The sequence below is a fragment of the Salvelinus namaycush genome, chromosome 3, assembly GCF_016432855.1.
Source record: "Salvelinus namaycush isolate Seneca chromosome 3, SaNama_1.0, whole genome shotgun sequence".
NCBI lineage: Eukaryota > Metazoa > Chordata > Actinopteri > Salmoniformes > Salmonidae > Salvelinus > Salvelinus namaycush.
In genome coordinates, this window is record NC_052309.1 from 26,357,353 (window position 1) to 26,501,531 (window position 144,179).

The following is a 144,179-nucleotide window of genomic DNA, read 5'->3' on the forward strand; positions in this document are numbered from 1 at the left end:
TATGTAAGTTCCATGTCCAGGTCTGTCTACTCCGTTTTGTTATTTTGTTAATTATTCAAGTGTATTTCGTTTCGTGTTTTTTTCGTCTTGTTCATTAAAATCATGTCATATAACAACGCTGCGTCTTGGTTCAATCCATGCTCCTCCTCTTCGGATGAAGAGGAAGAGGAGAACCGTTACAGAACCACCCACCTATCCAGAACCAAGCAGCGCAAGTTCGAGCAGCGGCCAAGAGATCAGGACTCATGGACTTGGGAGGAAGTATTAGAGGGAAAAGGACACTGGGCGCACATTGGGGAATATCGCCGCGCTCGTGAGGAGATGGAGGCAGCGCGAGCCCAGGAGCGGTGGTATGAGGAGGCAGCGAAGAGACGTGGCTGGAAACCGGAGAATGAAGCTCAAAACCGGATTTATGAAGGTATGCGGCTAGCACGGAAGCCCGTGAAGAAACCCCAAAAATGTCTTGGGGGGGGGCTAAGAGGTAGTGGGCCAAGGGCACGTAGGAGACCTGCGCCCACTTCCCAGGCTAACCGTGGAGAGCGGGAGTACAGGCAGACGCCGTGTTACGCAGTAGAGCGCACGGTGTCTCCTGTACGTGTGCATAGCCCGGTGCGGGTTATTCCACCTCCCCGCACTGGTAGGGCTAGATTGGGCATTGAGCCAGGTGCCATGATGCCGGCTCAACGCGTCTGGTCTCCAGTGCGTCTCCTCGGGCCGGCTTACATGGCACCAGCCTTATGCATGGTGTCCCCGGTTCGCCTACATAGCCCGGTGCGGGTTATTCCACCTCCCCGCACTGGTCGGGCGACGGGGAGCATTCAACCAGGTAAGGTTGGGCAGGCTCAATGCTCAAGGGAGCCAGTACGCTTGCACGGTCCGGTATTACCGGCGCTACCTCCCCGCCCCAGCCCAGTACCACCAGTGCCTACACTACGCACCAGGCTTCCAGTGCGTTTTCAGAGCCCTGTTCCTCCTCCACGCACTCTTCCTATGGTGCGTGTCTCCAGCCCAGTGCCTCCAGTTCCGGCACCACGCACTAAGCCACCTGTGCGTCTCCAGAGTCCTGTACGCACTGTTCCTTCTCCCCGCACTCATTCTGAGGTGCGTGCTCTCAGCCCGGTACCACCAGTCCCGGTACCACGCACCAGTCCTATAGTGCGCTTTGAGAACTCAGTGTGTCATGTTACTGCTCCCCGCACTAGCCTTGAGGTGCGTGTCTCCAGTCCGGTACCACCAGTTCCGGTACCACGCACCAGGCCTACAGTGCGTCTCAGCCGGTCAGAGTCTGCCGTCTGCCCAGCGGCGCCTGAACTGCCCGTCTGCCAAGCAGCGCCTGAACTGCCCGTCTGCCAAGCGGCGCCTGAACTGCCCGTCTGCCAAGCGGCGCCTGAACTGCCCGTCTGCCAAGCGGCGCCTGAACTGCCCGTCTGTCAAGCGGCGCCTGAACTGCCCGTCTGTATTGAGCCTTCAAAGCCGCCCGTCTGCCATGAGCCTGCAAAGCCGCCCGTCTGCCATGAGCCTACAGAGCCGTCCGCCAGACAGGAGCCGCTAGAGCCTTCCGCCAGACCGGATCAGCCAGAGCCTTCCGCCAGACCGGATCAGCCAGAGCCTTCCGCCAGACCGGATCAGCCAGAGCCTTCCGCCAGACCGGATCAGCCAGAGCCTTCCGCCAGACCGGATCAGCCAGAGCCTTCCGCCAGACCGGATCAGCCAGAGCCTTCCGCCAGACCGGATCAGCCAGAACCTTCCGCCAGACCGGATCAGCCAGAGCCTTCCGCCAGACCGGATCAGCCAGAGCCGTCAGCTAGCCATGAGCGTCCAGAGCCGTCAGCCAGCCATAAGCGTCCAGAGCCGTCAGCCAGCCATAAGCGTCCAGAGCCGTCAGCGAGCCATGAGCGTCCAGAGCCGTCAGCCAGCCATGAGCGTCCAGAGCCGTCAGCCAGCCATGAGCGTCCAGAGCCGTCAGCCAGCCATGAGCGTCCAGAGCCGTCAGCCAGCCATGAGCGTCCAGAGCTGTCAGCTAGCCATGAGCGTCCAGAGCCGTCAGCCAACCATGAGCTGTCCCTCAGTCCAGAGCTGCCATGTATCCAGAACTGCCCCTCAGTCCAGAGCTGTCTCTCTGTCCGGAGCTGCCCTTCAGTCCGGAGTTGCCCCTCTATCCTGAGCTACCTCTCTATCCTGAGCTACCTCTCTATCCTGAGCTACCTCTCTATCCTGAACTACCTATCTGTCCTGAGCTACCTTGTCCCGGAGCTGTCCCTTATTTTGATGTTACCCGGTATATTAGGTGGGTGGAGTAAGAGGGTGGTCATTCTGAGGGAGAGACGTAAGCTGGGATTGACTATGGTGGGGTGGGGACCTCGCCCAGAGCCTGAGCCACCACCGTGGTCAGATGCCCACCCTGACCCTCCCCTAGACTTTGTGCTGGTGCGCCCGGAGTTCGCACCTTAAGGGGGGGGTTATGTCACGTTCCTGACCTGTTTTCTGTTAGTTTTGTATGTGTTAGTTGGTCAGGACGTGAGTTTGGGTGGGCAGTCTATGTGTTCTGTTTCTATGTTGGTTTAAAGGGTGACCTAATATGGCTCTCAATTAGAGGCAGGTGGTTTTCATTTCCTCTGATTGAGAGTCATATTAAGGTAGGTGTTTTCACACTGTTTGTTTGTGGGTGGTTGTCTCCTGTGTCTGTGTTTGTCGCGCCACACGGGACTGTCTCGGTTTATGTAGTCTGTTCCTGTTCGTGAGTTTCTTCGTGTATTTATGTAAGTTCCATGTCCAGGTCTGTCTACTCCGTTTTGTTATTTTGTTAATTATTCAAGTGTATTTCGTTTCGTGTTTTTTTTCGTCTTGTTCATTAAAATCATGTCATATAACAACGCTGCGTCTTGGTTCAATCCATGCTCCTCCTCTTCGGATGAAGAGGAAGAGGAGAACCGTTACACCCACTAGGTCTGAGATTTCCGAGATTAGTATACCTACAGTATGTCGCTCACTCAGCTTCACAAATTTTGCAATGGTTAAATACGTCTGTGAAATGTATTCTTACATAGTCCCAAGGTGTAATAACATTTTCCAGTTGACAAAAGGACTGCAAGGCGCACAGCCACAGTGCTATCCTCATCAGAGATCGAGGAGCACCTGACCCCATGGCTGCCCCTCCTAGCCAGACTGAGTCTATGGGCAGCCATGAGATAATTGGTCTCACCTGTCTGTCACACCCTGATCTGTTTCACCTGTCCTTGTGATTGTCTCCACCCCCCTCCAGGTATAGCCCATCTCCCCCATTATCCCCTGTCTATTTATACCTGTGTTCTCTGTTTGTCTGTCACCAGTTCATCTTGTTTGTCAAGTCAACCAGCGTTTTTCTCAGTGCCTGCCTTTCCCCAGTTGCTCTTTTTCTCGCCCTTCTGGTTTTGACCCTTGCCTGTCCGGACTCTGAGCCCGCCTGCCTGACCACTCTGCCTGCCCCTGACCCTGAGCCTGCCTGTCGTCCTGTACCATTGCCCCTACTCTGGATTACCGACCTCTGCCTGACCTGACCCTGAGCCTGCCTGTCATCCTGTACCTTTGCCCCACCACTCTGGGTTATCGACCCCTGCCTGCCTTGACCTGTCGTTTCCCTGCCCCGGTTGCTGTAATAAACATTGTTACTTTAACATAGTCTGCACTTGGGTCTTACCTGAAACGTCATTTTTTATTTCACCTTTATTAAACCAGGTAGGCTAGTTGAGAACAAGTTCTCATTTACAACTGCGACCTGGCCAAGATAAAGCACAGCAGTTCGACACATACAACAACACAGAGTTACACATGAAATAAACAAAACTTACAGTCAATAATACAGCAGAAAAAAAGTCTATATACAGTGAGTGCAAATGAGGTAAGATAAGGGAGGTAAGGCAGTAAATAGGCCACGGTGGCGAAGTAATTACAATATAGCAATTAAACACTGGAATGGTAGATGTGCAGAAGATGTACTGTATGTGCAAATAGAGATACTGGGGTGCAAAGGAGCAAGATAAATAAATACAGTATGGGGATGAGGTAGTTGGATGGGCCGTTTACAGATGGGCTATGTACAGGTGCAGTGATCTGTGAGCTGCTCTGACAGCAGGTGCTTAAAGCTAGTGAGGGAGATATGAGTCTCCAGCTTCAGTGATTTTTGCAGTTCGTTCCAGTCATTGGCTGCAGAGAACTGGAAGGAAAGGCGGCCAAAGGAGGGATTGGCTTTGTCGGTGACCAGAGAGATAAACCTGCTGGAGTGTGTGCTACGAGTGGGTGCTGCTATGGTGACCAGTGAGCTGAGATAAGGCGGGGCTTTACCTAGCAGAGACTTGTAGATGACCTGGAGCCAGTGGGTTTGGCAACGAGTATGAAGCGAGTGCCAGCCAACGAGAGCATACAGGTCGCAGTGGTGGGTGATATATGGGGCTTTGGTGACAAAACGGATGGCACTGTGATAGAGTGCATCCAATGTTTTGAGTAGGGTGTTGGAGGCTATTTTATAAATGACATCGCCGAAGTCGAGGATCGGTAGGATGGTCAGTTTTACGAGGGTATGTTTGGCAGCATGAGTGAAGGATGCTTTGTTGCGAAATAGGAAGCCGATTCTAGATTTAATTTTGGATTGGAGATGCTTAATGTGAGTCTGGAAGGAGAGTTTACAGTCTAACCAGACACCTAGGTATTTGTAGCTGTATACACATTCTAAGTCAGAATCGTCCAGAGTAGTGATGCTGGACGGGCAGGGAGGTGCGGGCAGTGATCGGTTGAAGGTCCTGAAGCACCTGACTGTTGATGAACATCTGGATTTGAGTGCTATCTTTGCTTTGCTCCTTCTCATTTTAGAAAATGTGAAATTAACTGCAATGTTTGATTAACTGAAACAAAGATAGGCTATAGTCTACTGTGAAAAATGTGATCACTAGAATTTCTCTATGACTCAAAGTCAATTAATGGTCAATTGGCTTACTTTGTTTTAAAAGTGGCTCTATGATAGGCCTATACGTTCTCAAAATAGACCTACTGTCACGACTTCCGCCGAAGTCGGCTCCTCTCCTTGTTCGGGCGGCGTTCGGCGGTCGAAGTCACTGGCTTTCTAGCCATCGCCGCTCCATTTTTCATGTATCCATTTGTTATGTCTTGTTCCCAATCAATCTACATGTATTTATTCCTCTGTTCCCCATCATGTCTTTGTGTAAGATTGTTTGTGTATTGTGTGTATTGTGTGTATTGTTGATGCGCCAGACTGGCTTGTTTTTTCCATGTTATTTTTCACGAAGATGTTTATTGTTAAACATAATTCTTGTGACTGTTTTGCGCATTTTGCACTTTTGCCAAATTAAGTGTGCGCCTGTTCACAAATCTCTGCTCTCCTGCACCTGACTTCGCTACCAGTACGCACACATCTGACACCTACTCTATAATATTGTATACAACAGTTTATGGGCATAATTCTTAAAATACTAGCAATATTACGAATTGCAACTTAATTCACACATTTTTCTGAGAAACCAAACAGACTCTTTGGATGTAGACTGACCCATTAGCTGCTCACACACACTCAGAGCACAGGGACAGATACGAGTCTACAAGGGTAGAGTAATAATAGCAGGAGAGAGGAGAGAGCTTCCCCAAAGATATAAATTATTCACAGATAATGGGGAAATTGATAGCGACATAAAAGTTCCATTCATAACTTGCAAGGAGAAAATGAACTAAACAGTTGTAACTTAAGGCTCTTGTATTTCACATGCCCGTCTTGCAAAGCAGATTACACATTCTTCTGTTTAAATTAGTCAGAGATGCTGACAACGATACCTCCACACAGAGCAAATGTATTCACATACCCATAGGGGTGGGGCAGAGGGGCAAGAGCCATTGCTAATCTTACATAAATAAAACAAAGGACAAGCCAAGATGCTTTGATTTAACAAAGCAAGACTTGGTGGTTAACAGCTATTGTCCTATGAGATAAGCCTATATAATATATTCTTATCTTGTGTATCGCTTCCTGTATATCCTTAGACTTCAAACACTCATTTTTTGAAATACATCTTGATTGATATCACTGAGAATTAGTCTTTGAGGCATTTTAGAAAATTAGAGGCTGACTCTTTGTTGTACCATGATTCTAGGAAGAACAACCATCCCTCTTACGTCAATAACATGATGGTGACTAATTTTACACAAAAAATTAACTGTGCAAAGCCTGAACAATATTGTTGCACAGGTCAGGGGTCATGGAAAAAGAGTGGTTCTTTGTTCTGATGACACATCTTTCTACACTCCATAGTCTCTTTTTCTATGCTCTATAGGCTCTCTCATAGAGGTATTGTGCATTCTGGGCTAGTGTGCAACAGTCTAACTACCAATACTGAGGGGTTTGAAGTGGCTGTGTCTGTGCTTTAGGTTCGATTATTATTTACAGAATACGATTCAGAATAGTTCAGTTTGCAGATACATTACATCACATCTGGTTAAGGCCATGAAAGCCACATATGCACATTATGTCAAACCAGTAAAGCAAAATCACGTCAATTAATCTGAGCTTGTTGTTTCCATGAGCCTACTTTATGAGGCAGCATGTCAACCTATGGTGGGCCTATTCATGTTGCGGTAGTGGGATGCATTCATGCTAGTCTTCTATTGCTTTCACCTGAGTGAGTGGGATGTTTGTTATGTCAAAGAGATTCATTGTAGTCGTGACTGAGTCTTGAGTCTGTTGGTGGATTTATTTAATAGGGGGTGTAATTGATGTGACGGTCAGCCCCTGGCGCTCTCCAGCCCCAGTGAACTGGGTGTGCCTTGATTGACCCAGGCTAGGCTGACAGGCAGCAACATCACCAAGGCCTTCAATTGATATGTGTGATTTAAAGTTAGAATCCTTAATTGCTACATTCATTTTTGGATTTATAAATGAATGATATATTCTTCTACATCTGCATTGCTTGCTGTCTGGGGTTTTAGGCTGGGTTTCTGTATAGCACTTTGTGACATTGACTGATGTAAAAAGGGCTTTATAAATACATTTGATTGATTGATTGATTGATTGATATATACCCATTGATTCTTGAAGAATATAACTTATAAATAAATGCCGCATGAAGTTAGTTCATCTGTCATACCCCATCAGAACCCAAAATATAAGCTTATTTTCCTGTAAATGTACACAAACACTGTAATGCCTCAAAACATGGTTAAAACTATAATTTTGATATCGTGGAAGGTGTCACGCCCTGACCATAGAGAGCTTTTTATTCTCTATGTTGGTTAGGTCGGGGTGTGACTAGGGTGGGTTATCTAGGTGATTATATATCTATGTTGGCCTGGTATGGTTCCCAATCAGAGGCAGCTGTTTATCTTTGTCTCTGATTGGGGATCATATTTAGGCAGCCATTGACCCATTGTGCTTTGTGGGATCTTGTCTATGTATAGTTGCCTGCGAGCACTACATTAGCTTCACGTTTCGTTTTCCAGGCCTATCACTAAGCTTTTTACCAAAACAGGCGAGGTGTCAGCTTTGTAATTGTTTCAATTAAGGGTTTTATCTTTAAGAAAGGCAAATTATTTTCTGTTAATGGAAAAAAGCGCCCACTCTTTCATAACCAGCTTAGTCCTGTAATGCATGGTGTTTGCTGATACAGTCATCTTTAATATAAATAGGCCTACAGTATCATATGCCTTCAATAGAAACTCATAATGCATAGTGAAACTATTGGGCATAAAACATTAGAAATTCTGAGTTACAAACGTGTAATGGATGATTGATCGGTTATTTCAAAGAACAAAATATATATTGCAATGCCCTATGCCCATTCATTCTTCTCTTTCATACTCTCAATTAGACAGACCAATTCATGGTATATTGAATAGGGCTACATCTCAACTTGCTTCGTAAAGAATGATAATAAGAGAGCGGGACATTACAGCATCCTCAGCCTCTGTTACGACCGTATTTTCCGCTATACAGCGCCTGTATGATGGAGGCGTGAACAGCGACAAAGAGGCGAGGGAGATACAGTGAACGTGCATCTGATGAGGATTAAAAAAGCCTGCAAACGCTAGTGTGACTCAGTGGGTTGGACTGCACAGTGCGACTGGGAAATACACCCACAGATGCCAGTGAATGCGTTCTCTATTGGATGGCTGGAGGCTTGCTGTACTGATCAGTTGATACTAGAGATTAATTGGCGAGAGGGTCGCAGACGGTTCCACCAGAATCATGCAGTGTTGGCAGCAGCCGACATGAATGACAAATAAAGGAGATATTCGCGATATTCGAGCGAACAACACAAGCGCCAAGCGCAGAGGATTGTGTAGAAATATATCGGACTTGAATCAAGCCACGCATAACGTCGCCTCGGATCCGATGGACCTCCCTCGCCGTTGTTAGAAAACACGCAAACGGATTATAGAATCAAACATTGGTGAATTTGGTGAATGTAATAGATTGAAGTGTTAAAGCGTTTATTTTGTCAGGCGAGACCTGAAAAACTTCCACAATGGCTCTGGTCATGGAGCCTGTGAGCAAGTGGAGTTCGAGTCAAGTGGTGGACTGGATGAAAGGTACGCCACGGTTTTAAGATAGATGTACATGAGCTGTTGGCAACCAACCTGCACACAAAATGCTGTGAAATATATATTCTCTGGACTCAAGTATAACGGCACTAAATGCGCCCACTCCGATCAATAAACAGTGCGAGGCTAGAGCCATCACTGGTGATTGGGGGAAACAAAAACACCTGCTGAACCTCAGTATATGTAGTCAATTATATAATGGAAAAAATAATGATATTTTATTATATTCTATTATTCTATTCTATGTGGTATCTCTATACCACAAATGGAATTACATTTTCAGTAGAAATGTGGGGTGTGGAATTGGCAGTGATATAGATTTGGACCTGAGAGAATCTCAAAGCACTGGAGGATGAGTTGGTTCAGTGGTTCAGTTGGTTCAGTTCAGTTGGTTCAGTACAGTCTTTGCCTTTTAAATGGCCGATCAGAAGGGTCTGAATATTTCCATTATGGGAATAATGATCCACTGAAATTAAGGCATTGGGATGAATTTGACTCTGAAGTTAAAAAAAATATTTTTAGTAATGTAGACCTGTAGGTATTTGAAGTGTAGCATGTTAGACACTAATAAATGTAAAATGACTTTGATTTCTGTGGAGGTTAGTTATAGGGAATGTAAAAGATGGACTTTGTAGAGAATATATTACTAATAGCTATTACATTCCTCTGGAGTGGATCAAGTGCATATGCTAAATATATCGATTATTTATTAACTACATCCCAAAATATTATTTCACATCTGCAATAAAGCGTGTGATAATGCAGTAATAATTATATCTTGAATAAGGAAGAAAAGACAGATGATTCTTACAGTATGTGGTGCTAGTTCAGGTGATTCATATGAGAGATGTAGTGTGTGTGAGGTCATGGATCAAGGCTGGAGGTATGCCCATGTTGTTTTGGAGAGATGCTTAACCAGATGGTGGTAAATCCCCATGTGCTGCTGAGCCACTGTGGATTGATGGAACAGCAGTTGATAAGACTATCTTTAACACGCACGCACGCACGCACGCACGCACACACACACACACACACACACACACACACACACACACACACACACACACACACACACACACCACACACACACACACACACACACACACACACACACACACACTTTCCATTTGAGAGAGAGAATATGTTTTCTGTTCATTCTATGGTTATTGTTTACATAGATTGTGTGTTACTGTCATGTGTTTCGTGTGTATCTCATGCCTGTGTACCTCTGTGTTGATATGTATCATTATTACTGTGTAATGTGTTGGTTGTCTGTGCTGAGCAAGGTACTCATGTGGATGAGTATACCCTCGCAGTGATGCTCAAACTAATGTGTTAATTTACTTAATCATGCCTCCACACTGCCTCAACACACGCTCATTCACAGATGCAGTCACACTCCAAACATACACAGGAGCTTGGCTGGCTGGCTGACTCAGATATACTACTGACTGGCTACTGGGATTAGACACAAAGCAGTTTACAAGTTCTGTAAAAGAGTACATATTAGTCTAGGTGTCTGTGTGTGTGTGTGTGTGTGTGTGCATATGTGTGTGTGAGAGAGAGTCTTTGCTTGGAAAGACTAGTGGAATAGGAGGATTATAGGGATGTAATGGAAGAGTAAGTGGGAATGGCAGAGGAGAGAGTAAAATGATAATAATGAGGAGATTCAGAGCTGATGGAGAGAAGAGAAAGAGATTGCATATTGGAAGAGATGGAGAGGAGATGAGAAAGGGAAGACATTTCAGAGGGAGGGCCCTATGGTAGCCGAGCCACATCTGATGACTAGAGCTGAGACAGGTTCTAGGCGCAAAGCCTATAGTAATGTTGATGTAAAGTGAGCGATGGAGGAATGGAGGGAGCCACAGTCACAGAGAGAATGAAAGGAAATGGAGTTTGTGTAATCTTGTCTCAAATCCATTCTTATACTCCCAGTCCCAAGGGCCCACAGCATCTCCGTCTCATCATTACCATTCAGAGGTTCCATTATTAGCATACAGCTCAGTGAGGCCAAATAGGAGCACCCAGTGACCTTCCCATAATGCCACTCTCTCCGTCCTCCTGGTGTTTCCTGTGTCCAAGCCTCTCTACTCCCTCAGCACCAACAAAGGCCTCTCCACAGAGAAACCCCTCCACTTCTGGAAAATATATGGAGCCTTTAAATTAAGGGCGAACTGTGCTTATTTACACATATATTGCAGTTTAAACAGCTGCAAATACTCGGTTCTGTCACGATCGTCATAAGGAATGGACCAGGGTGCAGCGTGTGTAGAGTTCCGCATATTTTAATAAATCGAAACTCACCAAACAAAAACAAACAAGCACAAACGAAACGTCACGTTCTGGACTGCTCACAGGCAGCTACACAAACACAAGATCCCACAAAGCACAAAGGGGAAATGGCTGCCTAAATATGATCCCCAATCAGAGACAACGATAAACAGCTGCCTCTGATTGGGAACCATAACAGGCCAACATCGACATATAAACGCCTAGATGACCCACCCTAAATCACACCCCGACCTAACCAACACAGAGAATAAAATCTCTCTATGGTCAGGGCGTGACAGTACCCCCCCCAAAGGTGCGGACTCCGGCCGCAAAACCTGACTCAATAGGGGAGGGTCCGGGTGAGCATCTACCGTCGGGGGCGACTCCGGTGCGGGCGAAGTACCCATTCCACTCGTGGACACGTCATCGGAGGCTCCGATGAACAGAATTTACTAAACAGAATTTACTCACCGCAGCCTCAATTACTATTAATAGTCTCTTAATCAGATCTCTCATTTCATCTCTCTCTGTGTCTCTGTGTGCTCTTCCCAGTCTGGGTGGCTGTCTGTCTCCTCCATTGATCTCATCACAAAAATAGCTTTGTTTGTTAATTAACAGGAGGCCAGGCCCGTTGATTAAGGGGGGGTTTCTGGGGTAAAGCTATAGGCTAGTTTGTTATGGAGGGGTTGCTCTGCCCATTTAGATGGACAAAGCCCATCTCTGAATTGAGGTGTAATATAGATGTTTAAAGGACAAATACGTGTTTGTCCTTTAGAATGGATTATCTGTGTGTTTATATATGGGGATAGCTCTGTTATCTGGAGAGAGCATTCATACTTTAGACAATGTCCCTGCTTGTTTTGGTGGGCAGAAGTTTGAGTTTTCTTTTCTATATCCATAACGTTTCAATTACATGTTTACTTACAGTATTGTCGTCTTGCAGCAGACTACTCCAAACCCCACTGCATGGTTTCTATAGCAACATGGGGATTTTTTTCATTGACAAGTGGGTCTCCATTAACTTGGTAAAGAGGCTGATTTGTTAAGCCCATAAATTGCGTACAAAGCCATGGAACTCTTCTTGCAGCTTCTCCATCATTTAGCTGCCAGCTGAACTTGAGCTGAATCCTTCATTAGGTCTAGGCCCAAGAAGACATTGAGATTACATCAAAAGGAGGAGATGAGGGCTCCACAGCCTTCTTTGTGGGAGGCTGACCAAGGGAGGAGAAAGGATAGAAAGAGTGTGGGAGAGTGGATGAGAGAGAGATGAAGAAACACAGAGAGAGAGATGAGGGAAATGGAGCTGCTGTGCTCTGGACCAAAACACAGACAACCTGACTGGTTCTGCTTTCTCTCCACTTCCTTCTTGTATGTTCTATGCAAAGGTGTGTATGAGTGTGTTTACATGGATGTTTGTGTGTTTATATGTTTATCTGTATTTTAGCCAATGTAAGGAATAATGGCTTCCATAACTAGGGCTGTGGGGGTCATGACATTTTGTCAGCCGGTGATTGTCAAGCAAATAACAGTCGGTCTCATGGTAATTGACCGTTAATTAACATAAACACATTTACCATCCCCTGGCTTCCACACATAGCCTACAAGCCATTTTATAAAGTCTAATAAATCCATGTGATATAGCCTACACCTTCACAATAAATCCATTATTTATTTTAGATAGTTCTAAAGAAGCATGATATGAAGAAAATGTAGTCTATTTCAGAAGAAAAGAATAGCATACTCTGAGTTATCCATGTTAAGTCCTGATGTGGCTATGACAAATAGCTGTGGGCAACACTAGTTCATTTAGCAGACAACATTTGCTTATAATTTCATGGCATTATTTTATATTATTTTATAGTATGAAGAAAACAATTGAACAAAGTGTGCATAAGCTGCTATTCTGTGTAGAGCGGTTAACAAAGAAATAGGTACTCTATTCTTAATTTAGAGTTATTATTGTAACTTTAGTTGTTCTACAAACGTTGGGCTATATGTTTTGATTTTTAATACATTGTAAGGCTGCATGATGAGTGTAGTGTCTTAGCTCTTATTACTTATTTATATAATAAGAAAGACTCTGAATACAAGAAATGGAACTGGAGCTTCACATTTACTCAAATGAGTTAGTACCAGAATAACATAGAACAACACTGCGCATGACCAAGGGTGCTCCATTCTTAAAGGGGACATCAGTAATTAACAGAACATAACAATGAGATTCTAATGATGATTTGAAAAAAGTCGCTTGAAAGGCATGAGCTCTGCTTTGTTTTTTGCGCAGGCTGTACACACTCCAATAGTCTCTCATTCACAATTTGACAAGCACTTGATAATGCCTAGAATTTCACGGCGGCATCCCCTTTCTGGCGGTAATGCACCCTAAACAAATCTATGCCTTTTGCGGCCCGGAGTGCTGTGGTGTGCCGCTCTCCCTGAGAGTGCTGCACAATCCGAAGCGTCTCTCACTCGCATGGCTCTCCGTCACCTGATCGGGTCTTTCTCACAGGCTACAAGTCAGACACATCCGGGACGCAACTGCGCGCGTCCTTATCCAATTCCGAGGTGCATATTGAAGATATTGGAATAACTGTTCACATTTACTTTTCGTCAGCCAACAAGATGAGTAGGCCTAACGAACAGCGAAACCAATAGCCTATGTCAATCTACTATCCTCCATAGTACAAAAGTCGACCTATTATATTCTGTGTGAGAAATAAATATTCTAAACATAGTCTGGGACAGTTGTGGGATGCAATAGATCACACATTAATATAACCACTAGCATCAAAAACGTTTTTTGTGCAATGTGGCTGACGAAACAGATCAGAACGTTTAGCTTAAAATGTTGATAAACTATTCGTCTATTTTTTCGCATTATAAACGCAGCAAATCTCACATGGTAGTAGGCTATAACCTGAATGTGCCATTAGGGAAAACACCATTATCAAAAGTGACCACAAATGCAATTATGCATGTAATGCATTTATTATAAAGGTGCATTTTTTATGGAGAAAAGTATTTTCCCCAAACTTGAAACTCACGCGCTGCTTATGCATGCCAGTTAGGCTCTACACCCCCTGTAAAGCAAATGACTGTTCTTAATTTTAGAAGTTATTTGGCCACTAGTGGCCTAGCCCATAGGCCTAAAACATGTACGCCTATGGGCTAGGCTACAAGAGGTGTGCGACTATAATTTTAAAAAGTCGCAAAAAAAAAGGCATTGGTTCTTATGCTGGGCATCATTCACAAGTGATAATATATCATTCAAGTGATAGGCTAGAATTATCACCAATCAGACTATTCTTGATTTAATCTTGTTTTTACACATGCTAAATAATATATGTGTGATATTTGTTTTGATTTAGAATGGACTATTATCATGCACCTGTATCGAAACGGGCAGTGGAAAAAATAAATGTAATTTATACATGTAAATAGCGAATGGAGGAAGCTTTTCCCCGTGGATTATTTTATTATTTATTTCATTATTTTCATGCCAGCCAGGTAGGCTATAGTCATGTGGTAAATATAAGCAATAATATTAGGAAAATTGAGAAATAAATACAGTAGGCCTAGCCTATAGAAAGCTGATGGGAACCCCATCTTTTTATTAGCGGCCATCACTATGTTTCTCCCGTAATTGCATAGCCTATACAAATGTTGCACAACATGGGCTCAAATTAAGTGTTTGATTCGATTTTCAATAATAGTTTCATTGTTGTCTGAGTGATTAGAAGGACAATAGAGTGCTGAGTACCAGGCCTTTAGCAAGTTTGGTTGGCTACCAATGACCGGCAACAGTATCAGAAATTGGTAGAAGCCTAATTATTTTGACAAAAATTTAATGTGGAATTTGACTGCCTTCTTGACTCGTGACTACTGGTGTGGTGGTAATATGTTCACCGCAACAGCCCTATCCATGACAACATCAGGCTGTGCCAAGTAGGTCTGCCCCTATTTAGTTATTGAGATGAGATCGATGATGTGTGTGTGTGTGTGTGTGTGTGTGTGTGTGTGTGTGTGTGTGTGTGTGTGTGTGTGTGTGTGTGTGTGTGTGTGTGTGTGTGTGTGTGTGTGTGTATCAACAGTGTGTGTCTGTGTGTGTGAAAGTAGTGTGTGTAAGCTAAGTAGGTCTGTCCCTATTTGACACAACTGTCCTTGAGATTAAGTACCAGTGACTCTCTCAATACGGAAGTGGTCAGATGACGCAGATGCTAAGCTACAGGACTGTTTTGCTAGCACAGACTGGAATATGTTCCGCGATTCTTCTGATGGCATTGAGGAGTACACCACATCAGTCACTGGCTTCATCAATAAGTGCATTGATAACGTCGTCCCCACAGTGACTGTACGTACATACCCCAACCAGAAGCCATGGATTACAGGCAACATCCGCACTGAGCTAAAGGGTAGAGCTGCCGCTTTCAAGGAGCGGGACTCTATCCCGGACGCTTATAAGAAATCCCTCTATGCCCTCCGACCAACCATCAAACAGGCAAAGCATCAACACAGGACTAAGATTGAATCGTACTACACCGGCTCCGACGCTCGTCGGATGTGGCAGGGCTTGCAAACTATTACGGACTATAAAAGGGAAGCACAGCCATGAGCTACCCAGTGACACGAGCCTACCAGACGAGCTAAATTACTTCTATGCGCGCTTCGAGGCAAGCAACACCGAAGCATGCATGAGAGCACCAGCTCTTCTGGACGACTGTGTGATCACGCTCTCCGTAGCCGATGTGAGTAAGACCTTTAAACAGGTCAACATTCACAAGGCCGCAGGGCCAGACGGATTACCAGGACGTGTACTCCGAGCATGCGCTGACCAACTGGCAAGTGTCTTCACTGACATTTTCAATGTGTCCCTGACTGAGTCTGTAATACTAACATGTTTCCAGCATGTTGGTATTACAGTCCCTGTGCCCAATAACACCAAGATAACCTGCCTAAATGACTACCGACCCGTAGTACTCACGTCTGTATTCATGAAGTGCTTTGAAAGGCTGGTCATGGCTCACATCAACACCATTATCCCAGAAACCCTAGACCCACTCCAATTTACATACCGCCCCAACAGATCCACAGACTATGTATTCTCTATTGCATTTCACACTGCTCTTTCCCACCTAGACAAAAGGAACACCTACGTGAGAGTGCTATTCTTTGACTAAAGCTCAGCATTCAACACCATAGTGGCCTCAAAGCTCATCACTAAGCCAAGGACCCTGGGACTAAACACCTCCCTCTACAACTGGATCCTGGACTTCCTGACGGGCCGCCCCAGGTGCTACGGGTAGGTAACAACACATCTGCCCTGCTGATTCTCAACACAGGGGCCCCTCAGGGGTGCGTGCTCAGTCCCCTCCTGTACTCCATGTTCACCCATGACTGCATGGCCAGGCACGACTCCAACACCATCATTAAGTTTGCCGATGACACAACAGTGGTAGGCCTGATCACCAACAATGATGAGACAGCCTATAGGGAGGAGGTCAGAGACCTGACAGTGTGGTGCCAGGATAACAACCTCTCCCTCAACGTGATCAAGACAAAGGAGATGATCGTTGACTACAGGAAAAGGAGGGCCGAGCTCGCCCCCATTCTCATCGATGGGGCTGTAGTGGAGCAGGTTGAGAGCTTCAAGTTCCTTGGTGTCCACATCACCAACAAACTATCATGGTCCAAACACACCAAGACAGTCGTGAAGAGGGCATGACAACGCCTATTCCCCCTCAGGAGATGGAAAAGATTTGGCATGGGTCCTCAGATCCTCAAAAAGTTCTACAGCTGCACCATCGAGAGCATTCTGACTGGTTGCATCACCGTCTGGTGTCAGAGGAAGGCCCAAAAAATTGCCAAAGACTCCGTCCACCCTAGTCATAGACTGTTCTCTCTGCTACCTCACGGCAAGTGGTACCAAAGCCCCAAGTCTAGATCCAAAAGGCTTCTTAACAGCTTCTACCCCCAAGCCATAAGACTCCTGAACAGCTAACCAAATGGCTACCCGGACAATTTGCATTGACCCCCCCCCCCCCACACACATTTTTACGCTGCTGCTACTCTCTGTTTATTATCTCTGCATAGTCACTTTGCCTCTACCTACATGTACACTACCGATCAAAAGTTTTAGAACACCTACTCATTCAAGGTTTTTTTTGTGTGCTATTTTCTACATTGTAGAATAATAGTGAAGACATCAAAACGATGAAATAACACATATGGAATCATGTAGTGACCAAAAAACTGTTGAACAAATCAAAAGATATTTTATATTTGAGATTCTTCAAATAGCCACCCTTTGCCTTGATGACAACTTTGCACACTCTGGCATTCTCTCAACCTGCTTCATGAGGCAGTCACCTGGAATGCATTTCAATTAACAGATGTGCTTTTTTAATTTGTGAAATGTATTTCCTTCTTAATGCGTTCGAGCCAATCAGTTGTGTTGTGACAAGGTAGGGGGGCTATACAGAAGATAGCCCTATTTGGTAAAATACCAAGTCCATATTATGGCAAGAACAGCTCAAATAAGCTAAGAGAAACGACAGTCCATCATTACTTTAAGACTTGACGGCTCATTTTAAGATCTTTGAAAGTTTCAGTGCAGTCGCAAAAACCATCAAGCTCTATGATGAAACGGGCTCTCATGAGGAACATTACAGGAATGGAAGACACAGAGTTACTTCTGCTGCAGAGGATAAGTTCATTAGAGTTACCAGCCTCAGAAATTGCTGCCCAAATAAATGTTACACAGAGTTCAAGTAACATACACATCTCAACATCAACTGTTCAGAGGAGACTTTGTGAATCAGGCCTTCATGGTCAAATTGCTGCAAAGAAACCACTACTAAAGGACACCAATTAGAAGAAGAGACTTGCTTGGGCCAAGAAACACGAGCAATGGACATTAGACTAGTGGACATTTGTCATTTGGTCTGGAGTCCAAATTGTAGATTTTTGGTTCCAACGGCCGTGTCTTTGTGAGATGCGGTGTTGGTGAACGGATGATCTCCGCATGTGTATTTCCCATCGTAAAGCATGGAGGAGGAGGTGTTATGGTGTGGGGGTGCTTTGCTGGTGACACTGTCTGTGATTTATTTCGTATTTTAAGGCACACTTAACCAGCATGATGTGTGTGTGTGTATGTGTGTGTGTGTAACAGCACTGTGTGTCTGTAAGCAGTGTGTGTCAGTGCTGGAGAAATTGTGTGTGAGTGTTGAGTCCACACTTAGATAGACAGTGACTGATGGTGTTTGTACAGCTGTGAATTAAAGCTTTCAGAGAGGATCACTGAGATGGTGCCATCTCTGTTTTTGTATGCCAGGGGGATGGGAGGATCAATTTGAAAAGCTCCTCTATTCCTCCCCCAGGGAGGGAAGGATGGAAGAATGGAAGGATGATGCTGTGTGTCAATTGGGTTTAATGTGGGACTAAATGTTTACTCATGACAGGCCTCTGTCAACTGTTGGTTATGAGTGGGCTGTCAACTGTTGGTTATGAGTGGGCTGTCAACTGTTGGTTATGAGTGGGCTGTCAACTGTTGGTTATGAGTGGGCTGTCAACTGTTGGTTATGAGTGGGCTGTCAACTGTTGGTTATGAGTGGGTTGTATGTGTGTAGTAAATGCTGTGAGTGTTTGAATATGTCATGGTCTTAATAAATATATGACGTGTGTCAGTTCTGTTAATAATTGGAGGAAGGTTGTATGTAATGGTATGCGTAGGGGGAAAGGGTTGATTGTGTGTGGGTTGTATGTATCATTGTAATTTGTTGGACATCCGTGGAGGTCTGTGTAACGTGGGTGATTAAAGATTGCCTATAGCTGGCTAAGGCTGTGTATGTATGTCTGTTCAGCTGTGCCCAGAACAGCACTATGTTCAGCTCTGCCACGTGTGTTCATCTTTGCGATCTCTGTGTGTCAGTTTGTATTAAACCAAGCACTGGCACACACTCAAAGGCTACAGTTTCAAAGCCCAGAAATGAGAGACGCGGAGACACTCACACACACACAGATGCACGTACGCACACACTCACATGCAGATGCACGCACACACACACAGAGACGCACGTCCACACACGCACACACGCACACGCACACGCACACGCACACGCACACGCACACACACACACACACACACACTTAGAGAGAGAGAGTGAAAAAGGGGAGAGAGAGAGAGAGAGAGAGAGAGAAGATGAAGCGATTGAGTCAATGTAAACCCCTCAGGACTGCAGAGCTGAACTGATAAGAGGGAGTTTCTTCACACAGCCCTGACCAGATTACATAACATCTTCACACACCATATTTAGACTGATTTGTCTGGAAGGGACTGAGGTTGTTGGGGCTTACATCTGAAACACACTGCCTGCGTTGGCCTTAGTTGGTCATAATAACCTGGATGGATGGATGGATGGAGTTGATACAAAGACTATTGTAACTTGAATAATATTATATTGTTTCTCAAAGTTATATGCTATTACAGTTCCTTACCAGAAATATTTTTCAATGAAACATCAAGACATGTATATGAGGTAGTAGCAGACAGGAGCAAAGAGGAGTGAGCCAGAACAAATCCATTTATCGAATGAATATTTCCCTTTGTAATTAGTTTTCACAGCGTCATCTCGTCTCCTCTCTCTCCAGGGCTGGATGACTGTCTGCAGCAGTACATTAAGACGTTTGAGAGGGAGAAGGTGGGGGGAGATCAGCTGCTTCGTATCACCCACCAGGAGCTGGAGGACCTGGGAGTGTCCCGTATCGGACACCAGGAGCTCATCCTGGAGGCTGTGGATCTACTCTGTGCTCTGGTGAGTAGCCATGATGGAGTCAGGGGATGCTAGTCAGGGGTTAGGGCTAGCTAGAGTTAGAGCTCATCCTGGAGGCTGTGGATCTACTCTGTGCTCTGGTGAGTAGCCATGATGGAGTCAGGGGATGCTGGTCAGGGGTTAGGGCTAGCTAGAGTTAGAGCTTATCCTGGAGGCTGTGGATCTACTCTGTGCTCTGGTGAGTAGCCATGATGGAGTCAGGGGATGCTGGTCAGGGGTTAGGGCTAGCTAGAGTTTATCTTGGAGGCTGTGCCCTGGTGAGTCCTTCATCCCCTTCATTCAGTCATGTATTACTCTCTAGAGTCACCACCAGGCTGTGTGGAGTCATGAATCATACAGAGAATCTATGATTTAACTTTTTAGGGCTGCAATCCCGTTAACGGGATCGATATGACAACAGCCAGTGAAAGTGCAAGGCGCCAAATTCAAACAACAGAAATCTCATAATTAAAATTCCTCAAACATACAACTATTTTATACCATTTTAAAGGTAATCTTGTTGTTAATCCCACCACAGTGTCCGATTTCAAAAAGGCTTTACAGCGAAAGCACCACAAACGATTATGTTAGGTCACCGCCAAATCACAGAAAAACACAGCCATTTTTCCAGCCAAAGACAGGAGTCACAAAAAGCAGAAATAGAGATAAAATGAATCACTAACCTTTGATGATCTTCATCAGATGACACTCATAGGACTTCATGTTACACAATACATGTATGTTTTGTTCGGTAAAGTTCATATTTATATCAAAAAATCTCAGTATACATTGGCGCGTTATGTTCAGTAGCACGTTGATCAAAGATCAAGTGTTATACATGGAATTTTAGATCCACTTCTCCTTAATGCAACCGCTGTGTCAGATTTCAAAAAAGCTTTACGGAAAAAGCAAACCATGCAATAATCTGAGGTCGGCACTCAGAGCCCAATCAAGACAAAAATATATCCGCCATATTGTGCAGTCAACAGAAGTCAGAAATAACATTATAAATATTCACTTACCTTTGATGATCTTCATCAGAATGCACTCCCAGGAATCCCAATTCCACAATAAATGTTTGATTTGTTCGGTAATGTCCATCATTTATGTCCAAATAGCTACTTTTGTTAGCGCGTTTGGTAAACAAATCCAAAGTCACGAAGCGCGTTCACTAAAAGCAGACGAAATGTCAAAAAGTTCTTTAACAGTCAGTAGAAACATGTCAAACGATGTATTGAATCAATCTTTAGGATGTTTTTAACATAAATCTTCAATAATGTTCCACCCGGAGAATTCCTTTGTCTTCAGAAGTGCGATGGAACAGAGCTCGCTCTCACATGAACACGCATGGTCAGCGCATGTTCAGGTCATGGTAGACCTTACTCAATCCCCTCTCATTCGGTCCCCTTCACAGTAAAAGCATCAGACAAGGTTCTAAAGACTGTTGACATCTAGTGGAAGCCTTAGGAAGTGCAAAATGACCCATATCCCACTGTGTATTCGATAGGCGATGAGTTGAAAACCTACAAACCTCAGATTTCCCACTTCCTGGTTGGATTTTTTCTCAGGGTTTTTGCCTGCCATATGAGTTCTGTTATACTCACAGACATCATTCAAACAGTTTTAGAAACTTCAGAGTGTTTTCTATCCAATAATAGTAATAATATGCATATATTAGCAACTGGGACTGAGGAGCAGGCAGTTTACTCTGGGCACCTTTTCATCCAAGCTACTCAATACTGCCCCTGCAGCCATAAGAAGTTTTAAACAGAGATTCAATGACTCATCCAGAGGATCCATGAACCCCCCAAAGAGTGTGAATCAAGTCAGAAAATCAGAGAACCATCCAGAGACTCACCAACTGAAGTAGCTTTTTAGTCCAAGCCTAGGCTTAATCTGTGTCTGGGAAGTCAGGCTTTGGTGTTTAATCTGTTTTGCTTTGAATTTTTTGGACATAGTGAAGACCCCTTTTATAGAGGTCAGACAGGCAGCTGGCGGGGATAGTGCTTAACTGTAAGAGTCTTTACAGCTTAGGAGTGCAGTGCTAGGATATGTTGAAGCATTTTTGCTCTGACAGCATTTCAGACTCTTGTTCAATCTTATACGTTTTATTTTGCCTGACGTCTGTGTCAATCTTAGGACATATCATTTTATAATCCCCTTAGGTAGCATTTTCTTTCTGATTATTGATAATTAGTAGTTGGGTAAACTCACAGCTGGGTAAACTTCTGATTTAGGCTGATAGTGTTGTGTTAGACCAGGTAATTGCCCTGTTTGTCAGTTAACTTCCACTGGTCCTTCTGTATGATGGAGGGATAGTCACTCACTGTAATTGATTCCAGAGAAAATAAACACACACACACACACACACTGTACAATCACACCACCCCACACACAGACGCAAAACAATACACATCAGCTTCTAGGGTGGTTTGGGTGGGTGTGACACGTGGATGATAGAGAGTGATGACCAAGAGAATAGAACAGATAGAGAGAAAGAGGGGCTGAGAGAGGAAGAAAGAGAGGATAGAAAGTGCGAGCAGAGATTGAGTGGGTGAGATTAATGGGACTAAAGGGAAACGAGTGACGCGTAAAGAGGAGGTGGGATGGAGAGTGGGAAGGAGTGATGTAGAGAGAGAGGAGATACAGAGGAGGGGATGGAGAGTTAGGAGACAGAGGTCACAGATGTTATCTGAAGCCCACTCATCCTCCATAGCCATATGGGTAAGCCTTGCCTTCACTCCCAAAGCCCCTTATGTAACTGCGATTTGGTTAAATCAGTCCGTCAGGCATGCTGTATTAAATATGATTACTCATCGGCCAGCCCCCATCCAAGAAACCCTGGTGTTGCGACTTTACTTTCATTAATCTGATGACTGTTATTTATCTAATCAACTAACTATGTAACAATGAACTAATTAGGATTTGGGGCACCACGAGAGCGGTTCTTTAAAGAGTAACCATCTCCCAAATTAAACTCTTAAGGTCTTTACCTGTCACATACATAAATAATCAACTTATTAATCATAACCTCGTATCATATCATCATTCTGAACAGTCATAACCTCCTTGCATCTGCAAAAACCCGGGCCTTACTTATGATTCAGTACTACACAAATTGGTTTAATTATTTATTTCCTAGCTAACTAAATGGTAACACAGGATAAACATACACAATACATTAGAAACAGGTCCCTAGCGACTGACAACAATATGGCTGCTTGCTACAAAAGACATGGAGAGGGTGAGAAAGAGAGACAGACACTTAACGTTGGTAAATTTAGAAACTACTATCACTTATACTTTGCACACGAACCGCCGCCCGCTTGGAGTAAGAAATCATGAATGTATTTACGTGAAAATACCTTGGTTCGCCGTGTATCTTTCCTAACCGGGCCACCTTGGAAAGGGGGTTGGACCTTTTCGCGGCACGCTTGTAAGGCTCTGATTGTCCAAAAGGGTTTTCTCTGTTGTTCTCCTCTGCTTGTCGTCCAGTATCCGGTGACTTGTCGCTTAGTCCTGAACAGAACTACAAGTTCATTTTCCTTCCATTCGCTCTGGAAGAAGCTTCTTTGAAGATAGGCTAGCCAGCTGTGTTGATGGTTCCCAGTGGAGTAATGGGAGTAGCGTACTACGATGGCTTGAAAAGAGTAGTAGAGTGGTCCCACTTAAATTCACTTTTCTAGATACTTTACTTAGGACAGCTAGCAGTGATTGTCCGGGAGGTAACTTCATCGTCTCTTCCTCGTGTTGAGATTCAGAGTTCAAACCACTTTAAACGTGAGTTCATTCAAAAGGGGCGGTTCCGTCAGGCTGACATGCTCTCTGACCTCACTCAAGGAGGAGGTGACTACTTACTGTGCACAGTTATAGAAACAATTTTCTCTTACAGTTTCTAAAATCACATCCCGCTCTTAGCAAAAATACTTTCATTATTTTTCATACAGCATACACAAGGCAGAGGATGGAAACTTCATTCATGTAGTGTGTATACTTTTCAAGTTACAGTATTTCCTTTCTAACATTTTTAATGACATTAGTGTTCTTTTAGGTCGCTTCTGACCATTCCCCACGTTCAATGTTAGAAATATTGTTCCAGTAGTTACTTTTGAACGTGTTAGAGTTTCGGCTAGAAAAGTCTTTCCTTGGGTGAATTTGGAGAGGGATGTCTGAGTGTTCTGTCCTTGATTTACAACAGGACGTGAGGTGTTAACCCCCACTTACGGGTGAGAGGGGGACTGCTTTAAGTTATTTATTGCAAAGCTGATCTGACCTATTTGGATCCTCACAGGACAGTCATGACACTGGCATAACAGAAGCCCACAGACCTCCACGTACATAGGGGGCATTGTGGGTAGTGCATAATGAGTGTTCTGGTTTCCCCACACATGCGAGGTGACAGCTGGAAGGAGAGTGGGGGTGTGTCTGATGGATCACTGGTTCTGTTAGATCCTCACATGTTTGTCACACAGCGAGGCAGGCATAAGCAGGCGGGCAGGAATCCCTATGAGCCCGTGCCAGTACGACTGACTTTTTATTTACCACACTTTTAATCCCTGTACTTTCATTGCCTGCATGGAAAGAAACGTTACAGTGAATTATCTGTTTATGCCACATTCACTTACTTTGAACGGCAGTGTGAATGGTGCTTACGCACAAGGGAGTTTAGGGAGCGTTTTTATAATTACCGTAGACTTGTTTATCTCAACAACATTATCATACAGTATATTTACAGCTCTTGGGGAAGGTAAGACCTAATACCTTTTTTGCACTATTGGTTAGAGCCTGTAAGTAAGCATTTCACTGTAAGGTCTACCAGTTGTATTCGGAGCACGTGACAAATAAACTTTGATTTGATTTGAGTAGCCTTTAATTTTCTCTTTTAGTTGCCTTCACATGTACAGGATGTGACTCACTGGTTAGTGTGCACTCGTTCTTCACACACTATAGTGAAGATCTCCTTTGGTGAAATGAAGCTGTGGCAGTCGACTTCCTGTAATTGTGTATAATATTGGCTGTGACATTGCTGTTGTTTGTTTGGAATTTAGATCTACAGGGTAAAACCCCTTGAGACCCATTGAGACACAACATCACCTCTTTCTGAGGGTTCTGTAGAAACATAAAACAACAGAAAGCATCAACAATCCCATGTACAATAACAATAGCATCCTGTAGTAAATTATAACGACAACAAGAATCGACCAAAACAAATCATGTTCCCTCTCCTCTCTCTCTTTCTTACTCAGAACTACGGTTTGGAGACAGAGAATCTGAAGACTCTATCCCATAAGCTTAATGCCTCAGCCAAGAACCTGCAGAACTTCATCACAGGGCGGCGTCGCAGTGGTCACTATGACGGCCGTGCCGCCCGCAAGCTGCCCAATGACTTCCTCACCTCTGTGGTGGACCTCATCGCTGCAGCCAAGAGCCTGCTGGCATGGCTGGATAGGTGAGATTTGCAATGAGCTACAGTACACACACAATCACACGCATACATGCTCAGGCACACTCTATTCTACCCAGACTATTTTCATAGGTTGCTTTTCAAATCACACACTTCTCTATGTAGTGCACTACTTTTGCCTCAACCCATAGGGTGTGTCGTGTCTCTGAATTCTTTAATATTTACATTTACATTTAAGTCATTTAGCAGACGCTCTTATCCAGAGCGACTTACAAATTGGATAATTGGATTAATATGACATGCTATTTTATCAAATCGATTACCTAACATTTAATTGATTACGTGATTGAATTAAATCATGCAACAATTAACTCATTAATAACCTGGGGCACCACGGAAGTATTAGTTTATATAGAGTGGCTATCTCCCGAATCCACTCTTAAAGAACTTTTATATCAATAGCAGTCAATCAGTCATTAATTATTCTTGACCTAATATCAGTCTCATCTGAACGTCGTAAAATTCTTGGTTATCTGCACGAACCCAGCCTTTACTTATAAATCATCCATACACAAATTGGCTCAATTATTTACTTACTAACTAATTCAACAATTACAGAATATACAATACATAATAACATTAAACAGTAAATTCCGTCCCTAGTGGACTAAACAAAAACAGTTTGGTTATAACATGATAGATTCAGAGAGAAGAGAAGGGAGTTTTGGAAGGAAGACTAAGGAACATGAGTCTCTATCGGACCTGGAAAGCTATTCTCACATAAATACATATGCAACTAACGATTGCTCATTCGGAAAAGAAATGCATTGTATTTATGTGAAGCTGGCTTCGATAGTTGAGCTGGTGAGGCTCTGGTTTGCCCAGTCGATGTCGCCATTATCCTTTGTAGATTCTTCCGGGTTGTCGTGTGAGAGGTTCACATGATCTGAAAGGTTCATCTCACTGTTGAGATTCTTCCGCGTCGGTCAGTGTTCTTGTATTAGATTTGCTACCTTTCCAGCTATAGTCTGTAAGGCTGTAATCTAGGACTCACTTCTTCTTGAGTGATCAATAGTTCAGAGTTCATACCATTTCACGTGTGGAGCAAGCTCTCTCGTTTCCTGGCCTGTATACTGTAGTTGAAATTAGTCCTTTTCAACGTGGAGGACAAGACCTCCCGTTATTTGGAACTAAGGTGACTTTTCGTCACGGGGGCTTTTATAGAAATGTAGAAAAGGGGTTGGTTCAACATTTCCAACCAATGTATATTCACTTGGGCGTGGCCGCTGAGTGAGCATCAGTTTACTTATGAAAACAATTCTCTCATTTAGAAGACAAAATATCACATTACATCATTTCACAAATAGTTTCATCTTTACTCATTCATTTTATACAATAATTAGATGCAAGCCTCATAACTGAGGAACCTGTATAAACAGAGTTAGGGTAATGTGGCTGTATTGTCTTTCATGAGGTCACCAACATGAAACAAAACAGACCGGGTCGTAGCTGGCTTCTCCACCGACCGTTTCCACATTCTCCAGAATAGGAATATTGTTCAATTCTCAAATTCTGGGATGTAATAGAATTTGGCGGGAGAGTTCCCTTGTTCTCCTGTTACCCTCTCTCTCCCATATTGCATGGTCAGGGAGACAAGAGTCTCTGCAAGGAATTTATGATGTGGTTGTAAAGTCGTTAAACTGCCCCCCCTCCCCTCCTAACAGGAGAGGGGGGTTGTTCATGTCTCTGCTAGCCAATTCACTGAAAGGGCTAGCGTAATGACAGGTGTCATATGAGAGTTTACCCATAGATAATTCAGAGGTTAAGGATCAGAAACAGTTCACTGGGTAGCAGACAGACATTTTTAAATTTTTTATTTCACCTTCATTTAACCTCTTGGCACACGGATCCCTTTTACGAGATCATTTTTGTAAACAACCGCTGAATTGCAGAGCGCCAAATAAATAAAAAAAACTAAAAATATTTATTTTCATGAAATCATAAGTGAAATATAGCAAAACACAGCTTAGCTTGTTGTTAATCCACCTATCGTGTCAGATTTTGAAAATATGCTTTACAGCGAAAGCAATCCAAGCGTTTGTGAGTTTATCAATCACTAGACAAAACAGTAAGAACAGCTAGCCGCAAATTAGCTTGGTCACGAAAGTCAGAAAAGCAATAAAATTAATCGCTTACCTTTGATCTTCGGATGTGTGCGCTCACCAGACTCCCAGTTACACAATAAATGTTATTTTTGTTCGATAAAGATTATTTTTATAACCAAAATCCTCCATTTGGTTTGCGCGTTATGTTCAGAAAACCACAGGCTCGTGCCGGTCCTGAAGGGCAGACGAAAATTCCAAAAAGTATCCGTAATGTTCGTAGAAACATGTCAAACGTTTTTTATAATCAATCCTCAGGTTGTTTTTAACCTGTTTGGCGTGCAAGCCCGACGTCGGTACACTTATGACAACAGCCAGCTCAAAGTGCAGGGCGCGAAATTCAAAAGATATTTTTTTTTAAATATTTAACTTTCACACATTAACAAGTCCAATACAGCATATGAAAGGTACACATCTTGTGAATCAAGCCAACATGTCCGATTTTTTTAATGTTTTACAGGGAAGACACAATATGTAAATCTATTAGCTAACCACGTTAGCAAAAGACACCACTTTTCTTACTCCATCAGTTTTTTACTCCATCAGTAGCTATCACAAATTCGACCAAATAAAGATATAAATAGCCACTAACCAAGAAACAACTTCATCAGATGACAGTCTGATAACATATTTATTGTATAGCATATGTTTTGTTAGAAAAATGTGCATATTTCAGGTATAAATCATAGTTTACATTGCAGCTACAGTCAGAAATTGCACCGAAAGCAGCCATAATATTTACAGACACCAACGTCAAATACCTAATTACTCATCATAAAACATTTCTGAAAAATACATAGTGTACAGCAATTGAAAGACAGGCATCTTGTGATTCCAGACAATATTTCCGATTTATTAAATGTTTTACAGCGAAAACAAAATGTAGCGTTATATTAGCGTAGCCACAATAGCCAGAAACACTTGGGCGCCGACGACCAGTTCACATGCACGACAGATATTAGAAATAGCATCATAAAATGTTTCTTACTTTTGGTGATCTTCCGTCAGAATGTTGGACAAGGTGTCCTTTGTCCAGAACAGTCGTTGTTTGGATCTGGAACGGCAAATTTCCCTCATCATTTAGCATGGGCACTTGCCAAGTGGCACGGATCTCTCCAACGTCAACAAAGTCAGAGAACGGAACACGGCAAAACTCCCGAAAAAATTTCAATAATCTGATTAAACTATATTGAAAAAACATACTTTACGATGATATGGTCACATGTATCAAATAAAATCTAAACCGGAGATGTTAGTCGTCCATAATGACAGCTAAACAGAAGGCAAATCCATGTCCCCTTTCGCGCGCTCCAGAAACAGGAAATGGACGGTCACGTCATACAAAGAGCTTTAATTCCACCTCAGACCAAGATAAACACGAAATTTCTTCTCTCACCGCCTCTTGACAACCAGGGGAAGGTGTATGAAGTGTACGTAGACTCTTACGTATCATGCCCATGTATAGGCAGGAAGTTGAACAGAGCATCGATTTCTGACATTCCACTTCCTGGTCAGGAAATGTGCTGCAGAATGAGTTCTGTTTCACTCAGAGAAATAATTCAAACGGTTTTAGAAACTAGAGAGTGTTTTCTATCCAATAGTAATAATAATATGCATATTGTACGAGCAAGAATTGAGTACGAGGCCGTTTGAAATGGGCACCATTTAACTGGCTACTCAATACTGCCCCTTGCAGCCATAAGAAGTTAACATACATAATCGATAATATTTCAACCGGACGGTAAACTATTCAATACTACAGAGAAAGAAAATGTCGAGCTACAACTCTCGTGCGCATTAACTAATCAAAGGACACCTGACGCGTTTTGATAAATCTCGCTCATTTTTCAAAATAAAAGCTTGAAACTATGTCTAAAGCCTGGTCACATCCTGAGGAAGCCATTGGAAAAGGAATCTGGTTGATACCCCTTTAAATGGAAGATGGGCAAGCAATGGAACAGGGATTTTTCCAAATAAAAGGCACTTCCGGGTTGGATTTCCTCAGGTTTTTGCCTGCGAAATCAGTTCTGTTATACTCACAGACAATATTTTGACAGTTTTGGAAACCTTAGAGTGTTTTCTATCATAATCCGTCAATTATATGCATATTCTAGCATCTGGGCCTGATAAATAGTCCGTTTACCTTGGGAACGTTATTTTTCCAAACATAAAAATAGTGCCCCCTAGCTTAAACAGGTTAACTAGGTAGGCTAGTAGAGAACAAGTTCTCATTTACAACTGCGACCGGGCCAAGATAAAGCAAAGCAGTGCGACACAAACAACAACACAGAGTTACACATGGAATAAACAAACATACAGTCAATAATACAATAGAAAAAGTCTATATACAGTGTGTGCAAATGAGGTAGGATAAGGGTCTAATAAGACCCTATAATATAATAATAAAAAATACATCCATTCTATAAAAAGGATATTACAATCTTAAGAAATTAAGGGGGAGGAGACATTAACTATTGTACCGAACATAGGTCTCAAGATAGTACTGTATTTGCACAGCTCAGGGTAAGGTTACTCAACAAGTAGACAGTATTAGAGCAGGGGCCTGAAGGCAGTGTGTCCCATCTCAATAGTGAGGTGTAAAGTGGCTACTTCTCCTTGTCCCTCTTCCTTAATTTGAACAGATCAGTGCAGACAAAGGTACCGTAGACTATTATTATCCTACCCTTATCCTATTATAATAATATAATAATATATCCTATTATTAGACTATTCGACAATAAGTAGTCCATAGTGGCGAAATAATTACAATATAGCAATTCAACACTGGAGTGATAGATGTGCAGAAGGTGAATGTGCAAGTAGAGATACTGGGGTGCAAAGGAGCAAAATAAATAAATAAATACAGTATGGGGATGAGGTAGTTGGATGGGCTATTTACAGATGGGCTATGTACACGTGCAGTGATCTGTGAGCTGCTCTGACAGCTGGTGCTTAAAGCTAGTGAGGGAGATATGAGTCTCCAGCTTCAGTGATTTTTGCAGTTCGTTCCAGTCATTGGCGGCAGAGAACTGGAAGGAAAGGCGGCCAAAGGAGGAATTGGCTTTGGTGGTGACCAGTGAAATATACCTGCTGGATCGTGTGCTACGGGTGGCTGCTGCTATGTTGACCAGTGAGCTGAGATAAGGCGGGGCTTTACCTAGCAAAGACTTATAGATGACCTGGAGCCAGTGGGTTAGTCGATGAATATGAAGCGAGGGCCAGCCAACGAGAGCATAGAGGTCGCAGTGGTGGGTAGTATATGGGGCTTTGGTGACAAAACGGATGGCACTGTGATAGATTGCATCCAATTTGCTGAGTAGAGTGTTGGAGGCTATTTTGTAAATGACATCGCCGAAGTCAAGGATTGGTAGGATAGTCAGTTTTACGAGGGTATGCTTGGCAGCATGAGTGAAGGATGCTTTGTTGCGAAATAGGAAGCCGATTCTAGATTTAATTTTGGATCGGAGATGTTTAATGTGAGTCTGGAAGGAGAGTTTACAGTCTAACCAGACACCTAGGTATTTGTAGTTGTCCACATATTCTAAGTCAGAACCATCCAGAGTAGTGATGCTGGACGGGCAGGCAGGTGTGGGCAGCGATCGGTTGAAGAGCATGCATTTAGTTTTACTTGCATTTAAGAGCAGTTGGAGGCCACAGATGGAGAGTGGTATGGCATTGAAGCTCGTCTGGAGGTTAGTTAACAGTGTCCAAAGAAGGGCCAGAAGTATACAGAATGGTGTCGTCTGCGTAGAGGTGGATCAGATAATCACCAGCAGCAAGATCGACATCATTGATGGATACAGAGAAGAGAGTCGGCCCGAGAATTGAATCCTGTGGCACCCCCATAGAGGTCCGGACAACAGGCCCTCCGATTTGACACACTGAACTCTGTCTGTAGTTGGTGAACCAGACGAGGCAGTCATTTGAGAAACCAAGGCTGTTGAGTCTGCCGATAAGAATGTGGTGATTGACAGAGTCGAAAGCCTTGACCAGTTAGATGAATACAGCTGCACGGTATTGTCTCTTATCGATGGCGGTTATGATATCGTTTAGGACCTTGAGCGTGGCTGAGGTGCACCCATGACCAGCTCTGAAACCAGATTGCATAGCGGAGAAGGTATGGTGGGATTCGAAATGGTCAGTGATCTGTTTGTTAACTTGGCTTTCGAAGACCTTAGAAAGGCAGGGTTGGATAGATATAGGTCTTTAGCAGTTTGGGTCTAGAGTGTCTCCCCCTTTGAAGGGGGGGATGAATGCGGCAGCTTTCCAATCTTTGGGGATCTCAGATGATACGAAAGAGAGTTTGAACAGGCTAGTAATAGGGGTTGCAACAATTTCGGCAGATAATTTTAGAATGAGAGGGTCCAGATTGTCTAGCCCGGCTGATTTGTAGGGGTCCAGATTTTGCAGCTCTTTCAGAACATCAGCTATCTGGATTTGGGTGAAGGAGAAATGGGGGAGGCTTGGGCAAGTTGCTGTGGGGGGTGCAGGGCTGTTGACCGGGGTAGGGGTAGCCAGGTGGAAAGCATGGCCAGCCGTAAAGAAATGCTTATTGAAATTCTCAATTATTGTGGATTTATCGGTGGTGACAGTGTTTCCTAGCCTCAGTGCAGTGGGCAGCTGGGAGGAGGTGCTCTTATTCTCCATGGACTTTACAGTGTCCCAGAACTTTTTGGAGTTTGTGCTACAGGATGCAAATTCCTGTTTGAAAAAGCTAGCCTTTGCTTTCCTAACTGCCTGTGTATATTGGTTCCTAACTTCCCTGAAAAGTTGCATATCACAGGGGCTATTCGATGCTAATGCAGTACGCCACAGGATGTTTTTGTGCTGGTCAAGGGCAGTCAGGTCTGGAGTGAACCAAGGGCTAAATCTGTTCCTGGTTCTACATTTTTTGAATGGGGCATGCTTATTTAAGATGGTGAGGAAGGCACTTTTAAAGAATAACCAGGCATCCTCTACTGACGGGATGAGGTCAATATCCTTCCAGGATACCCGGGCCAGGTTGATTAGAAAGGCCTGCTCGCTGAAGTGTTTTAGGGAGCGTTTGACAGTGACGAGGGGTGGTCGTTTGACCGCAGACCCATTACGGACGCAGGCAATGAGGCAGTGATCGCTGAGATCTTGGTTGAAGACAGCAGAGGTGTATTTGGAGGTCAAGTTGGTTAGGATGATATCTATGAGGGTGCCCGTGTTTACGGATTTGGGGTTGTACCTGGTAGGTTCATTGATCATTTGTGTGAGTTTGAGGGCATCAAGCTTAGATTGTAGGATGGACGGGGTGTTAAGCATGTCCTAGTTTAGGTCACCTAGCAGCACGAGCTCTGAAGATAGATGGGGGGCAATCAATTCACATATGGTGTCCAGGGCACAGCTGGGGGCAGAGGGTGGTCTATAGCAAGCGGCAACGGTGAGAGACTTGTTTCTGGGAAGGTGGATTTTTAAAAGTAGAAGCTCGAATTGTTTGGTTACTGACCTGGATGGTAAGACAGAACTCTGCAGGCTATCTCTGCAGTAGATTACAACTCCACCCCATTTGGCAGTTCTATCTTGTCGGAAAATGTTATAGTTAGGGATGGAAATTTCAGAGTTTTTGGTGGTCTTCCTAAGCCAGGATTCAGACACGGCTAGGACATCCGGGTTGGCAGAGTGTGCTAAAGCAGTGAATAAAACAAACTTCGGGAGGAGGCTTCTAATGTTAACATGCATGAAACCAAGGCTTTTACGGATACAGAAGTCAACAAATGAGAGCACCTGGGGAATAGGAGTGGAGCTAGGCATTGCAGGGCCTGGATTAACCTCTACATCACCAGAGGAACAGAGGAGGAGTAGGATAAGGGTACGGCTAAAGGCTATAAGAACTGGTCGTCTAGTACGTTCGGAACAGAGAGTAAAAGGAGCAGGTTTCTGGGCACGGTAGAATAGATTTAAGTCATAATGTACAAGCAAATGTATGGTAGGATGTGAATACAGTGGAGGTAAACCTAGGCATTGAGTGACGATTAGAGAGATATTGTCCCTAGAAACATAATTTAAACCAGGTGAGGTCAGCGCATGTGTGGGAGGTGGAACTAAAGGGTTAGCTAAGGCATATTGAGCAGGGCTAGAGGCCCTACAGTGAAATAAGACAATAATCACTAACCAAAAAAGGCATATTGACATTAGGGAGAGGCATGCGTAGCCGTGTGATCATAGGGGTCCAGTGAGTAGCTAGGCGGGCTGGAGACACGGCGATTCAGACAGCTAGGGCTAGCAAGTGGGATAGGGCTAGCAAGCTAGCAGAGGGGCCTTAGAGGGACGTCGCGACGGAAGAAGTTTGTTGTAGCCCCCTCGTGCAGTTACGTCGGCAGACCAGTTGTGATGGATCAGCAGGGCTCCATGTAGTAAAAGCATGCAAAATAGGTATAGTGGCCCAAGAAATTGGCCAATGGGCCTCTTCAGCTAACAGTACGATATGCTCTAGACAGCTAGCGGGCCGCGGCTAGCAGGCTAGCAGATGGGCACTCAGGGGACGTCGCGATGGAGGAGCCTGTTGGCCTGCTTCAGGTCAGAGACGTTAGCCAGGAGTGGCCACTCGGATAGCAGCTAGCTAGCTACGATGATCCAGGTGAAAAGGTTCAGAGCTTGCGGTAGGAATCCGGAGATATGGAGAAAAAGAAGTCCGATATGCTCTGGTTTGAATCGCGCTTTGCAGACTGGCAAGAGTTGTCCAGGCTAAAGTTTAGCTGATGGCTGCTAGCAGTGGCTAGCTGACTACTAGCTAGTAGCTAGTTAGCTGGCTAGCTTCTGTTGGGGGATCCGGTTCTAAAGTAAAGAAAATAGCAGATCCATACCACATTGGGTGAGGCGGATTGCAGGAGAGTATGTTGAAGTTGAGGTTAAGAAAAATATAAAAAATATATGCGAAGAACAAAGATATAAAAATATATATACACGGGACATGACAAGATGAAGACAAAGACGTCTGACTGCTACGCCATCTTGGAATATAACTAAGATATTACAGATATTATGGTCGGTTGTGTGTGTTTTTTTGCATTATTTGTAACTTTTTGTTGTACATAATGTTTCTGCCACCATCTCTTATGCCCGAAAAGAGCTTCTGGATATCAGGACAGCAATTACTCACCTCATACTGGAAGAAGATTTTTTCTTAAACGAGTCGAACGCAAAGGGTTTACTTCAGACACCCGACAAGGCCCAAATCCCTGTCATTCGGATGAGAAAGACACAGAGATATCGGGGACGTAGGTCCGGGTGCCTTGTAAGGATCCGATGGCGAGTGGGCAATCTGCCTCTACCATCAGTCATATTAACAGACGTACAACTATTTGATAACAAAATAGACAAGCTACGATCATGAATATCCTACCAATGGGACATTAAAAACTGTAATATCTTATGTTTCACCGAGTCGTGGCTGAATGACGACATGGATAACATACAGCTGGCGGAGTTTACGCTGCATCGGCAAGATAGAACAGCTGCCTCCTGTAAGACAAGGGGTGGCGGTCAGAGTATATTTGTAAACAACAGCTGGTGCACGAAATCTAATATTAAGGAAGTCTCAAGGTTTTGCTCGTTTGAGGTGGAGTATCTCATGATAAGCTATAGATCACACTATTTACCAAGAGAGTTTTCATATTGTTAGGAGGTCTATGTGTAGCTGGTGTATAGGAGTCAGGCGCAGGACTGCAGATATGAGTAAATAAACGTATTTAGTCAACATATAAGAAATGCAATACAAAAACAGAGCCCACAATAACGGACCTTCCTACATAGAAACAATCACTCACAAACAAACATGGGGGAACAGAGGGTTAAATAATGAACAGGTAATTGGGGGATTGAAACCAGATGTGTAAGACAACGACAACACAAATGGAAAATGAAAAGTGGATCGGCGATGGCTAGAAGGCCGGTATATATTTTTCGTAGCTGTCTATTTACCACCACAAACCGATGCTGGCACTAAGACAAGCACTAAATGAGCTGTATAAGGCCATAAGCTAACAGGAAAACGCTCATCCAGAGGCGGCACTCCTAATGGCCGGGAACTTTAATGCAGGGAAACTTAAATCCGTTTTACCTAATTTCTACCAGCATGTTAAAAATGTGCAACCAGAGGAAACCATTTTTTGGACCACCTTTACTCCACACACAGAGACGCGTACAAAGCTCTCCCTCGCCCTCCATTTGGCAAATCTGACCATAATTCTATCCTCCTGATTCCTGCTTACAAACAAAAACTAAAGCAGGAAGCACCAGTGACTCTCACAATAAAGAAGTGGTCAGATGACGCAGATGCTAAGCTTCAGGACTGTTTTGCTAGCACAGACTGGATATTTTCCGGGATTCTTCCGATGGCATTGAGGAGTACACCACATCAGTCACTAGCTTCCTCAATAAGTGTATCGATGACTTCATCCCCACACTGACCGTACGTACATACCCCAACCAGAAGCCACGGATTACAGACAACATCCACACTGAGCTAAAGGGTAGAGCTGCCGCTTTCAAGGAGCGGGACTCTAACCCGGACACTTATAAGAAATCCGGCTATGCCCGCAGACGAACCATCAAACAGGCAAAGCGTCAATACAGGACTAAGATTGAATCGTACTACACCAGCTCTGACGCTCGTCGGATGAGGCAGGGCTTGCAAACCATAACAGACTACAAAGGGAAGCACAGTCGCAAGCTGCCCAGTGACACGAGCCTACCAGATGAGCTAAATTACTACGCTCGCTTTGAGGCAAGCAACACTGAAGCATGCATGAGAGCATCAGCTTTTCCGGACGACTGAGTGATCACGCTCTCCGTAGCTGATGTGAGTAAGACCTTTAAACAGGTCAACATTCAGAAGGCCGCAAGGACGTGTACTCTGAGCATGCGCTGACCAAATGGCAAGTGTCTTCACTGACATTTTCAACGTGTCCCTGACCGAGTCTGTAATACCAACATGTTTTAAGCAGACCACCATAGTCCATGTGCCCAAGAACATTAAGGTAACCTGCCTAAATGACTATCAACCCGTAGCACTCACGTCTGTAGCCATGAAGTGCTTTGAAAGGCTCTTCATGGCTCACATCAACACCTTTGTCCCAGAAACCCTAGACCCACTCCAATTTGTATACCGCCCCAACAGATCCACAGATGATGCAATCTTTATTGCACTCCACACTGCCCTTTCCCAGCTGGACAAAAGGAACACTTACGTGAGAGTGCTATTCATTGACTACAGCTCAGCATTCAACACCATAGTGCCCTCAACGCTCATCACTAAGCTAAGGACCCTAGAACTTAACACCTCCCTCTGCAACTGGATCCTGGACTTCCTGACGGGCCACCCCCAGGTGCTAAGGGTAGGTAACAACACATCTGCCTTCCTGATCTTCAACACGGGGGCCCCTCAGGGGTGCGTGCTCAGTCCCCTCCTGTACTCCCTGTTCACCCATGACTGCATGGCCAGGCATGATTCCAACACCATCATTAAGTTTGCCGATGACACAAAAGTTGAAGGCCTGATCAGCGACAACGATGAGACAGCCTATAGGAAGGAGGTCAGAGACCTGGCCGTGTGGTGCCAGGATAACAACCTCTCCCTCAATGTGATCAAGACAAAGGAGATAATTGTGGACTACAGGAAAATGAGGACTGAGCACGCCCCCATTCTCAATGACAGGGCTGTAGTGGAGTAGGTTGAGAGCTTAAAGTTCCTTGGTGTCCACATCACCAACAAACTATCATGATCCACACACCAAGACAGTTGTGAAGAGGGCACGACAAAGCCTATTCCCCCTCAGGAGACTGAAAAGATTTGGCATGGGTCCTCAGATCCTCAAAAAGTTCTACAGCTGCACCATCGAGAGCATCCTGACTGGTTGCATCACTGCCTGGTATGGCAACTGCTCGGCCTCCGACCGCAAGGCACTACAGAGGGTAGTGCGTACGGCCCAGTACATCACCAGGGCCAAGCTTCCTGCCACCCAGGACCTCTATACCAGGCGGTGTCAGAGGAAGGTCCTAATAATTGTCAGACTCCAGCCACCCTAGTCATAGACTGTTCTCTCTGCTACCACACAGCAAGCGGTACCGGAGTGCCTATTCTAGGCCCAAAAGCCTTCTTAACAGCTTCTACCCCCAAGCCATAAGACTCCTTAACAGCTAATCAAAAGGCTACCCAGACTATTTGCATTACCCCCCCCCCCCCTTTATACGCTGCTGCTACTCTATGTTTATTATCTCTGCATAGTCACTTTAACTCTACCTACATGTACATATTACCTCAATTACCTCGACTAACCTGTGCCCCGCACATTGACTCTGTACCGGTACCCCCTGTATATAGCCTCGCCACTGTTATTTTACAACTGCTCTTTAATTATTTGTTATCTTTTACTTATCTATTTTTTACTTAACACTTATTTTTCTTAACACTGCATTGTTGGTTAACGGCTTGTAAGTAAGCAATTCAGTGTAAAGTCTACACCTGTTGTATTTTGAGCATGTGACAAATAACATTTGATTTGTTTTTGACCACTCAAACATGACTAAGTTGATGTCCTTACATAATTTCCATTAGCAATCAGCTGACAAACAAAAGATGAGTAAGCTTTTATGTAAGTGTTGTTTTTGAGAGGTTGGCCATGTTAGGTGCTGTTAGGTGCTGCTGTTTATCCTCCTCAGGTCCTCTGTGAGATGCTGCCAGACAGTGTGTGTGTATGTGTGTGTGTGTGTGTGTGTGTGTGTGTGTGTGTGTGTGTGTGTGTGTGTGTGTGTGTGTGTGTGTTTGTGTGTGTGTGTGTGTGTGTGTGTGTGTGTGTGTGTGTGTGTGTGTGTGTGTGTGTGTGTGTGTGTGTGTGTGTGTGTGTTTGTGTTTGTGTGTGTGTGTGTGTGTGTGTGTGTGTGGATGTATTAAGATATGCAGTTAACAAACATGTTTTTTTTCTGCATAACTAGTTTGATCCCCTCGACTTGCACTGCAATTTAAGAACTGAACAATTCCAGCGTCATATACTACACTGAACAAAAACATAAAAGCAACATGTAAAGTGTTGGTCCTATGTTTTATGAGCTGAAATAAAAGATCCCAGAAATGTTCCGTACGCACAAAAAGCTTATTTCTCTCAAATTTTGTGCACAAATTTGTTTACATCCCTGTTAGTGTGCATTTCTCCATTTCCAAGATAATCCATCCACCTGACAGGTGTAGCATATCAAGAAGCTGATTAAACAGCATGATCATTACACAGGTGCACCTTGTGACGTGGACAATAAAAGGCCACTCTAAAATTTGCAGTTTTGTCACACAATAATGCCACAGATGTCTCAAGTTTTCAGGGAGCGTGCAATTGGCATGCTAACTGCAGGAATGTCCACCAGAGTTGTTGCCAGAGAATTTAATGTTCATTTCTCTACCATAAGCCACCTCCAACGTCGTTTTAGAGAGTGGCAGTACGTTCAACCGGCCTCACAACCGCAGAACACGTGTATGCGGGTGGTTTGCTGATGTCAACGTTGTGAATAGAGTCCCCCATGGCGGTGGCGGGGTTATGGTATGGGCAGGCATAAGCTACGGACAACGAACGCAATTGCATTTTATCGATGGTAATTTGAATGCACAGAGATACCGTGACGAGATCCTAAGGCCCATTGTCGTGCCATTCATCCGCCGCCATCACCTCATGTTTCAGCATGATAATGCACAGCACCATGTTGCAAAGATCTGTACACAATTTTTGAAAGCTGAAAATGTCCCAGTTCTGCATACTCACCAGACATGTCACCCATTGAGCATGTTTGGGATGCTCTGGATCAACGTGTACGACAGTGTATTCCAGTTCCCGCCAATAACCAGCAACTTTGCACAGCCATTGAAGAGGAGTGGGACAACATTCCACAGGCCAGAATAAACAGCCTGATCAACTCTATACAAAGGGAGATGTGTTGCGTTGCATGATGCAAATGATGGTCACACCAAATACTGACTGTTTTTCTGATCCTTGCCCCTTCCTATTTTTTTAAGGTATATGTGACCAACAGATGCATATCTGTATTACCAGTCATGTGAAATCCATAGATTAGGGCCTAATGAATTTCTTTCAATTGACTGATTTCCTTATATGAACTGTAACTCAGTAAAATCTTTGAAATTGTTGCATGTTGTGTTTATATTTTTCTTCAGTATATATTGGGACAGTGCATTTTTTTCTTATTTTGCCTGTATACTCCAAATGTTTGGATTTAAACTAAAACAATGACTATACGGTTAAAGTGCCAAATGTCAGCTTAAATTTGAGTGTATTTTCATCCATATCGGGTGAACCGTTTTGAAATTACAGCACTTTTTGTACATAGTCCCCACATTTTAGGACACCAAAGGTTTTGGGACAAATTTAATTACAGTATATGTGTACTAAAGTAATAAAAAGTTACGTTTTTGGTCCCATATTCATACCACACAATGACTACATCAAGCTTCTGACTACACATTTCTTGGATGCATTTGCTGTTTGTTTTGTTTGTGTTTGAGATTATTTTGTGCCCAATAGAAGTAAATGGTAAATAATGTATTGTGTTATTTTGGAGTCACTTTTATTGTAAATAAGAATAGAATGTTTCTAAACACGTCTACATAATGTGGATGCTACCATGATTACGGATAATCCTGAATTAATCCTGAATAATTGGATAATAATTGGATAATCCTGAATGATGAGTGAGAAAGTTACAGACGCACAAATATCATACCCTCAAGACATGCTAACCTCTCACCATTTTTGGGGGGTATGATATTTGTGCATCTGTAACTTTCTCACTCATCATTCAGGATTATCCATAATTATGGTACCATAATAGTAGAAATGTTTAGAAACATATTTGTTCTTAACTGACTTGACTAGTTAAATAAATGTTTTTAAAGTGTGAATTTGTCCCAAAACTTTTGGTACCCTAAAATGGAACTATGTACTGAAAGTGCTGTAATTTATAAACGGTTCACACGATATGGATGAAAATATCCTCATATTAAAGCTGACAGTATGCACTTTTACATTGTTTTATTTAAATTCCAAACCTTTGGAGTATAGAGCCAAAAGAAGAAAATAATTAGGGAGGGCACTGTAGATAACTGTCATTGTCATATATAATATGGCACACGATACACACTTCATACTCACCCACATATATTGTCCAGTCAAAGGGATTAGAATGAAGAATGATCTAATGGTTAATTCCAGGTGCTACTTCTTTTTCAGGTCTCCGTTCGCAGCAGTGGCAGACTACTCCATGACAAGAAACAATGTGATTCAGCTGTGTCTAGAGCTCACCACGATTGTACAGCAGGTAAGCCATCAAACACAGTCCCATATACAGCTGTACCACGAGCTAGCATTACCACTGTTACTGTTTCCCAAAACTGGGTTATAACAAACATTTCTCAAAGGCCTTTTTTCAATTAAGTTAGTCAACACAGGAGCTGTGTGCTCTGCTCTGCTATTGGAAATGACTATATGTGTCATCATGCCCATGGAGAGAGGACAGCCTCTGGCTACTCAAATGTAGCCTTGCCTTTTGTAAAGAGAATGACGGTCTGCGTGCCTACCATACAATACAGTATGTGTGCACGCTGGGAGGATGTGTTTCTCTGTGATGCTCTAATTCATACTGCGGGAGCAGTGCTGAGCTGTTCCAATAGATATAAATAGGGGAAGGCTGTGACTGTGTAGAGGCATCCGTCTTCACTAGAGCAGGACATGATACTGTTGGGGAAGGGCTGCAGGGAGGGAGGGAGTGTTAGTTCAGCGCTGGGTCCTGCAGGGATTGGCACAAGGACAGGCAGGCACATACGAGAGGCAGTGGTGTAGGACGCACCCCCGCAGTCCACCTAAAAGCTCAGGGCCCCCCAGATAGCATATGAACACATCATAAGCCATAACAAAATGTTTAGAATTACAGGAAGATAGCTTTAAAACTGCAACATTTTCTCTCAGCCTCATGGATTTCTTTTAGGATAGCATAAGGTTAGCTATGAAACTGCAAATTTTTCTCTCAACATTATGGCAAAATGTATAGAATTGCATGAGATTAGATAGGGGGGGGGGCTTGCTTAGACCTTGCGGGGGACCTCGCGAAACTGTGCTATGCCACTTAGGAGAGGGTCTGGTCCAAGGCTGGGGAGGTGCTCCAAAATTGGTGACATTGGTGCTGAACCTCTCTGTTCTTTGCAAATAGCCACTTTGTTATAACTGGAATAATAGTCACTTCTCTGACACATTGTCCTGTGGTAACCTCTGCCTCTCCATCTCCCTCTGTTTTTCAGGACTGTTCTGTGTATGAGACAGAAAATAAGATTCTGCATGTGGTGAGTGGGCACACTTATTTCAATTCCCTTCAACACATCCAAACAGAATTAGAATCGCCATAATTTAGTTACTGCTGGCGACTCATCCCTAATCGATCTAAAATCACTGTTCACTCTTTTCCCCTTCGCACCATCCTTCCCTTTTCCAGTGTAAGACTCTATCTGGAGTGTGTGATCACATCATCTCTCTGTCCTCTGACCCGATGGTGTCTCAGTCAGCCCATTTGGAGGTAGTTCAGCTGGCCAACATCAAGTCTACTGAGGGACTGGTAAGACTCCCCAGTTACTCAGGCATACATAATAGAAGGTATTGTGCCTTGCACTTACTTTCTCTCTCACACAAATACAAAACAGGCACTCTTTCTGGGTAATAGATCAATATTATGGGTAACTCCTATAACCAGTGCATTCGGATAGTATTCAGACCCCTTGACTTTTTCCACATTTTGTTACGTTACAGCCTTATTGTAAAATGTATTAAATTACTTTTTTTCTTCATCAATCTACACACAATACACCATAACAAAGCTAAAACAGGTTTTTAGAAATGTTTGCAAAAAAAATAAAAAAACAGATTTACATAAGTATTCAGACCCTTTGCTATGAGACTCGAAATTGAGCTCAGGTGCATCCTGTTTGCATTGATCATCCTTGAGATGTTTCTACAACTTAATTGGAGTCGACCTGTGGTAAATTCAATTGATTGGACATGATTTGGAAAGTCACATACCGGTCTATATAAGGTCCCACAGTTGACAGTGCATGTCAGAGAAAAAACCAAGCCATGAGGTTGAAGGAATTGTCCGTAGAGCTCCGAGACAGGATTGTGTCAAGGCACATATCTGGGGAAGGGTACCAACACATTTCTGCAGCATTGAAGGTCCCCAAGAACACAGTGGCCTTCATCATTCTTAAATGGAAGAAGTTTGGAACCACCAAGACTCTTCCTAGAGCTGGCCGCCTGGCCAAACTGAGCCATCGGGGGAGAAGGGCCTTGGCCATGGAGGTGATCAAGAACCCAATGGTCACTCTGACAGAGCTCCAGAGTTCCTCTGTGGAGATGGGAGAACCTTCCAGAGGGACAACCGTCTCTGCAGCACTCTGCAGCACACACCAATCAGGCCTTTATTCCAGACGGAAGCCACTCCTCAGTAAAAGGCACATGACAGCCCGCTTGGAGTTTGCCAAAAGGCACCTAAAGGACTCTCAGACCATGAGAAACAAGATTCTCAGGTCTGATGAAACCAAGATTGAACTCTTTGATCTGAATGCCAAGCGTCACATCTGGAGGAAACCTGGCATTATCCCTAAGGTGTAGCATGGTGGTGGCAGCATCATGCTGTGGGGATGTTTTTCAGCAGCACAGACTGGGAGACTAGTCAGATTCGAGGGAAAGATGAATAGAGCGAAGTACAGAGATCCTTGATGAAAACCTGCTCCACAGCACTGAGGACCTCAGACTGGGGCAGAGGTTCAACTTCCAACAGGACAACGACCCTAAGCACACAGCCAAGACGACACAGGAGTGGCTTCGGGACAAGTCTCTGAATGTCCTTGAGTGGTCCAGCCAGAGCCCGGAATTTAACTTCTTATGGCTGCAATCCCGTTAACGGGATGATATGACAACAGCCAGTGAAAGTGCAGGGCGCCAAATTCAAACAACCGAAATCTCATAATTAAAATTCCTCAAACATACATGTATCTTATAACATTTTAAAGGTAATCTTGTTGTTAATCGCACCAAAGTGTCCGATTTCAAATAGGCTTTTCACCGAAAGCACCACAAACGATTATGTTAGGTCACAAAAAGCACAAATAGAGATAAAATTAATCACTAACCTTTGATGATCTTCATCAGATGACACTCATAGAACTTCATGTTACACAATACATATATGTCTTGTTCGATTAAGTTCATATTTATATCCAAAAACCTCAGTTTACATTGGCGCCATGTTCAGAAATGCCTCCAAAATATCCGGAGAAATTGCAGAGAGCCACGTCAAATAACAGAAATACTCATCATAAACTTTGATGAAAGATACATGTTTTACATAGAATTAAAGATACACTTGTTCTTAATGCAACCGCTGTGTCAGATTTCAAAAAGCTTTACGGCAAAACACAATATTCAATAATCTGAAAACAGCGTTCAGCCACAAAAGCAAGCCATACAGTTACCCGCCAAATTGTGCAGTCAACAAACTCATAAAAAGCATTATAAATCTTCACTTACCTTTGCTGATCTTCGTCGGAATGCACTCCCAGGACTCCCACTTCCACAAGAAATGTTCGTTTTGTTCGGTAATGTCCATTTTTTTATGTCCAAATATCTATTTTTGTAGCATGTTTGGTAAACAAATGTTTTTAACATAAATCTTGAATAACGTTCCAACTGGAGAATTACATTGACTTCAGATGAGCGATGGAACAGAGCTCCCTCTCATGTGAACGCACATGATCAAAGAATGGTCAGGTCATGGCAGACCTGACTAATTCCCCTCTCATTCGGCCCCCCTTCACAGTAGAGGCATCAGACAAGGTTCTACAGACTGTTGACATCTAGTGGAAGCCGTAGGAAGTGCAAACTCATCCATATCTCGCTGTGATTTCAATAGGATCTTGGTTGAAAATCGACCAGCCTCAGAATTTCCACTTCCTGTTTGGATTTTTTCTCAGGTTTTTGCCTGCCATATGAGTTCTGTTATACTCACAGACACAATTCAAACAGTTTTAGAAACTTCAGAGTGTTTCCTATCCAATACTAATAATAATATGCATATATTAGCAACTATGACTGAGGAGCAGGCCGTTTACTCTGGGCACCTCTGTGCACCGTTCATCCAAGCTACTCAATACTGCCCCTGCAGCCATAAGAAGTTAACCTGATCGAACATCTCTGGAGAGACCTGAAAATAGCTGTGTAAATAGCTGTGAAAATAGCTGTGCCAACCTGACAGAGCTTGAGAGGATCTGCAGAGAAGAATGTGAGAAACTCCCCAAAAACAGGTGTTGTCACGTTCCTGACCTATTGTTCCTTTTTCCTTTTATTTATTTAGTTGGTCAGGGCGTGAGTTGGGGTGGGTTGTCTATGTGTGTTTTTCTATGTTGGGGTTTTGTGTTCGGCCTGGTATGATTCTCAATCAGAGGCAGCTGTAGATCGTTTGTCCCTGATTGAGAATCATACTAAGGCAGCCGGGGTTTCACGTGTGTTTTGTGGGTGGTTGTATCGCGTGTCTGTGTATGTCGCACCACACGGGACTGTTTGCGGTTTGTCAAGTTTGTTGTTTTTGTATGTTAAGTGTTCAGTCTGTATTCATTAAATAACCATGGACACTAACCACTCTGCATATTGGTCTGATCCTTCTCGCCTCTCCTCCTCGTCCGAGGAGGAGGATTACGACGATCGTTACAGAACCACCCACCAAAACAGGACCAAGCGGAGTGGAGAAGGAAGGCAAGAACAACAGCAATGGGGAAAAGAGGAATGGACTTGGGAGGAAATCCTAGACGGGAAAGGACCCTGGGCAGAGCCAGAGGAGTGTCGCCGCCCCAAAGCGGAGCTGGAGGCAGCGAAAGCGGAGAGGAGGTTTTATGAGGCGAAAGCAAGGCAGAGCGGCTGGAAGCCCGAGAGGCTCACCCAAAAATTTCTTGGGGGGGGGGGGCTAAAGGGGAGTGTGGCGAAGCCGGGTTGGATACCCGAGCCAACTCCCCGGGCTTACCGTGGAGTGAGAGGGCGTCGTACTGGTCAGACACCGTGTTATGCGGTGGAGCGCACGGTGTCCCCAGTACGCGTGCTTAGCCCAGTGCGGGCTATTCCACCTTGCCGCACTGGGAGGGCTAGGTTGGGCATCGAGCCGGGTGCCATGAAGCCGGCCCAACATATCTGGCCTCCAGTACGTCTCCTCGGGCCGGCATACATGGCACCAGCCTTACGAATGGTGTCCCCGGTTCGCCAGCATAGCCCAGTGCGGGCTATTCCACCTCGCCGCACTGGCAGGGCTACGGGGACCATTCAACCTGGTAAGGTTGGGCAGGCTCGGTGCTCAAGAGCGCGCGTCCTCCTTCACGGTCCGGTATACCCGGTGCCACCTCCACGTACCAGTCCACCGGTGGCAGCCCCCCGCACCAGGCTGTCTCTCCGGGTTCTCTCTCCAGCTGCTCCCACCTGTCCAGCGCTGTCAGAGCCTTCCTTCTCTCCAGCGCAGCCAGTGTCTGAGCTGTCTGCCTGCCCAGCGCTGTATGAACTGTCTGCCTGCACAGCACCGTCAGAGCTGTCCGTCTGTTATGAGCCGTCCAGCCAGGACCAGCCAGAGCCGTCCAGCCAGGACCAGCCAGAGCCGTCCAGCCAGGACCAGCCAGAGCCGTCCAGCCAGGACCAGCCAGAGCCGTCCAGCCAGGACCAGCCAGAGCCGTCCAGCCAGGACCAGCCAGAGCCGTCCAGCCAGGAGCTGCCAGAGCCGTCCAGCCAGGACCAGCCAGAGCCGTCCAGCCAGGAGCTGCCAGAGCCGTCCAGCCAGGACCAGCCAGAGCCGTCCAGCCAGGACCAGCCAGAGCCGTCCAGCCAGGACCAGCCAGAGCCGTCCAGCCAGGACCAGCCAGAGCCGTCCAGCCAGGACCAGCCAGAGCCGTCCAGCCAGGAGCTGCCAGAGCCGTCCAGCCAGGAGCTGCCAGAGCCGTCCAGCCAGGAGCTGCCAGAGCCGTCCAGCCAGGAGCTGCCAGAGCCAGCCAGTCAGGATCCGCCTGAGCCAGCCAGCCAGGATCCGCCAGAGCCAGCCAGCCAGGATCCGCCAGAGCCAGCCAGCCAGGATCCGCCAGAGCCAGCCAGCCAGGATCCGCCAGAGCCAGCCAGCCAGGATCCGCCCCTCATTCCTGTGTTGCCCCTCAGTCCGGTGTTGCCCCTCATTCCGGTGCTGCCCCTTAATCTAATGGGGGTTATATGGAGGGTGGTCATTTTGAGGAGGCTACGAAAGCGGGTAGTGACTAATGTGGGGTGGGGACCACGACCAGCGCCAGAGCCGCCACCGTGGACAGACGCCCACCCAGACCCTCCCCTAGACTTTATGCTGGTGCGCCCGGAGTTCGCACCTTAAGGGGGGGGTTATGTCACGTTCCTGACCTATTGTTCCTTTTTCCTTTTATTTATTTAGTTGGTCAGGGCGTGAGTTGGGGTGGGTTGTCTATGTGTGTTTTTCTATGTTGGGGTTTTGTGTTCGGCCTGGTATGATTCTCAATCAGAGGCAGCTGTAGATCGTTTGTCCCTGATTGAGAATCATACTAAGGCAGCCGGGGTTTCACGTGTGTTTTGTGGGTGGTTGTATCGCGTGTCTGTGTATGTCGCACCACACGGGACTGTTTGCGGTTTGTCACGTTTGTTGTTTTTGTATGTTAAGTGTTCAGTCTGTATTCATTAAATAACCATGGACACTAACCACTCTGCATATTGGTCTGATCCTTCTCGCCTCTCCTCCTCGTCCGAGGAGGAGGATTACGACGATCGTTACAGGTGTGCCAAGCTTGTAGTATCATACCCAAGAAGAATCGAGGCTGTAATCGCTGCCAAAGGTGCTTCAACAAAGTACTGAGTAAAGGGTTTGAATATTTATGTAAATGTGATATTTCTGTTGTTTTTTTCAATTCTAAAAAGCTGTTTTTGCTTTGTTATTATGGGGTATTGTGTGTAGATTGATGGGGAGGAACAATTTAATCAATTTTAGAATAAGTCTGTAAGGTAACAAAATGTGGAAAAAGTGAAGGCGTCTGAATACTTTCCGAATACACTGTATTTACTTAGTAGATTTCTCCTGTACAATATGTGGACACAAACTGTTATCTAAAGCCTCCATGTTTGCTCTGACTTGCACTTAGATATGACTGTCCTGCTTGGGGCTGTAAGCTCCCACCCCCACACACAAACATATGCACAGACCACACAGAGGGCCACAGAGCTTTTCACATACAGTACAGTCAATATAACCTGAACAGAGGAGTGGGCCGAATGGGACAAAAATAAACCTCTTACTCTCATCTCACTCAGACTGAAATGCACTGAGTGTGTGTGTTTGTGTGTGTGTCTATTTGTTATGCACTTACAGCCCATCGAAGGGCAGGCTTGAGCATTTTAGTACGTTTGTCTGTTTGCCTCTACGATTGACAGGGACCGATTTAATATTTACAATATGGATTTATGGAGATGTTATATGTATCTTTTAAACTGAATTAATTTCTGTGTTTGTTATGTACTGTATATGGATGTGTGAACTTGTCAGGATATGGCTGTAAGCTACCTCTCTCTGTCTCTCTATAGGGCATGTACATCAAATCGACATATGACGGCCTGCATGTCATCACTGGAACTACAGAGGGAGTGAGTATATCTTCAACATGCTCAGTCAGGCCTATGAAGCCATTTGGCATGTAGATCATTCTCCTATGATACAGACGGAGAAGTGTCACTCATGGCTGTGTCACAGTGAATCCCATTAATGACAGTGAACAGCATCAGGCCAATCAGTTTTTATAGCTGTGTGATGTGTCTTCCTCTCCATAAGTCTCTGGCTGACCGCTGTAAGAAAATCCACGCAGGCGATGAAGTCATCCAGGTCAATCATCAGACAGTGGTGTGTCTCTCTCTCTCTTCTTACCTTATATTATCTCTCTGCCCATCCCCTTTATCTTATTCTCATCTTACGTTTACATACTGGTATATGACTACCCTATGATTACTACTATGCTTGTGTGAAAGGTCACCCTATGTGTTTTTCATTGTGTGTTTGTGTGTGTGTTTGTTGGCATGTGGCGCTAGGTGGGCTGGCAGTTAAAGAACTTGGTGAATTCTTTGCGCGGGGATCCCGGGGGTGTTATGCTGACTCTGAAGAAGCGCCCACAGAGCACACTCACATCCACCCCAGCACTACTGAAGAACATGAGATGGAAACCCTTAGCCCTGCAAGTATGACAACACTTTCAACCTCCACACAACTGATGAATGTTTTTTTTCTGTTTTTTTTCACATTTATTTAACCAGGTAGGCTAGTTGAGAACAAGTTCTCATTTACAACTGCGACCGGGCCAAGATAAAGCAAAGCAGTTTGACACATACAACAACACAGAGTTACACATGGAACAAACAAACATACAGTCAATAATACAGTAGAAAAAAAGTATATATACAGTGTGTGCAAATGAGGTAAGATAAGGGAAGTAAGGCAATAAAATAGGCCATAGTGGCGAGGTAATTACGATATAGCAATTAAACACTGGAGTGATAGATGTGCAGAAGATGAATGTGCAAGTAGATATACTGGGGTGCAAAGGAGCAAAATAAATAAATAAATACAGTATGGGGATGAGGTAGTTGGATGGGCTATTTACAGATGGGCTATGTACAGGTGCAATGATCTGTGAGCTGCTCTGACAGCTGGTGCCTGAAGTTAGTGAGGGAGATAAGAGTCTCCAGCTTCAGAGATTTTTGCAGTTCGTTCCAGTCATTGGGAGCAGAGAACTGGAAGGAAAGGCGGCCAAGGGAGGAATTGGCTTTGGGGGTGACCATTGAAATATACCTGCTGGAGTGCGTGCTGTGGGTGGGTGCTGCTATGGTGACCAGTGAGCTGAGATAAGGCGGGGCTTTACCTAGCAAAGACTTGTAGATGACCTGGAGCCAGTGGGTTTGGCGATGAGTATGAAGCGAGGGCCAGCCAATGAGAGCATACAGGTCGCAGTGGTGGGTAGTGTATGTGTGGCCGAATCTGAAATAACACACTATTCCCTTTATAGTGCTTACTTTATAGTATATATGGAATAGGGTGGTATTTCAGACACAGCCTGTGTGTTAGTGAGAGGTGATTTATATACTGTATACCTCTATCTTATCAGTAGGTTAATAACTGAGATGGTGTGTGAACTTTTGCATGTGCATAGTATGTGACTGTCTGTGCATGGTGTCGGTGAGTATGCAATCAGGTGAGTGCATTTGTATGTTAGTGGGTCTCGGTAAAGCAGTGAGTTTTTGTGACTGTGTCTGTCTGTGTGTCATATTTTGCCCCAAAACGTTGTGTAATATAGGTGTTGTATCTGAACTGGTGCGTGGAGGAAGCGTGTGTGTGAGGGGCATTTGTGACTTCATCCCTGCCCCCCCTCTGAGTCCCATGCTGGGCTAAATGCTGTTTTCCTCCCTCCCCCCTGGGTCCCTGACCAACTGGAGCGCATCAGAGCTCTGCCGCCTCCTGATCCCACCCATCTTACCCATCTCCCCCTCCCCTTTTCCTTTACCTCTTCTCTGCTACCTCTCTTCTCCTCTCCCTACCTTCCTCTCCCTCTTGTTTCATCATGCATCCAGATTCAGTTATTGTCTTATGCTTTGAATTTATAGTTCATTATAGTTCATGCAAAGGATCAAATATATTTTCCATTTCCTAACCCTGCCTCTAGCCATTCTCCAACTGAGAAACAAGCAATTCCCACATATTGAATCTCTAATGGTTTGATTAAGCGTAGTCTTAAACTGTTTACGAGACTACACATCACTGCAGTATGTCAGATAACTAACCACCTCTCTCTCTCTCTTCCTCTTCTTCCCCCCTCTTTATCTCTCGCCTCACAGCCCATCATCCCTCAGAGCCCCAGCAGCAGTGTGGCCACGCCCACCAGTACCCTGAGCACCCCGTCCAGGAGAGACAGCTGTGCCCTGCAGGACCTCTTCATCCCCCCGCCCCCTGATGAACCATACACCCCCAGGTACACACACAAGCTGCCTCACTATGACATACTGTATGCCTTACCTTAGGGATTACAGTGTAGTCACTGTTCATATGTTGTGAGTAAGCTAACTGCAGTGAAATATTGTACAATGGTTTACCTGTGTAATTACGATAGTCTGTGTACTTAGTCAGTTTGTTCCCTTTTGAGGGGTGATGTATGTGCCTTGTAGTATATGAGTTTGTTTAGGTTTACCTACGCAGTCGATGCTCCATAGGCAAACAGACTCTCTCCATGATCTGTGCTGCAGAGATGACAAGGGGAATCTACCAGGTGACGACGACCTCCAAGCTGAAGTCCCGGTAGCCAAGGGCTCTGAGTCCCCCAACTCCTTCCTGGACCAGGAGTGTCGCCGACGTTTTCCTCTGGTGGAGGAGGATGCCGTTCTCTACTGCTACGAGTACGATCAGAACCATGGACCTCCACTTGCACGCAGGGACAGCACCCCGACTTATGGTATGACCCAGTCCAAGCCTGCATATTTGTATGAGGGATGTCAGCCCCCTACATACTGTATGGTAAGATCAAGTTCAAGCCTGTGTGTTTGTATGAGGGATGTCAATCCCCCACATATGGTATGACCCAGTCCAAGGCTGTGTGTTTGGATGTGGGATGTCAATTCCCCACATATGGTATGACCCAGTCCAAGGCTGTGTGTTTGGATGTGGGATGTCAATCTCCCACATATGGCATGACCCAGTCCAAGGCTGTGTGTTTGGATGTGGGATGTCAATCTCCCACATATGGTATGACCCAGTCCAAGGCTGTGTGTTTGGATGTGGGATGTCAATCTCCCACATATGGCATGACCCAGTCCAAGGCTGTGTGTTTGGATGAAGGATGCCTGTGGTGCACTTGTTCCTATGCAATCCCTTCTGTGTTTGTAATGTTAGTGTTTGTGTCACTGTGGTGTTAATATAGGCTGTTTGTAGCTCTTTGATGTTCCTGGGTAGGTCTGTAATGGTGTATGTTATCTGTGCTGTGTGCTCCAGGCAGGCTTAGACCCATCTCCATGCCAGTGGAATATAACTGGGTGGGAGACTATGAAGACTCGTCCAAGCTGAAAAGAGAGAGCAGGAGAGGTGAGTGGGAGGCTGGGATGGAGAGAGGGGAGAGATAAAGATAGAGGGGAGACAGAAAGAGAGAGATAAAGCAGCAGAGGTGTGGGTGGATATCTCTCATAATTGGGCCAGGGACGGGTTTTCTACCTCCCCATCTCAGATGTCTTAGCCAAGGGACCAGGAGGCTGAGCAGCCATGTGAGGCAGGGCTCTGTGCATGATAGATATGATACTGAATTAGCTATCCTCCTCTTTATCTGTCCCTCTTTTCCGGTGTCTTCTTTCTGTGTATCTTAATTAGTCCTTTCTGCTCTCTCTCTTCCTCTCTCACCTCTTTCTCTCGGGTCTCTTTCTCTGCTTTTGGGTCTTGAAGGTACTGTATGTCGTTGCCTTGGCAACTGTAGCCAGGATCTTCCCAAGATTCGTGCCTTTCATTGGTTGCTGCCAAGCCCAGTGGCAAACAGAGTAGGAAGAGAGCGAATGGCCTTGTTTCAGTCTGAGAGGCAGACATTGTGATGTTGTGTTTATGATTCCTGAAGGGGGTGGTGGCAGTCAGTCTATGGTTCCTGTGGCTCTCCAGCATCAGTGAGGGTGCTATATTTATCTGTCTTTTTGGCAAGAGGCAGTATCTTTGACATATTGAATTTCTTCCTGAATGCAACATTTATTTATATTTTTGAGGGAAATACCCTGCAAATATCAAAATAATGACAGTCCTTTAGGAATAGCTATGTTGTTTCAGTGCAGTAATGGAGTTTGAGTGAAGTCTAGATGTTTGTCTGAATGACAAGGCAGAGTAAAGCCTAAGAGCCCTAAAGTCGAATGCCTGGACACACCACAGGATTACACAAAACATCAATTACACTTCCCAATGACATGACTCACAAAACTAGCCCATAAGTCAGATGGAGGACATTTGTCAATGGGCCTTGCTCCAGTCTTAAGGCCCTAAGGCTCACAAGTCACACAACTGTCCACTTTCATCCAAGCAATCATTACACAATCTCTAGAATTGGATTTTGACTTGGCTTGTTTTTCCACTGTTGTTTAAGTTGGCATTAAAATCTCTTAAGGATCGGACCCTTCAGCTCAATTTCCGCCCAAAATGACCATACTCAGGACCTTTAGCAGGGATATGCATATTATTGATACTATTTGACAGGAAACACTTTGAAGTTTGTGGAGATGTGAAATTAATGTAGGAGAATATAACACATTAGATCTGGTAAAAGACAAAACAAACAAAAAAACATGCATTCTCTATTTTTATTTTTGTTGCATCATCTTTGAAATGCAAAAGAAAGGCCATACATCGACATAGGAAGCTGGGTGTAGTTTAGATGTTTCCCACAAGAGGGCAGCAGTGTGTGTGCAAAGTTTCAGACTGATACATTCAAGAATGAGAGATCTACATAATATTTTGTATCAAGTCTCCCAGGTGTCCCGAGTATACCCAAATGTACCCAAGTGGCCAAATTGGGAACATATAAAAATGCTATGGTAATAAAATATGTAAGTTTACACACTCCCAGGAATGTCATACATGATGGATCATTAGCTTCCATACATAAAAGGTACTAACCTTCACACCTCTAGATTGCCGGGCGGGGGTAGGGTGTGTAGTGAGACACAGCAGGGGGTCAGACTGGAGGATTCAGGTCCTACGTTTGAATGAGTGGGGGATGGAGGAGTCTCTAACACTATTGAGGATTTTTAAAAATCAGTTAGAACTCAAGTTTACCATTACTTATTTTATTTAACCTTTATTTTAGTAGGGGGTTAGCACTGTGTCAATACATCAAATACACCACACATACACTACCGGTCAAAAGCTTTGCCTTGATAACAGCTTTGCACACTCTTGGCATTCTCTCAACCAGCTTCATGCGGTAGTCACCTGGAATACATTTCAATTAACAGGTGTGCCTTCTTAAAAGTTCATTTGTGGAATTTCCTTCCTTCTTAATGTGTTTGAGCCAATCAGTTGTGTTGTGACAAGGTGGGGGGGGGGGGGGGGGGGGGGGTAAACAGAAGACAGCCCTATTTGGTAAAATACCATATGGCAAGAACAGCTCAAATAAGCTAAGAGAAATGACAGTCTATCATTACTTTAAGATATGAAGGTCAGTCAATACGGAACATTTCAAGAGCTTTGAAAGTTTCTTCAAGTGCAGTCGCAAAAACCATCAAGCGCTATGATGAAACTGGCTCTCATGAGGACCGCCACAGGAATGGAAGACCCAGAGTTACCTCTGCTGCAGAGGATAAGTTCATTAGAGTTACCAGCCTCAGAAATTGCAGCCAAAATAAATGCTTCACAGAGTTCAAGTAACAGACACATCTCAACATCAACTGTTCAGAGGAGACTGCGTGAATCAGGCCTTCATGGTCGAATTGCTGCAAAAAAAACACTACTAAAGGACACCAATAAGAAGAGACTTGCTTGGGCCAAGAAACACGAGCAATGGACATTAGACCGGTGGAAATTTGTCATTTGGTCTGGAGTCCAAATTGTAGATTTTTGGTTCCAACTGCCGTGTCTTTGTGAGATGCGGTGTTGGTGAATGGATGATCTCCGCATGTGCATTTCCCACCGTAAAGCATTGATGAGGAGGTGTTATGGTGTGGGGTTGCTTTGCTGGTGACACTGTCTGTGATTTATTTCGAATTCAAGGCACACTTAACCAGCATGGCTACCACAGCATTCTGCATCGATACGCCATCCCATCTGGGTTGGGCTTAGTGGGACTATCATTTGTTTTTCAACAGGACAATGACCCAACACACCTCCAAGCTGTGTAAGGGATATTTGACCAAGAAGGAGAGTGATGGAGTGCTGCATCAGATGACCTGGCCTCCACAATCCCCCTGACCTCAACCAAATTGAGATGGTTTGGGATGTGTTATGTGTTATTTCATAGTTGTGATGTCTTCACTGTTATTCTACAATGTAGAAAATAGTAAAAATAAAGAAAAACCCTTGAATGAGAAAGTGTTCTAAAAATGTTGACCGGTAGTGTATCTATATAGATATTACATAGAGTATGGGGAACACAATCACTATAATGAAATACGAGGACCAATAGCCTATAAGACGCTCAAAAACCACAGCATATCATAGCCAACATAACATACACAGACTATACTAATATATTGTATGCCTTAGGTCTATATATTTTATATACTGTACATATATAGAAATCAAAGACAAATATCTTAAATGAATATGCATCCATTTAAACAACTGGATTAGCACGAGAAGAAAAAAACGTATTTTACTTACAGATATAAAAGTAACGTTACCTTCTCCTTCCAATTTTTCTTGCTCGCAGGACTCCTCGTGTCACTCTCACGGTCAATTTCTGCAATAATATCATCCAAATGTGTTGTGGGATTTTCAATGGGGAATGAATCGTGTTGCGCGCAGCCATAGGACAATGGCCATTAGTCCTACAAAGGGACATCACATACTCATGTAAAGCCCAGCTCGTTGGCTATCTAGCTAGCTATGTTTCAAAATGATAGGTGGTCATTGGAGCAAGAGACAGTCAATCAAGTGAACACCACCTGTCTCATTGGTGCATAATGATGGATGTCCTTCATGGGCTAATTGACATGTTGTTTAGCCAATACATAATGTAAAATGATTAACAATTTTTGGGTTGCCTTCTAGAGTGTCTGAGGATTGCACAGAAATCCGACTTGACCGGGTGAAACAAGGTTTAGCAGGTTAGATTTCATAGATTGTTTTGTTGCAAGTTGAAAGAGCTGGAATTCATGCAAAACGCTGTATAAAACATGGATCGTGTTAGGATATAGAAATTGATTTTATCAAACAAAACTATGCTACATTTGGTCTCTGATACCCTCAGGATGACAAATCAGAGCAAGATTACTGAATGTAAGTACATTATATAACGTCAGAGGTGAATGTATCAAACCAGTTGCCTTGATGAAAGTGTTATGTTGTTCTGCACTATCCTCAAACAATAGCATGGTATTTTTTAGCTGTAATAGCTACTGTAAATTGTACACTGTGGTTAGATTAACAACATTTAAGCTTTCTGACCATATAAGACATGTCTATGCCACGGAAAGTTGGCTTTTGTTTACAATGCCATTCAAGTCAAATATTGAGCAGCAACTGTCCCGATTTCTGGGACATTGATCCGGTAGAGGTTTTAACTAAGTTACAGCGCAATTAATATTCAGTAGGTAGAAATGATGTACACATTGTAGGTCTATAGAATCAAATGGCATTAGACAAAGTGATAGAATTGCTGGCCTTTCCTGCTCCCATAGAAAACTCCCTGCTGCGATATGTGAGTCAGAGTGAGGACAAGGCCATGCCAGAGGAGTACCTGACAGGACGCAGCAGGAAGAAGAGTGACAAAAGCAGCCCTGCCCACTACGCCCTCCACCCAGCCCTCCAGATGGAGGTCTCCATGTCCATGTCCAGCTCTGACTCTGCCTCCCTCTACCATGTAAGTCCCATTGGTCCCAGACCCCTGAGACAACACTGACTTATACAGTTTGTTTGTTGTGATTATGGTAAGTTATTTTGAGAACTGATAACAGTGGAGACAGATCAATGTGTATTGCTATCTCTCAATTTCATGTGTGTTATTTTGTAGATGTTTGAACGATCCTCGCTGCTCTCAAGGTCTAGGAAGAAAAGTAAAGGTGAGTTATTCAAAACCTACAGTTCATACCCCATGTACAGTCTCAAGTATGCAGTACATACAGCTACTGGAGATACATAAATGTATGCTGACGCAGATCACCCAATACAGTCCCTTCACTGCTACCCCTCTCCTACTCTCTCCTCACTTCAGTAGGTGGCTCTCTGTCCTCCATCAGTAAGAGGCGTATCTCCTGTAAGGACCTGGGGCGTGGGGACTGTGAGGGCTGGCTGTGGAAGAAGAAGGATGCTAAAAGTTATTTCTCCCAGAAGTGGAAAAAGTACTGGTTCATCCTGAAAGATACCTGCCTGTACTGGTACATGAATGAGGAGGTGAGTGTGTGAGTGACACTGACACTGACAGACTTGCTGATTTGTAGTACCGTGGCTTCCTGTCCTGATTATCTGATCTAAAATGTGAACCATCCCTTTATATTTTTTGTATGTGTCAGAAAATGAATGGGTGTTAGAACAATATATGATATTGTGTTTTTTCCTCCCTCAGGATGAAAAGGCAGAGGGCTTTGTAAGTCTCCCTGAATTCAAGATTGATCGTGCATCTGAGTGCCGTAGGAAGTAGTGAGTACATGTATTTGTGTTTATTTACCGATTCATTCATATTTGAGTCTTGTGGTCTGTTTGTCTCTGTGAACCTCGACATGTGTTTGTTTGAATATGTCGAGAACGTGTGTGTGTGTGTGTGTGTGTCTTTAAATGCAATATATGTTTATGGGTGTCTTGTGTCTCTATGCACAGTACAGAATATGCAGTCTGTGTATGTGCCCCAGGATATTTACAGTATGGTGGAATCTGTCCTTAACATCATGTTTCTGTGTTCCAGTGCTTTCAAGGCCTGCCATCCAAAGATCAAGAGTTTCTACTTTGCAGCAGACAATGTGGATGACATGAATAGGTGAGAGTCACTGTCAGTGATGATTACTGTAGCTGACACAGAGCTGAGATATGAGAGGGGGAGACCGGAAGAGACAAGGAGGTGAGACAGACTGACAGAAACCTGGAAAGTGTAGGAAAATAGGGCTAGGCAGATGACCAGGTGAGCTGATGTGAGATGCAAAAACAACAGGGGATAACAGAATGGTATGTGGTGTGTGAGATCTGGAATGGTGTGTAGCTGTCACGTTTCATTAGTGTTGTTCCCTCACAGGTGGCTGAGTCGTTTGACCATGGCAGTGGCAGGTTACTCGGAGCAAGAGAGGATCCGACAGGACCAGGGTGAGAATACATGAATACACATTAATAAAGCTGGCAATAATAAAGGACAATAGCTGCTTTGTTTGCCCTACTTTAGAAAATCCCCCCACATTGTCTCTTTCTGATGGTGACGTGTCCTCTTTTCTGCTTCTTCCTTGTCATCATCACCAGACTACTGGAGTGAAAGTGACCATGAGGACATGGAGATGCCATCAACCATACCCAAACAGGACAGCCCTCCACCCCCCTACGACAGCTACCCCAGGCCCCCCTCGGCAAGTTAATCTCTCTTTAAAAAGTTAGACAACAACTCTGTGCGTAGTTTTACTATGTTATTTACATTATTGTTACAATGCCATTATATACCTCTCTAGCTGCGTCTCTTCCTTCTTTATCATTCTGGTATTTATATTAATAACCGTTACAATGCCATTACACCTCTCTGTCTGGTTCTCTTTAGGTGTCCCAGATGAGTCCATACCTGGAGCCCAAACACGGCCGCCTCTCCTCTGAAACCTTCCAGTCACACTCCTCTCATGAGGAGTTCCACCCCGAGCCACAGGAGGGCAGCGGGAGCGGCTCCCCTGGTCAGAAGTCTTCCAGCCAACGGCGTTCGTGGCAGGACTTGATTGAGGCTCCCCTGGGCAGCACGGGGCTCCACTACCTGCAGACCCTGCCCCTGGAGGAGGCCCTGCTGCGTTCCCCTGGAGGAGGTGGCCTTTCTGTGGAGTACCGCCGCCAGTCAACCCTCCCTGCTCAGCGCAGCCTGCTGCAGGAGCACTATGGCCCACTGCCCCTGCAACTCAGCCCCAGTGTCCCTGTAGAGGCTGGGGGGAAACCCCGTAGCTTCACCCTTCCCCGAGACAGTGGGCTCCATGCCATTCTCTCAGCCTCGGCCAGCGACTCTGACCACAGGGACCACCACCGCTACCAGCTGGCCAGAGACACAGGTGAGACATTACTGAGACATGACTGAGACACAGGACAAAGATGTGGCAGCCACGATGACACCATGAAATGGAGAGACATGACACTGTGAGGCAGAGAAGAAAGAGATTTGACAACAACCTCACTCTCACTCTCTCTGCCACATTCTAGGATATAACTTGATGGGTATAAATAGTTGAATATACTTAAATGGAAATGTTTACTTGTAGGGTTATAACCTAGTAACCAGTAGTGAGTGACGTTGCTAATTAAAGGCATTGTGCAGACACAGTCTGTGTCACAGACTTTGCTGATTGTCTGAGATTTAGACCAGCCCCATCCCCCATCCCTACAGACCTCCAGGACACTACTCTAAAGTGAAGTGAAATCTTAGTGTCCTAATTGACACTAATTCATCCTGGCAGCCCAACCCCCTCCTCGATGTCTTACAGGCACAGGCACACACACACGCACAATGAAAAACACATAGGGCGACCTTTCACACAAGCATAGTAGTAATCATAGGGTAGTCATATACCAGTATGTAAACGTAAGATGAGAATAAGATAAAGGGGATGGGCAGAGAGATAATATAAGGTAAGAAGAGAGAGAGAGAGACGCACCACTGTCTGATGATTGACCTGGATGACTTCATCGCCTGCGTGGATTTTCTTACAGTGGTCAGCCAGAGACTTATGGAGAGGAAGACACATCACACAGCTATAAAAACTGATTGGCCTGATGCTGTTCACTGTCATTAATGGGATTCACTGTGACACAGCCATGAGTGACACTTCTCCGTCTGTATCATAGGAAAATGATCTACATGCCAAATGGCTTCATAGCCCTGACTGAGCATGTTGAAGATATCCTCACTCCCTCTGTAGTTCCAGTGATGACATGCAGGCCGTCATATGTCGATTTGATGTACATGCCCTATAGAGAGACAGAGAGAGGTAGCTTACAGCCATATCCTGACAAGTTCACACATCCATATACAGTACATAACAAACACAGAAATTAATTCAGTTTAAAAGATACATATAACACCTCCATAAATCCATATCGTAAATATTAAATCGGACGCTGTCATGTGTAGAGGCAAGCAGACAAATGTACTTAAATGTTCAAGCCTGCCCTAAGATAACAAATAGACACACATACACACACACAAATGCATGCGTGTTTGTGTTTTTTTGGGGGGGGGGGGTGAGGAAGAATCCTTTCAGCCCATGTTAATGTTGAATTTTGAAGAGGACAAAGAAACATGCCTAAGGGGACTTTTTATCTGTCCTAATTTCTCTACTGCTCTCTCTGTAGACTATATCTAACACAAAACATGCAGCAAACACTGCATGATACACTTCAAGAGGCACAGATTTACAACTGACCCCCGAATCACACAGCACGTCTCACAAATGCACAACATAGTATGACAACCACCAGACACAAAACCTTTGTGTCTGTTTGAGTCCACAAAGCTTGCCAGATAACTTAACATAAGATAAGAGCTATGTGACAATAGCACCATAAGAGGGCAGTATACAGTGCATCCGGGAAAGTATTCAGACCTCTTCACTTTTTCCACATTGTTACGTTACAGCCTTATTCTAAAATGTATTTAATAATTTTTTTCTCATCAATCTACACACAATACCCCATAACGACGAAGCAAAAACTGAAATACTACATTTACATAAGTATTCAGATCCTTTACTCAGTACTTTGTTGAAGCACCTTTGGCAGCGATTACAGCCTCGAGTCTTCTTGGGTATGACGCTACAAGCTTGGTACACCTGTCTTTTGGGAGTTTCTCCCATTCTTCTCTGCAGATCCTCTCAAGCTCTGTCAGATTGGATGGGGAGTGTTGCTGCACAGCTATTTTCAGGTCTCTCCAGAGATGGTGGCTCCAGAGTTCCTCTGTGGAGATGGGAGAACCTTCCAGAAGGACAACCATCTCTGCAGCACTCCACCAATCGGGCCATTAAGGTAGAGTGGCCAGACGGAAGCCACTCCTTTTATTTTTTTATTTATCCTTTATTTAACTAGGCAAGTCAGTTATGAACAAATTCTTATTTACAATGACGGCCTACCAAAAGCCAAAATGCCTCCTGCGGGGACCGGTGCTGGGATTAAAAATATTTTAAAAAAATATATATATATATAGGACAAAACACACATCACGACAAGAGACAACACTACATAAAGAGAGACCTAAGAGGAAAAACATAGCATGGCAGCAACACATGACAACACAGCATGGTAGCAACACAACATGACAACAACATGGTAGCAACACAACATGGCAGCAGCACAAAACATGGTACAAACATTATTGGGCACAAACAACAGCACAAAGGGCAAGAAGGTAGAGACAACAATACATCACGCAAAGCAGCACAACTGTCAGTAAGAGTGTCCATGATTGAGTCTTTGAATGAAGAGATTGAGATAAAACTGTCCAGTTTGAGTGTTTGTTGCAGCTCGTTCCAGTCGCTAGCTGCAGCGAACTGAAAGGACGAGCGACCCAGGGATGTGTGTGCTTTGGGGACCTTTAACAGAATGTGACTGGCAGAACGAGCGTTGTATGTGGAGGATGAGGGCTGTATGTGGAGTGAGGCCTAAGAGGGTTTTATAAATAAGCATCAACCAGTGGGTCTTGCGACGGGTATACAGAGATGACCAGTTTACAGAAGAGTGATGTGTCCTATAAGGAGCATTGGTGGCAAATCTGATGGCTGAATGGTAAAGAACGTCCAGCCGCTCGAGAGCACCCTTACCTGCCGATCTATAAATTCCTTCTCCGTAATCTAGCATGGGTAGGATGGTCATCTCAGTCAGGGTTAGTTTGGCAGCTGGGGTGAAAGAGGAGCGATTACAATAGAGGAAACCAAGTCTAGATGTAACTTTAGCCTGCAGCTTTGATATGTGCTGAGAGAAGGATAGTGTACCATCTAGCCATACTCCCAAGTACTTGTATGAGGTGACTACCTCAAGCTCTAAACCCTCAGAGGTAGTAATCACACCTGTGGGGAGAGGGGCATTCTTCTTCTTCTTCCTTTGTTTCGGAGGTGTTCAGCACAAGGTTAGGGGCAGAGAAAACTTGTTGAACACTAAGAAAGCTTTGTTGTAAAGCGTTTAACACAACATCCGTTGAGGGGCAGAGCTGAGTATAAGACTGTATCATCTGCATATAAATGAATGAGAGAGCTTCCTACTGCCTGAGCTATGTTGTTGATGTAAATTGAGAAGAGCGTGGGGCCTAGGATCAAGCCTTGGGGTACACCCTTGGTGACAGGCAGTGTCTGAGACAGCAGATGTTCTGACTTTATACACTGCACTCTTTGAGAGAGGTAGTTAGCAAACCAGGCCAAAGACCCCTCAGAGACACCAATACTCCTTAGCCGGCACACAAGAATGGAATGGTCTACTGCAGTGGTTCCCAACCTTTTTATAGTCCTGTACCTCTTCAAACATTCAATCTCCAGCTGCATACCCCCTCTAGCACCAGGGTCAGCGCACTCTCAAATTTAGTTTTTTGCCATCATTGTAAGCCTGCCACACACACACACACACACACACACACACACACACACACACACACACACACACACACACACACACACACACACACACACACACACACACACACACACACACTATACGATGCATTTATTAAACATAAGAATGAGTGTGAGTTTGTCACAACCTGGCTTGTGGGAAGTGACAAAGAGCTCTTATAGGACCAGGGCACAAATACTAATATAATAATAATCAATAATTATGCTCTCTATTTAGCCATCTTGTATATAAAGCCTTATTTGTTCATCAAAAATTATGAATAACTCACCACCGGTTAATGAGAAGGATGTGCTTGAAAGGATGCACATAACTCTGCAATGTTGGGTTGTATTGGAGAGAGTCTCAGTCTTAAATCATTTTCCACACACAGTCTGTGCCTGTATCTAGTGAGGGCCGAGAATCCACTCTCACATAGGTACGTGGTTGAAAAGGGCTTGATCAGTGTCTTAACAGCGCGATTTGCCAAGGCAAGAAACTCTGAGCGCAGCCCTATCCAGAAATCTGGCAGTGGCTTCTGATTTAAATTAAAATTTCACAGAACCGCTTGTTGCAATTTCGATGAGGCTGTCTTGTTCAGATATCGGTAAATGGACTGGAGACAGGGCATGAAAGGGATAACGAATCCAGTTGTTTGTGTCGTCTGTTTCGGGAAAGTACCTGCGTTATTGCGCAACCAGCTCACTCAGGTGCTTCGCTATATCACATTTGACATTGTCCGTAAGCTTAAGTTAATTTGCACACAAAAAAAATCATACAATGAGGGAAATACCTGTGTGTTGTCCTTGTTAATGCAGACAGAAAAGAGCTCCGACTTCTTAATCATAGCCTCAATTTTGTCCCGCACATTGAATATAGTTTCGGAGAGTCCCTGTAATCCTAGATTCAGATCATTCAGGCGAGAAAAAACATCACCCAGATAGGCCAGTTGTGTGAGAAACTCGTCATCATGCAAGTGGTCAGACAAGTGAATATTAGGGTCAGTAAAGAAAACTTTAAGCTCGTCTCTCAATTTAAAAAAACGTGTCAATACTTTGCCCCTTGATAACCAGCACACTTCTGTATGTTGTAAAAGCGTTATGGTCGCTGCCCATATCATTGCATAATGCAGAAAATACACGAGAGTTTTTAGGGGCCTTGCATTAACAAAGTTAACCATTTTCACTATCGTGTCCAAAACATCTTTCAAGCTGTCGGGCATTCCCTTGGCAGCAAGAGCCTCTCGGTGGATGCTGCAGTGTACCTAAGCGGTGTCGAGAGCAACTGCTTGCACGCGTGTTACCACTCCACTATGTCTCCATGTCATGGCTTTTGCGCCATCTGTACAGATACCAACACATCTTGACCACCAAAGTCCAATTGATGTCACAAAGCTGTCCACTCCTTTAAAAATATCCTCTCATGTTGTCCTGGTTTCTAGTGGTTTGCAGAAGAGGATGTCTTCCTTAATTGACCCCCCATAAACGTAACGGACATATACCAGAAGCTGTGCCAGGCCTGCCACGTCTGTTGACTCATCCAGCTGTAATGCATATAATTCACTGGCTTGTATGCGAAGCAGTAATTGTTCCAAAACATCTCCTGCCATGTCACTGATGCGTCGTGAAACAGTGTTGTTTGATGAAGGCATTGTCTGTATAGTTTTTGACCTTTTCCTCCAGAATTGTCCCAGCCATATCTGCGGCAGCAGGAAGAATTAAATCCTCCACAATAGTATGGGTCTTGCCTGTCCTAGCCACACGGTAGCTCACCATATAAGACACTTCTAGCCTTCTTATAAATGGTATCTGTTGCTTTTATACATGTCTTACTACTCAAAAGTCATCTTTATTCTCGCTCAAAAAACTCCCATGGCTTATTTTTCAAATTGTCATGTTTCTATTCTAAATGTCTGCGCAAGAGTGAAGGTTTCCCGCGAGAGAGTAACGGTTAATGTTAATTATTAGACTAGGCTACCTGTATTTGACATTATGTTATTTCGCTGAACACTAGATGGTTTCATTTTATTTTTGGCAGTGAAACGAGGCTACTTAGGTGAGATAAAAACCTCACCCAAAAGAATAGCCTCATTGGAAAATATAAATGTACTGTTTGAAAATGTGAAGATTTTTATTTATTTTTATAAATAATAATAATAACTTTTTATGTGAATCAAATTTTTATTTGGCGTACCCCCGATGGCATTGCTCGTACCCCTGGGGGTTTGGGAATACCTGGTCTACCGTATCAAAAGCTTTGGCCAAGTCGATAAAAATAACAGCACAACATTGCTTAGAATCAAGGGCAATGGTGACATCATTGAGGACTTTAACATTGCGGTGACACATCCATAACCTGAGTGGAAACCAGATTGCATACCAGAGAGAATAATATAGACATCAAGAAAGCCAGTCAGTTGATTATTGACAAGTGTTTCCAACACTTTTGATAAACAGGGCAAAATAGAAATAGGCCTGTAACAATTAGGATCAGCTTGATCTCCCCTTTAAATAAAGGACGAACCGTGGCTGCCTTCCAAGCAATGGGAATCTCCCCAGAGAGAAGAGACAGGTTAAAAAGGTCAGAGATAGACTTGGCGATTATAGGGCCAGCAACCTTAAAGAAGAAAGGGTCTAAACCATCTGACCCAGATGTTTTTCGGGGGTCAAGTTTAACTTCTTATGGGCAGGTGGGATGGTAGCGTCAAATATTTAGCTTTCATAAGATCACAAGTGTAATACATCAAAATAAAGCTTAACTTCTTGTTAATCCAGCCGCAGTGTCAGATTTCAAAAAGGCTTTACGGCGAAAGCAAACCATGCGATTATCTGAGGACAGCGCCTCGCATACAAACACATGAAAAACATATTTCAACAAGGCAGGTGCGACACGAAAGTCCGAAATAAAATGCCGATATAAAATGCCGAATAATAGCGATATAAAAAATGTCATGCCTTTGATGATCTTCTTCTGTTGGCACTCCAAAAGGTCCCAGTTACATCACAAATGGTCCTTTTGTTCGATAATGTCCTTCTTTATATCCATAAAAACTCAGTTTTGCTGGCGCGCTTCAGTCAACAATCCACCCTGTTTCCCTCCATCAAAATGCATACAAAATTAAACCCAAACGTTACTTATAAACTTTTCCAAACAAGTCAAACAACGTTTATAATCAAACCTTAGGTACCCTAATACGCAAATAAACGATAAAATTTAAGACGGAGAATCGTTATTGTCTTTTCCCGGAGAAAAATACCAAAGAACGCGCTCTCTTCCACGCGCTTGGAACGCGCTTGGAAACACTACAGCCAAAATGGGAGCCACCTAGAAAAACTACAATTTCTGGCCAATTTTTCCAAAAACCAGCCTGAAACTCTTTCTAAAGACTGTTGACATCTAGTGGAAGCCCTAGGAACTGCAATATGGGAGGTTTGCCTCATTAACCTTTCACGAGTATCAACCCCGTATCCGGGATCACCCCCCACCCCCCCCACACTGATTAGCATCGCTAGCATAGCTTCACAAGTAAATAGTAGCATCTAAATATCATTAAATCACAAGTCCAAGACACCAGATGAAAGATACAGATCTTGTGAATAAACCCATCATTTCTGTTTTTTAAAATGTTTTACAGGGAAGACACAATATGTAAATCTATTAGCTAACCACGTTAGCAAAATACACCATCTTTCTTTGTCCACCATTTTCTCTCTCCACCACTAGCTATCACCAATTCGGCTAAACTAAGATATTGATAGCAACAAACCAAGAAAAAAACTCATCAGATGACAGTCTGATAACATATTTATGGTATAGGATAGGTGTTGTTAGAAAAAAGTGCATATTTCAGGTAGAAATCACAGTTTACAATTGCACCGACCATCACAAATCGACTAGAATTACTAGATAGAGCAACGTGTATGACCAATTTACTCATCATAAAACATTTCATAAAAATAGACAAAGCATAGCAATGGAAAGACACAGTTCTTGTGATTTCAGACCATATTTCAGATTTTCTAAGCGTTTTTCAGCGAAAACACAATAAATCGATAAGTTAGCATACCACATGTACAAACGTTAGTAGAGCATGAATTCAAGGCAAAGGGAGCTATAACGTTATCATCGCCAAAATATATTAATTTTTTCACTAACCTTCTCAGAATTCTTCCGATGACACTCCTGTAACATCATTTTACAACATACATATACAGTTTGTTCGAAAAGGTGCATATTTAGCCATACAAAACCGTGGTTACACAATAAAAATACTAGGAAATCAAGCCTCAATATGTCTGACGTCATCTATCAGAGTGATCTAGTTTAATTGAAAGCTAATCATATACTTGACTAAAAAATACAGGGTTGACAGGAATCGAAAGACAAATTAGTTCTTAATGCAACCGCTGACTTACATTTTTAAAATTATCCTTACTTTTCAATACAGGGTTCGCCAAGTGACGCGATAACAAACAAAATGGCGAAATATGCGTTTAAAATATTTCGACAGAACAACGATTTATCATATTAAATATTGCTTACTTTGAGCTGTTCTTCCATCAGATTCTTGGGCAATGTATTCTTTCTTGGGTTTAATCTTCTTTTGGTCGAAAGATGTCCTTTGTCCGTCTAAATGCCCGCTAACGTTCGACCGGGACCCCGAAATGTGCCCGGTGCTTCACATAGAAATGCATCAAAATCGCACTAAACGGATATAAATTGCTATAAAACGGTTTAAATTAACTACCTTATGATGTTTCTAAGTCCTATATCGAATTAAATTACAGACGGATACATTTTACGTTGATAACCGAGCCTTTGAAAATGGCATCCGGAGGTGTCTTCCTGCGTAAAGGCGAGCGTCGAAAGGGGGGCTACCCTCACTCCTTGGTCCTTTATAACCTCTGAGAGCTACGCAGAAGGCCCATTCCACTTCTCATTGGTTACTGACATCCAGGGGAAGGCGGGTGCAGTTCGTGTCGTTCCATAGGATATACACAGACTTTTAAAACTGATCTGAAATCAGAGCTTCGCTCTCAGACCTTTCACTGTCTGTCATGGATTTCGCTGTAGAAAGAGTTCTGGGTCACCCACAGACATCATTCCAACTTTGTATGAAACTAGAAAGTGTTTTCTATCCAATAGAATTAATAATATGCATATTGTACGAGCAAGAATTGAGTACTAGGCAGTTTAATTTGGAGACGACAAAATGCTAATTCGGAACAGCACCCCCTGTAGTCGCAAGAAGTTAAAAATGACAGCCATTGTAAACAGTTGTAGGCTGATTTTTTTTGGGGGGGGTGGTTTGTCCTCGGGTTTTCGCCTGCCATATCAGTTCTGTTATACTCACAGACATTATTTTAACAGTTTTAGAAACTTTAGAGTGTTTTCTATCCACATCTACCAATGATATGCATATCCTAGCTTCTGGGCCTGAGTAACAGGCAGTTTACTTTGGGCACGCTTTTCATCCGGACATCAAAATACTGCCCCCCTACCCAAGAGAGGTTAACTTCTACTTCATCACAATCCCGGATCCGGGAGCACCCCCATCAGTAAAAAAGCTGACTAGCATAGCCTAGCATAGCGTCACAAGTAAATACTAGCATCTAAATATCATTAAATCACAAGTCCAAGACACCAGATGAAAGATACACATCTTGTGAATCCAGCCATCATTTCTGATTTTTTAAATGTTTTACAGGGAAGACACAATATGTAAATCTATTAGCTAACCACGATAGCAAAAGACACAACTTTTTTTTCCACCATTTTTTTCCTGCATAGGTAGCTATCACAATTTCGACCAAATAAAGATATAAATAGCCACTAACCAAGAAACAACTTAATCAGATGACAGTCTGATAACATATTTATTGTATAGCATATGTTTTGTTAGAAAAATGTGCATATTTCAGGTATAAATCATAGTTTACCATTGCAGCCACCATCACAACTCTCACCAAAGCAACTAGAATAATTACAGAGACCATCGTGTATTACCTAAATACTCATCATAAAACATTTCTGAAAAATACACAGCGTACAGCAAATGAAAGACAAAGATCTTGTGAATCCAGCCAATATTTCAGATTTTTTAAGTGTTTTACAACGAAAACACAATATAGCATTATATTAGCTTACTACAATAGCCAACCACACAACAGTATTGATTCAGGCCAACAATAGCGATAACGAATAAACCAGCAAAAGATATTAATTTTTTCACTAACCTCAAACTTCTTCAGATGACAGTCCTATAACATCATATTACACAATACATATAGAGTTTGTTCGAAAATTTGCATATTTAGCGGCACAAATCGTGGTTATACAATGAGAAAAGTAGCCAAGCTGCCAACAATATGTCGGGAGAAATCTTGGGAGAGGCACCTAGTCTAATCAGTAACTAATCCTAAACTTGACTAAAAAATACAGGTTGGACAGCAAATGAAAGATACATTAGTTCTTAATGCAATCGCTGTGTTAGATTTTTAAAATTAACGTTACTACGACATACAGCGTGCGTTAAAGCGAGACCGCACCGAGATTAATGGCGGAATATGAGTTTAACATTTTTCAACAGAACAACGAATTAACATCATAAATAGTTCTTACTATTTGATGAGCTTCCATCAGAATCTTGGGCAAGTTGTCCTTTTTCCAAAATAATCGTTGCTCGGTTGTAGATTGTCGTCTTCAACGTTCGAATTAGCAGTAAACATTAGCCATGTGGCAAAGACGTGCCCTACTCACTAAAACGCAGCACTAATAAATATCCGAAAATCACAATATACTGATATAAACTGATATAACTCGGTTTAATATAACAACATTATGATGTCTTTAACACCTATATCGAATAAAAACAGAGCCGGATATATCTAAGGGCTATAACGGGAGCTTTCTAGAACGACAGCCAGAGGTCCTTTCTGTGTCCTGGCGAAGAGAACAAAGGAGGGACCCCACGTTCCCAGCCCATTTATAAGCTCTCAGATCTGCCTAGCAACACCATTTCAATTCTCACTATTCGCTGACATCCAGGGGAAGGCGTATGCAGTGCATCTCAACCAATAGAAGACAGGCAGATTTATAAACGGATCTCAGAACAGCCGGCAGATTTCAGCATTCTCACATCCTCATAGGAAAATTTCTCCAGTTCTGTTTTACTCACAGATATAATTCAAACGGTTTTAGAAACTAGAGAGTGTTTTCTATCCAATAGTAATAATAATATGCATATTGTACGAGCAAGAATTGAGTACGAGGCAGTTTAATTTGGGAACGAAATTATTACAAAGTGCCAACAGCACCCCCTATTGAGAAAAGGTTAAGCTCCTTTAGCACCTCGGACTCAGTGACTGCCTGCAGGGAGAAACTTTGTCGTGGAGTAGGGAAAAAAGATGGAGGAGCATCGGGGCTAGTTGTATTAGAAGGGGTGGGAGATGAGGAAATGTAAAAGGCACATGACAGCACGCTTGAAGATAGCCATAATGAAACCAAGATTGAACTCTTTAGCCTGAATGCCAAGCGTCATGTCTGGAGGAAAAAAGGCACCGCTCATCACCTGGCCAATACAATCCCTACGGTGAAGCATGGTGGTGGCAGCATCATGCTGTCGGGAAGTCTTTCAGCGGCAGGGAATAGGATACTAGTCAAGATCGAGGGAAAGATGAACGGAGCAAAGTACAGAGAGATCCTTGATGAAAACCTGCTCCAGAGCACTTAGGACTTCAGACTGGGGCGAAGTTTCACCTTCCAACAGGACAATGAGCCTTAGTACACAGCCAAGACAACGCAGTGGCTTCGGAACAAGTCTCAGAATGTCCATGAGTGGGCCAGCCAGAGCCCGGACTTGAACCCGATTTAACATCTCTGGAGAGACCTGAAAATAGTGAAAATTGTGCAGCGACGATCCCCATCCAATCTTACAGAGCCTGAGAGTCTCTGCAGAGAATGGGAGAAACTCCCCAAATACAGGTGTGTCAAGCTTGTAGCATCAAACCCAAGAAGATTTGAAGCTGTAATCGCTGCCAAAGGTTCTTCAACAAAGTACTGAGTAAAGGTTCTGAATACTTGTGTAAATGTGATATTTCAGTTTTTTATTTGTAATAAATTTGCAAACATTTCAAAAAAACTGTTTTTGCTTTGTAATTACGGGGTATTGTGTGTATTTTGATGAGGGGAAAAAACAATTTAATCAATTTTAGAATAAACCTGTAACGTATCAAAATGTGGAAAAAGTGAAGGGGTCTGAATACTTTCCAAATGCACTGTATGTAAAGGATAGCATGGGAAATTCCACAGTAGCAGCCTACTGTGTGTGTGTTGCCTGCCCTTGAGGAAGTGCAATGCTGTGCTGAGATCTAGATTCACATGTATGTTGTTGTTGTTGTTGTTTATGTGGTGCAAAATAAAACAGCAGATGAATGACACGTATGGTGAATATGCTTGTCCTCAGGCTGTGAGCGAGAGGGACGTCCTCAGGCTGACTCTTTGGGGGACCTGTACCGGGCCCTGGAGAGGGCCAACCTGTCCTCCATAGGCGATCACCGGCCCTCCTCCCGTCTGGAGTACAAACGCTCCTTCGTCCGCCGCGTCAATGACCCACTGCTCAGTGAAAAGCTCCACCGTCTCCGCATCCTACAGAGTGCTCTGAAGGTATGACAGGACCTATAGAATATAGTGTATGTACAGTGTGTGTACTGTGTTTGTAGTGTATACAGTGTATTACCTCTTAAATCGTACTCTTCTCTCCTCCCGACAGAATGTCCCTCTTCAGGACTCTGAACCATCGTTGGGTTTTTTAGGATAGCCTATGTGGAACAGACCATGGACACAGCAGCGCCATTACAGTCACCCCATACATCCTGCCAAGGGACGTGCCCTTACTGCCCTACCCCAGACATCCCCTCATCCCTGGAAGACAACCATAAGAACCAGTGTTACACCCCTCCTCTCTTTCTCTCTCTCTTTCTCTCTCTCTCACACACTCACTCAATCTCACTCTCTCTGCATGCCCACATCTGCTTCTAATGACCTACCTCATGCAAAATAGTTTGTTCAGTGAGCAAAATAACCATAACATATTAAATAGATGGGATGACTAATTATCCAAGTTTGCATCATAAAATGCGTGCAATGCATGTTCACACTATTTACTTAAACTCTGGTTCAATAATAGTCTTCTTCTCATTGACATTGTTAATCCTTTGACGCGTACAATCACATATTTTTGTGATCATTGTTGAGTGTTCCCTGCAGCGTGCAATCTCAAATACGTGATTGGAACAGTAGTAACGTATGATGCAACAAACGCGTCTAAACACAATTGTTGTCTGAACAGCATCTAAATATTTTTGTTGTACTAATAGAAAATAAAGGTCTTAAACTTTATTCCTCAATGTTATATTTTATTGTAAAAGATAAATGCAAACTTCATCACACGGAACACATCCACGGAACACAGAACACATCCACAGCCAAACTCATTCCATAAACCAGTCTAAATAATAGCTTGCGCTGACAAAAAATAAAACTGAAGTTAGCGACCTAACAGCTAGACTAGTTTACAATGTACCACATCTCTGGTGAACACGAGACTAACGTAATGTTGTTTAGAAAAGAAATGCTTGTCAGCTATGCTAACAGCAGCTCAATTCTTTATGATGGCAGCCATGTTGGTTTACGTTTGACAAGCGAAAACTCTCTAATCCCAGAATGCTATTCACTATAAAACGCAAATAAACAAAATCAAAGATTGCTGCGCTTATTGCCTGAAAAATATTAACTTCTTACGGCTGAGATCCCGTTAACGGGATCGATATGACAACAGCCAGTGAAAGTGCAGGGCGCCAAATTCAAACATCAAATCTCATAATTAAAATTCCTCAAACATACATGTGTCTTATATCTTTTTAAAGGTAATCTTGTTGTTAATCCCACCAAAGTGTCCGATTTCAAATATGCTTTTCGGCGAAAGCACTACAAACGATTATGTTAGGTCACCACCAAACCACAATGAGCACAGCCATTTTCCCAGCGAAATATAGCAGTCACAAAAAGCAGAAATATAGATAAAATTAATCACTAACCTTTGATGATCTTCATCAGATGACACTCATAGGACTTCATGTTACACAATACATGTATGTTTTGTTCGGTAAAGTTCATATTTATATCCAAAAACCTCAGTTTACATTGGCGCCATGTTCAGAAATGCCTCCAAAATATCCTGAGAAATTGCAGAGAGCCACATCAAATAACAGAAATACTCATCATAAACTTTGATGAAAGATACATGTTTTACATAGAATTAAAGATACACTTGTTCTTAATGCAACCGCTGTGTCAGATTTCAAAAAACTTTACGGAAAAAGCACACCATGCTATAATCTGAGTACAGTGCTCAGAGCCCAAATAAGCCATAAAGATATCCACCATTTTTTGGAGTCAACAGAAGTCAGAAATAGCATTATAAATATTCACTTACCTTTGATGATCTTCATCAGAATGCACTCCCAGGAATCCCAGTTCCACAATAAATGTTTGTTTTGTTCAATATAGTCCATAATTTATGTCCAAATACCTTCATTTTGTTCGCACGTTCAGTCCAGTAATCCACTTTCATGACACGCAGGACAGACGAAAAGTCAAACAATTCCATTACAGTTCGTAGAAACATGTCAAACGATGTATAGAATCAATCTTTAGGATGTTTTTAACATAGATCTTCAATAATGTTTCAACCGGAGAATTCCTTTGTCTTCAGAAATGCGATGTTTTCTATCCAAATCTACTAACAATATGCATATCTTAGCCTCTGAGCCTGAGTAGCAGGCAGTTTACTCTGGGCACCTTTTCATCCAAGCTACTCAATACTGCCACCCAGCCATAAAAAGTTTTAACTTAGTTTAGCCACTTTTCAGCATATTACAAATTGTTGATGTACTTGTTACAGTGTATACAAGAACTGGAGCACATGACTTGACAAGTCGTTAACCGTTTTTGACAAATCACAAAGCAAATAAAGGTTTTTACCTCACAGATCATCACATTAATACAAGCCTACTGCCTAGCCTAACCATAGTCCAAAACCTAAACAGGGATGAAACCATTTTAGGGGGGTTTGTGGGGGGGTTTCTTTCATTTGTGGGGGGTTTTCAAATCCATTGAGGGTAGAAATGGGGGAAGGTATCTTGATGCCCTTGATGCCAATATGATGCAGGAAATACTACTATGATGGGGGATTTATCAATAAATGGGGGGCAAACAGAAGAAGGTTATACGCTAAATAAAAGTAAACCCCCTGGAAAGAGGGATCGGAGCTGGTAACCCTGAGGTACCAAAGTTACAATCTGATGCCGCATTCACGACAACTGGGAACTCAGGAAAAAGTTTTGAACGGTCATCCAATTCGGAATTCCAACTCGGGAACTCGGGCCTCTAGAAAGAGCTCCAACTTTCTGACCCAAAGATCATTGATGTCATGATTTTACCTCGTATTTTTCAGAGTTCACAGTTGTCTTGAAAGCATCATAAGTCAGTCGAGTTGTGATAACATCTTTGGTCTGACAGACGCTAAAAAAACAAAATGTTCACAAACATGGCGCCACACATAGCCGGCAAATAGCTTAGCATTAGCACATCATAATCAGTACAACATTCAAGTATTTTACACGCATCAAATGTGTCCATTACAATCTATGCAAGAATCTGAATGCATTATTTGTCACCAGAACTTGAAAACATGTTAATAAAAGAGTAAATACATTATGATCCATACAAATATCTGGATCGTGATGTGTGTTTTGTCCTATATTTTTATTACATTTTAAATTATTTTTAATCCCAGCCCCCGTCCCCGCAGTAGTCCTTTTGCCTTTTGGTAGGCTGTCATTGTAAATAAGAATTTGTTCTTAACCTTTCTAGCCCCGGGGTTCCGCTAGCGGAACCCCCCCACATTCCACTGAAAAGGCAGCGCGCGAAATTCAAAAAAGATTTTTTAGAAATATTTAACTTTCACACATTAACAAGTCCAGTACAGCAAATGAAAGATAAACATCTTGTGAATCCAGCCAACATGTCCGATTTTTAAAAATGTTTTACAGCGAAAACACCACGTATATTTATGTTAGCTCACCACCAAATACAAAAAAGCACAGACATTTCTTTCACAGCACAGGTAGCTTGCACAAAACCCCCAAATAGAGATAGAATTAGTCACTAACCAAGAAACAACTTCATCAGATGACAGTCTTATAACATGTTATACAATAAATCTATGTTTTGTTCGAAAAATGTGCATATTTCAGGTATAAATCATAGTTTTACATCGCAGCTACAATCACAAATAGCACAGAAGCAGCAAGAATAACTACAGAGAGCAACGTGAAATACCTAAATACTCATCATAAAACATTTATGAAAAATACATGGTGTACAGCAAATGAAAGATAAACATCTTGTGAATCCAGCCAATATTTCAGATTTTTTAAGTGTTTTACAGCGAAAACACAATATAGCATTATATTAGCGTACCACAATAGCCAACCACACAACCGCATTCATTCACCGCAAAGGTAGCGATCGCAAAAAAACAGCAAAAGATATAAAATGATTCACTAACCTTGACAAACTTCATCAGATGACAGTCCTATAACATCATGTTACACAATACATATATGTTTTGTTCGAAAATGTGCATATTTAGCGGTACAAATCGTGGTTTTACAATGTGAATACGTAGCCAAACTGCACAAAATTATCCGGATATATTTCTGACACTCACCTAATCTAATCAAATAACTCATCATAAACTTTACTAAAAAATACATGTTGTACAGCAAATGAAAGATACACTAGTTCTTAATGCAATCGCCGTGTTAGAATTCTAAAAATAACTTTAGTACGACATACAGCTTACGTTATAGCGAGACAGCGCCTGCAATGAGGGCGGAAAATAGTACTAAACATTTTCCACAGAAATACGAAATAACATCATGAATGGTTCCTACTTTTGCTGAGCTTCCATCAGAATCTTGTACAAGGAGTCCTTTGTCCAGAATAAATCGTTGTTTGGTTTTAGAATGTCCTCTTCTCCTGTCGAATTAGCAACCAAAGCTAGCCAAGTGGCGCGAAGTTGTCCATCTTCACCAAACGCAGAGAACGGAAAATGCCAAAACTCCCGATAAACGTTCAATAATCTGATAAAACTATATTGAAAAAACATACTTTACGATGATATTATCACATGTATCAAATAAAATCAAAGCCGGAGATATTAGCCATCTATACCGAAAGCTTTTCAGAAGGCAATCCAGGGTTCCTTCCCGCGCCTTGCTGGACAAAGGAAATTTGGGGTCACGTCATTCCAAGAGCTCTTGTTCGACCTCAGATCAAGCTAGACACCCCATTCCACCTCCCACTGCCTGTTGACATCTAGTGGAAGGCGTATGAAGTGCATGTATATCCATAGATTTCAAGCAAATGAATAGGAAGGCCCTGGAACAGAACCTCGATTTCAGATTTTTCACTTCCTGACAGGAAGTTTGCTCCAAAATGAGTTCTGTTTTACTCACAGATATAATTCAAACGGTTTTAGAAACTTGAGAGTGTTTTCTATCCAATAGTAATAATAATATGCATATTGTACGATCTAGAATAGAGTACGAGGCCGTTTAAATTGGGCACGATTTCTTCCCAAAGTGAAAATAGCACCCCCTACACACTAACAGGTTTAACTGACTTGCCTTGTTAAATAAAGGTTAAATCAAAAATAAATAACACGATATACAGAAAATTAACCACTTACTTTGATAGGAATGTACACATGTCCAAAGTCCAATTTGTAAGACAAAGAACCATGAAGGCAATGTGGGCCCCAGCCAGAAAATGTGCTGGGGGAAAACGTTTGTGCAAGGCCTGTTCTGACGAGAGATGCACAATGCCTTGGGCTCAAGTTGAAGAGAGAAGTTTGTCTGCTCAGTAAAGTCTCAAACATAAATTGTCAGCAAGAGTGAAATGGGCTACTTCTTATGCAAATTAACGAGGAGGCGGAACACACCTCAATCCAAACTTTTGTTAGAAAATAAAACTTGTTAGAAAATAATTTGAAATTGACAAGTTGAAACATAGCCTATTGATAATTAGCAGGCAGCGTGTCTTGGTTTGAGGGCAGCGCGGGTAACTGTCCTGTTGTGTAACAATCACATTTTGGAATAGTGAGAGCATTCTGACATCACGCTCATGAAAAAACTCACGCAGGGGCGACAGTTGGAGATATTTGGAACTCAAGTGTGAAAAGGTTAAAGGAAAGTTACAGCATAAATTGCACTGGAGAATATAGTGAGGCCAGGATTCAATCAGATCAGCGTTAACCCGCGGTAACCGACAAATGCATAGCTTAACCTTTCTGGCGCAGGCGTTCCGCTAGCGACCCACCTCGACAACATCCTGTGAAATTGCAGAGCGCAAAATTCAAATTACAGAAATAGTAATATTTAACTTTCATGAAAATACAAGTGTCATACATCAAAATAAAGGTTAACTTCTTGTTAATCCAGCTGCTGTGTCAGATTTCAAAAAGGCTTTACGGCAAAAGCACACCATGCAATTATCTGAGGACAGCGCCCAGAACACAATGTATTAAAAACATTTTTCAACCAGGCAGGTGCGAAAGTCAGAAATAGCGATAAGATAAATACCTTACCTTTGAAGATCTTCTTCTGTTGGCACTCCAAAAGGTCCCAGTTACATCACAAATGGTCCTTTTGTTCAATAAAGTCCTTCTTTATATCCCCAAAAACTTGCTTCATTCAATAATCCACCGGTTTCCCTCCTTCAAAATGCATACAAAATGAATCCCAAACGTTACCAATAAACTTCTCCAAACAAGTCAAACAACATTTATAATCAAACCTCAGGTACCCTAATACGTAAATAAACAATCAAATTTAAGACGGAGAATCGTTATTGTCTTTACCGGAGATGAACAACAAAGAATTAATCCACGCGCATAAAAACACTACAGGCAAAATGGGAGCCACTTAGAAAAACTACAAATTCTAGCTCATTTTTTCAAAAACAAGCCTGAAACTCTTTCTAAAGACGGTTGACATCTAGTGGAAGCCCTAGGAACTGCAATCTGGGAGGTTTTCGTCTCATTAAAAATGACAGTCATTGTAAACAGTGGTAGGCTGAATTTTTTGGGGGGGTCGTTTGTCCTCGTGTTTTTGCCTGCCATATCAGTTCTGTTATACTCACAGACATTATTATAACAGTTTTAGAAACTTTAGTTTTAGAAACTTTCTATCCAAATCTACCAATTATATGTATACCCTAGCTTCTGGGCCTGAGTAACAGGCAGCTTACTTTGGGCACGCTTTTCATCCAGACGTCAAAATACTGCCCCCTAGCCCAAAGAGGTTTTAATATTGCTTTCGTTTAGGTGGTGGAAGGTGTAACTGCGTTGGAGCTGTCAAAAGCAATATTTAGCTATGCGTTTGTCACTACCGGGGTTAGCGCTGATCTGATTGAATCCTGGCCTGAGTTTGATGGTATTTTTTTGCACAGTTCATTGTTTTGTGTGAGGAAAATGTCACGTTATGTGTCTTTACGCCCATCTCCCCCCACCTATTTCAGTAGCTCTTCAACACACATACATCTCACTCTGGGTTTCTGTCCACCCCATCTCATTGACTCACTCACTCACTCTCCCACTCGCTCTCAGAACATTGTCTGTGGAGGAATGTATTGTTTGATTTATTTTTCTAGAAGGCAACCATGACATTCACAGCCTTTTCTGGTTTGATGATATTGGATATTTCCACCCATCTGAAAGACTGCATTAGTGGGGCGCCCTTTAACTCACTGCTCACCTGCATGACCATGTTAGAACCTTCTGCTTCTGTACAGTACTGTCTGTTCTGAAGACTATGCCAGGGTTGTGCACAGTATCACTACAATTAATCTTGATCCTAAATTAACTATAATAAGCAATTGTATTTTTGATGTCTACAATGTTTATGTTATGCATGTGTGAATGGTAAATGAGTATGTACTGTATGTCTGTGTGTTATGAGAGTGTACAGTATGTTAAGCGTATATATTTATTTCATAAACTGGATATCACGCAACTGGTATGTCAACACAAAATGTAAGGAGATTATCTTTCAACTTCAGTGTTGTGCCTCAGAGATTCTGAAAGTATTAACACTCCAGGACTGGGTGAACATAGATTATGGCTGCAGGGTGGAATTTCTCTCTTATAATAAACAGAAACTGGTGCACAGAGAAGAGGACTGGCAATAATAAACCAGTACTGTAAATTGTGAAGCATTGATCAGAAACACGTGTCTATTTTTGTATGCATGCTATCTATCCAAATGTTTGTAAATGGTTTTGTATTCCGAGGTGTGTGTGTGTGTGATCTGGAAACTGCTGGTGTGAACCCATCGTCCACATTGTGTTTCAAAGAAATATTTTACATTTTAAGTAAAAGCGACAGGAGAAAGTGTTTGTTTTTGAAGTGATCTCTGCTAAAAGGTAAATAACTGTATTTATAAACTGTTCAATGTTTGAGCATGCTTTGTATAACTTAAACAGAATACCATACCATTTGAAATATATGGAAGTTGCACATGTTTGCCGTATTGTGGCTAATTTACTTTTTTATTCAATAATAATAAACAAAGGCTTGTCCATCTCCAGAACTCTCCCTTAATGATGATTCCTCCATTTCAAATATTTTCTTTGGTGCTCTATTCCTGATGAGGGGACAAGGACGGATTGGCCATCAGGCAATTCTTGCAAATGCCAGATGGGCTGGACCATTTTTTTGTTTGGTGTAAAAGAACATTTTAAAAGGTGACGTGGCCAGCGACCCATGGGCCTGTTAATTTGTAATTTTTTTACTTTCTTTTTTTTGTTGCAATTTCTCTGTTATACTGATCTATAATGAGCCTTTGGCTGATCAGTGGAAAACGACTGGCCCGGTTTTCTGAGCTGAGGTCATGCAAACTCACATTCTAAGTCAAACGTGGCATCAGCAAAGAGACCTGCTCTTCTGACTCTATCATCAGTTAGACAGCCATGATCATGGATCGTAAAAAACGGAAAGGGTGCCTATAAAAGTAGAAAGATCACATTCTAAATTGTCACCTCGCCTCATGAGTGGATAAAACCAGGATTTGGTCCAACAGTGCATTAACCTCATGATTCTTGTAATGAAAGTGTGTGCCCTGTCCCAGTGCCTGTTTTGCTGGGGCCTGCTGCTGCAATGAGCGAGCCATGCGCTTGTGAGAAAAATGTGTTCTTATCGTATAACATCTCAAAATGAAGCTTCATCCCCTTGTCCCTGTAGAATAGAGGAGGGCCTCAGCTTTCTGTAGATATCATTTATATTTCTCAACTCTCAATATTCAGATAAATAGCAACTATTTTACAACCAAGATATTTGTTAAGGCTTTGAGATATGAAGCGGCGTGCACGAAAGGCATATCCGCCCTTGCGAAGGCCTATAGGTCTCATGGGTAGAAGCCAACAAATGCAAAGTTTAGGACATTAAATTGACTGTTGGATGAATACATGGCTACTAGCAGTGGGTAGTATATTTATAGTTAGCGATCTAGTTAATGTGTTTTGGGTTTCCACTTCCTCAGGTGTTGAACCTAAATTAATTAGCCTATGATATTAGTTAGTGCACATAAAGAGGTAAGTAATGAATTGCTATTCAACAAAAACAATCTGGAAACTCTGGAGTCCTATTTTGAAAGTAAAATAAAGCAACTATAGTCTAACTGTCAACCCAAATGTCATGACAATCAAGTGATTAAATTGCACAAAATATCTTCAGTTGTGCATTCCTGCTTTGACGTGTTAGATGAAACAACGTATTTCTTGAATACCTCAGTAGTCCATTTATTACACTTAATAAAGCACTATGAATGATTTAAGATTAATGTTCATGATGATTATTCATGATTTGGGTCTGACCAAATCATGGGCTGATGCCACTAACTGTAAAAGCTAGTCGCATCAGTGACACCAGGAGAAAATGTTAGTCTGGAGCCCTGTAATAGTAATTAACACTTAGGGCTCTATTCAATCTGTATTGCGAAAGTTCAGATTTACAACGTCATTGAAATTTAAAGGCAATGTTCCTACTTTAGCGGAGACTACATTCACGGTAAACTCTGCACATATCGGCTGATTCGTAAATTACCTTCGAATTTCTATTGCGGAATCTGTAATGCTTCAGCTTTATGGATTGAATAGAGCCCTTAGGGTAGGTGTTGATTCAGGGGACCAAATATGACAGGTACTAATGTGCATAGTGAGTTTGTGGCACGTGCAGGAATGTGGGCTGGTGTTGATAAAATGCCAGGGTGAATTCTTGTCCCAGACTGTAGAAGATAAATAAAACGTTTCCTCTAAAAGTTTCTCCCTCAATGTTGGATGTTTCTTTATATCAGCAGTGAGCCATAATAAATACCTCTTACCTGTAAACTCTTATGTGGATACGCTTTTGAAAAGCACCGAACATTCTCTATAATATCCATTTAAAGACAAGAGAAGGGAGAAGCTTCAACATGGCTGTCAGCCTATAAGGAGGTTGATGAATGAGGTAGTAGCAGCAGCAGCCTGATGGGACACCACAGATCAAATCTAACGAACATCAACAGGAGATCATCTCATGATCTGGGATGAAGATCAACCCCAACTCATTATACACTCACTCTTATCGACACAATACAAAAGTATGTGGACACCCCTTCAAATTAGTGGATTCGGCTATTTCACCCACACCCGTTGCTGACAGGTGTATAAAATTGAGAACACATACATGCAATCTCCATAGACAAACATTGGCAGTAGAATGGCCTTACTGAAGACCTCAGTGACGTTCAAAGTGGCAGCGTCATAGGATGCCACCTTTCCAACAAGTCAGTTCGTCAAATTTCTGCCCTGCTAGAGCTCCTTTAAGTGCTGTTATTGTGAAGTGGAAACATCTAGGAGGAACAACAATTCGAAGTGGTAGGCCACACAAGCTCACAGAACATTCTAGACGATTCTGTGCTTCCAACTTTGTGGCAACAGTTTGTGGAAGGTCTTTTCCTGTTTCAGCATGGCAGTGCACAAAGCGAGATCCATACAGAAACGGTTTGTTGAGATCGGTGAAGAAGAACTTGACTGGCCTGCACAGAGCCCTGACCTCAACCCCATCGAACACCTTTGGGATGAATTGGAATGCTGACTGCGTGCCAGGGTTAATTGTCCAACATCAGTAACCAACCTCACTAATGCTATTGTGGCTAAATGGAAGCAAATCCCTGCAGCAAAGCAACATCTTGTGGAACGCCTTCCCAAAAGAGTGGAGGCTGTTATAACGGTAAAGGGGGACCAACTCCATATTAATGCCCATGATTTTGGAATGAGATGTTCGACAAGCAGGTATCCACATACGTTTGGTAATGTAGTTGTTGTGGGAATTAAATAATTCCTCTAATGTACTCATTAATTAAAATCAATCTGTCTATTTATAAGAATTTGTAAGACACTTATTAACATAAAATAGACAGGATACAGTCTTATTAAAATTAGATAATAGTATTTATTCTCGGAGCACGCTCCCATTTGACCATAAACAACAGTTTATATACAAGATATGACGTCATAGGTTACAGAATAAATCTCCTCCTCCTGACCTTTATAAAACAGGTTCAAAAGTTCATTCCAACTTCCCAGCGCACACACATGACACACAATATAATCTATTCTCCTGAAGGATCACTATAATTTATTACCACTTTAGCAGACAACTCAAGATAATGGAAGACCTAAAAAGTTACTCACTGCCTTATCTAAACATCTCAGGGCTAAGTTGGGTCAGTTCAACCATAGTTTAACAACCCTTTCTGCTTACTTTATAACCCACAGCACACATCTCTTTTCACTAGGCGTGCAGAGTTCAATTAGTTATAGTTTTATCTAAATCTAGAAATTGTTTTAGTTATTATTAACAAAATTCCTAACAATAGTGTACCTAGCTCAATGCAAAACCATATTCTTAACCTGCTGGTCTTGAATCCAGTTTGGATTCCAATAAACTTTAACATATGCATTTATAAGTCTGCTCCACAATGCATAGTTATTACACTTGTCATTACATACATCAACTTACACAGATTGCATGAATAACACACTGAACACACAAATCAACTTACTTAACGGTATGTTAAACAAAAGAGGATGTCTAACCATGTCACATCCAATCAGTAGCGGTGCGTGGGTAAAATCACTGGGGAAGCCAATCCAGAAAAAAAGCCATATTACAATCTATGTGTTGCATTGTTTGATCTACAACCTGTTCGCTCATATGCCTTGACACCGTGATACAGTATATAGGCCTAAACCCGAGACAATAAGAAGACACAGTGGCAGAATAAATTCAACCACACATTTGTTTCATTACAAAACCGGAGAGAGACATCTGTCCGGTGAAGTCTACAAAACATATTGCATGTAACAAACAGTTACATGACCTACAGCATGGTCAAGCAGGGTAATGTTTCCGAATTTTCGGACTGCTAAACAAGTACTGATTTAGAACCACAGAGAGTTACCTCTATTGTGAATTTTTCAATGCATATGTGGCAATTATTTATTTCAGAAGGAGCCAGCAAAACTGGTGCACTCTATGTGCTCTAGGTCATTGGACACCATTAGACATGCATGTGGTTATTCTTGTAACTGTTATGGCCAACTATGGTTACACCTTTTGGGTCTCCCTTTCAGGAGTCAGCAGGATAACATCTATTGGTTATTCCTGTAGAGTGCCAAGGTCTGCTGCTATGGTCCTACATGCTTGAAACTATTTCTGTGACTCTACAGGTCGCATGTCCTAATATGAAGGCAATATGATAACTGTGGCTATATGACAGAGGTGATAAGCCATTAAGAGAAGTTACTATGAGTATGAAGTAAGGAGGACAAATGTATAAGTAGTTTGTGCCAATACTGAAAGGGAGTTGTTTTCATGATTCCAGCTCGAGCTTTTATTATGAAGTAATATAACGTCTATTTGAACTCACATGCTCCGGTATTTGTGAAATATGATTGACCAAATATTTCCACGACACCGCAAGTCGCAAAGAAAACAGGAGCTGTCTCCACTTTTCCAGCACCATTTGAATTTCAACATTTCAACATTATCTAATCACCTATACCTAGTCTAATACAGTTACAATTAAAAGATACCCCAACATTTTTTTTTTGTCCAATCCACGTAAGCTAAATATGATGTGGCTGTCCATGGTACTGATTTGTCTGCGTGCAACTAGAAAAAGCATGTTGACACTCCTACTTGTAGAAAAACACTAATGCCATCCTCCTCTCTTTCATGTTGCTGAAACGGTCTATGACTCTGTCATACATGACACGCTTTTAGTTTTTGTTGTCCTAGGCTACCTGGCTAAAATGCTTGCTCGCTAGCCTAACTACCTTTCATGGGCAACGATGCGCCAGGCCAGCTATTTAACGTTAGCATACCACATGTTGAACTTCCATCCTCTCAGGCCTTGTGCACAATGTATGAATTTATGGTTGGATCCGAATCGTCGTTATAATCATTGGCCAGTACGGAGAATTAAGTAAAACCAGTGGTGGAAAAAGTACCCAATTGTCATACTTGAGTAAAAGTAAAGATACCTGAATAGAAAATGACTTAAGTAAAAGTGAAAGTCACCTAGTAAAATACTGCTTGAGTAAAACTCTAAAAGTATTTGGTTTTAAACATACTTAAGTATCAAAAGTCAATGTCATTGCTAAAATATACCTAAGTATCAAAGGGAATCCTTTCAAATTCCTTATATAAAGCAAACCAGGAGGCACCATTTTCTTGTTTTTTAAATTTACTGATAGCTAGGGGTATGTCCAAAACTCATTTTCAAACAAAGCATGTGTTTAGTGAGTTCACCAGACCAGAGGCAGTAGGGATGACCAGGGATATTCTCTTGATAAGTGTATGAATTAGACAGTTTTTCTGTCCTGCTAACCATTCAAAATGTAAGTACTTTTGTGTGTCAGGGAAAATGTATGGAGTAAAAAGTACATATTTATATTTCGGAATTTAGTGAAGTAAAAATAGTTAAAAATATAAATATTCAAGGAAAGTACACAAAAAATCTACTTAAGTAGCACTTTCAAGTATTTGTACATAAGTTCTTTACACCACTGAGTAAAAGCAAGTCCAAATCCCTATCTCCATTCATGGCACATTTAGGAAAGGGGTGATAATGTTAGTTAACTAGCTAGCTAGCCACCGAAAGACAACAACACAACGAGATGCAACATTTCAATGTATTTTCTGTCAATAATGACATTTGGCATGTGGTGTGATTGGCTTTGTCACGCTCGTCGTTACGTGAAAGAGAGGACCAAGGCGCAGCGTGATATAAATACATTCTTCTCTTTATTAGAAGAAGACAAAACGAACACTATACAAACTAGACACAACAATAAACCGACGAACGTGAAGCTATACAAAACAAATAAGTGCAGACACTGGCAACTTACACATAGACAATCACCCACAACCTACCTAATGACTATGGCTGCCTAAATATGGCTCCCAATCAGAGACAACGATAGACAGCTGTCTCTAATTGAGAACCAATCTAGGCAACCATAGACTTACATAAACACCTACAATGAACACAACCCCATGAACTCTACAAACACCCCCTAGACAATACAAACACCCTAGAAGAGACAAAAACACACAAACATCCCCCATGTCACACCCTGACCTAACTAAAATAATAAAGAAAACAAAGATAACTAAGGCCAGGGCGTGACAGTACCCCCCCCCCCCCCCCCCCCAAAGGTGCGGACTCCGGCCGCAAAACCTGACACAGAAGGGGAGGGTCCGGGTGGGCCTTCCTACGGCGGTGGCTCGGGTGCGGGACGTGGACCCCACTCCACCCTAGTCAATACCCGCTTAGGTGGCCTCCCAGGAACGAGGACCCTTGCAGCGAGTCCCGGACTGAAGACCATCGTAGAGGGCGCCACTGGACGGAGGGGCAGCTCCGGACTGAGGGGCAGCTCCGGACTGAGGGGCAGCTCCGGACTGAGGGGCAGCTCCGGACTGAGGGGCAACTCCGGACTGAGGGGAAACTCCGGACTGAGGGGCGGCTCCGGACTGAGGGGCGGCTCCGGACTGAGGGGCGGCTCATGACTGGAGGGCGGCTCATGACTGGAGGGCGGCTCATGACTGGCGGGCGGCTCATGACTGGCGGGCGGCTCTGGCAGCTCCTGACTGGCGGGCGGCTCTGGCAGCTCCTGACTGGCGGGCGGCTCTGGCAGCTCCTGTCTGGCGGGCGGCTCTGACGGCTCGGGACAGACGGGCGGCTCAGATGGCGCTGGGCAGGCAGGCAGCTCAGATGGCGCTGGGCAGGCAGGCAGCTCAGATGGCGCTGGGCAGACGGACAGCTCAGATGGCGCTGGGCAGGCGGACAGCTCAGATGGCGCTGGGCAGACGGACAGCTCAGATGGCGCTGGGCAGGCAGGCAGCTCAGATGGCGCTGGGCAGGCAGGCAGCTCAGATGGCGCTGGGCATACGGACAGCTCAGATGACGCTGGGCAGACGGACAGCTCAGATGGCGCTGGGCAGACGGACAGCTCAGATGGCGCTGGGCAGACGGACAGCTCAGATGGCGCTGGGCAGACGGACAGCTCAGATGGAGCTGGGCAGACGGACAGCTCAGATGACGCTGGGCAGGCAGGCAGCTCAAACGGCGCTGGGCAGACGGCAGACTCTGGCCGGCTGAGGCGCACAGTAGGCCTGGTGCATGGTGCCGGAACTGGTGGTACCGGGCTAAGGACACGCACCTCAAGGCTAGTGCGGGGAGCAGCAACAGGGCGCACAGGGCTCTGGAGACGCACAGGAGGCTTGGTGCGTGGTGCCGGAACTGGTGGTACCGGGCTGGAGACACGCACCACAGGGCGAGTGCGTGGAGGAGGAACAGGGCTCTGGAGACACACTGGAAGCCTGGTGCGTGGTGTTGGCACTGGTGGTACTGGGCTGGGGCGGGGAGGTGGCGCCGGATATACCGGACCGTGAAGGCGTACAGGAGCTCTTAAGCACCGAGCCTGCCCAACCTTACCTGGTTTAATGCTCCCCGTAGCCAGGCCAATGCGGCGAGGTGGAAAAGCCCGCACTGGGCTGTGCTGGCGAACCGGGGTCACCATGCGTAAGGCTGGTGCCATGTACACCGGCCCGAGGAGACGTACTGGAGGTCAGATACGTTGAGCTGGCTTCATGGCACCTGGCTCGATGCCCACTCTAGCCCGGCCGATACGTGGAGCTGGAATGTACCGCACCGGGCTAAGCACACGTACAGGAGACACCGTGCGCTCTTCCGCATAACACAGTGTCTGCCCGTACTCTCGCTCTCCACGGTAAGCACGGGGAGTTGGCGCAGGTCTCCTACCTGACTTCGCCACACTCCCTTTTAGCCCCCCCCCCAAGAAATTTTTGGGGCTGACTCTCAGGCTTCCAGCCTCGCTTCCGTGCTGCCTCCTCATACCACCGCCTCTCGGCTTTAGCTGCCTCCAGCTCTTCACGAGGGCGGCGATATTCTCCCGGTTGTGCCCAGGGTCCTCCGCTGTCCAGAATTTCCTCCCAATTCCATAAGTCCTGCGATCGCTGCTCCTGCTGCTGCTGCCCCTTACCATGCTGCTTGGTCCGAGTGTGGTGGGTGATTCTGTCACGCTCGTCGTTACGTGAAAGAGAGGACCAAGGCGCAGCGTGATATAAATACATTCTTCTCTTTATTAGAAGAAGACAAAACGAACACTATACAAACTAGACACAACAATAAACCGACGAACGTGAAGCTATACAAAACAAATAAGTGCAGACACTGGCAACTTACACATAGACAATCACCCACAACCTACCTAATGACTATGGCTGCCTAAATATGGCTCCCAATCAGAGACAACGATAGACAGCTGTCTCTAATTGAGAACCAATCTAGGCAACCATAGACTTACATAAACACCTACAATGAACACAACCCCATGAACTCTACAAACACCCCCTAGACAATACAAACACCCTAGACGAGACAAAAACACACAAACATCCCCCATGTCACACCCTGACCTAACTAAAATAATAAAGAAAACAAAGATAACTAAGGCCAGGGCGTGACAGGCTTTCGTTGACACTTTCTTTGGGTGCGCCAGGGCCATTCATAGCTGAGCTTACTCAGTTTAGCTCAATGCTGATTGGCTATAAAAAAAAATAAAAAATCAAGGGAGGCTAAATGCTCGTTGGCTTCCCTTGCATTCAGTGTTACAGACGGCGACAATGTCATACTCTTTCTGACCAGACAGCATCAGATAGATACGCTACACATACTGAGACAGAGGGGCGCTGTTTTGTTCGCTCAGATGCTTTCTCCGGTGAGATACATTCAGCCTCTTGTGAATTGAAGGACATTTATGGAACACAGAGATGAAAGAGAAATGATTCTGTATGGTTATTTTATTTTATTTTAGTACATTTTGGGGGGAAGCCTGGCTTCCCTTGGCGTCCATGAATACACACCACTGCATCAAATGCTTTAGTCCACATTACAGAGAAGAGACAAAAATGATCTATACATGGTAATGGTTATAAGCCTTCCCATGGCGGAGAAAGGACTTATAACTTTCGAAGACTACATTCATAAGGATAAAGATGTCTGCTAATTTCTATTGACAAGTTATCACCTGTTTTAGTCAATTATGAAGTATTGGTTAACTACTTTAATCTTTTCCCCACAATAATATTCTCCCACAGTTAATCATACAGTTAACTACATGAATGTCAAGGGGAATAATGACATCTCCAGTCATTTTCCAGATATACTCAAATATTTTTCTTTTACACATGATAATAAAATCTTTTTTTTTTTACGAGGGTTAGGGCAAATACGTTCATCAGTTAATATCTAAGATGACTTGTTTTGAAGTTAGCCGGGTCAAGTTTTTTAATTGGATATTTGTACCTTTAGTGGCCAATTTAATTTGGCCTCACTTGGTTTGAGTGTAACATGCTAATCAGCTTAGGACAGAACAAGAAGCTGGTGTTCCCTATTTATTTAGATCTATGGGGACAGCAATGCCTGATCATGGTGAACTTACAAACAGTTCGGAGAACACACAGAGAGTCCCGTTGGAGACGGCCAACACTGTTTAATTACCTTGTTATTGTTATCAAACTAAGATAATGTGTTTTCTGTTCATTAAAGCTAGAATCCTTAGTCGAAAAATTACCAAAGAGTAACCCCACCTCTATTTTAGTCAAAAGCTGAGGGATGGGCCTAGAGAAATCACACCTAACCACTCCTAAATTCATAGAAAGAACTATGGATGCAAGAAATGACTATCCATGATATCAAAATGATAGTTTTAAGCATGTTTTGAGGCTATACAGTGTTTGTTTACATGTACATTGTTTACAAACATTTGAGTAGAAAAAGCTTATATTTTGGGTTCTGATGGGGTACGACAGTTGAAATAAGCTCATATGTTATCCTCTTCAAGAATTAATGGGTATATATCATTAATTTATAAGTCCAAAAATGTATGTAAGGATTCTAGCTTTAAGGTATAGAAAGCCACCCGACCACTATGATATGAATATACTTCCCTGTATGCACTAGCTAGGTCTACTATAGCTGCAGCTACTGAATCATACATACAGTACATGAACACAAGAATTTTCCCACTCATGTTACAATGAAAGTGTTCAATCCACCCTTTTTTGATGAGCCAAGGTAAATTATGTTGAACAGTACTGTGTATTGGATCACTTGACCTCTTTTCTTGATTTACCACTTTTTGTTTTGTGCAACCAAAACTGTCATATTAATATGACAATATAAACATATTTAACTGAAGGACGATGTTGGATCCTTCCTGTAATGTGAAAATTCTCACTACTCTACTTTCAGTCTGTTTGTTTTAATGGAAGTTAATGCACTAGGCTGGCGCTAACCTAAGGTATTTCCAAAATAATTAACATTTGCACAAGCACCAGCAAACATCCTCCAGTGATCCCCACAGCTTAACAAGGTTTATAGAGTACTTTTTGGAGTTTACAAGCTAACGTCATGTTCGAGTGATGCGTGCGCATGCTTGCAGCTGAAAAGCCTTGAAGCATGACAAACTTCACAGTGAGTAAATGATGACAATGAAAACACACAAGACTGCAGACTATGGCTATGCTCAACAAGTATATTATTCTTCTGGGTCTATCTAGCTCTGTTTGTGATTATTTTACTGTGCCTTAATTGGCTCGCTAGCTTGCTAGGTAATCAATACTCCAATTACAGTACATCTGCAATGTTGAAGACGATAACCATATGATTAAGTGTTTTCTAACTTGCATGAGCTGCTTCTGAAGTCGGACATGATCCTATCTACTTCCATGTAAACAAACTGCTTACTGATTCGAAAATGCGCGGGCAACTTTTCATGAAGCGGTCGGACAATGGGTCTATACCCCAAAATCAAGTTGATTGGAAAAATAGTGTGACGAGCTAGAAAACAAAGATTCTATCAATTGGGGGTGAACATCTTAATATATTTTAAATTGTTTGAGCTTGTTCTTTTTAAAATTACTAAAGTATGTGTCCTGGAAGCCATATCATAACCTTTGGCAGCGTCATGTTAGAATCACATTTGGCAGCGATTACAGCTGTGAGTGTTTAAGGGGTAAATCGCTAAGAGCTTTGCATACCTGTATTGTACAATACTTTCCCATTACTCTTTTTTAAATTCTTCAAGCTCTGTGAAGTTGGTTGTTGGTCATTGATATACAGGCATTTTCAAGTCTTGCCATAGATTTTCAAGCCGATTTAAGTCAAAACTGTAACTAGGCCATTTAGAAACATTCAATGTCATCTTGGTAAGCAACTCCAGTGTATATTTGTCATTTTAGGTTATTGTTCTGCTGAAAAGTGAATTTGACTCCCAGTGTCTGTTGGAAACCAAACTGAACCAGTTTGTCCTTTAGGATTTTGCCTGTGCTTAGCTCTATTACGTTTCTTTTCATCCTAAATAACTCCGTAGTACTTGACAATGACAAGCATACCCATAACATGATGCAGCCACCACCATACTTGAAAACATGAAGAGTGGTACTCGGTGATGTGTTGTGTTGTGTTGGATTTGCCATGAGCATAACACTTTGTATTCAGGACAAAAAGTTAATTTCTTTGCCACATTTCTTGCAGCATTACTTTAGTGCCTTATTGCGAACAGGATGCATGTTTCAGAATATTTTTAATTCTGTACAGGCTTCCTTCTTTTCACTCTGTCAATTGCATCAGTATTGTGGAGTAACTACAATGTTATTGATCCATCCTCAGTTTTCACACAGCCATTAAACTCTGTAACTGTTTTAAAGTCACTGAGCGGTTTCCTTCCTCTCCGGCAACTGCTTTAGGAAGGACACCTGTATCTTTGTAGTGAGTGGGTGTATTGATACACCATCCAATGTGTTTTTAACTGTAACGTCCTGACCAGAGTTCTTATGTGTTTTGCTTGTTTAGTGTTGGTCAGGACGTGAGCTGGGTGGGAATTCTATGTTGTGTGTCTAGTTCGTCTGTTTCTATGTTCAGCCTGATATGGTTCTCAATCAGAGACAGCTGTCAATCGTTGTCCCTGATTGAGAATCATATATAGGTGGCTTGTTTTGTGTTGGGGATTGTGGGTGGTTGTTTCCTGTCTCTGTGTTTGTGTTCTGCACCAGATAGGACTGTCTCGGCTTTCACGTTTGTTGTTTTGTAATGTTTGTTAATGTTCATCGTTTATTGTTTAATTAAACATGTTGAACACTAACTGCGCTGCATTTTGGTCCTCTCCTTCATCCCAGGAAGAAAGCCGTTACATTAACCCTCTAAGGTTGATGTCCCCCACTGAAATAGAATTAGCATAATACAAAAATCCCCATAAAAATCAGTCAGTTATTTAGGTTAGTATTGTGGAGCATTGATACACCATCCAAAGTGTAATGAATAACTTCACCATGCTCAAAGGGATATTCAGTGTCTGCTTTTTTTATTTTCACCCCGTCTACCAATAGGTGCCTTTCTGTGCAAGGCATTGGACAACCTCCCTGGTCTTTGTGGTTAAATCTGTGTTTGAAATTCACTTCTCGACTGAGGGACCTTACAGATAATGTTACGTGTGTGGTAAAGAGATGGGGTAGTCATTAAAAAATCATGCTAATTACTATTATTGCACACTGAGTAAGTCCATGAAACTTATTATGTGACTTGTTAAGCAAGTCTTGTTAGTCCTGTACTTATTTAGGCTTGCCATAACAAAACGTTTGAATACTTTCTGAAGACACTGTGTACGTGTGTAATTCCACGATAACAGAATGATACTGAGATTCAGATTTTCACTTTAAAATGTTTACCAAACATAACACATTGATTGCAAAGTTTAACAAACGATACAGCTCTGTGCAAAACTCTTTGACTATATGTAACCTTTTCCTCCGAAAATTTGACAAAAACCCATTTACTTGAAGAAGCAGAAATAAAGTTTTCCCAAACCCTGTTTCATATCTACTCAGAAATAAGATAAAAATATCTTTGCAAAAGGTGTGCCAGCTATTATATGACACCTTGAGTTTGAAAAAATCTATTTTGGTTATTCAACTACAGTAAGCAGGGCTCTAAAGTGTGACCAATTCGCATGCGCGACATAATATTTTGGTCTGCAACCAGGAGCTTTATTTTTGGGAGCACTGTGCGACTATGAAAAGAATCTCCCAGATAATAATCGTTGTAATGATAAGACTTTGCTGTCGTGTTGTTTCTGTATGCCCTAGAGAAACAAGCGATTGCAGATTCGTTAGTGTCATGGTTGCACTATTACTCCAACCAAAACGGCTTGCTGCTAGCCCAACCAGGTCAAAAGATCTGACCCATATTACCGGCGCAACATTTTTATCTTCCTATAGCAGATCACCAATAAATATTTTTACATTCATAAACCATGTTGTGGGCCATTCTAAAACTATGTCACGTCTACTCCCGCTCCTCCCCTCCGGCGTTCGACCTCGCCAGTTTTCTACCCACCGATCCTGGAAACCATCGATACGTGCACCTGGCATCAATTATTACGCGCACCTGCACTTTATCATGAGGCACACCTGGACTCCATTACCTCACTCATTACCTCCCCTTTATTTGGTACTCGAGACGCTACTCCTACGTTGTATCGTTCCATGTTCTTTGTTGTATTAAACTTACCACCTGCACCTGCTTCTCGACTCCCAGCATCTACGTATGCAAAGAGTGTGCAAAGCTGTCATCAAGGCAAAAGGTGGATACTTTGAAGAATCTCAAATATAAAATATATTTTGATTTGTTTAACACTTTTTGGGGTTACTACATGATTCCATATGTGTTCATAGTTTTGATGTATTCACTAATATTCTACAATGTAGAAAATAGTAAAAATAAGGAAAAACCTTTGAATGAGTAGGTGTGTCCAAACTTTTGACTGGTACTGTACATAGAGTCATTGAACACTGGTCACTTTAGCATGCTTACAGTAAATGACTTACTCACATTGGCCACTGAGAATGAGAGCACACTGTCCTCATGAACGGAGGGGGCTCACGTCGGCGGCTCAACTTTATTTTCCTCGAATCAGCCGAAGAAGTTGTTTAGCTTATCTGGGAGCGAGACGTCGGTGTCCGCGATGTGGCTGGCTTTCCCTTTGTAATCCGTGATTGTCTGGAATCTGTGCCACATACGTCTCGTGTCAGAGCAGTTGAATTGAGATTCCATTTTGTCCATGTACTGTCGTTTTTCTTCTTTGATTGGTTTGCACTTCTCAGTTTTGTGGGAATGCTGCCATCTATCCACGGTTTTTGGTTTGGATAAGTTCTAATTGTCACAGTGGGAACAACATCCTCTATGCACTTCCTGATGAACCCAGTCACTGAGTCAGTGTATACTTCAATACTATTCTCAGAGGTGACCTGGAACATTTCCCAGTCAGCATGTTCAAAACATAGCATAGATTCCAATTGGTCAGACCAACGTTGAACAGTCCTTGGTACGGATGCGTCCTGTTTAAGTTTCTGCCTATAGGTGAAGAGGAGCAGGATGGAGGCGTGATATGATTTGCCGAAGAGTGGGCGGGGGTGAGCCTTGTAGCTGTCCCGGAAGGGAGAGTAGCAATGATCCTGATTACGTGATGTTTATGTAGCACAGCAGATGTGTCCCCAGATTTCCTTTATTAAAGTCCATAGCTACAATAAATGCGGCCTTAGGATATGGAGTTTCCAGTTTGCACATAGTCCAGTGTACTGTAGTTCTTTGAGAGCCATCACGGTGTCGGCTTGAGGGATATTTTGATTCACCTGCAAGTTTTCTGTCACCTCTGTCTGCACAGGGCCACACTAAATACAGTAAAGTGTGTTTAGGGTGGTGGGTATTGAGTTTCTGGTATACAGGCTCCATGGCCATGGGATTACTCTCATCATGTCTTACTTTAGCAATATTTTGACCTTACCTGAGAAGCAGTTAATGGCATCCACATGGCAAATGATGGAGTGTTCAGAAACACGCCACAGATCTCCATATCACCTTTGACCCTACCAAGGGTTGAGGAACAACATACATACACCAGAATTCATGATAAATGTTTTTCTTCTGTCCTGGTTAAGATAGATTATCGGCATTCTAACAGCACGTTGCAGACAAGCAGTGAGTAGTGTGAAGCGGGTCATGTTTTCACATTTTACTTTGAACCACTTTGGTCCCTGTTGCAAGTTCTTTAGTAACTTGTTATGATATAGGTGGAAAGTCTTGTTAATTGTGTGGTGATGATGAAATGGTTGTGAATAACAGTGGCCTTGGTGCAGCAACCCGTTACTACAGTCATAGTTACTCTAGCACCAATTAGAACCCAAAGTGGTCTTGGCGACAGTGCTAAGGGAATTGGGAATTTGGGAGGAGAATTTAAGATGGGGCCATTGTTTGACCAGGAGGAGAATATAGCCAATGATGGTGAGGGGTAAGACACTGTGGATAGTGTACTGTTGGTGCTCCTTCCTTTGTTCTCTTTAGTCTATGAGAAGTGATGAGCCATATACATGACAGGGTCAATAATGGGACGCCTTGATACATCAACAACAAGGTACAGTGAAGCCATCCGTTGATCACATTTTCTTGCTGACTTCACTTCAAATGATAAATCTTTTAATGAAGTGTATATGCTTAAATTCCCCCATATACACAGCTTTGAGCGAAGACAGAAAACCACTGTCTAAAGAATACTGCTGGAGAACTATTGGGGGTCAGTTGAAAAAAGTAATTTCTTCTTTCAGATTAAGTCATTGCTCACTGTTTTCATGATAGGTTGAAATATGCACTAAAGCTGCACTAATATCTGTTTTATTATTTTGGTTGCAGGTATTGATTTAACCTCCCAAGTGCTGGAATGGGAATGGAATTTGGAACCTTCAGAAATTTCTCCCATTCAGAATTTTATTTCATTGGATTTACGACGGCTCCTCTTCATTCCTTTCTTTTTCGGCTTCTGTTTCTCAATGACTACCAACATTGCTCTGGTATTTACTATTGCGAAACAGAAGACTCTCCATTCACCCATGTATGTGCTGATAGGTTCCATTGCTTGTATTGACACCTTAACTCCCTTTTGGATTGTTCCCAGAATGATATTCAGTTTTGCCACTGGGATTAATGTTTTTCCTCAAGGATTATGTTTGTTGCAGATGTGGTCTGTTCACTACACTTGCAGCTTTCAGTCCTCTGTTCTGTTTGGGATGGCTGTTGACCGGTATTTTGCCATTTGTATGCCATTGCGCTACAATGTCGTCATGAGCTACAATAACTGTTGAATAGCTAGCCTTGTGATTATAATCCGTAACTTCATTATAATAACAGCCATGGTTGCCCTTGTTGGGACTCTAACATTTTGCTCATCCAATGTCTTATATCATACTCACTGTGAATATCAGTTAGTGGTTACATTGGCATGTGGGGACACAAGTAAAAACTACTTGGCAGGTTTGATCAGTTTCTGTGTGCCCACAGTTGACTGTGTTGGCATTGCATTGTCATATATAGCCATTTTTGTGGTCATATTCAGATCAGCAGCAGGTGAGTCTCGTTCTAAAGCCATCCATACGTGCAGTACACATTTAATGGGCATCTGCATCACCTACTCTGCTTCTATGACAGCATTCATGGCTTACAGGGTAAAACATACCATTAGCCCTGATTTACGTATTTTTATCAGCTTGTTGTATCTCCTTCTTCCTGGTCTTTGTAACCCATGGATTTATGGCCTCAGAACTAAGGAGATAAAGGTGCACATGGTCAAATTTCTCAAGTGTGGAAGAGTTGATCCTTTGTGATGTGTGATCTGGTGCATCAAATCAAATCAAATGTTATTGGTCACATACACGTGTTTAGCAGATGTTATTGCGGGTGTAGTGAAATGCTTGTGTTTCATCATACAGTATATAAAAAGTTGAATATAAATTGGTAAGCAATTAAACATGTCTTCATTAACTATATGTAATAATGTCGTTCATTTTGCAGAATCTAAACTATGGATAGGCTACTGGCAGCCCCCCGGGGGGATACTCAGTCGGGGTCTCAATTTACTGTTTAGAGTTGGAATATTAGAATACACAAGATGCAATTTTGAAATTTGGTTGTGCATCATCAGTTTTTCTCTTGTTATGTCAGTTGCTGACAGTAATTCATTTTTTTATTTAACCTTTATTTAACTAGGCAAGTCAGTTAAAACCAAAGGTTTTCAATGGGGTTCAAATCCGGAGACTGAGATGGCTGAGATCAACATTTTGCGATGGCCATCTCCGTCTCCGGACTTAAGCCCTATTGAAAACCTGTGGTTTAAATAGAAGAGGGCAGGTCATAAGTGCAGACGAAGAATATCAAAGAAAGTGGGTGTCTACAGTACTGTATGGATGTAAAACCGAAACTGAACATTGTTAGATTCTTTACAGGTACAGTACAAATGTTTTAATCAAGATTGGTTGATTTCACTGGGAGTGTCACTGTAAATTCTTCTGATTGTAACGGCAGTCTAGCTCTTCCTCCTCCTCGGACGAGGAGAGGCGAGAAGGATCGGAGGACCAATGTGCAGCGTGGTAAGTTTCCATGATTTAATATACACGAAAACAAGACACTATACAAAATAACAAACGAACTAACCGTCACAGTCCCGTGTGGCACAAACACTGACACAGGAAACAACCACCCACAAAATCCCAACACAAAACAAGCCACCTATATATGATTCTCAATCAGGGACAACGATTGACAGATGCCTCTGATTGAGAACCATATTAGGCCGAACACAGAAACAGACAAACTAGACACACAACATAGAATGCCCACCCAGCTCACGTCCTGACCAACACTAAAACAAGCAAAACACATAAGCACTATGGTCAGGACGTGACAGTACCCCCCTCCTGAGGTGCGGACTCCGAACGCACCCCTAAAACTCAAGGGGAGGGTCTGGGTGGGCATCTGTCCGCGGTGGCGGCTCCGGCGCAGGACGAGGCCACCACTCCACCATTGTCATAGTCCCCCTCCTTAGCGTCCTTTGAGTGTCAACCCTCGCCCCCGACCTTGGCCTAGGAATCCTCACCAAGGTCCCCACTAAATTTAGGAGACAGCTCAGGACAGAGAGGTAGCTCAGGACAGAGAGGTAGCTCAGGACAGAGAGGTAGCTCAGGATAGAGAGGTAGCTCAGGACAGAGAGGTAGCTCAGGACAGAGAGGTAGCTCAGGACAGAGAGGTAGCTCAGGACAGAGAGGTAGCTCAGGACAGAGGGGCAGCTCCGGACTGAAGGGCAGCTCCGGACAGAGAGGCAGCTCTGGACTGAAAGGCAGCTCCGGACTAATGGCAGCTCCGGACTGAGGGGCAGCTCCCGTGCCTGGCCGTGCAGTCATGAGTGAACAGGGAGTACAGGAGGGGGCTGAGAACGCACCCCTGAGGGGCCCCTGTGTTGAGGATCAGCGTGGCGGATGTGTTGTTACCTACCCTTACCACCTCCTTAGCTTAGTGATGAGTTTGAGGGCACTATGGTGTTGAACGCTGAGCTGTAGTCAATGAATAGCATTCTAATATAGGTGTTCCATTTGTCCAGGTGGGAAAGGGCAGTGTGGATTGCATCATCTGTGGATCTGTTGGTGCGGTGTGCAAATTGGAGTTGGTCTAGGGTTTCTGGGATAATGGTGTTGATGTAAGCCATGACCAGCCTTTCAAAGCATTTCATGGCCACAGACGTGAGTGCTACGGGTCGGTAGTCATTTTGGCAGGTTACCTTAGTGTTCTTGGGCACAGGGACTATGGTGGTCTGCTTGAAACATGTTGGTATTACAGACTCAGACAGGGAGAGGTTGAAAACGTCAGTGAAGACACTTGCCAGTTGGTCAGCACATGCTCGGAGTATACGTCCTGGTAATCCGTCTGGCCCTGCGGCCTTGTGAATCTTGACCTGTTTGAAAGTCTTACTCACATTGGCTGCGGAGAGCGTGATCACACAGTCGTCCGGAACAGCTGATGCTCTCAGTGTTACTTGTTTTTTACATATTTTTGTGATGACAGTCCTGTTTATAGGCAACAATCCATTGAATGAAGTGCCTACATAATTACACATATTCTTAGTTAATTGTGGAAGTAAATTAAGATATGCAAGATTTTTTATATACGTATATATTTTTTAATAATAGTATACAATACTATCGAGTTGAGTGCGTTGGAAATGCTTTTGGTTTTAACGAGTGGGATAGTGGATAACATTTGGAGGTTCACTCAGTAGCAGTGCACATATCATGGTACAGCTATACAGTATGGACACTCAATCATCAAGATACTTTTTAATAATGAGTTTACAAACATACAGTACCAGTCAAAAGTTTGGACACACCTACTCATTCAAGGGTTTTTCTTTAATTTTACTATTTTCAAATCGTTCAAACTTTATTCATCACATGCGACGAATACAACATGTGTAGACTTTACCGTGAAATGCTTACTTACAAGCCCTTAACAGTGCAGTTCAAGAAAGAGTTAAGAAAATATTTATCAAATAAACTAATGTAAAATATAATACAAAATATTCTACATTGTAGAATAATAGTGAAGACATCAAAACTATCAAATAACACATATGGAATTATGTAGTAACCCAAAAAGTTTTTAACAAGAGATTCTTCAAAGTAGCCACCCTTTGTATTGATGACAGCTTTGCACACTCTTGCACAAGGGCGAAGACATTTTTCAAGCTTTTATGGAGTTTGCTAACATATTCCAACTGCTCTTTTGTAAGCTTGTCTCCTTTACTACCGATGGGGCACCCGCTATGGTAGGCTGCATTAGTGGGTTTGTTGCATTGTGCAAACGGGCTGATTCTTTCCTGGACTTTCTTAGTTATCACTGCGTAATTCATCAGCAAGCTTTGTGCGGGAAGATGTTAAACATAAAAGAGGTGATGGATGTTGTGATAAAGATTGTGTGTTCTATTCGAGCAAGAAACCTAAAGCGGAGGCTATTTCGCACTCACTTAGACAATACTGAAGCGGAGCACACAGACCTGCTGCTGCCGAGGTACATTTTTAGGGGGATTCAGTGAGCTGTTGCCTGAAATCAAGGAGTTTCTCAAGGTCTCCAAACATGCAGAATATGCACAGCTAGAGGACACACAGTGGCTCCTGGATTTAGCTTTTCTCACTGACCTAACTTACATGCTTAATGAATTGAATGTAGAGCTGCAAGGAAAAGGCAAACACGTAATCGACATGATCAGCTCTGTGAACACTTTTAAATGCAAACTACAACTGCTCACAAGAAAGCTGCAACGTAAGGACCTGCACTTTTTTCAACACATGCATTCAGAACTTGAACGTCAGGGTAAGGATACAACACAGCTTGACAGTGCATGTTACGTGGAGTAAGTCCAGAGCATCTTATCTGAGTTTGACAGTCGTTTCACTGACTTTGCATCACTTGAGCCTATTGCCACTTATATGTGTTTTCCGTTTGGCACAGACATAAATGTGGAAGTCATTGCCTCCGAAATGGGATCACTTTTTCAGTTGGACACAACTATAGCAGGAACTGAAATTCTTACCCTTCAAAACGACATTCAGCTGAAATGCAGGGCAACCACTGAGATGAAGGAAGAGTTCTGGGAGCTGCTGCTGGAGGAGAAGTATCCCAACATAAGAAGATGTGCTCTCAACTTATCAGCCCTTTTTGGATCAACCTACCTCTGTGTGTTTGCATTTTCTCACATGAAGATAATAAAGTCCAGGTACAGATCTACTATGACTGATGACCACCTTGTGGCCTGCATAAGACTTGCAACAAGCTGGTACAGCCCTGACTATGAAACACTACTTGCCTCCACCCAATGCCAAAAGTCACACTAAAGTAGGAAATTAAATGAGTTGCACTTATTTGTTGAAAACATGTTATTGGTCCACATTATATTTGGGTATCAAATAGGTATCATAGCAGCAGTTCCATACTCAGTGGTGTGTTGCGTTTCATACATTTTGTTGGTTGGTTTAGATTTAGAGACTGATAGATCTCATCAGGCTAGCAAAAGAAAATGTAGATCTCATGTCAAAGAAGGTTGGGCACACCTGTCCTACAGGCTCTAGTCTTGTCTTATCTTGATTATTGTCGAGTGCTACAAGGAAAGACCTAGGTAAGCTGCAGCTGGCCCATAACAGAGTGCATGTCCTGCTCTTCAATGTAATCAGAGCGCTGATATATATATATGTATTATGCATGCCAATCTCTCTTGGTTAAGAGTTAAGGAGAGACTGACTACATCACTTATTTTTTATAAGAAACAATGTGTTGAAAATCCCACGTTGTTTGCATAGTCAACTTACACACAGGTCTGACACACGCTTACCCCACCAGGGGTCTTTTCACAGTCCCCAAATCCAGAACAAATTCAAGAAAGCATACAGTATTATATAGAGCCATTATTGCATGGAACTCCGTTCCATCTCATATTGCTCAAGTGAACAGCAAACCAAAACTTCTACTTCATCACAATCCCGGATCCGGGAGCACCCCCATCAGTAAAAAAGCTGACTAGCATAGCCTAGCATAGCGTCACAAGTAAATACTAGCATCTAAATATCATTAAATCACAAGTCCAAGACACCAGATGAAAGATACACATTTTGTGAATCCAGTCATCATTTCTGATTTTTAAAATGTTTTACAGGGAAGACACAATATGTATTTCTATTAGCTAACCACGATAGCAAAAGACACAACTTTTTTTTTCCACCATTTTTTCCCTGCATAGGTAGCTATCACAATTTCGACCAAATAAAGATATAAATAGTCACTAACCAAGAAACAACTTCATCAGATGACAGTCTGATAACATATTTATTGTATAGCATATGTTTTGTTAGAAAAATGTGCATATTTCAGGTATAAATCATAGTTTTACATTGCAGCCACCATCACAACTCTCACCAAAGCAACTAGAATAACTACAGAGACCAACGTGAATTATTACCTAAATACTCATCATAAAACATTTCTGAAAAATACACAGCGTACAGCAAATGAAAGACAAAGATCTTGTGAATCCAGCCAATATTTCAGATTTTTTAAGTGTTTTACAGCGAAAACACAATATAGCATTATATTAGCTTACTACAATAGCCAACCACACAACAGCATTGATTCAAGCCAACAATAGCGATAACGAATAAACCAGCAAAAGATATAAATTTTTTCACTAACCTTCTCAAACTTCTTCAGATGACAGTCCTATAACATCATATTACACAATACATATAGAGTTTGTTCGAAAATGTGCATATTTAGCGGCACAAATCGTGGTTATACAATGAGAATAGTAGCCAAGCTGCCAACAAAATGTCGGGAGAAATGTTGGGAGAGGCACCTAATCTAATCATTAACTAATCATAAACTTGACTAAAAAATACAGGTTGGACAGCAAATGAAAGATACATTAGTTCTTAACAGCAACCGCTGTGTTAGATTTTTAAAATGAACGTTACTACGACATACAGCGTGCGTTAAAGCGAGACCGCACCGAAATTAATGGCGGAATAGGAGTTTTACATTTTTCAACAGAACAACGAATTAACATCATAAATAGTTCTTACTTTTTGATGAGCTTTCATCAGAATCTTGGGCAAGTTGTCCTTTGTCCAAAAGAATTGTTGCTCGGTTGTAGATTGCCGCCTTCAACTTTGGAATTAGCAGTAAACATTAGCCATGTGGCCCAGACGTGCCCAACTCACTATAACGCAGCACAAAGAAATATCCGAAAATCGCAATATACTGATATAAACTGATATAACTCGGTTTAAAATAACAACATTATGATGTCTTTAACACCTATATCGAATAAAATCAGAGCCGGATATATCTAAGGCCTATAACGGGAGCTTCCCAGAACGCCATCCTGAGGTCTGTCTTGCGTCATGGCGAATGATGAAAAGAGTGCACCCCATGTTCCCAGACCCTTTATATGGCCTCAGATCTGCCTAGCAACTCCATTCCAATTCTCACTATTTGCTGACATCTAGGGGAAGGCGTATGCAGTGCATCTCGACCAATAGAAGACATGCAAATTAATAAACTGACCCCAGAACAGCCTGCCTGATTTCAGATTTCTCACTTCCTCACAGGAAGTTTGCTCCAACTTGAGTTCTGTTTTACTCACAGATATAATTCAAACGGTTTTAGAAACTAGAGAGTGTTTTCTATCCAATAGTAATAATAATATGCATATTGTACGAGCAAGAATTGAGTACGAGGCAGTTTAATTTGGGAACGAAATTTTTACAAAGTGAAAACAGCACCCCCTATTGAGAAAAGGTTAAAAAACAGATAAAGCAACACCTCACGGCACAACGCCTCTCCCTATTTGAACTAGATAGTTTGTGTGTATGTATTGATATGTAGTCTACGTGTGCCTTTTGTAAAAAAATATATAATTCATGTAGTTCTGTCCTTGGGCTGTTGTCTGTTAATGTTCTGTGTTATGTCATGTTTCATGTTTTGTGGGGACCCCAGGAAGAGTAGCTGCTGCTTTTGCATTAGCTAATGGGGATCCTAATAAAATACCAAATAAATGGTTTAGGAACTGATGCACAAAACAACGCTGGATTTAAAACCTTGAGTTTTCTATTTAAATTGTTATACAACAATCTTGCAACCAATAGAATGTTATATATACAGTGCATTCGGAAAGTTTTCAGACACCTTGACTTTTTCCACATTTTGTTACGTTACAGCCTTATTCTAAAATTGATTGAATTATTTTGTTCCCCTCATCAATCTACACACAAAATCTGGTTTTCAGACCAGATCACCTTGTTTCTCATGGTCTGAGAGTCTTTTGACTTTTGGCCAACTACAGTCATGGCCAAAGGTTTTGAGAATGACACAAATATTAATTTTCACAAAGTCTGCTCCCTCAGTTTGTATGATGGCAATTTGCATATACTCAAGAATGTTATGAAGAGTGATCAGATGAATTGAAATTAATTGCAAAGTCCCTCTTTGCCATGCAAATGAACTGAATCCCCCCAAAACTTTTCCACTGCATTTCAGCCCTGCCACAAAAGGACCAGCTGACATCAGTGATTCTCTCATTAACACAGGTGTGAGTGTTGACGAGGACAAGGCTGGAGATCACTCTGTCATACTGATTGAGTTCGAATAACAGACTGGAAGATTCAAAAGGAGGGTGGTGCTTGGAATCATTGTTCTTCCTCTGTCAACCATGGTTACCTGCAAGGAAACACGTGCCGTCATCTTTACTTTGCACAAAAAGGGCTTCACAGGCAAGGATATTGCTGCCAGTAAGATTGCACCTATATCAACCATTTATCGCATCATCAAGAACTTCAAGGAGAGCGGTTCAATTGTTTTGAAGAAGGCTTCAGGGCTCCCAAGAAAGTCCAGCAAGCGCCAGGAACGTCTCCTAAAGTTGATTCAGCTGCGGGATCGGTGCACCACCAGTACAGAGCTTGCTCAGGAATGACAGCAGGCAGGTGTGAGTGCATATGCACGCACAGTGAGGCGAAGACTTTTGGAGGATGGCCTGGTGTCAAGAAGGGCAGCAAAGAAGCCACTTCTCTCCAGGAAAAACATCAGGGACAGACTGATTATCTGCAAGAGGTCATTTTCTCTGATGAATCCCCTTTCCGAATGTTTGGGGCATCCGGAAAAAAGCTTGTCCGGAGAAGACAAGGTGAGCGCTACCATCAGTCCTGTGTCATGCCAACAGTAAAGCATCCTGAGACCATTCATGTGTGGGGTTGCTTCTCATCCAAGGGAGTTTTCTTTGGCCTAAGAACACAGCCATGAATAAAGAATGGTACCAACACATCCTCCCGAGAGCAACTTCTCCCAACCATCCAGGAACAGTTTGGTGACGAACTTTGGTTTGGTGACGAACCTTTTGCCAGCATGATGGAGCACCTTGCCATAAGGCAAAAGTGATAACTAAGTGGCTCGGGGAACAAAACATAGATATTTTGGATCCATGGCCAGGAAACTCCCCAGACCTTAATCCCATTGAAACTCGTGGTCAATCCTCAAGAGGCGGGTGAATAAACAAAACCCCACAAATTCTGACAAACTCCAAGCATTGATTATGCAAGAATGGGCTGCCATCAGTCAGGATGTGGCCCAGAAGTTAATTGACAGCATGCCAGGGCGGATTGCAGATGTCTTGAAAAAGAAGGGTCAACACTGCAAATATAGACTCTTGCATCAACTTCATGTAATTGTCAATAAAAGCCTTTGACACTTATGAAATGCTTGTAATTATACTTCAGCATTCCATAGTAACATCTGACAAAAATATCTAAAGACACTGAGGCATCAAAATTTGTGGAAATGAATATTTGTCTCATTCTCAAAACTTTTGGCCACGACTGTACAAGTGGGCTGGCACGTGCCTTTTACTGAGGAGTGGCTTCGTCTGGCCATTCTACCATAAAGGCCTGATTGGTGGAGTGCTGCAGAGATGGTTGTCCTTCTGGAAGGTTCTCCCATCTCCACAGAGGAACTCTAGAGCTCTGTCAGAGTGACCATCGGGTTCTTGGTCACCTGGCTGGCCAAGGCCCTTCTCCCCCGATTGCTCAGTTTGGCCGGGCGGCCAGCTCTATGAAAAGGCTTTGTTGGTTCCAAACTTCTTCCATTTAAGAATGATGGAGGCCACTGTGTTCTTGGGGACCTTCAAAGATGCAGAAATTGTTTTGGTACCCTTCCCAGATCTGTGCCTCAGCACAATCCTGTCTCGGCACTCTACAGACAATTCCTTTGACCTCATGGCTTTGTTTTTGCTCTGATATGCACTGTGAACTGTGGCACCTTATATTGACAGGTGTGTGCCTTTCCAAATCATGTCCAATCAATTGAATTTACCACAGGTGGACTCCAATTAAGTTGTAGAAACATCTCAAGGATGATCAATGGAAACAGGCTGCAACTGAGCTCAGTTTCGAGTCTCACAGCAAAGGGTCTGAATTCTTTTGTAAATAAGGTTTTTCTGTTTTTGAGTTTTTAATACAGTTGCAAAAAATTCTAAAAACCTATTTTCGCTTTGTCATTATGAAGTATTGTGTCTAGATTGCTGAGAATTTTTCTTTATTTAATCTGTAGCGTAACAAATTGTGGAAAAAGTAAATGGGTGCAAAGGCACTGTACATTTATTCTTCGGATTTAAAGTCAAAACATGGAGGAAAGGAATTTACAGTGCTCCAAAATTAAGGTCAAACAAGATATAGCAAAATAGGTGGTGGGTGTATCACAATCACAGCTAGCAAAAACAGGCAATTTGCCATGGCTATCGGATATCAGATCATGATCAGACTGTTATCTATTTAAGAATACCTACCTATCTGTTGCCATTATTTGAAAAATATCCCATATATTATCAAACACACTGTCATGACGTTGCCCTCTTTAGGTACAGCGAGCACTACCCCCCCCCCCCCCCTCTCTCTGCACCAGCCCTTTTCTATGCACAATCCCCCTACCTCCCTGTCTCCTGCACCCAGGCTGCTGTGGTCAGAGAGGTCGTAAATTCCTGGAGGAGATTATCTCCTCATGGCCACAGTATAGAGAGAGAGTGAGTTTTCATCGAGAGAACAAAGTAATTTCTTCCACCTCACAGAACTTGAGGTCCGAACAATATTTATGTTCTGGAGAATGTATAAAAGATCGGTGAAGAATCCAGCAACAAACTGGTCCGTTTGGTACAATTTTGTGAAACTCATGAGAGACAATACGGCCACATTACCATAACGCTGTTTATACAATAGCCTCAGCTATGAGGCTTACATCTAATTGTTGTATAAGATGAATGAGTGAGGATGATACTGTTTGTGAAATTGTGTAATGTGATTTTGGACTGTTTAATGAAGGAAACTCCAATTCCCTTTGGAGTTTAACTAAATCAGAGGACCGCCCATGAGCACAGTTATGGTGTGGCGCCATGGGACAGGCCCTTTTCTGCTCTTCTGAATAAAACCCCCACCTGGGTTTTCTATCACCAGACCAACTTACCTTGATAACTGTACAGCACTTTGAGATATCAGCTGATGTAAGAAGGGCTATATAAATAAATTTGATTTGATTTGATAACGAGAGGGCCAAGGTTTGAGAGGAGACCGAGCTTACCTCATTTACGAGATGGCTAAAGGTTGCAGACCAGCTTACCACGAGAGGGCCAAGGTTTGAGTAGAGACCATAAACCTAAGGTTTGAGTAGACGGCTGAATCTTTTAACCATACCACGTGGTTAAACTCTTAGACTATCGATACCGACAGAATAAGAACAAGTCTTTGGTATTAATTACTAGTCTGCAGCTAGGAATTCGGTATCATTGAACGCGAAGACCGACAACCGCCGAAACATCTATTCTATAACGACATGAATGAATGTCACTCTGAACTATCCATTCTAACCACGACAGAGAGAGAGAGAGAGGGCGGACAGACTCTGCAACAGAAACAAACTTTTCAACAGAGATCCCGACGACACACTGAGCGTAAATATATATATTGATTGCAATTGTTCCCGAATGAGTGAGCGTTCATGTGCAAAGGATTAGCATTTCAATTGTTATAATTATCACTCTGTCTAATAAGCCTCCATGCCGGTTTAGCCCACTAGGGCACATTCTCCTATCATTACCTTGTAAACATATCTACTGTTTGTTATGCATTTCTGTGAATTACTAAAGACAATTACTAAAGACAATTGATGTATGGATGACTCATAGTGAAGACTGGGTTCGTGCAGATAACCAACAATTTACGACGTTTGGAATGAGACTAACGTGAGGTAAATAATAATTCATTAATTCGAAGACTAATTGATCAGATATTAAAATATCTGAAAGTTATATTAGGAAAATTATAACTTTGTAATCTGAATATTTTCCTTGGTGCCCCGACTTCCTAGTTAATTACAGTTACATGATTAATCAGTTTAATTGCGTAATAATAATTACAGAGAGTTATTTGATAAATAAGTCTTCAGTTTTAATGATGCCAAAGACACGACAACACAGTATTAATTACTTAACTAGAAAAATTCCTTTCCTGAAGTAAATGTGTCTGCTTGCATAACTTGAATATTTATGGGTGTGAAATAGTAGTAGTAGTGGTAGTGACGGCAGTAGTAATGGTATGAGTAGTAATGGCAGTAATTGGGTTTGCATATGATATGGGTTAGTTAAATTCAGGGATGTAGTCTACGCTCACATGATCACCGTTTACAAACCTGTTTATTTGTTCAATTGTGTTTACTCACCTTTTTATTTTCTTAATTATTGTTTACCCACTTATTGCGTTCCCAGCATTGACCAACGCTCAGAACGCTATAATATATATATTCTTGATCTGAGTTCTAATTGCGCCTGCCTCTCTGCAAACGAGACAGCTGGAATCAGGAGTGGAGTCATGATTCAGATAGTTGTTATTTAGCAGTACATTCATTCCCCACTCTGTCCAATGACAATCTCCATCCACTCGCTGCACAGGCCCGAGACTTGAAACGAACTACCTCAGTCCAGACCAACGCTGACAAGGAGCAAGTAGAGAAGTTGCTGACAGTGGGCTTCCGAGATGTTGAACATGAAGCCATTATTTTTACTTCCCTTGACTCCTGCCGTGTCAATAGACATCTATGAAGATAAAATAGTGCCTTTTGTGTACAAGCATGTAAAGTATGATATGCACATGTAAAATATATGATTTGCGAATTACCAGGACGTGTACCCCGAGCATGCACTGACCAACTGGCAAGTGTCTTCACTGACATTTTCAACCAGTCCCTGACTGAGTCTGTAATACCAACATGTTTCATGCAGACCACCATAGTCCCTGTGCCCAAGAACAGTAAGGTAACCTGCCTAAATTACTAACAACCCGTAGCACTCACATCTGTAGTCTTGAAGTGCTTTGAAAGGCTGGTCATGGCTCACATCAACACCATTATCCCAGAAACCCTAGACCCACTCCAATTTGCATACCGCCCCAACAGATCCACAGATGATGCAATCTCTATTACACTGAAGACTGCCCTTTCCCACCTGGACAAAAGGAACAACTATGCGAGAATGCTATTCATTGACTACAGCTCAGCGTTCAACCCCATAGTGCCCTCAAAGCTCATCACTAAGCTAAGGACCCTGGAACTAAACACCTCCCTCTGCAACTGGATCCTGGATTTCCTGATGGCCCGCCCCCAGGTGGGAAGGGTAAGGAGCAACACATCGGCCATGCTGATCCTCAGCATGGGGGCCCCACAGGGCTGCGTGCTCGGTCCCCTTCTGTACTCCCTGTTCACTCATGACTGCACGGCCAGGCACGACTGCAACACCATCATCAAGTTTGCAGATGACACAACAGTGGTAGGCCTGATCACCAGCAATGATGAGACAGCCTATAGGGAGGAGGTCAGAGACCTGGCCATGTGGTGCCAGGACAACAACCTCTCCCTCAATGTGATCAAGACAAAGGAGATGATTGTGGACTACAGGAAAAAGAGGACCGTGCATGCCCCCATTCTCATTGACGGGGCTGTAGTGGAACAGGATGAGAGCTTCAAGTTTCTCGGTGTCCACATCACCAACAAACTATCATGGTCCAAACACACTAAGACAGTCGTGAAGAGGGCACAACAAAGCCTATTCCCCCTCAGGAGACTGACAAGATTTGGCATGGGTCCTCAGCTCCTCAAAAGGTTCTACATCTGCACCATCAAGAGCATCCTGACTGGTTGCATCACTGCTTGGTATGGCAACTGCTCAGCCTCCGACCACAAGGCACTACAGAGGGTAGTGCGTACGACCCAGTACATCACTGGGGCCAAGCTTCCTCAAGCTTCCTGCCATCCAGGACCTCTATACCAGGTGGTGTCAGAGGAAGGCCCTAAAAATTTTCCAAGACTCCAGCCTCCCTAGTCATAGACTGTTCTCTCTGCTACCGCACGGCAAGCGGTACCGGAGCACCAAGTCTAGGTCCAAAAGGCTTCATAACAGCTTCTACCCACAAGCAACTCCTGAACAGCTAATCAAAGGGCTACCCAGATCCCTCTTTTACGCTGCTGCTACTCTCTGTTAATAATATATGCATAGTCACTTTACCTCTACCTACATGTACATATTACCTCGACTAACCGGTGCCCCTGCACATTGACTCCGTACCGGTACCCCCTGTATATATATTTTACGGCTGCTGTTTAATTATTTGTTACTTTTATTTTCTATTTTTTACTTAACACTTTTTCAAATTTTTCTGGTTAAGGGCTTGTAAGTAAGCATTGCACTGTAAGGTCCTGTTGTATTCGGCGCATGTGACAAATAAAATGTTGCTTTGTTCCATGTTCCGTTATTTATTAAATTCACTCCCTGTACTTGCTTCCTGACTCCTAGCGCCTGTGTTACAATCTACCAATGGGTGCCTTTTTTGTGAGGCATTGGAAAACCTCCCTGGTCTTTGTGGTTGAATCTGTTTTTGAAATTCATTTCTCGGCAGAGGGACTTTAGAGATAATTGTATGTGTGTAGTACAGAGATGATGTACTCATTTAAAAATCATGTTTAACACTATTGTTGCACACAGAGTGAGTCAATGCAACTTATTATGTGACTTGTTAGGCACATTTTTCCTCCTGAACTTATTTAGGCTTGCCATAACAAAGGGGTTGAATACTTATTGACTCAAGACATTTCAGCTTTTCATTTTTTATTAATTTGTAATTTCTAAAAACATAATTCCACTTTCACATTATGGGGTATTGTGTGTAGTCCCATCACACAAAATCTAAATTTGATCTATTTTAAATTCAGGCTGTAAAATAACAAAATGTGGAAAAAGTCAAGGGGTGTGAGTACTTTCTGAATGCACTGTATATATTGTATATTATAGCGTTGTGAGCGTTGATCAACACTTGGAACGCAATAAGTGGGTAAACAATAATTAAATAACTACAGACACTGGCAAGTAGACACATTTACTTCAGGACATTTACTTTCTCTAGTTAAATAATTCATAATGTGTGCTTGATTATACATGGAATATTTTTTTAGATAATGACAACAGACAGGTATTCCTGAAGAGTTAACAGTCTGATCATGGTTCGATATCTGATAGCCATGGAACATTGCCTGTTTTTGCTACCTGTGATTGTGTGATGCCCACCACCTATTGCGCTATATTTAGATTGACCTTTTATTTTGGAGCCCGATAAATTCATTTCCTCCATGTTTTGACATTAAATCACAACAAATATATATTTATAGGTGTGTCCAAACTTTTGACTGGCACTGATATATATATATATATACACACATGATTCCATGTGTGTTATTTAATATTTTTGATGTCTTCAATATTATTCTAAAAACTTAGAAAATAGGTGTGTCCAAACTTTTGACTGGCTCTGATATATATATATATATATATATATATATATATATATATATATATATATATATATATATATATATGTATAACCATGCTACATGGTTCCCTCCATGTAGCATGGAGGAGGAGGTGTGGGGGTGCTTTGCTGGTAACACTGTCTGTGATTTATTTATCATTCAAGGCACACTTATCCAGCATGGCTACCACAGCATACTGCAGCAATACGCCATACTATCTGGTTGCTCTTACTGAGACTATAATTTGTTTTTCAACAGGACAATAACCGAACACACCTCCAGGCTGTGTAAGGGCTATTTGACCAAGAAGCAGAGTGATGGAGTGCTGCATCAGATGACCTGGCCTCCACAATCACCCGACCTCAACCCAATTGAGATGGTTTGGGATGAGTTGGGTCTAGTAAGATCTAGTAAGCTAAATGATCAACTAAAGGCTTTTTCATGAACATTTTTAAGGGCAGCTCTGGCGCAGCTTTTCCTTGAGGGCAAAACCGCTCAGGCCTCGAATAAATTATCCAAATTGGTTAAGGTTAGAGTTTGAGATTGGCTTAAGTTTACGCAAAAGGAAATCGATTGGCAACCGTGTGTTTACACACTCCAACATCACCCTTGAGCCATCTCCTTCAATAGAAAAATGTAATTCCATGATTATGGATTTTATTATAAAACACCATTAAGAAGATGTTCTGCAGTTTATTACATTTCATAGATTGTTAGATATATAATATCTATGTTATATGTACAACCAGTGTAATCTATACTATTACTTCAACACAATACAAACATTATAGATAAATTGAGATACATGTACAATGGGAATCAAATCAACAGCCTTGGCTACTGTATTGACAATATCCTATTCTTATTATAACAAAGTTTCAACAGCTTCACTCTTATGGCTTGAATACTTAACCCATAGATTGCTGGATTAAGAATGGGAGGGAATATCAAAAAGTAAAGTGACATAAACACTTGAGTTCTGTAAGGTAAATGACTTGTGTCAAATCGGCTTTGCAATATTTCAAAATAGCAACCCACAAAGTAGTTGATAATAACAAACAGGTGTGGAGTGCAAGTTCGCAGTGCTTTGAGCTTGGATTCTTTGGAAGATAATGCACAGACTCTCAGGACATGTGCATATGAGTAAATTATCATAACTAACTGTGGGAAACTATACAAAACCAAAGAGATTAATCCTATTATGTTCACAACAGACGTATTTGTACAGGAGAGCTTTATAAGTGAGTAACTGACGCAGTACAATTTATCTATAGTTTTATCACAAAATCTCAGTTGACAAGTTATTAGGAAAAATATGAGAAATGCCACCAAAGGGTAAATCCAGGTGAATGCTACAAGTTTATACACTTTTGTCAGAGACATGATGGTGTGATACCGCAGTGGATGGCATATAGCAACATACCTATCATAAGACATCACTCCTAAAATTGTAAATTCAACAATAGCATATGTATGTATACAATAGATCTGTGTTCGACAGCCGGCTAGAGATACCTCACTAGGGTGGAAAGCTAAATTTTTCAACAGTGCTGGCAGCAACGCAGTGCTACCATAGAGACCATTTGCTGCCAAGTTACACACCAGGAAATACATTGGTTGATGCAATGTTTTCTCAGTGTAGATTACTCCAATTATAATGACATTTTCAGCAACAATGGCAATGTACAAAATAAGGAAAATGCTGAAGTACAAATACTTAAGATCCTCCATTCTAAAGTATGCAGACAGTATGATGGATGATACTGTTGATGAATTTTCCATCACCTGAAATGTATTTCTTCAAATACTGTAAGAAAAGAAAAATGCTTAGATGTTAGAGGTAATGTCCTAAATTTAGCTATAAATAAATGTCTTGTTTTTAAATTGTATTATATGCTTTATGTGAAATGTCTATAATAAGTAGTGGAGACTGGGGACAATTGTTTCACAGGTCAGTTGTAACAGGCTACACAGTACATAACTCAAATTAGAAACTACTTAGAAAGCTGTTATTCAATAGTATGATCCATGGTTATATCTCTCATGCCTAAACATATTTGTATTTTTTTTGTTAATCCATACATTTTTGGGGGTTTTATTGACAACATTTGAGGCTAAAAACAAATATATATTTTTGTCACCTTTCTTTTTGTATTATTAACCTGTGAAAGATCATGTGTTTAAACATATATGTCACGTTCTGACCTTAGTTCCTTTTTTATGTCTTTGTTTTGGTTTGGTCAGGGCGTGAGTTGGGGTGGGCATTCTATGTTGTTTTTCTATGTTTGTATTTCTGTGTTTGGCCTGGTATGGTTCTCAATCAGAGGCAGCTGTCGATCGTTGTCTCTGATTGAGAATCATACTTAGGTAGCCTGTTTTCCCACTATGGGTTGTGGGTAGTTGTTTTCTGTGTCTGTGTTTTACCATACAGAACTGTTTCAGTCTCGGTCATCCTCATTTTGTTTTGTCATTCAGTGTTCAGTTGGTTTTCATTAAAATGGACACTTACCACGCTGCACACTGGTCCGATCTTTCATACTCGTCATCAGACGAGGACGAGTACCGTTACAATATACGTTTTATGATATAGTAAGATAAGATATTTTGATAGGTATAGTTGATGACAATAATTATTGTTGTATTTTCTCACAAGACTAAAAAGTAAAGGCTCCTATGCTTGTGGTTAATTGTAAGGTAGTGTTAGAACTTACCCCTTACATAAAGTTTTATAGTGTACATAGACACATCCACATATTTATATCAAATTGCACTTGTTTACGTCAACAAACTAACAAACAAAAAAACATTTTTAACATTAAAACAAAATATAACATTTTGGCAACAAATTTTATTGCCAATACATGCCTAAAAGATCATATGAAAATATTTTATGTCAATTTAATATATTTTCATCAATATCAGTTTCAAATCATAACATTGGTGAATTACTCTTCATGTACACCATTAAAGACAGTTACAACTGTCTCATACTGTTACAACAAACCTTATTGGGGTTATGAGGTTTTTCAGACTTTGGGTCTTTAAGCCAGAATTGTGACAAGTTCACATTCAGCATAGGTCTCTAAATGGTACTATTAGTTAGCAGACAAATCTAAGTTGTTTGTGTGACTATTAATTAAACAGTGTGTGAGTAAATATATACACAATTCAGCTCTTGCAATTTCTACCCTGTAGCATCATTTTGTAGACAGAAATTAAACATTGGAAACATAAAATCATTCACCTTTGTACTTGTATCGCCCCACCAGTTGTATGACCTGAATTGAAGAACTTATGAACTCTTTAAATCTGATCTCCTGTCAAATCAGGTCAGGTGGTCTCACGGCACACCAATGATGAGACGTGATGTTATGAAAATCCCTTTAAATTTCCTTAGTGTGAAAACTGGAAGTTCTGTTTCAGTTTCGAAACTGGAAAGAAAATCATTAATACAATTGAATGGCCCCAGTGAACCACCACTGTTGATTAAAATGAAATGATCGTAACTAAATCAAACAGATAAACAGGGAATACATCAACACAAATTCATCCAATGAAGGCCTTTAAAATGAACTATTTCAGGAGAAAACAAACAGAGATATTCAGAAAATAAATAAACAAAACATAATTGTTCATCTGATTTACCTGTTTCTGAGAGTCCCTATCTATCCAAGCCAAACACTCTTCTTCAGGTTGCCAGAAGTGTAACATTATGATATTTTTGCGCATGGCTTTTGTAGACTACATGATGGGAGTCACAAGGTAAAAAACAACAACATGGTGATGTGCATGATGGGAGTATAAGGTCAAAACATGGTGATGTCACCTATTTCTCTTGCACATTTTACTGACATCAAGTACACCCCACAGTACACCAGCTGTAATTTGTATGTCCCTAGACAGCCCATGTCAATTACAATGGTTTTCCAAAACAAATGAACAAATGATGTGGGGCAGATTTTGTTCAACATTTAACTGTGTAATACGTACAACAACACAGGTTTACCTTTTACTTAGAGTTTAAGTAATTTGTTTTCTATATTTTTTTATCCTAGCTTGTTGCACAATTGTAAAAGAATTTGCACAGCTTTTATAGACATTTTTTACAATCACGTTAAAAGGGTCAATCTGCAATTGCTGCATCCATTTTTGGACGTTTATATTACTGATATATATATATACCTTTTGTCTTTTGAAGAATATCACTTATAAATGCCTCATGAGCTTAGTTCAACTGTCTTACCCAATCAGAACCCATAACATGTTTTTTTTTACTGCATTGTTTGTAAACAATGTAATTGTAAACAAACACTGTATTGCCTCAAAACAAGGTTAAAACTAAAATATTGATCTTATGGCTGGTCAGTCCTTGCATCCATAGCTCTGTCTATGAATTTGATAATTCTCCAGACGGAATTCCTCTGTTTACGCAGAACCAGCGACGGAAATGATGCAGGTGACTTGCATTCATTTCTACCACGTGCAGTTTATGACCTTCAGTCTGGTTTTCTAAAGTCCAACTCTATCGAATATGTTTCTGAAAATGTACATTTCTGAACACTTACAGTGCATGTACATTTTAGCATATCTAGAGCGACTTACAGGAGCAATTAGGGTTAAGTGCCTTGCAGATGTTCACCTAGTCGGCCTGGGGATTCGAACCAGTGACCTTTTGCTTCTTGCTGCTCCAATTTTTGGGGGGAGGTATGATATTTATTTCTCTAACTTTCTCACTCATCATTATTCACAATTAATTCATGATTATCCATAATCATGGCAGCATCCACATTAATGCAGAAATGTTTAGAAACATATTATATTCTTATTGACAATAAACGTGCCCCAAAATGACACAATATATTATATACCATTCATTTTTATTGGGCACAACATAATTTGAAACTTAACCAAAACAAACCGCAAATGCATCCAACATGTTTGTTGTCACAAGCATGATGTAGTCATTGCGCAATATGGGATCAAAATGCAATACACTATAAATGAATTTGTCCAAATACTTATGACACCTTCAAATGGGGGACATTCATTTCAAAACGGTAAAACAGATATAGTACCATCAGAAAGTATTCACACACCTTGACTTTTTCCACATTTTGTGGTGCTACGAAGTTAGATTAACATGTATTTAATTGTCTTTTTTGTCAATGATCTACAGAAAATACTCTAATGTCAAAGTGGAAGAAAAATTGTAACATTTGGGAAAAAAATCATTAAAAAGTAACATATCTTGATTCAATAAGTATTCAACCCCCTGAGTCAATACATGTTAGAATGACGTTTGGCAGCGATTACACATGGGAGTCTTTCTAGGTAAGTCTCTAAGAGCTTTCCACACCTTGGATTGTGCAACATTTGCCCATTATTCTTTTCAAAATTCTTCAAGCTCTGTCTAATTGGTTGTTGATCATTGCTAGACAACCATTTTCAGGTATTGACATAGAGTTTCTCAGTTTTCTCCTATCACAGCCATTCAACTCGGTAACTGTTTAATAGTCATCATTGGCCTCATGGTGAAATCCCTGAGTGGTTTCCTTAATCTCCGGCAAAATTTCAACTGGACAAATTGCTCAGTTTACCGAGCCTGGCTCCTAGTAATTTTTGCCATTTATGGCAAATTCAAATCCCAGGTGAGATATTGTTTTTGTTTTTTAAATGTAGAATTACATTTATTGTGATAGTGTTGAGACGGGAAGTGCAGCCAAAACCTTGTACAGTGGCTTGCAAATATATGCAACCCCCCTTGGCATTTTTCCTATTTTGTTGCCTTACAACCTGGAATTAAAATCGATTTTTGGGGGGTTTGTGTCATTTGATTTACACAACATGCCTACTACTTTGAAAATGCAAAAAAATAATAATTGTGAAACAAACAAGAAATAAGACAAAAAAACAGAAATTGAGTGTGCATAACTATTCACCCCCCCACCTTTTGAAGCAATTACAGCTGAAAGTCTCTTGGGGTATGTCTCTATAAGCTTGGCACATCTAGCCACTGGGATTTTTGCCCATTCTTCAAGGTAAAACTGCTCCAGCTCCTTCAAGTTGGATGGGTTCCGCTGGTGTACAGCAATCTTTAAGTCATACCACAGATTCTCATGGTGTTTTGGTGATGAGATTCTCATGGTGTTTTCGGGGTGATGAGAGGTGTTGGATTTGCGCCAGACATAGCGTTTTGATGGCCAAAAAGCTCAATATTAGTCTCATCTGACCTGAGTACCTTCTTCCATATTTTTGGGGAGTCTCCCACATGCCTTTTGGCTAACACCAAACATGTTTGCTTATTTTTTTTCTTTAAGCGATGGCATTTTTCTGGCCACACTTCCGTAAAGCCCAGCTCTGTGGAGTGAATGGATTAAAGTGGTCCTTTGGACAGATATTCCCATCTCCGCTGTGGAGCTTTGGAGCTCCTTTAGGGTTATCTTTGGTCTCTTTGTTGCCTCTCTAATTAATGCCCTCCTTGCCTAGTCTGTGAGTTTTGGTGGGCGGCCCTCTCTTGGCAAGTTTGTTGTGGTGCCATATTCTTTCAATTTTTTAATAATGGATTTAATGGTGCTCCGTGGGATGTTCAAAGTTTCTGATATTTTTTTATAACCCAACCCTGATCTGTACGTCTCCACAACTTTATCCCTGACCTGTTTGGAGAGCTCCTTGGTCTTCATGGTGCCGCTTGCTTGGTGGTGCCTCTTGCTTAGTGGTGTTGCAGACTCTGGGGCATTTAAGAACAGGTGTGTGTAGATATACTGACATCATGGGACGGATCATGTGACACTTTATTTAACTAATTATGTGACTTCTGAAGGTAGTTGGTTGCACCAGATCTTATTTAGGGGCTTCATAGCAAAGGGGGTGAATACATATGAGGGAATACATATGCATGCACCACATCCAATTAAAAAATATATATATATAATTTTTTGAAACAAGTTATTTTTTCACTTCACCAATTTGGACTACTTTGTGTATGTCCATTACATGAAATCCAAATAAAAATCAATTTAAATGACAGGTTGTAATGCAACAAAATAGGAAAAACGCCAAGGGGGATGAATAGTTTTGCAAGGCACTGTAAATGAAGATTACAAATATATATATATAATGAGGAGCTTCTTGGAGAACCTCTTGCAGGACGACACATAGTGTACCTGTTCTTCTTTTGTTGTCGCCATGGTGCTGTAACGGCAGGATGAGGCTGATCTCTCCTTTTAATTTTGTAAATATTTTTTGTCATTATTTTTTTTAATGAATTAACATTTTGATCATAATCTGGTCATTTTGATGATCCAAATCAGTTAGCTATTTAAGATAGTGAGATAGTTAAACTGGCTAGCTGTAGGACAGATTTTTTGGATGGCCGTGACAAAGGCTTGAAGGGGAGAGAAGACTGAGTACCGCAATAGCCCGTGGAAGCGGCAACTTAATTGTGATAAGCTATTCTAACCATGAACATTGTATAGTGAGCTTCCAGCACCTTTGTGGCTACTCTTAAGTAGCATCACCGAAGTGGGTGCTACAGTGTGTTAGTGGAGAGGAGTGGCTATCCAGCTAACCATCTACAAAGCAGGAGGACAGAGAAAGTGAGGGGACAGCGAGGTGCATTGCTAATGCTGTGGACCTGACTGTCTCTATTTTTATGATATTCTGTATGCTCATGGATTTCAGTTTGTATTGACTGCTACAGTTAATAAGTGTAATAAAAACTTGAACTTGAAAACATAGGCTACTGCTACACAGGGGTGTAGTGCTGCCAGAGCGCACCTGAGCAATGCTGCGTCACTTCTCAAAATGTTGCTTGTACCAACAAACGGGTGTGATCATTCTACAGTGGTCCCTGCAGCTTATGCTCAAACCGGTGTGATTAGAACGCTTATTTAGAACGTCCAGCTTCGATTCATGCAACAGTCAGCATTTTTTCACAAACATTTTGCACAAACACAGTCCTTACAAAGTTATGTCCTGAATGTGACCAGTTTATTTTTGGATTGGCTATGAAAAGCCAACTGACATTTACTCCTACACTCTAAAAAGAAAAGGTTCCTGGAGTATTCTTTAGGGGTTCTTCAAATTGAAACTGTGGGGGAACCCCTATAAGTTCTTTGAAGAATCCTTGAAAAAGGTTATTCGAAGCACCCCTTATAATGGTTCCTCTAAGAACCTTTTGGGGTTCATTTTATTTACTCCCTGTCCACCCTCCCTCCATTATAAAAAAAATATTTTAATAATGAAAATATCGACTATTGATTTAAATAATTCATTGTGATTTAATATTTACATAACACATTACAAAATTGCTATTTACATTTTTTTTAAACTTGGAAAATCAGTTAAGGACAGATTCTTATTTACAATGACGGCCTACCCCGGCAAAACCCAAATGACACTGGGCCAATTGTGCACCGCCATATGGGACTCCAAATCACAGCCAGATGTGATACAGCCTGGATTCAAACCAGGGACTGTAGTGATTCCTCTTGCACTGAGATGCAGCGCCTTAGACCGGTGCACCACTCGGGAGCCATGACCAATATGACATATACAGTGGGGCAAAAAAGTATTTAGTCAGCCACCAATTGTGCAAGTTCTCCCACTTAAAAAGATGAGAGAGGCCTGTAATTTTCATCATAGGTACACTTCAACTATGACAGACAAAATTAGAAAAAAAAGTCCAGAAAATCACATTGTAGGATTTTTAATGAATTTATTTGCAAATTATGGTGGAAAATAAGTATTTGGTCACCTACAAACAAGCAAGATTTCTGGCTCTCACAGACCTGTAACTTCTTCTTTAAGAGGCTCCTCTGTCCTCCACTCAGGAGGCTGAAGAAATGTGTCTTGGCACCTAAAACCCCCACAAATTTTTAAAGATGTACAATTGAGAGAATTCTGTCTGGCTGTATCACCGCCTGGTACGGCAACTGCACTGCCTGCAAACGCAGGGCTCTCCAGAGGGTGGTGCGGTCTGCCCAATGCATCACCGGGGGCAAACTGCCTGCCCTCCAGGACACCTACAGCACCCGATGTCACAGGAAGGCCAAAAAGATCATCAAGGACAACAACCACCCGAGCCACTGCCTGTTCACCCCGCTATTATCCAGAAGTCGAAGTCAGTACAGGTGCATCAAAGCTGGGACCGATAAGCTGTTTTTCAGTCTCTCTCTCAAGGCCATCAGACTGTTAAATAACTTAGCTCATTAGAGGCTGCTGCTCTATATACATAGACTTGAAATCACTGGCCACTTTAATAATGGAACACTAGTCACTTTAATAATGTTTAAATATTTTGCATTACTCATCTCATATGTGTATATACTGTATTCTATCCTATTCTACTGTATCTTTGTCTATGCCACTCTAACATTGCTTGTCCATATATTTATATATTCTTAATTCCATTCCTTTACTTTAGATTGTGTGTATTGTTAGATATTACTGCACAAGCATTTCGCTACACCCGCAATAACATCTGCTAAACACGTGTACGTGTACGTGACAATGAAAATTGTATTTTATTTGATAAGTATTTGGCGTAACCTTGAACAATAAGACACTAACAAAAGTGGGGGTCCTCTGAAAAGGAGACTAAGCTACCGACTAGAACTAACCATAAAGGACGGCTAGAATCAGCTGACTGAAGCTGGTCGTTTTAACAGACCCTTTCTTTTCGTAAAATCACATGGATGTGTGTGAAACGTAGGATTTTGGCATATATGCGAAACGAGCCTTTGGAATTTTGTCTGACGTTACTAGCTAGTCGACTAGTCAAGGATGCATCATGCAATATTGGCACACTACATTTGTGGCAGACCAAGCGGAACAAAAGTAAGGGCGCATTCCTCTGCCAGGTGTTGCTGGCGGATGTCAGATCTTACAACACTTAGACAGGTATTTACACATCATCTAACCACATCATATGTTATTGCAATCTGGTGCCCGACGGCACAGTCGATGACGTGGCATTTAACCATTGATTGATGCATGCAACGTCTGAGCAAGGGAACGTGACCTATACCTTGATTTTGGAGGTTAAAAATATCCTTCTGGTGGCCAAGTTGACCTATTTTAAGAAAGGACATTCCGTCATATTGCCAACAGATAAAGAGCTGTGAATCGATCAGTGGTTCACCTTGATGGGCTTTGCAACAGTAACAATGGGTGATGTGTAATGAAACTAGGGTGCGCGTGCCCTCGGTAGAATGTTGTAGTTTTTTTGGGAGAACGTTTCTCTGCAATCATCAGGTAACGTCCCTGGAATAAGCCGGGAATTAGACAAAAGCCTCCAAGGTACCATGACAGAACGTTATGAGAGCGTCCTATAAACGTCCTTGGGGATGTCCCCAGAACAAACCGGATACAAGACAACAGCATCCAGGGGACCATGACAGAATGATCTAAGAACATCCTATAAACACCCTTGGGGACATCCCTGAAGAAAAATGGGAACTAGACAAAAACCTACATGCGACCATGACACAATGTCCTGATGACTTTAAGCAACCATTCAGTGACATTCTGGGGTTATCCTAAGGGCACATTTTTGTTTGCAGGGTTAATACTTGGGCATTGTATATTTAACCGGCAGAAAATGTATGTCAGGTGACGGCGGTACGCTAACCCAATGTTAACTTTTATGTCTTTACCCAACCTTAACCTCACTGAAACTTTACCTAACCCTCATTCCTAAACTTAGCCTTAACCCTAACCTAACATAAAATAAATGCCTGAAACTACATGCCCCACATTCTGGTCATGACAAGAAAAAAAAACAGTTGGGGGAGGTTCTCTTCTGCAATGTTTAACCAATCCAGTAAATGTCGCCTTGTTGATATTCCTTATAACTTCAGGCAGTAAGCTAGCAAACGTGCTCTAACTATAGCCGCCATATGTTTCACCGAGGGCTGTAAACGGCGAGGTGCACATCCAAAAGCGGAAGTCGCGACATCCTCTCTTCCTTTTCCCTTGAAAATCGTGGCCTTAACCTTCATTTATTTCAACCCCTATCTAAACATTCAAGTATTCATTTTTTATATCTGTATGCATTTTGTCCATTGTTCTAGTGGATAGACCTTATAGTTAAAGAGAAAATAAACTAACTAAATAAAAAATCATCTAATCAACAATGGAATTATTTTCAATTAACTCTGCAACTTTTCCTGCGATTGACTTTTTCACAACTACCACCAGTTTGGTGCCATAACATTTACAAGAAAGACACACTGACATAGTAAAAAAATACTGGAGTCTGGTGTAGTGGTAAGCCCACCACACTGTGGACCACATATACCCCTTGCGTTGGTATATATCCCGTCTTAGCCCTTTCTCTTTGTCTCCTTCTGTATCTGCCTCCCCTCTACATTCCAACTATCACTGTCCATAACAACAATAATATATCAAGTGGTGTTTGAAATGATTGATACCCTTGATAAAGATGAGAAATAATGACTGTATAAAATAATTAATTCAAATATTGAGCTATTTTGTAAATGAAAAAAGTCAATGAAATTATATTATTTTATACTAATACAATTGCTTAGAGAAATAGATTTTGTTTAACAAGTAATATACAGTACCAGTCAAAAGTTTGCACACACCTACTCATTCAAGGGATTTTCTTTATTTTTACTATTCTCTACATTGTAAAATAATAGTAAATACATCAAAACTATGAAATAACACATATGAAATCATGTAGTAACCAAAAAATTGTTCATCAAAATTTTTGATATTTTAGATTCATCAAAGTAGCCACCCTTTGCCTTGATGACAGCTTTGCATACTCTTGGCATTCTCTCAACCAGCTTCACCTGGAATGCTTTTCCAACAGTCTTGAAGGAGTTCCCACATATGCTGAGCACTTGTTGGCTGCTTTTCTTTCCCTCTGCGGTCCAACTCATCTCAATTGGGTTGAGGTCGAGTGATTGTGGCGGCCAGGTCATCTGATGCAGCACTCCATCACTCTGCTTCTTGGTCAAATAGCCCTTACACAGCCTGGAGGTGTGTTGGGTCAGACCACCGGTCTAATGTCCATTGCTTGTGTTTCTTGGCCCAATCAAGTCTATTCTTATTATTTGGTGTCCTTTTAGTAGTGGTTTCTTTGAAGCTATTTGACCATGAAGGCCTGATTCACGTAGTCTCCTCTGAACAGTTGATGTTGAGATGTGTCTGTTACTTGAACTCTGTGAAGCATTTATTTGGGCTGTAATCTCTGAGGTTGGTAACCCTAATGAACGTATCCTCTGCAGCAGAGGTAACTCTGGGTCTTCCTTTCCTGTGGCAGTCAATCAAATCAATCAAATCAAACTTTATTTGCCACAATCGCCAAATACAACAAGTGTAGACTTTACTGTGAAATGCTTACTTTCAAGCCCTTAACCAACAGTGCAGTTCAAGAAGAAGAAAATATTTACCAAGTAGTCTAAAATAAAAAGTAATAATAAAAAGTATAATAAAAACACAATAAGAATAACAATAACAATAACGAGGCTATATACAGGGGGTACCAGTACCGAGTCAGTGAGCAGGGGTACACGCTATTTGAGGTCATCTGTACATGTAGGTGGGGGCGAAGTGACTATGCATAGGTAACAAACAAACATTGAGTAGCAGCAGTGTACAAAGGGGGGGGGGGGGGTCAATGTAAACTGTCCGGTGGGGATTTTTATGAATTGTTCAGCAGTCTAATGGCTTGGGGGTAGGAGCTGTTAAAGAGCCTTTTGGTCCTAGACTTGGCGCTCCGGTACCGCTTGCCATGCGGTAGCAGAGAAAACAGTCTATATCTTGGGTGACTGGAGTCTCTGACAATTTTCTGTGCTTTCCTCTGACACGCCTATTATATAGGTCCTGGATGGCAGGAAGCTTGGCCCCAGTGGTGTACTGGGCCGTTTGCACTACCCTCTGTAGCGCCTTATGGTCAGATGCCGAGCAGTTGCCATACCAGGCGGTAATGCAACCGGTCAGGATGCTCTTGATTGGGCAGCTGTAGAACCTTTTGAGGATCTGGGGACCCATGCCAAATCCTCTCAGTCTCCTGGGGGGGAATAGGCTTTGTCGTGCCCTCTTCACGACTGTCTTGGTATGTTTGGACCATAATAGTTTGTTGGTGATGTGGACTCCAAGGAACTTTAAGCTCTCGACCCGCTCCACTACAGCCCCATCGATGTTAATGGGGGCCTGTTTGGCCTGCCTTTTCCTGTAGTCCACGATCAGCTCCTTTGTCTTGCTCACATTGAGGGAAATGTTGTTGTCCTGGCACCACACTTACAGTTCTCTGACCTCCTCCCTATAAGCCATCTCATCGTTGTCGGTGATCAGGCCTACCACTGTTGTGTCGTCAGCAAACGTAATGATGGTGTTGGAGTCGTGTTTGGCCATGCAGTCGTGGGTGAACAGGGAATACAGGAGGGGACTAAGTACACACCCCTGAGGAGCCCCAGTGTTAAGGATCAGCGTGGCAGACGTGTTGTTGCCTACTCTTACCACCTGGGGTTGGCCCGTCAGGAAGTCCAGGATCCAGTTGCAGAGGGAGGTGATTAGTCCCAGAGACCTTAGCTTAGTAATGGGCTTTGTGGGCACTATGGTGTTTAATGCTGAGCTGTAGTCAATGAATAGCATTCTCACGTAAGTGTTTATTTTGTCCAGGTGGGAAAGGGCAGTGCGGAGTGCGATTGAGACTGCGTCACCTGTGGATCTGTTGGGGCAGTCCGGGAGGATGCTGTTGATGTGAGACATGACCAGCCTTTCAAAGCACTTCATGGCTAACGACATGAGTGCCACGGGGCAGAAATCATTTAGGCCGGTTACCTTCACTTCCTTGGGTACAGGGACTAATGTGGTCTGCTTGAAACATGTTGGTATTACAGACTCTGTCAGGGAGAGGTTGAAAATGTCAGTGTAGACACTTGACAGTTGGTCCGCGCATGCTTTGAGTTCACGTCCTGGTAATCCGTCTGGCCCAGCAGCCTTGTGAATGTTGACCTGTTTAAAGGTTTTGTTCACATTGGCTACCGAGAGCGTTATCACACAGTCATCCAGAACAGCTGTTGCTCTCGTGCATGCTTCAGTGTTGCTTACCTCAAAGCGAGCATAAAAGGCATTTATCTCGTCTGGTAGGCTTGCGCCACTGGGCAGCTTGCGTCTGGGTTTCCCTTTGTAGTCCGTAATAGTTTTCAAACCCTTCCAAAACCGATGAGCGTCAGAGCCGGTGTAGTAGGATTCAATCTTAATCCTGTATTGACGCTTTGCTTGTTTGATGGTTCATCTGAGGGGATAGCGGGATTTCTTATAAGCGTCCAGATTAGTCTCCCGCTCATTGAAAGCGGCAGCTCTAGCGTTTAGCTCGATGCGGATGTTGCCTGTAATCCATGGCTTCTGGTTGGGGTATGTACGTACAGTCACTGTGGGGACGACGTCATCGAAGCAATTATTGATGAAGCCGATGACTGAGGTGGTGTATTCCTCAATGCCACTGGATGAATCCCGGAACATATTCCAGTCTGTGCTAGCAAAACAGTCCTGTAGTGTAGCATCCGCGTCATCTGACCACTTCTGTATTGAGCGAGTAACTGGTACTTTCTGCTTTAGTTTTTGCTTGTAAGCAGGAATCAGGATAATAGAATTATGGTCAGATTTGCCAAATGGAGAGCGGGCGGAGAGCTTTGTATGCATCTCTGTGTGTGGAGTAAAGGTGGTCTAGTTTTTTTTCTTCTCCCTGTTGCACATGTGACATGCTGGTTAAAATGTGGTAAAACTGATTTAACCTGTTTGGCGTGCAAGCCCGACGTCGGTACACTTATGACAACAGCCAGCTCAAAGTGCAGGGCGCGAAATTCAAAAGATATATTTTTTAAATATTTAACTTTCACACATTAACAAGTCCAATACAGCATATGAAAGGTACACATCTTGTGAATCAAGCCAATATGTCCGATTTTTAAAATGTTTTACAGGGAAGACACAATATGTAAATCTATTAGCTAACCACGTTAGCAAAAGACACCACTTTTCTTACTCCATCAGTTTTTTACTCCATCAGTAGCTATCACAAATTCGACCAAATAAAGATATAAATAGCCACTAACCAAGAAACAACTTCATCAGATGACAGTCTGATAACATATTTATTGTATAGCATATGTTTTGTTAGAAAAATGTGCATATTTCAGGTATAAATCATAGTTTACATTGCAGCTACAGTCAGAAATTGCACCGAAAGCAGACAGAAAAATTACAGACACCAACGCCAAATAACTAAATACTCATCATAAAACATTTCTGAAAAATACATAGTGTACAGCAATTGAAAGACAGGCATCTTGTGATTCCAGACAATATTTCCGATTTATCAAGTGTTTTACAGCGAAAACACAATATAGCGTTATATTAGCTTAGCACAATAGCAAACATAACAACAGCATTGATTCAAGGCAAAAATAGCGATAACGTAGAAACCACCAAAATATATACATTTTTTCACTAACCTTCTCAGAATTCTTCAGATGACAGTCCTGTAACATCATATTACACAATGCATATAGAGTTTGTTCGAAAATGTGCATATTTAGCGGCACAAATCGTGCTTATACAATGAAAATAGTGTCCAAATACTCAAGCAATCTGTCCGGCGCCATCTTGGAAAGGCCCCTATTCTTATCGAAAACTATTCATAAACTTGACTAAAAAAATACAGGTTGGACAGCAATTGAAAGACAAATTAGTTCTTAATGCAAACGCTGAATTACATTTTTAAAATTAACGTTACTGCGCAATGCAGGGTGCGATAAAGCAAGGCTACACTGCAAGTAATGGCGTCTTATGCATTTTACTTTTTCCAACAGAACAATGAATTATCAGCATAAATAGTTCTTACTTTTGGATGAACTCCCATCAGAATCTTGGGAAAGGTGTCCTTTGTCCAAAAGAATCGTTGCTAGGTTGGAGAACGTCGTCTTCAACGTTGCAATTAGCAGTAAACAATAGCCATGTGGGCCAGAGATACCCAACTTCCTACAACGTCACGAAAATAAATACCCGAAAATCGCAATATACTGACATAAACTGATATAATTCGGTTTAAAATAACAACATTACGATGTCTTTAACACCTATATCGAATAAAAACAGAGCCGGATATAACTAGGAGCTAAAACAAGAGCTTCTAACATGACATGCCAAGACCCTCCCTGCGTCAGAGCGAAGAGTGGAAAGATGGGACATTTCGGTTCCAAGCAATTTATAACCTTTGGGAACTACGTAGAAACTCCATTTCAAGTCTCCCTATTCGCTGACACCCAGGGGAAGGCGTATGCAGTGCATCTCAACCAATAGAGGACAGGCAAATTAATACACAGGTCTCAGAACAGCCAGCAAAATTCTGCATTCTGACATACACATAGGAAAATTGCTCTAAGTCGAGTTCTGTTTCACCCACAGATATAATTCAAACGGTTTTAGAAACTAGAGAGTGTTTTCTATCCAATAGTAATAATAATATGCATATTGTACGAGCAAGAATTGAGTACGAGGCCTTTTTGAAATGGGCACCTTTTATCTGGCTACTCAATACTGCCCCTTGAGCCCAAAGAGGTTAAGTTTGCCTGCAATAAAGTCCCCGGCCACTTGGAGCGCCGCTTCTGGGTGAGCATTTTCTTCTTTGCTTATGGCCTTGGTTGAGAGCAGTCTTAGTGCCAGCTTCGCTTTGTGGTGGTAAATAGAGGGCTCCGAATAATACAGATGAGAACTCTCTTGGTAGATAGTGTAGTCGACAGCTTATCATAAGGTACTCTACCCCAGGAGAGCAATACCTTGAGACTTCTTTAATATTAGACATCGTGCACCAGCTCTTATTGACAAAGACCCCTTGTCTTACCAGAGGTAGCGTCTCTGTTCTGCCGGTGCATAGAAAATCCCGTCAGCTCTATATTGTCCGTTTCTTCGTTCAGCCACATCTCGGTGAAACATAAGATGTTGCAGTTTTTAATGTCCCGTTGGTATGATTATCTTAATATTAGGTCATCAATTTTATTTTCTAACGATTGCACGTTAGCAAGAAGAATGGAAGGCATTGTGATTTTACTCGCTCGCCTCCAGATTCTCAAGGATCCCTGATCTGCTTCCCCATCCGGCGTCTTTTCTTCAAGTAAAAGGTGTGGATTTGGGCCTGTTCCAGTGAAAGCAGGATATCCTTCTCGTCGTTATAGGAAAACGTTTCTTCCAGTCTGCGGTGAGAAATCGCTTTTCTGATGTCCAGAAGTTATTTTCGGTCATAAGAGATGGTGGCAGCAACATTATTTACACAATAAGTAAAAAATAAGTTACACAAAAACTACAACAACAAAAAAAAAAATCACAATTGGTTGGGAGACTGTAAAGCGCCAGCAATGGTCTTCGGCGCCATCTTTATCATGGACTGTCATTTCTCTTTGCTTATTTGAGCTGTTTTGCCATAATATGGACGTGGTCTTTTACCAAATAGGGATATCTTCTGTATACCACCCCTACTTTGTCACAACACAACTGATTGGCTCAAACACTTTAAGAAGGAAAGACATTCCACAAATTAACTTTTAACAATTGAAATGCATTCCAGGTGACTACCTCATGAAGCTGGTTGAGAGAATGCCAAGAGTTTGCAAAGGTGTCATCAAGGCAAAGGGTGGCTACTTTGAAAAAACTCAATATTTTGATTTGTTTAACACTTTTTTTGGTTACTACATGATTCCATATGTGTTATTTCATAGTTGTGATGTCTTCACTATTATTCTACAATGTAGAAAATAGTATAAATAAAGAAAAAACATTGAAAGAATAGGTTTGTCCAAACTTTTGACTTGTACTGTATATTTTTTCTCAAAAAGGTAGGAGTCAAAATTATTGTCAACCCTAAGGATTCTCATAAATAAAGTAGTTAAGTTTGGTATTTGGTCCCATATTCCTAGCACGCAATGACTACATCAAGCTCGTGACTCTACAAACTTGTTGTATGCATTTGTAGTTCGTTTTGGCTGTGTTTTAGATTGTTTTGTCCCAATAAAAACGAATCATAAATAATGTATTATAAGGGAATGACACCTCTGGCACAAAGCATTGAAAACGGGGTTGTCAATCATTTTGATCTTTTTGAGAGAAATATATATTACTTGTTAAACACAATCTTTCTCTTTTATTAGTATAAAAAGTAATAAATATAGCTCCGTTTTTGTAACATTTCTCATCTTTATCAAGGGTGTCAATAATTTGAGGTGACTGTATAAAACATTGGGCACAGAGGGAATATGGCTCCATGCTCTCTCCCCCAGTTCCATCAGAGTTACAACAGTGTTGTCTGACGGGAGGTCATTACAACTCGTCCTCATCTGCTCACCCTATCCTCCAGACACCGGCCACAAAGAGTTCCATTTGGTCGGAGTGTCCTTTTAGGTCTCATCAGTGTGGTTTTAATTGCTTTCCAGGGATGAGTGGATTAATGACCTAGTAGCCCAGATAAACATATTCTTCATCAGACTAGTTGTCACGACTTCCGCCGAAGTTGATCCCTCTCCTTGTTCTGGCGGCGTTCGGCGGTCGACGTCACCGGCTTTCTAGTCGCCACCGATCCATGTTTCATTTTCGTTTGGTTTTGTCTTCATTATACACACCTGATTTCTATTCCATTAATTATGTTCCTTATTTAACCCTCTGGCTTCCCTCTCTGTTTTGTGTGTTATTGGTTGTCATGTGGGTTCTCGTTATTCGTGCTTTTGTTGATTGTATACGTTCCTTGTTGGAATCTTACCTTTTATTGAGTAAATCTTGGATTATTACTCAGAACTGTGTCCTGCGCCTGACTCTGCAATTATTCAATTTTACCAACAGCCTCACACTAGTTGTCAGCTAACTCCTAAAATGTACTGAGAACAACCAAGAATATCCCAAAAGAAACTGAGAATGAAAATAAAACTAAAAAGTGAAAAGTTTATAACTAGACTGCAATTGTAGACCTGCCTGTCAGCATTTTGTCAATATCAAAATGTGCCAAATGTCTACCAAAGACATCAGTAAAGTAGCTAATTATGGAGAATTATTAGTGCCACGTTGAAAATGAAATGCTTAAATACTAAATTGGAATGTGAAAATTATAAATGCATTTACATTTTTTGGTAACACTTTATTTGGATAACCTATCTGTCGATGCTCTAGAGACTATATACAGACTACCAGTAATATGTCAACAGCATGACTTTAACCTTTCAGTAGCATTTCAACAGTGTAGCTTTTCATTTTCAACACGGTAGTCTATAGTCCATCTGTAGATGCTCAACAAATCATCTGTATACTATCAGTACCATTTCAACAGCATAGCTGTAGCCTGTCAGTACTATTTCAACAGTATACTGTATCCCTTCACTTGCACAAATGCCAATCCCATCAACAAACAATCAGGAGACTATCAACCACATCTCAACTGCATATAAGTAACAACTTAACAGCATATTTATTGTCATTCTAGTAACTTCTGTAGATATGCTTTGGGACTATCCAAATAAAGTGAAACACAAGTTGAACTACAGATTATCTACTTCACATTCAAATATGTATAAATGGATGAGCATGTTCAGTCCATTCACCAACACTTTTGTAACCCTCTGTAGATATGAATTGGGACTATGTAAATATAGTGTAAGACTGTTTAAGTTAATATTTACATTTACATTTAAGTCATTTAGCAGACGCTCTTATCCAGAGCGACTTAATAATCACTCAACACATCCAACACATGCGACTTGTTGGGATGACTGAAATTACTTTTTGATACTGGAGCACCTGGGGAAATAAATCGAGAGGGAAACAAACATTCACTATGCTTAACTTTGTCTTTCCTGTTGGTGATGAAGAAACGCATCAGAAACATAGTGTTAAAATCTAACTTTGAATTAACAAAAATCACAAAATATCAACAACAAAAAAATTGGCCAAATGGCTAAAGGCTGCCAGTGTAAGTCAGGCTGTTACCTGAGGAGGGAATGAGTGAGAGAGACATTGTAGGACCAATGTAGTTTTATTCAACCAACACAAAGTTTTAGTATACCGTGCAACACTACTGTACATGTGCCCCTGAAAAGTGTGTGTGCTTCCACCACAAACTACAAAAATATCATGTTGAACATTTTGTGAAATGATGGTATCACAAAACTACCAAAGTTTCAGTGTACCGTATAACACCACTGTAAATGTGCCACTGAAAGTGTGTGTACCTCCACCAGGGGGATGTGTACAGTAGTGTTGCATGGTATACCTAAACTTCAGTAGTATCACAATACCATCATTTGACATAATGTTCAATAAAATATATTTTTTAGTACCGGTAGTCTCAAATGTATCAAGGTACTTGTCCTGCAACAAGAAAAACATGTTTGTCCGCTTATCTTAGTTGGAAGGGAAGTATCTCCCCCTTTCTCTTTTACCAGAAAGGAAGAGGAAAAGAGGCCCAACTCAGCGGAAAATCTGTCTCACTCCAGCAAATCAAATCAAATTGTGTTTGTCACATGCGCCGAATACAGTGAAATGCTTACTTACAAGCCATTAACCAACAATGGTTTAAGAAGTTAAGAAGAAAAATGTGTTAAGCAAAACATAGATAAGTAAAATAAATAGAAAATAAGAGTAGCAAATAATTAAACAGCAGTATGTAAAATAACAATAGCGAGGCTATATACAGGGGGTACCAGTACAGAGTCAATGTGCGGGGGCACCGGTTAGTCGAGGTAATTGAGGTAATATGTACATGTAGGTGGAGTTAAAGTGACCATGCATAGATAATAAACACAGAGTAGCAGCAGTGTAAAAGAGGGGTCTGGGTAGCCCTTTGATTAACTGTTCAGGAGTCTTCTGGCTTGGGGGTAGAAGCTGTTAAAATCCTTTTGGACTTAGACTTGGTGCTCCGGTACCGCTTGTCATGCGGTAGCAGAGAGAACAGTCTATGACTAGGTTGGCTGGGGTGTTTGACAATTTTTAGGGCCTTCATCTGACACTGCCTGGTATAGAGGTCCTGGATGGCGGGAAGCTTGGCCCCAGTGATGTACTGGGCCGTACGCACTACCCTCTGTAGTGTCTTGCGGTCGGAGGCTGAGCAGTTGCCATACCAGACAGTGATGCAACCAGTCAGGATGGTCTCGATGGTGCAGCTGTATAACTTTTTGAGGATCCGAGGACGCACGCCAAATCTTTTCAGTCTCCTGAGGGGGAATAGGCTTTGTCGTGCCTTCTTCACGACTGTCTTAGTGTGTTTGGACCATGATGGTTTGTTGGTGATGTGGACACCAAGGAACTTTAAGTTCTCAACCTGCTCCGCTGCTTCAGTAGGCAATTTTTCATTGTTTCACCCACCAAGCAAGACATTTTTGTCTGGAGGTCAATGAGAGAGTCTAGAATTTGGTCAACAAAAAAATGTATGGCTCATTATTTGCTATGAGTTATATTTGATGTAAAATAAGTTTCGTAATGCTTAAGTTGTTACGAGAGTACTGATATGAGTAGGATGTGAACTCCCGGCAACTTTGAGAAAAAACACTTTATATCGGAGTTGTCGAGATGGCTATGCATATTCATGGAATGAGGCTAAACGCATAGCATCTCTCTCCATTGAGTACAAGCGGTTGATGTCAACAACCTTCATCGAATATTCAAAAAAGGATTAGAATAGTGAGATGTATAAACCAATCCAAAGAAAGGATAGGCGAGAGCTAGACTGCCCGCCGTGCCGCTTTGTGGACAGCAACTCCCATTGTTAGGGCGGAGAGACATGTAATCTTGTCAGCAATGTTCCCTCTAAACTGCACGTGTGCCCCTCGGACTGCTGCGCAGATGAAATATCAGCCTGCGCAGAGAAGCATGAGATTGAATTTTCTAGAGTTTCCCCCTTTAGTTAACACTATCAACATTTCACTCTGCTGTGGGAATTGTGCTCGAATCAACACAATATTAATCACTTTCCATGTAACATACTGAAACAAAATTAACTATGCAAATCTTAATTTTGTATTTTACCCCCTTTTCCCCCCCAATTTCGATCTTGTCTCATCGCTGCAACCCCCAACAGGCTCGAGAGGTGAAGGTCGAGTCATGTGTCCCCCGAAACATGACCCGCCAAACCGCGCTTCTTAACACCCGCCCGCTTAACTAGGAAGCCAGTCGCACCAATGTGTCAGAGGAAACACAGTTCAACTGACAATCGAGGTCAGCCTGCAGGCGCCCAGCCCACCACAAGGAGTCGCTAGAGCGCGAAGAGACGCCCCCCCGGTCACACCCTCCCCTAACCCGGACAATTCTGCACCGCCCTATGGGACTCCCGATCACAACCGGTTGTGATAAAGCCCAGGATCAAACCCGGGTCTGTAGTGACGCCTCTAGCACTGTGATGCAGTGCCTTAGACCGCTGCGCCACTCGGGAGGCCTCAACTATGCAAAACTAACTGTTCAAGAGATTTTCTTGTAGGCAGGGCGCATTGGAGTAGGATTCAATTGCACTGACATGCATGACTCAGAACCATACTCTACACAGACCAATGCGCCATAACCACTCAGAGCTGCAGTAAGCCTATATGCAAATAGCCATTGCCATATATGGATCTGTGCCATTCACTTTGAACTGGACAGCATGAGCGGTCTTGAGTAGATGTGCCTGTAGCCACCCGTGCACATTTGTTCATATTCTTTGCTAGTTAGTGAGTTATTAGCCCAGTTGTAGCTCATTTCTATTCAACAATGGGGGAATTGTTGCTTCCTACAAGAGCACAAAATGTGTGCATTTCTAGCCATCTTTGAAAATCAAGTAAGGTAAAGAGCTTTTTTTGTCTTAAAGGGGCAGTGCTGTATTTTGAGACGGTCTTGAATAATCTAAGTAGCCAATAGGCAGAGGGCAGCATAATTTGTCTGATTCTCTGTAATAATGGTATGGTAATAATAATGATTTTATTTTTGTAAAGTGGTTTCTTGCATCAAACAACACAACCTTTTCAGTGTATAAACAGGTTAATGTCAAGCCCTCATGTTTTTTTCAAAAGTCTCATGGAATTTAGGCCTACATTGAACACCACACATTTGCTGCTATATCCATGTTATAATGTTATGGGATGCATTTTTCTCCATTGTTTTTGATGGTAGGCCACTTTGGTAGGCCTACATTATGATGAAATAGCCACAGTAGCCTACTTGGCCACTGTTAAAACTGTAACTTAAAGCGGGTACAGCCTCAGTGTTCACAGTAACGCGTGCCGGAAGTTGCACAGAATTTTAACAATGTTCAAGTTTGTGCTCAGCAGACCTGAAATTTGGCACAAATTAGGGAACATTGCTTGTCAGTATATCCATAATCTTTGCTTTTACTTGAATATCACCCACCATCTTTTAATGTTGTCAGTTTGACAAATGGTGTGCATTGTTTAATTCAAAGGAAACAGTACGGTGCTGAACGACCAGTTGAAGAATGGTATAATCATGATGACCCAGAGAGCAATTGTGTATATGTATGGTGTGTGCTGCACATGGGTGCAGCACAAAATTTGCATTTAAAAAGGTCACAACCATATTGAAAACACACTCGGTTTTTCACATTCCTTATGTCCTTAAAAAGTCTACCAAGGACTCCATGTTTGTCTCCTGCCCAACCAGTATGTCCACTTTATGAAGCAGAGCTGCCTCTTTATGGACTTCTCTGAATGGTTTACACGCAGACGCCACACTTCCTTCTTGTAAGTCTCCCACGCCCTCTCGATATTCTGAGTATGCAGACCTGTAAGCGGGTCTACATAATTCTGATAATGGTTGACCTTCACATGCCTGTAGCCTTCCTGTGAGAGACTTGCATACACTCTTCCTTCATCACTGACTACCATACTCTGATGTTTCACATGCTTCTTGATGATAGGAACCAGGGTCTCCTTGTTGGGCTGGGCTGTCAGCTGGGGACTCTCTTCATTCTCCTCAGGCTCCATGGTGTCAGTCAATAGCTGATATTATAAAGAAAAATACATTGAAATTACAGGAAAAATTTCAACAGAATTGTCCATGTCATCACCACTATGCCACAATTTTTCAATATATGCTACTTCTCCTCACATGCAAAAGCAATGCGGACAACTCATTGTGTTTGGTAGCTACAGATTGTTACACCAGACAATGTGATTAAGATCTTTGGTATTCATTACTGCGAGTTACAGGTTAGGTACTGTTTGGTGTAGCACAGAGAATTTACGACCAACCTTAACTTGGCGATATTATCCTCATTCTCAATTCGGCCAAACATGATGTATCTTCTAAAATCTTCATTGTAAATAAGAATTTGTTCTTAACTGACTTGTCTAGATTAATAAAAAATGAAATAGACAAGATGGCAGTGTACACATTGTTGGATTACTTCATGGAGCAAAAAGTTTATTTATTTTAATAAAGGGACATTTTCAAAATTCTAACTGGACACAGACGTTTGCTTACCCAACTTTTTAGAGAGGCTGGTAGTTAGTTGGTTTGGCACCAATGTAAAATTAGTTTTATATTGGATATTCTGTTTTCTCTCATCAATAGCCATTGAACCAAGCATGCCATGACAATGAAAATGGTGTATTCTGAATCAGGGGAGGTTGGAGAACAATCAACACCTTTTTTTGTGTGCATTTTTACTTCATTTTATTCAGATTTCAGTCTTCAAGGAAATGGGTTGATTGTTCTCCATCCTCCCCTGATTCAGAATCTACACTTTTCATTGTCATGGCATGCTTGGAAAACCGAATATCCAATATAAAACTAACTGTTTGTAAACTTCTGACTTCAACTGTACCTACTAGCGCTCTAGAAATACTTTCCTTTGGATGTTTTGTCTAGCATTTTTAGAAGCTGAAGGAGGAACCGCACAGACAACCAGTAGAGTAAGTTTAAAGCAGATATCCACAGGTCATGGGCGCCCCTATACCACACCATTTATTGTGTAGTGTTTTTCACTTTGAACGAAGCTGGAGAGGAAGTGAAAGTCACAACAAGCTAGCTAACTTGTTTGCAAATAAATTGTCCTTGTAGCAGGGACAACAGAAACAAGCATCATTCTACCTTCAACTTGACCCCAAAAGAGAAAAACACTGTTTTGTTCTCAAAGGAATCTAATGATAGCATCATGTAGCCTAGTGGCGGCAGGTAGCCTAGTGGTTAGAGCGTTGGACATTGCAAGATCAAATCCCTGAGCTGACAAGGGAAAAATCTGTTCTTCTGCCCCTGAAAAAGGTAGTTAACCCACTGTTCCTAGGCTGTCATTGAAAATAAGAATTTGTTCTTAACTGACTTGCTTAGTTAAATAAAGGTTAAAAAAAATGTTAAATGTAGCTACACTGCATAAACCCCACAAAATGCCCCATTCCTTTATCTCAAGGGAGTGGCTCCTAATCCGTGACCGGATCTTTTATTTCTGAGGCTCCGTATCCGTGAGTGCGCAAATTCTCACAGTATCTCGCAGGAATTTGGGATTTTAGTAATAATTTCCAAACCAGATTAGATACAGCTAGTTAAATCAGAGTTAGATGTAAAAAATATGATATTCGTTATGTCACAAAGCAAAAAACAAACAACGAAAACAGCAATAGCAATGTCAAAACATGTTTTATTTAATGAGTTCAGTGCCATTTGCTTGATTTTGCGGACCCACGACTATGGTGTATTGTCATTAGCTAGCTAACATTAGCATGCTAGCAATGCTAGCAAAAAAATGCTAAAAAAACATTACAAAAATGTATATTTTTGGAAAAATACATTTTTTCACAAAAGTAGTGCACTGATATTAGCGGATCAATATAGATGGCTGTAGCACAGGCAAAGAAAAAAAATCCCAGCATCTCTGGTAACTGTATAATTAAGAATAGCATCTTGCAGGATTCAATAGTTGGAATTGTGTGAGTTGATGCCCTGTCCCTTTCTTTGCGAATGTCATTCTAATGGTTTCCAGAAATAACAAAAGCCTGTCCTCAAACATTTACATCAAAATGTGCAAAGTTATGGGTAAAGACACAAAACATCCACATTAAATGAAATATTTTTTTTGCTCAAATAACATGGAAAACAACCACTTTTTGTGCAGTATTAATTTACCAACCTTACAAACCACTTAATGTAAATTTACATTACTTTATTGTACAGAAGTATGTACCTGTAGACCAGTGGAGGCTGGTGGGAGGAGCTATAGGAGGATGGGCTCATTGTAGTGGCTGGTATGGAATTGTCACACCCTGGCCTTAGTTATCTTTGTTTTCTGTAATATTTTGGTTAGGTCAGGGTGTGACAGGGGGGATGTTTGTGTATAGTTGTCTCGTCTGGGGTGGTTGTAAGGTATAGGGGGTTTTGGTAGAGTGTATGGGTTTGTGTTGAGTGTAGGTGTCTAGGTAAGTCTATGGTTGCCTGAATGGTTCTCAATCAGAGACAGCTGTCATTCATTGTCTCTGATTGGGAGCCATATTTAAGGCAGCCATAGGCAGTAGGCTTTTGTGGGTAATTGTCTATGTTGAACATTAGTAGTGTTTCGTTTCGTGTTACGTCTTCGTCAAATAAAAAGGAAGATGTATTTCTCTCACGCTGCGCCTTGGTCCACTCATTCACGTAAAGACGATCGTGACAGAATTACCCACCATACCAGGACCAAGCAGCGTGAATCAAGACAGCAGCAGCGAACGCACGATTATAGGAATTGGGAGGAAATTCTGGACAGCGGAGGACCCTGGGCACAACCGGGAGAATATCGCCGCCCCAAAGCTGAGCTGGAGGCAGCGAAAGCAGAGAGGCGGCGGTATGAGGAGGCAGCACGGAAGCAGGAGAAGGATCTGGGCTATACGGCTGTCCCGAGCCGTCAGAGTTGCCCGTCTGTCCCGAGCCGTCAGAGTTGCCCGTCTGTCCCGAGCCGCCAGAGTTGCCCGTCTGTCCCGAGCCGCCAGAGTTGCCCTTCTGTCCCGAGCCGCCAGAGTTGCCCGTCTGTCCCGAGCCGCCAGAGTTGCCCTTCTGTCCCGAGCCGCCAGAGTTGCCCGTCTGTCCCGAGCCGCCAGAGTTGCCCGTCTGTCCCGAGCCGTCAGAGTTGCCCGTCTGTCCCGAGCCGTCAGAGTTGCCCGTCTGTCCCGAGCCGCCAGAGTTGCCCGTCTGTCCCGAGCCGCCAGAGTTGCCCGTCTGTCCCGAGCCGCCAGAGTTGCCCGACTGTCCCGAGCCACCAGAGTTGCCCGTCTGTCCCCAGCCGCCAGGGTTGCCCGTCTGTCCCGAGCCGCCAGGGTTGCCCGTCTGTCCCCAGCCGCCAGGGTTGCCCGTCTGTCCCGAGCCGCCAGGGTTGCCCGTCTGTCCCGAGCCGCCAGGGTTGCCCGTCTGTCCCGAGCCGCCAGGGTTGCCCGTCTGTCCCGAGCCGCCAGGGTTGCCCGTCTGTCCCGAGCCGCCAGGGTTGCCCGTCTGTCCCGAGCTGCCAGAGCCGCCCGTCTGTCCCGAGCCGCCAGAGCCGCCCGTCTGTCCCGAGCCGCCAGGGTTGCCCATCTGTCCCGAGCCGCCAGAGCCGCCAGGATCTGCCAGAGCCGCCAAAGCGGGTATTAACTATGGTGGAGTGGGGGCCACGTCCCGCACCCGAGCCGCCGCCGTAGGAAGGCCCACCCGGACCCTCCCCTTCTGTGTCAGGTTTTGCGGCCGGAGTCCGCACCTTTGGGGGGGGGGGTGGCCCTGGCCTTAGTTATCTTTGTTTTCTGTAATATTTTGGTTAGGTCAGGGTGTGACAGGGGGGATGTTTGTGTATAGTTGTCTCGTCTGGGGTGGTTGTATGTTATAGGGGGTTTTGGTAGAGTGTATGGGTTTGTGTTGAGTGTAGGTGTCTAGGTAAGTCTATGGTTGCCTGAATGGTTCTCAATCAGAGACAGCTGTCATTCATTGTCTCTGATTGGGAGCCATATTTAAGGCAGCCATATGCAGTAGGCTTTTGTGGGTACTTGTCTATGTTGAACGTTAGTAGCTTGTGTGTGCACTTTCTTTTATAGTTTTGTAAGAGTTTCGTTTCGTGTTACGTCTTCGTCAAATAAAAAGGAAGATGTATTTCTCTCACGCTGCGCCTTGGTCCACTCATTCACGTAAAGACGATCGTGACAGGAATAAATGGAACGAAGTCAAATGTGGTTTCCATATTATGTTTGATGTGTTTGATACCTTTCCATTTATTCCATTACAGCCATTAAATTGAGCTTGTCCTCCTATAGCTCATCCCACTATCCTCCACTGCTGTAGACTTTCCATCACCATGACGAAAAACAATGCACAATACAGTAATTGAGTACATTGAGACATCAAGTGGTTTGTGATGATGTGATTATGTGGCTCAGTTGGCAGAGCATATAGCGCTTGCACTGCCTAGATTGGGGGGTTCAATTCCCACAGGGCACCAGTATGAAAATGTATGCTCTCACTACTGTAAGTTGCTCTGGATAAGAGTGGCTAATAAAATAGACCGTTTCAGTTTTCATATAGAGAAGTTGCATTTTCAAATATTTCAAGAAACTGGAAAACATATCAAGCAAGTGTTTTCCACAATAATGATCAGATAACCTGTTTTGTGCAGATAATTATCAGACTCAAAATACAAATGCTATTAAACACTCAAATACATTTAGTTTAAATGTTTTCACGAAAGTAGTGCACTGGGCCTTTACTAGTCCTGTATTATCGGCAGCGGCAACCCGCCTTTCAGGGGTTGCCACTGTTCAGCTAAAAAAACTGAGGCTGTTTTCCATGTTATTTTGGCATTAATATGTGACACATATCAGTTTGTAAACAATGTAAAAAACAAACAAACATTGAATTAATAAAGCTGCATACTCTTTTTTGCTTTCTTGAGTAAGGCAGCTCCGAAATGCACATGTTTCAGCATAGCTCAGTGCTTTCTGTAGTGGTGTGTTAGCCAGCGTAAAATACAGAGCGTAGGGATTGGTAATGTTCTCTAGTTTCGCTGTGATTGGCTTAGTGCTCTGTCACACATGGGGACACTACGTCACTGCAAAATCTAAGGGGAGAGCTCTAAAATTCAAGCCGTTGGGTGCTGCCATACAGTTACATTAGAAGTGCCCATCCAAGAAGGCTCAAGGTCATTGGTCACAGATAAAATGACGTCAAATCACATATCTACAGTATCTTTGACTGGACTGACATAATACTTTCTAAATCTCAGCTTGCAGTCATCAAGAATCAAGTCAACAATGTACTGGAAAATCCTTTTCAATCCTTGTCATATGAAGATAAATTATGAAGAGATATTATAGATAAAATGTATCGGTGCTCATCGGCCATTGGACATAAACATTACACAACAAGTTCAACAATAGCCATGCTGTCAATCCAGCATGACTTCTGCCGCTTTGAAAACAACTGGAAACTGGAAACTGGGAAATCTCAGACCTCAGTGAGTTCAAGACAATTGGGAACTCATTAAAACATGTGTTTTGTATTTATCCTTTATTTAACTAGCCAAGTCAATTAAGAACAAATTGTTATTTACAATGACGGCCTATATTTTGAACGGTCATCCAACTTGGAATTTCAAGTCGTGAACTCAGGCCTCTTTTTAGAGCTCCGGTCTGAAGATCACTAAAGTCATGATTCAACCTTGTTTTTTTCAGAGTTCTCTTAAAAGTACCATAAATCCAGAATTGTATTTTTTGTTTTTATTTAACCAGGTAAGTTGACTGAGAACACAGTCTCATTTACAGCATCAACCTAGGGAATAGTTACAGGGGAGAGGAGGGGGATGAATGAGCCCATTGTAAGCTGGGGATGATTAGGTGTCTGTGATCGTATGAGGGCCAGATTGGGAATTTAGCCAGGACACCAGGGTTAACACCCCTACTCTTACAATAAGAGCCATGGGATCTTTAGTGACCACAGAGAGTCAGGACACCCATTTAACATCCCATCTGAAAGACAGCACCCTACACAAGACACTGTCCCCAATCACTGCCCTGGGGTATTGATTTTTTTTTTTTTTGACCACCTACTGGCACTCCTACACCACTTCCAGCAACATCTTGTCTCCCATCCAGGGACTAACCAGGACCAACACCACTTAGCTTCAGAGGCAAGCCAGCAGTGGGATGCAGGTGGTATGCTGCTGGCCAACAACCTTGATGACAAAGTTTGATGACAAAATTTGCCCACGAAGGACTGCCGTGCCACCTTCCTGTTCAAGTGAGCACAACAAGGTGAATCCAAAAATGTCTTGTATGCTGCTGCATAAATGATGTAATATACCAGGGAGATATGTACAGTATACTGTAGCTAAGAAAGTAATGTATGTTGTGTAGTAAGCTGTTAGGAGCCCATGTGCCTCACCCTAATAATGTGGTCTCTTTTCCCCTCATAATTTAGCCGACTGTCCTAACTTGGTGGTGCACATATAGCCTATAGCCTGTTTTAGAGAAATGTCATCATCGAATATTGTAAGAGCTTTCATTGTCTGCTTATATGCCCCCTGTATTTATTCTACGGATCTGACTTGGTGTACAGGGAGAATACTGTAAGAATGCCCATTTTCTGAATTCTGTCACTGTACATTTCAAAAGTGCTGAACTAATAGTTATATTGACCACGTCTGTCCTAGCTCACTCCTCAATGTCTTAATCGAAATTACGGATTGCTTCTTATTCGCTTGTCATCCCCTTATACCATAGTTTCTACATCTCATTTGTCAGTAGAAACCACATTTGTTTAAGAAAGTCAGCCATATATCAGCTATGTTTTTTTTAAAGGCAGTAAATGAGGCTGAATTAACTGTTTCGCTGCCAGACAAGGCTCCGCTGATAGCCAGGTGTAACAGTAATAAGGTGTTGGGACTACTGTTGGGACAGCTTTATGTAGGCCCTAACAGTTTGTGGCCATCGTTTGTCACCGTTATCGTCCAATGAATGTACTGTTTAGTGTAGTGGCTTTGCTGGCATGCATCTAAAAAAAATGGTTTTGAGTTTGCTCCACTGAGATTTATATGCTAAAATCGACACTGATTAGTGGACCTATATAGACTCTTCAGCTCGGGCAATGTCATTTTTTTCTGCATCCCCCACGTGACACAAGTACCCTTCTGACACCTCCTCCATTGTTGCCAGTGTCTCTCATGACTCCTATGAAAAGGACACGATCATGAGGCCTCTGATAGTGGCCCGAGTTAAACCCCTGATTACACAGACGGCTTCATCAAGAACGACAGGTACTGTGTGTTATGTGAAAAGTTGTATTCTACAACGGGTTGGTCAAAATAAGCACTGTGATTGGTTGAGACGCATTTTAAGACATACAACAACAACAAAATCATTTAGCATGGTTAGGCCTATGATGCAAAAATGGGCATCTTGTATTCTGTTCCATCTGAGAAATCATTGCGCATCCAATGTCCCAACAGTTCAGCCAAGCAATTCATTAACCGGATCTCCACTGTAAAAAGTATCAAGACATTATTTCCCATTGCTTCGAGCCTAACATTTGGTTTGCAACAACAGGGGTTTGTACAAACGTTGCTGTCTACCTCGCCGACGTTTGCAAAATTGTTAACATTTTAAATAATGATCTCCACCGTCCCATTCATGAAAACTATCAATGCGCAATACATTAATCAAATTAATCCATTCCCTAGCAGCGCATTACTACCAGCCACCAGATCCACCTTGCTACATTGTTTACAACTGTTAGAGTTGTAGATAGTTAGCTATCTGATATAGGCTAATGGACAAATGTAATATGACCTTTGATTTGACTTTTCCTCTGCCAGACAATGAAGAAGATGAAGTAGGCCATTTTGATCAGCCCACCTTAGTGGGAGACATGCCGTTATAAGTGAAACTGCGGTCAAAGACATTGGGAAGGAGAGGAACAAAGTCGGGATGACAAGACAAACTGAATGGGCAGTCAAGTCAACTGGCTCTCAGAGAAGGGCATTCAGGTGGACTTCAAGACCATACCAAAGTGTGATCTGAATATCATCCTCCGAGATAGTTATGCAATGGAATGGAAAAGGAAAGGAGTACGACATAGTCAGCTATATCGGGTTGTGGGCCAGACTAAACCGATTAATTAATGACCCTCCCCTGAGCCTAATGTGGGAAACTGAGTTCATCACTTCCAATAACGTTTTCGCTGGTATGGCCAAGAGGCTAAGAAGAAAAGATCAGACAGTTCACCAGCCAACAAACTGTATTTAACCCTTATTTTACCAGGTAAGTTGACTGAGAACACATTCTCATTTACAGCAATGACCTGGGGAATAGTTACAGTGGAGAGGAATAAGCCAACTGGAAGCTGTGGATGAGTAGGTTGCCATGATGGTCAGATTAGGAATTTAGCCAGGACACTGGGGTTAACACCCTACTCCTACAATAAGTGTCATGGGATCTTTAGTGACCACAGAGTGTCAGGACACCCATTTAAAATCCCATCTGAAAGACGACACCCTACACAGGACACTGTCACAAATCACTGCCCTGGGGCATTGGGATACTTTCTTTATGACCAGAGGAAAGACTGGCTCCTACTGGCCCTCTAACACCACTTCCAGCAACATTTGATCTCCCATCCAGGGACTGGCCAGGACCAACCCTGCTTAGCTTCAGAGGCAAGCCAGCACTGGGATGAAAGGTGGAATGCTGCTGGCAAGCACCAGCTAGGACCTAGCAAACCTATGACGATCAGAAAATCTCAGCCCCAAAAGCCAGAACCCTTCTCAGCAAGGTCTGGTTTGATATCCAGTTGCACAGAGGGAAGTAGGGAAATCACGAAATCTCGTTTAAGATAAAGCAGGATGAAAACAGTGGCAAATATGCCACAGTGCCATTTAATGAGCACACTAAGAACCATAAAGATCCATTGGAGCGAGAAAGACAAAGCCGATGTTGGTGCATGTTTGAGGACCGAGGTAACCCCCTGTGCCCCATTGCTGACGAGGCACCATTAGATGCATACTTTAAAGAAATTGTGTCAGATGTCAAATGGTCCTGCAGTAGGCAACAAGTTTAGGCTATAGTGTATTTCTGCTTGATGAGCATAATGATTGATGTGCTAAATTCAGCAGTATCCGGCCAGCAACCTTCACCTGTCAACGGCAACCCACTTCATTGCTTTGATATGTTTGATAACCCTATTGTGAAACTTAATTCATGTAAATTGACATTGTTTGTTGCTTATAATTTTACTAAATGCATATAATATCCAGGGCATAACACACAGTGATCAGGTTGGTTCCACCAGGCTAATCATAACCACCATTGATAGTGTGTGTGTGTGTGTGTGTGTGTGTGTGTGTGTGTGTGTGTGTGTGTGTGTGTGTGTGTGTGTGTGTGTGTGTGTGTGTGTGTGTGTGTGTGTGTGTGTGTGTGTGTGTGTGTGTGTGTGTGCGTGTGTGTGTGTGTGTGTGTGTGTGTGTTTGTACCTTGGATGAGGGGACAGGCGCTGATCTACACAGCTATAGTATGCCTATCAATGGGGCTCTGGCAAAGACCTCACCTTTCGCATCACCTCTTTCCTGCTCACCATAGTCGTCAATTCAATAGGTAGAACAGAATTAGGTAGGTTTAGTCTGACCTGTTCAAATGTCAACAGTACCTGTTTGTGTGTCAGATATGACCTATCCTAACTGGCATTGGTAATAGAACAGTGACTATGTGTGTGTTCACAGAAACATGTATGGAGCCAGCACATGGAGACTTGCAAGATGATGCGATGAAGTCCAGATTGACACACGTGATTGATACTGATGTCTCTGAATGGAGAGAGACCTGGAACTCATCATAAACATTTTACTAGACACAACTTTTATTTGTATTGTCTTTTTTTATTATTTAATTGAATGATATGAGTCAATATGGGAGGGAAAACCCCTATGTATTCTGCACTAGGATCAGGGAACTCCTGTTGTATATGGGACTCAACACAGGAAGGTTGGACTACTCTGACATGTTTACCAAGGTGGCCCCATTACCACCAGACAAAATGCCGATCGTCTGGGAATGACAATGAAATATTAAATCTGCCACATTGTTGTATTATGTAAATGGTTGTTTCTTCTACATGGACCTATTACTACATTTGAAAGATATCAAAAACACTTAATTTAGAATATCTACATAAATTCAACAATTGCATTCTTCTCATATTACTCTGTACGCTACTGACCTATACAAAGCTTCCTCCAGCATCTCACCATAAATCTGCCTGCAAGTATTGAACTGTTTGTTGTGATTGAGTTGGGGAGGGAGAACAGCTGCTGGCAAGGTTCTGACAGATGCGTGTCTTGGTAGTGGCAAGGACACACCCAAGAAAC

General features: G+C 42.4%; 1 protein-coding gene across 1 annotated transcript; it reads left to right on the plus strand.

Annotated features, from left to right (window-relative positions):
* The first annotated feature begins 8,501 nt into the window (after window positions 1–8,501).
* Window positions 8,502–71,172, plus strand: LOC120045140 (connector enhancer of kinase suppressor of ras 2-like). The gene is made up of 22 exons (XM_038990053.1): window positions 8,502–8,565; window positions 19,495–19,658; window positions 24,902–25,104; window positions 40,478–40,565; window positions 41,542–41,583; window positions 41,733–41,852; window positions 47,891–47,950; window positions 48,135–48,203; window positions 48,389–48,535; window positions 50,186–50,319; window positions 50,591–50,796; window positions 51,333–51,422; window positions 55,703–55,884; window positions 56,035–56,083; window positions 56,239–56,414; window positions 56,587–56,660; window positions 56,923–56,994; window positions 57,247–57,314; window positions 57,465–57,568; window positions 57,754–58,243; window positions 70,243–70,442; window positions 70,549–71,172. The coding sequence occupies exons 1-22, from the start codon at window positions 8,502–8,504 to the stop codon at window positions 70,594–70,596; spliced, it is 2,850 nt and encodes a 949-aa protein (XP_038845981.1). The 3' UTR covers window positions 70,597–71,172.
* The last annotated feature ends 73,007 nt before the right edge of the window (window positions 71,173–144,179 follow it).

What these genes read in the sequence shown, in the direction of transcription:
- LOC120045140 (XM_038990053.1), top strand. Translation starts at nt 8,502, where the DNA reads ATGGCTCTGGTCATGGAGCCTGTGAGCAAGTGGAGTTCGAGTCAAGTG. An exon ending in GGACAGCACCCCGACTTATG is followed by an intron (nt 50,797 to 51,332) that starts GTATGACCCAGT and finishes TGTGTGCTCCAG; the next exon opens with GCAGGCTTAGACCCATCTCC. An exon ending in GAAAAGAGAGAGCAGGAGAG is followed by an intron (nt 51,423 to 55,702) that starts GTGAGTGGGAGG and finishes CTGCTCCCATAG; the next exon opens with AAAACTCCCTGCTGCGATAT.